This window comes from Monomorium pharaonis, chromosome 3 (assembly GCF_013373865.1).
Source record: "Monomorium pharaonis isolate MP-MQ-018 chromosome 3, ASM1337386v2, whole genome shotgun sequence".
Classification (NCBI taxonomy): Eukaryota; Metazoa; Arthropoda; class Insecta; order Hymenoptera; family Formicidae; genus Monomorium; species Monomorium pharaonis.
The window spans coordinates 16,016,740-16,152,301 of record NC_050469.1 but is presented as its reverse complement, the minus strand read 5'-3'; the positions used below and the strand labels follow the sequence as shown (position 1 = coordinate 16,152,301).

Sequence of the window (135,562 nt, the reverse complement as noted above, 5' to 3'; positions counted from 1 at the left end):
ATAAATAATTTCCCACTTAGTGTTCCTCGACTCTCCTCTCCAACTACCACCTTCGAAGAACTTAGTGTTCCTCGACTCTCCTCTCCTACCACCCCCCTTCGAAGAACTTAATGTTCCTCGACCTTCCTCTTTGCCTCCAATTACTGAAGAACATGAACACGTTCCTCAGATATTCCCAACATATTCTTTTTCTAGTTCACCTCCTCCTTCTTCAAGTTACTCTCCCATAAGTTCCCCTGAATCCGAAGACATTCCACCCCCACTCTCTCCCGCTATGCTTTATCCATCCATGTTTACCCCATCTAACCATTTAATAAACCTTTTGTCTATTTCTTTGCTCCGCGTTTACCGTTATATACTGTAGAATTAAAAACAAAAATCTTTGTTTCCCTTTCTCCGCCCACTATATACTTATTTAATATTTGTACAACTATATTCATACTCACTATGCGTCTTAAATTTAATTATACCGTTATTACAAAATTGTCAAATCACGACTTCAGCGCTTATTTGTATTTCTTTTTATTTTCATTTTTATTTGTTATTAAAATAAATACTTTTGTTAATTTTATGAGAAACCTTATCATTTATTTTAATTAATAACGACCTCGTCTATCCCGAACAAAGACTGCATCTGGTCCGATCCCGAGTTAAAGCGATTCAATTCGTTGACTCGAAACTTGGACCGACGGACGTACGACTCGAAACGGGTTATAGCGGCCCTATCGGCACGTTGACCTATATTTTTGAGTCATAAAAAGTGCGTTCGACCCGAGGCACATACCCTCTCTTAAACTGTGTGCCTACGGGAATTCTACACGTTTTGTTACGTTCTTCCCTGCCTTACCTGTTCTCCCTGAGATATCCTTCCTACCGAATAAAGAGTAAAATCCTATAAGGCTGGACGTAACAGTATGCACAAGGAGAACTCAATCGGATGAATAGTTTTTGAGTTATCTTGCACGCCAATTTTAAAAAAGTAGTTTGGAGAAAAACGTGTTTAAAGTTCAAGTAACAAAATCGTGAATAAATCGTAATTTATTTTAACTTACCGCAGTTTTTTGCTAATCTGCGATTCCAGGGCCATAGAGCAGATCTTCCTGTTTTTCGAACATTATTCTAACACAGCCAGGTTAACATTTATTACAGAGGAATCGAAAGACTGAGTTTCCGACTCGTCTACATGAGTGCTCCACCCAATTCGACCGTTCACTTTTCGACAAAAATAACATAGAAGGAACTCTCAAATCGGTTTCTACTATTTTTTTTCATATTCTACAGAAAATTTCCTATAAATTTAAGCAAGAAAAAAAATTGCTAAAAAATTTCGATTTATATGACTTGCCCCCATTACACTGGAACCCCGCGTTAGCGTACTCCGCGTTAGCGGAAACTATCCCCTCCATATGCACTCGGCCCACATGAGTAGCGTGTGTGGGGATAGCAATGAGCAATGCAGTCGCGTATTTCACGGAGTGGGAGTGAAACCAAGCAATAGGAGATAACCCCGCGTTAGCGGACCAAAGCCCCGAACAGTCCGCTAACGCGGGGTTCCAGTGTAAATATTGTATAAAATATTTAGTCTATATTTTAATAATATGTTGAACAGATTTTTTTCTTTATGTACTACATATAAAATACGTATAAAATATTTATATAACATTTTTAAAAAATAAATATTAAAAAATATTTATAAATATTTATAAATATTTATCATAAATGTTGTGTGCTGTCTAGGATAATTCTAAATATTATAGAGATTGATGATGATTAATATATAGTCTTTAGAATTAATAGTTTTTTTATGTTTGTTTATATGTTTATATGTTGGATTATATTCATACAAATTAATAAAAAATAAACGCATAAAATTCAAATTAATATATTTGCTAACCGAGAAGCAGGATCGAATTAATACGTCATAATAACGTCACGGAATGACGGCGAGAAATAGGACCAAAATATTACGTCATAAAGACGTCATTAAATAACATCAATATGCCGTCATTTAAATGTCATGGTCGCATTTTGATCATAGGATCATTCATATCAATATGACCAAAATTTGACGTCAAAATGACTTATCTTTGCTACCCAGGATATTTCTCAAAAATTTTTATATACACAAATTTTGAAATATTCTAAGATTTCTTGTTCGGTTATTTCTAAAAAAATCTTATTATTATTCAAAAGTTTTCATTTATAGAAATACTACAAATTATGAGAATTCTTATCTAATTATTTTTGAAAAAATCGGAAAATTTTTTTTAATTTCTCAGAAATTTTCATATATACAGAGATTGAAATAATCTGAAAATTCTCATTCGATCATTTCTTAAAAAATCTAAAAAAATTCTTAGTATTATTCAAAAATTTTTTTCCACAGAATACTGCAATATTTTGAAAATTCTCATTCAATAATTTCTGAAAAAATTTGAACAATTTTTAATATTTTTTTAGAATTTTTCAAAATTTTTCATAATTTTTCAGAAATATGAAAGATGAAAAATTCTGAAAAAATTTCTAAAAAAATATGAGAAATTTTTCCACCAGGGACGTGTTCCAAAACTCTTTGAAAAAAAATTTATTTAAAAAAGCTATATAGTTTGTTACGGATTTTATAAGCTTTTTAGCTTTTGTCCATGTAGTAGTATGTATGTACATATATGTACATACATACTGTTGACAAGTATACTTGTCAACAGTCAACAGCATGTCATTGTCAGCAATGATCATGTGATCGAGTCGGTTTGCGAGCATTCCCCGAATATATTGATTGACAAATATATTTTAATCTTGTAATAATTTATAACGATATAGAAACTTGCTTTGGAAAAATTTTTTCACATATGACTACTAAATACTTGTAACACAATCTAACCTAACCTAACCTAACCTATGATAATCTTTCCTACCAGTATAGTAAAAAAAACTCCAGTCCAAAACCAAAAACACATACTATGCAAGAAGAAAAAGCATACAAATAATGGCGATAAGTTTGAAAAAGTTATTGTTAAAATATACGATTAAATACATATGTGTATATGTATAAAATTTTATTATATATTGTACAGAATCATCTGTGTTTATTTAGCCAAGTAAGATACACATGTAAGAAAAAGTTGCATAAATAAAGTAATAAATTTGATGAAAGTTAGACAATCATTTCGAGCTCTCGGGCATAGTCTATCGCAAGTGTTGCCAATTCAGAACTTGGGATAGGTTCCTCGGATTTTTTCTCACTAGTCATAGTAAAATAGAAATAACCATCCTTTGAGAGATTCCAGTTCTTCTTGGTGGCAAAGACCTTTATGTCTTTCTCCGTGCTTAAATTAAGCATTCTTGCAGCATCTTGAATGGAAATCTTGTCATATGCACTTTCCATGCATGCAGCGATCTCATCACGAACAGTGTTTAATAAAATGTCTATGAAGAAATTGTAGGATGCAGCAGGCACATTACCTTTGGCCAAGAAAATCTTATTGTACGAGCCCTCCATCAAATACTGCTCCAAACTCAAGGGATGCCTTATATAAACATTTGACTGTATCTGATCAGATGGCAAGAGTTCTAATTCCGTGTGAAATTCAGCAACTCGATTTTGCGATAGCAGAAACAAGAGATTGAGACCGAGAAGTTGATATTTGTAAGCAGACTCTATTAAGCCGGATTTATAATCAAAATAATAACACTTTAGTTGCGCCATGTATCTCTCGAAGGAAGGTATATCCTCGCTAGCGATGCTCCATTGTGCTCCAATTTCTAATATGTCTCCTGCGATTCAAACCAAAGACAATTTTCATTATAACCATGACAATATTATTCACTTACAATTAGAGAATTAAAAATTAGCACGATACGTACTCGCAATTAATAGTTCATTTTGACTGGCCGTATTACTTGACGTCGGGAGGAACACAAGGTGAGTGAGACCGATCTGCACACAATAATTATATTTATATTTTTAGTCGTATAATGAGACTACGATTTAAAAACAAAGCCGATGACAAATGATGACAATCCATTTAGACAATCTATAAAGGAACTACGGGGTTATATCTTTTATATTGAAATAATTATTTCTAGCTGAATTTCACGAATAAAACAAATTGGAGACCTTTAATTGGTTGAGCAATTCACCACATTTTTTCAAATTACATGGTGTTCTTGTCCATTCGCGTTTTAAATTCTGATAGAGAGCAACAACATCTTCAAGGGCTGCCATTTTTAATCGTTCACCATGAAATAATGTTATCTCAAATCCGCGATTTGATGTATATTGGGTGCGTTCGAAAATAGCTTTAACTGGTGTTGGGGAAAAAAAGGTTAAGTTGGTAGTATTGAGAATTTCCAACGCTGCGTTCGTTGGTTACACGACATTTTCCAACCTCTGTGAAGTTAGCCAGCCAACTTCAGCTTTAACAATTTTCACCAATTGGTATCGTTTGGTGGTCGTTTGGTGGTGTTTGGTGGTCCAGTCCCATCGTTTGGTGGTTAGCCGTTCTCTTGTAATATCAAAAATAAAATTCGGGTGTGAAGTTAGCCCGACATTATTTATTTTTGCACCAATTTTAATTTCAAGTAGCTCATTCGATTCGGAATCGTTTGGTGGTCACGAATATGCTAATGAAATCGTTTGGTGGTCAACCGTTTTCGTAGAAATTAGAAAAAACCGTTTTTGAGTATCTCTAGTTTTGGTAACACTGGAAATTCCCCAGATGAATATGGTTACACGACATTACCTCTGTGAAGTTAGCCAGCCAACTTCAGCTTTATCAATTTTCACCAATTGGTATTGTTTGGTGGTTGTTTGGTGGTCTTTGGTAGTCCAGTCCCATCGTTTGGTGGTTAGCCGTTCTCCTGTAATATCAAAAATAAAATTTGGGTGTGAAGTTAGCCCGACATTGTTTATTTTTGCACCAATTTTAATTTCAAGTAGCTTATTCGATTTGGAATCGTTTGGTGGTCATGAATATGCTAATGAAAACGTTTGGTGGTCAACCGTTTTTGTAGAAATTAGAAAAAACCGTTTTTGAGTATCACTGGTTTTGGTATCACTAAAAATTCCCCAGATATATATTATTTATCATACAAATTACTTTCAAAGGCGTCAACAGATGTAAAATTGTTTGGTGGTTACGAATAAACTAATGAAAACGTTTGGTAGTCAACCGTTTTCGTAGAAATCAGAAAAAACCGTTTTTGAGTGGCATACTATATATATTGCAAAATTCCACAAACGAATATTATTTTTCATACAATTTTACTTGCAAAGGCGTTATTGGATGTAAAATTGTTTAGTGGTCACGAATAAACTAATGAAAACGTTTAGTGGTTATCCGTTTTCGTAAAAATTCGAAAAAACCGTTTTTAATTGGCATCATTGTAAATTCACTAGACAAATATTTTTCATACAAATTCTCTTTCAAAGGCATTATTGGATGTAAAATCGTTTGTTGATCATGAATATATTTATTAAAACGTGATCAACCGTTTTCTTTAATATTACAGAAAAAATGCTTCCGAATGGCCTTGTTGTAAAACTCTAAAACCATTTTAATTTTTCAAATAAATTTACTTCGCAAAGGATTATTCGATGCGTAATCGATTGGTGGTTGCAAATTTTCCTTTTGGCTTAAGGTTTACTACACTATTGTAGATCCGGGCTAACACGAGTCCAACAAACGACCAATCCGAGCACACATTTACACTTTTGGTTTGTTTGCGTCGCCATGCCCCGACATGATCCTACTCACTCCAACGCATTCTAATAGGTTGGCGTCATCGGAATCAACGTATTGGAGTGCGTTGGAGTGAATAGGAGCATGTCGGAGCATGTGACGCGAACAAACCCCTACAGAACGCATACGGGTTTTGTTTATTTTTTAACGAAACGGTTAACCACCAAATGTTTTAATTACGAAATTAGCGACCACCAAACGATTACGCATTGAACAATCCTTTGCGAAGTAAATTTGCTTGAAAAATTAAAATCTCTCTAGGGAGTTTTACAGCAAGGCCATTCGGCAGTATTTTTTCTGCAATATTAAAGAAAACGATTGACCACCAAACGTTTTCATTAATATATTTGTGACCACCAAACGATTTTACATCCAATAATGCCTTTGAAAGTAAATTTGTACGAAAAATAATATTTGCCTAGTGAGTTTACAATGATGCCAATCGTTAACGGTTTTTTCGAATTTTTAGGAAAACGGATGACCACCAAACGATTTCATTAGTTTATTCGTGTTTACCAAACGATTTTACATCTATTGACGCCTTTGAAAGTGAATTTGTATGATAAATAATATGTATCTGGGTAATTTCCAGTGATACCAAAACCAGTGATACTCAAAAACGGTTTTTTCTAATTTCTACAAAAACGGTTGACCACCAAACGTTTTCATTAGCATATTCATGACCACCAAACAATTCCAAATCAAATGAACTACTTGAAATTAAAATTGGTGCAAAAATAAACAATGTCGGGCTAACTTCACACCCAAATTTTATTTTTGATATTACAGGAGAACGGCTAACCACCAAATGATGGGACTAAACTACCAAAGACCACCAAACGACCACCAAAGGATACCAATTGGTGAAAATTGATAAAGCTGAAGTTGGCTGGCTAACTTCACAGAGGTCACGACATTAGTCCGAAAACTAGATGGGGAAAATGTTGGTACCAACAAAATTCTCTAGACATTTCAATTTCAATTTTTACAGGTTAGTAACATTGTTTAAGTAGTAAATCTACGAGTGTTCGGAGTTTCGGAGAGACGTTTTGACATATGCGCGCGCCAAAATAATAAATATTAAGTTAAATTGTAACATGTAATTGAAATTAATGTTAAAAAATTACAACTGAATATTAAGTACATAGAGATGAACAAGAAAAAAAATGTTTTATATATTTATATGTAAGAGAAGAAATTTTAATAAAATATATTAATATATTAAACTATACTAAATTATATTTTTATTATATTAAATTAATTAGTAATAATAATTTTCAATTTCTTTGATGTGCCTTGACAGACAAGATTTATGATTAAAATCTGGTTTTCCATATTAAAATCATTGTCAGCCGAGAAACAAAATCTGTGCAAAATAAAATAAAAACATAAAGAAGGAAAAGGGAAAGAAATAAATGGAGAATAAAAATATATATCAGATAAGTAGCTAATATCTTTATAAAAAATTATGTATTCTATGTGCATTTTGTAGATGAACCGATTCTTTTCTTGAATTAATTTTTTGTTTCAGCTTCTTAGCCAATCGTAGAATGTTGACAGCTGGACCACCAGAAAACAATTTCTTGCCGAATAAAGCTGTCAAATTCTAAGCCTGCTACTTCTTCGAGTATGTCAAAATTGTGAGCAAAAAAGTTGAAATTATATTGTAATATCAATTAGATTTATCAACGGTGCAGTAACAGATTGATACAACAAACTGAGAGCAGGTTTGTCGAAATTGTTTGTTCTACAAAGCATATGTGCTGTTTGTCCCAGCAATGTACCGACATTATTTAAACTAGAAGAGATCCCAGATAGCACGGAGAGTTTAAAAAGAACTCAATTGTACGTTACCAATTATGTTACCAATTATGAATTCTTTTTGAATCTCTGTGCTATCTGGGATACTATTGTGTTTATCGTCAACCTGTCATGAACGCTTTCGATAGACCTGCTCATTGTTTACTGTTATTTTGTTATATAGTCTGTTAATCGGTATACACCTTTTATCTTTCAGCAAACAGAAAATGTGCTACCCACATTGACTTTTACAAGAATGGGTTTAGAAGTAGCGATGGATGCTTGTCCAACAATCGAGGATCATTTAATAAGTGAATACACTATTTGATGTAAAATAAACCAAAATTATCTTTTTAAAAACGGTAAAAAAGATGCCAAGTGTGTATGCTCTAGAAAACACCTCTTAAATCTAAGATACTCTTTATCTAATTCAACCCAAGTAATATCACGAGCCTTCTTATACCAACTAAAATGTAACTTTAATTATTAAACTAATAATTATTTTAAATGAATTATACCCACAAACACACACACACACACACACATATTAACTACAAAAATAATGATATCAAAATATTTCTTTAACGATAATTTGTTTTACTCCAAATAGTATATGTTTACTTACGAAATGATATTTGATGTTACAATGTGATTTCAACTTTTTTGCTTACAATTTTGGCATACTCGAGGAAGTAGCAGGTTTAGAATTTGACAGCTTTACTCGGCAAGGAATTGTTCTCTGATGGTCCAGCTGTCAACATTCTACAATTAGCAAAGAAGCTAAAACAAAAAATTAATTCAAGAAAAGAATCGATTCATCTACAAAAAGCACATATAGAATACATAATTTCTTATAAAGATATTAACTACTTATCTGATATATATTTGTTTATTCTCCATTTATTTCTTTCCCTCTTCCTTCTTTATGATTCTATTTTATCTTGCACAGATTTTGTTTCTCGGCTGACAATGATTTTAATATGGAAAACCAGATTTCAATCATAAATCTTGTTTGTCAAGGCACATCAAAGAAATTAAAAATGATTATATTACTAATTAATTTAATATAATAAAAATATAATTTAGTATAGTTTAATATATTAATATATTATATTAAAATTTCTTCTCTTACATATAAATATATAAAACATTTTTTTCTTGTTTATCTCTATGTACTTAATATTCAGTTGTAATTTTTTAACATTAATTTCAATTACATGTTACAATTTAACTTAATATTTATTATTTTGGCGCGCGCATATGTCAAAACGTCTCCGAATACTCGCGGATTTACTACTTAAACAATGTTACTAACCTGTAAAAATTGAAATTGAAATGTCTAGAGAATTTTGTTGGTACCAACATTTTTCCCATCTAGTTTTCGGACTAATGTCGTGTAACCTTTTGACGTATGCGCGCGTATATGTCAAACAATAAATATTATATAAATGATTTATGACATTTGATTTAATAAATGAATAAAAATTACACAAATAACTAAAAATATAGTGCATAGAGATAAACAAGGTGAACAAATGTTTTATATATTTATATGTAAGAGAAGAAATTTTAATATAATATATTACCCACACAGCACACTTTATCCTAGGGATGTCTCTGGGATGTCATTGGGTGTTTACGATAATGGCTATCCGAGTTATTTTCTCTAGGACCGAAATATATGATAAGCACAACCATCTACTATCATTATGATTCGTGACAATTCAATGCTGTCCGGTATAGCCAAATCATCACGAGCAAGTTGCGAGTTGCGAGTTCCGTGAGTTTGTAGCAGGTCACCTAAAAAGTACGACATAAATAATTTGATTATTACAATTAAAAATAATCTGTTTTTAATGTATGGTAAGATTATTAACTTCATTAAAATAGTAATTATATAACACAATCATGTATTTTTAAAGTATTGTCTAAAGTAATATTAAAGAGATTATTTTATTTACAAATATTTTATTTATTAATTTGTCTATCAAGTTTCTATTATAACGTATATCTAACGCATATCTAACGTATATCTGTTTACAGTATATCTTAATTTACTATGCACTTGTATTACAAATTAAAAAAATTTATTGTAAACATTATTATTAGTTTCACATTAGTGAAATATTCATGCATAATATTTATACATAAAGATATATGATTTTTTAAAATAATGATAACACCATGCAACTTATCATTAACAGTTGTTACAAAAAAGAAAAATATTTATACTTAAATTTTTATTTTACTTGTAATCTAAAAAATATTATTAATAATGATTTATTTAGTAATTTTACATAATTTATCTCATTTGTTTCAAAGTGTTAACACCATCCGTTTAATAAAAGATGACTTTTCTAATATATATGTTAGTTAATAATAAATAATAACATTTATTGAGAATCAATATTTAATTAAAATATTATATTAGGTTTTGAAATAATACCGTTATGATAGAAACTTGATAGACAAAATAAATATTTGTAAATAAAATAATCTCTGATATTACTTTAGACAATACTTTAAAAATACATGATTGTGTTACATATAATTACTATTTTAAAGTTAATAATCTTATCATACATTAAAAACAGATTATTTTTAATTGTAATAATCAAATTATTTATGTCGTACTTTTTAGGTTATCTGCTACAAACTCACGGAACTTGCTCGTGATGATTTGGCTATACCGGACAGCATTGAGTTGTCACGAATCATGATGATAGTACATGGTTGTGCTTGTCATATATTTCGGTCCTAGAGAAAATTACTCGGATAGCCATTATCGTAAACACCCATTTTGAGATATCGCAATATCGTTGGATATCCGTGGACCGTCTGCGATATCCGAGGGATATCCAAGGGATGCACAAATGTCCACCGATTTGATATCCTGTAGATATCTCAAACGATATCCAGAGGATGTCCAAGGGATTTCCTGAGATATCGTAATATAATATCTTAGTAAAAAAATTTGTTAGAATTAAAAAAATTTTTTTTAGGATTTCTGATAAATGTTTCGATTTTTTATAATTGAAACGTTTTTTGGAAAAATTTTAAAAATAAAAAATTTTGATTAATTAAAAAAATTTTTGAATATTTCTAAGTATTTTTGAGAGTTTCTAAGAATGGAAAAAAACTTGAACAAAAAATAAAAAATTCTAATTATTTTTACGGCAATTTTGTAAGAGAAAGAAGACTATAATATAACATGTTTCAGCCAAGCCGTCGTACCTGTTAAAGCTCAATGAACACAGTAATATAGCAGCAGTGTAACAGCAATGTAACCGAATATAACAGGTTACGTTACTTTGAAATTACACGTAACTTACATGTAAGTTACAATTTCCGACTCAGCAATATAACATGTTATAATTACATGTTATCTAACCGTTACACAACAGTTACAAAGAAAAATAAAATAAAATAAAAATTTCATTTTTTTAAAATTATTTTTATCAACAGCACATACTACATTTAGAATAAATTTTTATTAATTAATTAAATTTAAAATATGTTATTTTTTATTTTATTTTTACTTGCCGCTGGTAGGTTTTGAACCCGGGACCTTAGGATTACAAACCTTGTACTCTACCTGCTACGCCAATTTGACTCATCGATATGGGTACTTGTTATTGTCTACATATACCTATATGTAAACTGACGCGACTATATTATTTTTTATAAAAGCAATTAAATTTTGCAAAACATTAAAAATAAATAGCATTAATTTATTTACTTATTAATTTCATTGTTAAATTTATCTTTTTCCATAACCTTAATAATTTGATGGAAATTGCGATCTATTTAGCACTAATCTTTGAAGCGTTCAAATGATTAATTAGATGGTTAACTATATAGATCATAATTTTAAGAAAAATTGAATAGTATACATTTATTATTCTGTTTTTGTTCAGCACATGATGAATTTAGATTTTGTGCATTTTTTGTGCGCAGTAATTGTAGACAAACCGTTATTTTTGAAAACATTATCTTTATAATAATTTTTTTTATTATTAAATAGATCTGTCATTCAGGATGTTATAATGTCTGATTTCTGAGTCAACTACGACGCATCGTTCCGTAATAACATTGATACGAACGTGTTATGTTACAATTATACAATTTTTGTTGAATAACTGTAACGCCAAAACGATGTACACTTCTCGCAAAAATTAAAGGAACAAAAAAATTTTCTAAATTTTTTGCCAATTTTCAACAGGCTGTATTTTAGTGAAAAATGGTCGTACAGGAAATAAAAAAACATAGCTTTTGAAGCTTGAAGACTCTAGTTTTAGAATTTTTTGGTTAAAAATTTTTCTGAGCACCGGTAGCCATGCAATTCTTGGATAAAGCACGAAGAAAAAATTTTCAAAATTTTTTACATTTTTTTTTTCGCTCTACGGGCATGAAAAAAATTTTTCGAGCTAAACCAATACATAGGTCGCATAGCCTGTTCATTCAGCTTCAATTTGCTTTTTTCGGAAGTCAGATACGACTATTTGTCTTCGAGATATCGAATTTTGAATGCAAAAGGACCCTTTTTCACTCAACTGCCGATATCTCTGAAACTACTGGTCGCCTAGCGAGCTGACGAGCGGTTTCGTTTTCTGCAGAAAATTTCCTACAAAAATCTGTCATGGTTGATTGAAACAAAAATTTTGTCCCACCTGAAACGGTAACGTGAAAAAAGAGCAAAAAATGCCATTTTCCCCTTTTTTGGTAAATCGACTGTGTCTTCGACAATATTGGGGCAAAAGCTTAGGTTAGAAGAAAATTTTACAGTCTAATGTACCCCAAAGACCTCCCTAAATTTTTAGATCGATCGGTTCAGCGGTTTCCCCGGACCGATTGATTGAAATTTTGAAAAAATTAAGGGAACAAGACTTTGTTCCTTAAATTTGACCTAATCTTTTTAAAATTCAATTTCATTTTTTTTTACTTTTTACTCAATTTTGAGTTTTTTGAAGATTGAGTAACAAAAAAAAATCCAAAAAAATTTTTTCAAAAATTTCGAAAATTTCCAAAAAATTTTTTTTTGAAAATTTAAAAAAAAATTTGAAAAAAAATTTCTTTTTTTTCGTTTTTAAGAAAATCAAACTTTCTGACGAAAATTTTGATTGATGATTGATTTACCGCCGGCATTAGCGTTATCCAAAGCATACCACGTGGAGGTTGCACGGTCGGATTTACGCTTCTTTTGTGCTTACGCACGTGTGTTAATGATTCTTCGAAAAAAATGAGACCCCGTGGTTCGTCAGCTCCACAGTATTTTGCGACTCCAAACTCATTTTTTAATGTGTGTGTGTGTGTGTGTGTGTGTGTGTGTGTGTGTGTGTGTGTAAAGTGTGTGTGTCTCGTGTTCAGTATCGAGTGTTCCCGCCTCTACTCCTAATCACAGCTTGCAATCTTTGTCGCATATTCGAAATGCAATTTCGGATCATCTGTTGAGGGATCTGACGCCAAATTCTTATCAAAGCGTTCTCTAATGCTGCCAAATTATTCAGATTCGGATAATTTTGACGCAATCGGCGGCCCAATATGTCCCAGACGTGCTCTATCGGATTCAGGTCAGGACTCATTGCAGGATGCCTCAACAATGTAATGTTTTTGAATAAAAATTTTTGAAAAAAAAACTCAAAATTGAGTAAAAAGTAAAAAAAATGAAATTATTGAATTTTAAAAAGATTAGGTCAAATTTAGGGAACAAAGTCTTGTTCCCTTAATTTTTTCAAAATTTCAATCAATCGGTCCGGGGAAACCGCTGAACCGATCGATCTAAAAATTTAGGGGGGTCTTTGGGGTACATTAGACTGTAAAATTTTCTTCTAACCTAAGCTTTTGCCCCAATATTGTCGAAGACACAGTCGATTTACCAAAAAAGGGGAAAATGACATTTTTTTGTTCTTTTTTCACGTTACCGTTTCAGGTGGGACAAAATTTTTTTTTCAATCAACCATGACAGATTTTTGTAGGAAATTTTCTGCAGAAAACGAAACCGCTCGTCAGCTCGCTAGGCGACCAGTAGTTTCAGAGATATCGGCAGTTGAGTGAAAAAGGGTCCTTTTGCATTCAAAATTCGATATCTCGAAGACAAATAGTCGTATCTGACTTTCGAAAAAAGCAAATTGAAGCTGAATGAACAGGCTATGCGACCTATGCATTGGTTTAGCTCGAAAAATTTTTTTCATGCCCGTAGAGCGAAAAAAAAATGTAAAAAATTTTGAAAATTTTTTCTTCGTGCTTTATCCAAGAATTGCATGGCTACCGGTGCTCAGAAAAATTTTTAACCAAAAAATTCTAAAACTAGAGTCTTCAAGCTTCAAAAGCTATGTTTTTTTATTTCCTGTACGACCATTTTTCACTAAAATACAGCCTGTTGAAAATTGGCAAAAAATTTAGAAAATTTTTTTGTTCCTTTAATTTTTGCGAGAAGTGTATAACAGCTAGATCACTTGCGTATAACAAATATTACGTAACAGGTTATTTCCATGTCATATAGCACCTATACATATCACAAGAATAACAATGTTAAATTACATGTAACTTCCATGTTATATTGCCGCTATAAAATGTGTTCACTGCATGTTTAATAGTTTAATATCTCTATACCTGAAAAAACGGTCACCCATCCAAGTGTCAACTTTCGCCGATGTCGCTTGACTTTGAAGACCGTACGCATTTTAACGCTTCGTGGTGATCCATAAACACTTCTTGTTTATGGATTCATATTTGTTATAGATCATTACAATAGATGTTGTCAGAAGGATAAAACATGTATAGTTAACTTATATTTTTATAAATAAATATGAAGTTTTACCTTTTTTTTTTACTTTTTTTACTATTTTTATATATGCGGCGCGCAAAATAGTATGTAGACTAACTTATTAAAAAATCTGTTTTTGCTCTGTTTGTATAAAATAAAAAAATTTCTTTAATGTCATTTTTTATAATTTTTTAGTATATGTAGTATATTATTAATATGCCACATTGTTTCCATAAGTGTATTTTCTTTATGTTCTGACGTTTTAATCTACGTTTCTTAAAGATTTAATTTACGCTTTTGTCACTCTTTTGTTACATTATAATTAACTTTTTCTTTACACTTGATTTATGCTCCATTAATTGTAGAGATAAAAAAGATATAATGGGATATTATTTGGATGTAATAGAATATCGTAAGATATTAATGAATATCTTACAATATCTTATAATATTTTAAGATATTTTTTGGGGATATCGAAATGTATTAATAAGATATCATATGATATCTTAAGATATTTTACGATATTTTAAGATATTTTTGTAGGATATCCCGGGAGCTACTCATTGAGATATCCGTGGGATCGCTTTCGTCTGTCTGGGATAATTTGGGATATCCTCAGGATAAAGTGTGCTGTGTGGGTAATATATTAAACTATACTAAATTATATTTTTATTATATTAAATTAATTAGTAATATAATAATTTTTAATTTCTTTGATATGCCTTGACAGACAAGATTTATGATTGAAATCTGGTTTTCCATATTAAAATCATTGTCAGCCGAGAAACAAAATCTGTGCAAGATAAAATAGAAACATAAAGAAGGAAGAGGGAAAGAAATAAATGGAGAATAAACAAATATATATCAGATAAGTAGTTAATATCTTTATAAGAAATTATGTATTCTATATGTGCTTTTTGTAGATGAACGAATTCTTTTCTTGAATTAATTTTTTGTTTCAGCTTCTTTGCTAATTATCATATAAAAACTGAACAATCTCCGGACATTCAACATCTGTAACGCTGCAACTACTTGATGCACTTTGTATATCTATACCCCACACAGCACACTTTATCCTGAGGATATCCCAAATTATACCAGACGAAGGCGATCCCACGGATATCTCAATGAGTATCTCCCGGGATATCCTACAAAAATATCTTAAAATATCGTAAAATATCTTAAGATATTATATGATATCCCATTAATATATTTCAATATTCCCCAAAAATATCTTAAAATATTATAAGATATTGTAAGATATTCTATAATATCTTACGACATCCTATTACATCCAGATAATATCCCATCATATCTTTTATCTCTACAATTAATAGAGCGTAAATCAAGTGTAAAGAAAAATTAAATTATAATATAATAAAAGAGTGACAAAAGCGTTAATTAAATCTCTAAGAAACGTAAATTAAAACAGAACATAAAGAAAGCACACTTATCGAAACAATTAATAGTACTAAAAAATTATAAAAAATCCCACACAGCACACTTTATCCTAGGGAAGTCCCTAGGATGTTATTTTGGGATATCGCAATATCGGGTGTTTACGATAATGGCTATCCGAGTAATTTTCTCTAGGACCGAAATATATGATAAGCACAATCATGTACTATCATCATGATTCGTGACAACTCAATGCTGTCCGGTATAGCCAAATCATCACGAGCAAGTTGCGAGTTGCGAGTTCCGTGAGTTTGTAGCAGGTAACCTAAAAAGTACGACATAAATAATTTGATTATTACAATTAAAAATAATCTGTTTTTAATGTATGATAAGATTATTAACTTTAAAATAGTAATTATATGTAACACAATCATGTATTTGTAAAGTATTGTCTAAAGTAATATCAGAGATTATTTTATTTACAAATATTTATTTTGTCTATCAAGTTTCTATCATAACGGTATTATTTCAAAACCTAATATAATATTTTAATTAAACATTGATTCTCAATAAATGTTATTATTTATTATTAACTAACATATATATTAGAAAAGTCATCTTTTGTTAAACGGATGGTGTTAACACTTTGAAACAAATGAGATAAATTATGTAAAATTACTAAATAAATCATTATTAATAATATTTTTTAGATTACAAGTAAAATAAAAATTTAAGTATAAATATTTTTCTTTCTTGTAACAACTGTTAATGATAAGTTGCATGATGTTATCATTATTTTAAAAAATCATATATCTTTATGTATAAATATTATGCATGAATATTTCACTAATGTGAAACTAATAATAATGTTTACAATAAATTTTTTAAATTTGTAATACAAGTGCATAGTAAATTAAGATATACTGTAAACAGATATACGTTAGATATGCGTTAGATATACGTTATAATATAAACTTGATAGACAAATTAATAAATAAAATATTTGTAAATAAAATAATCTCTTTAATATTACTTTAGACAATACTTTAAAAATATATGATTGTGTTATATAATTACTATTTTAATGAAGTTAATAATCTTACCATTAAAAACATACATTAAAAACAGATTATTTTTAATTGTAATAATCAAATTATTATATCGTACTTTTTAGGTTACCTGCTACAAACTCATGGAACTCGCAACTCGCAACTTGCTCATGATGATTTGACTATACCGGACAGCATTGAGTTGTCACGAATCATGATGATAGTAGATGGTTGTGCTTATCATATATTTCGGTCCTAGAGAAAATTACTCGGATAGCCATTATCGTAAACACCCATCGTTGGATATCCGTGGACCGTCTGCGATATCCGAGGGATATCCAAGGGATGCACAAATGTCCACCGATTTGACATCCTGTAGATTCCTCAAACGATATCCAGAGGATGTCCAAGGGATTTCCTGAGATATCGTAATATACCCCAGTGAAAAAATTTGTCAGAATTAAAAAAATTTTTTTCAGAATTTCTGATAAATGTTTCGATTTTTTATAATTGAAATGTTCCTCGAAAAACTTTAAAAATAAAAAATTTTGATTAATTATAAAAATTTTTGAATATTTCTAAGTATTTTTGAGAGTTTCTAAGAATTGAAAAAAACTTGAACAAAAAACAAAATTCTAATTATTTTGACGGCAATTTTGTAAGAGAAAGAAGACTATAATATAACATGTTTCAGCCAAGCCACAGTCGTACCTGTTAAAGCATGTTTAATAGTTTAATATCTCTATACCTGAAAAAACGGTCACCCATCCAAGTGTCAACCCTCGCCGATGTCGCTTGACTTCAAAGACCGTACGCATTCTAACGCTTCGTGGTGATCCATAAACACTTCTTGTTTATGGATTCATATTTGTTATAGATCATTACAATAGATGTTGTCAGAAGGATAAAACATGTATAATTAACTTATATTTTTATAAATAAATATGAAGTTTTACAATTTTTTTTTACTTTTTTTACTATTTTTATATATGCGCGCAAAATAGTATGTAGACTAACTTATTAAAAAATCTGTTTTTGCTCTGTTTGTTTAAAATAAAAAAATTTTTTTAATGTCATTTTTTATAATTTTTTAGTATATGTGGCATATTATTAATATGCCACATTGTTTCCATAAGTATATTTTCTTTATGTTCTGACGTTTTAATCTACGTTTCTTAAAGATTTAATTTACACTTCTGTCACTCTTTTGTTACATTATAATTAACTTTCCCTTTACACTTGATTTATGCTCCATTAATTGTAGAGATAAAAAAGATATGATGGGATATTATTTGGATGTAATAGGATATCGTAAGATATTAATGAATATCTTACAATATCTTAAAATATTTTAAGATATTTTTGGGGGATATCGAAATATATAATAAGATATCATATGATATCTTAAGATATTTTACGATATTTTAAGATATTTTTGTAGGATATCCCGGGAGCTACTCATTGAGATATCCGTGGGATCGCCTTCGTCTGTCTGGGATAATTTGGGATATCCTCAGGATAAAGTGTGCTGTGTGGGTTATAACAGCACCTGAATAACATAGTGTGCTTTCCAGCAAGACACAGTGTAACACAGTGTCCACTAGTGTGAGCGAGACACACTGACATGTTCTTTCTCACACTAATGGACACTGTGTTACACTGTGTCTTGCTGGAAAGCACACATACTATAGTATTTGACACGCAGTATGATGCTACATTATATATTTTTTGTTGTTCATTTATTATTATATATTGATATTATTTTTTGTGTTTATTTATTATTACATATTGATATTATTTTGTTCATTTCTTATATTTATTTTGTATTATTATATAAACTGTAAGGCCAGATCTACAATAGGTGTAGTAAGCCTTAAGCCCTAAGGAATTAATCAATTATATTCGTTTATTCTTCTCACATTCAATTATAATTGGTCAGTTTCTTATGGCATAAGGCTTACTACACCTATTGTAGATCCGGCCTAAAGGAATTAGACCAATGTCTGTGTTAACAAAACGGACGTAAATCACAGGATCGTTTCGACGGAATCTTTGAAAGAGTTCTATTAGAATGATCCCGCGATTGGTGATCCGCTCGTTCCGCTTCCGCATAATCTGCTCCATGGGACCGCACCCTTATGCTAATGCTAAGACTCCATTGGTTTGTTCGCGTCGCCATGCTCCGACATGCTCCTATTCACTCCAACGCATTCTAATAGGTTGGCGTCATCGGAATCAACGTATTGGAGTGCGTTGGGGTGAATAGGAGCATGTTGGAGCATGTGACGCGAACAGACCTCAGAATTCAAACGCTTGCTGTGACTTGCCGGAACCCGACCTGCGCCTGATTGCTGATTGGTCACCGCGTGCGTTTGCCGGAGTTCACCGCATACATGGAGTCTTAGCATTATACTGGCTTAGTTTACATCGTCAAAACCTTAGTACGCGTATTAAGTTTGGTGCGCACCAAAGCCTTAGTACGGGCGCGTTTACATCGAATGTACTAAGCATGTACTGTGAAAAATATAATACAAATTTAATTCATGTTGATGTCTCCTACTAAGACATTTTCACACCGGTTTTTAGATTTTAGCACTGAGGTTATGCTCAATTGCTAAATTCTCTCTAAAATGCGTTTTATGCGTTTACATCGACATTTGTATTACTTGGTACGCGTATCAGTTTAGTACGATACTCCTACTTGATACGCTCGTACCAAATTGATCCGGCAGCGTTTACATCGTGCGTACTAAATATTTAGTACGAATTTGATACGAATATGGTACCTGATACGCGTATCAAATGGACGATGTAAACTAAGCCACTGTGCCGATACGCTGTACGCTGGCCTCATGTGACTGCACCCTTAGGCTGGATTTCCATGGCACGTATTTTCCGCGTAACGCGTATTGCGTAACCAATCGTCGTTAAGCGAAATTAACAAATGCGATTTGTCAATTCTAATAATAGAATAACCAGTCGTTTAATTTAACCGCAATTTGTGAAACTGGCCCTAAATGGTTGGCAACACTGGTCGCCACAGCACCGCGCACGGTCGCCATGGCGCCACTGTCGCCCGACGCGATCGTTCACGGTCGCTGTTTTCGTTTCGTCTTGCGCGGCGACGAGCAATTTCCCAGCCTGAGAAAAATTTAGCCGTTCGCCGGTTTCACCGTATGTAAGTTCGCCGATCACCGATTCACTTCGGCAACCGCAACGTTTATCGTGTTCGCGCATTCGTGGCCACGGAGTGTTCAGAAAGCATTCACGTAAAGACAGGAAGTGAGTAGCTCATAGAAAAGTATCCGCGACGAGAGCCATCTTTGACGAGCATCGGCTTGCTCGCGAGAGACAGAAGAAACGTCGGGGGCTTGCATCGACGGCACCACTGCGGCAACGGTGGTGATGCCGTCGCCGATGACAACGACAGCGATGACGATGACGACGACAATGACGATGACTATAATGATGACGATAACGATAAAGATAACAATAATTATAATCATAATCACGTCTGTAATGACGATGAGAGAACGGCGCCAATGCAGCCGGCAACCGGTCTGGAAAAAGATTTTTCACACTTCGTTAGTAGCATGAGATTTGAGAAGAGGCCGCGCGGTGGATCATGGCGGGAACAAGTGTGCGCGAATGTTGATTCTCCTTCGTTTATAACTCACGCGTGTTTGTAACTCAGGCTCGATTCTTGAATTAATTCGCAAAAAAATGTATTCAAAATCTGTTTTTATAGAAAAGTTGAAAATTTATTGGCTATCGTATGGCTTTTAACCAATAAACTTGCAACTTTTCTGTTAGAGCGGGTATTTGCGCATACGTTTCTCTTGCGAATGAATTCAAGAATCGAGCCCCTGGTCCCGTTTACAATTCATTCCGCGCTCGAGACACTACACACTCCTCTCCTTCTCTCTCTTTCTTTCTCTTTCACTCACGCACTCGCTCACTCACTCGCTCACTCACTCGCTCACTCACTCGCTCACTCACTCGCTCACTCACTCGCTCACTCACTCACTCACTCACTCATTGTGCGGCAATATACTTAATTTAAATGTCAGTAACGAAAGATTGACTCGTATTCAAAACGCGCTAACAAAAATGTTAGCGCGTTGTTATTTAATAGAAAAACGTTTTTTATAATACAGATTCTTCTGTTGGATAACAACGCTAACATTTTTGTAGCGCGTTCTGAATACGGACCACTCTCTTGAACTATGGCTAAATTGTACGTTTGTCGCATTTGGATTGTAACGTGAATACGCGTGTAAAGCGAGGTCTACAATACACGGAGTAAGCATAGAGTAAGGTATAAGAGTAGGAGTAACGATTTTGTCGTAAGATGCTTACAACAGTCTTGTCTAGAACGATAAAGTAAGCGTAAGAAATACGGCCAATTAGCAATGTCAAGGGTAGGAAACGCTTAATAAAGATCGAGATGGATACGTGAAGCGAGGTCTACAATACACGGAGTAAACATGGAGTAAGGCGTAAGAGTAGGTTTAAGCAGGCGTAAGAACGTCACTTCCGGCATAAGAGAGCTGGCGTAACGGCGTAAGCGAAATAAATTTATTTTATTTCCTACTCTTATTCTTACGCTTACGCTGTTACACTCAGCCAATCAGAGCAGTTTGTTTCCTACCCTTGACATTGCTAATTGACCGTATTTCTTACGCTTACTTTATCGTTCTAGACAAGACTGTTGTAAGCATCTTACAACAAAATCATTACTCCTACTCTCACGCCTTACTCTACGCTTACTCCGTGTATTGTGGGTCTCGCTTGAATTGACGTTTGCTATGCCACAGAAGCGCAAGTGCTATCGTAGGAAGAAAAAAAAGAAAAAGAAATACTTGCATCGCTTTACGGCGTGTGCTTCAATTTTCTCGTCACAGAGCGCAAAACTTGGATTTAGCGATGTACAAGTACTCGGTTATTTTATCTTTTTCGTGAAACTTCTAGGTCCGTTTCTACCATAGTGGATTAACTTTAATTTCAATTTAACTTTCTTGTTACCTCATTCTTGTTCCAAAAATTTGAAAAAGATAAAGAGTAAGATAAAGCCTATTTTCTGTATGAAGAAAATTTAGTGCTTTTCTTTTTGTTCCCTTTATGTTTTTTCTCTCCTTTCTCTCTCTCTCTCTCTCTCCCCCCCCCCCTCTGACTTTTTCCTATCATTAATAGTATATGTAGTTTACATAGAAACATCTTATTATATTCTTGTAATTACCAATCAACGATGATGTTATTTAATTTTTAGAGTGATTGTAAGACAAACTTATACAGAATGGAAGGAGATGATGGCCCTTCAGCCATCAGTAATAAACCCAACATTATCAAAGGTAACTGTATTAGGCCTGTTCTTTTTCGCTGCATTACTGCACTGGTGCAATAAGTTAGAATGAGAAAAAATATATTTGTCTTACTCTACCCCGTTGCACCAGTGCAGCAGTGTAGCGAAAAAGAACAAGCCAATTGTTACATTTAGATTTATATATTCCTTACTATCTTGTTATTAGATCAGTTTCATTTTTCCTCTATTTATGATCAAAGAGTTAAAGTAAGATTTTTATTTTATAGAAGAAGATGAAGTAATAAATATTTTAATTTTGACATTGCTTCCAATTTCTTTTCTACTTTATCAGCGGCACAAGAGGAAATGGGAAGATTAGATGTGTTGGTATGTGGACAGTGTCATTCTGTCTTTCATTTTATCGAAGAGTTTCAAGAACATCGTGCAAAAGAAGGAATCTGTTCCAAAGTGTCACATTTTCGTGAAATCAATGATGTTTGTATCTATTATATTTTGTATCTTTTAAATTCTCTTATCCCATGGGTGATACAGTTGCAAAAGATTTGTATTAGCATACTATAAAATTTGGTATTTTCTACATTTATAGAATGGACAAAAGGCACAAATATGGGCATTTCTGTTATGGAAAGATACACAAGTTCAACAGGAAGGTTCAGACAAGGAGACATCATGGACATTGTATCAGAAGTGGTGTAAAATGGATACACATGTAAGAGATACATGGATTACTGCAGGGAAAACTATACAAACCTTTACGAAAATTAGTAATGCAAAAATGCAGAATACCCCGATACAAGTTCAATCGAGTACTAACGCCGAAGGTAATTGTCTTTTAAGAAAAAAAGATACACTATATATATATTTTTTTAAATAAAACTAAATTTAATGTCAGATATATTCCTTTGGATTGCTTTGCAGGTGCCAAACCAATGATAGTTCGTAAAGTAGTGAGAAATGGACAACCTGAAGAAACGGGAGAAGCTAAAAAAGATATTGCGAAAGCACTGGAAACAAAAACGAATAAAAGTGAATTGATGGAAATTGAGATGGATAAGAAAGAAAAACTGAAACCTCGACTGAAACCATCAATTAAGCCCAAAGTATTATGCATTTTATGTTATTTCATATTATTTGCTTGCAAATTTTGACAAGGCTTTGACAATGTTTTTGAAATTGCTTTATTTGTTTGTATATTTTTGCAGAGTAAATCTGGCAAGGCAGCTACCGAAGAAGATGCAGATTTGAGCAATGAAGAATATATTGTCGAAAAAATTATAGCCAAACGTCTTAATCCAAAAAAGAAGTGCTTGGAATATTTAATTAAATGGGAAGGCTACTCACAGTAGGTGTTTTTCATTAATATTGTATGTATTTTTCTTTTTTTAAGAGTCCTAGAAAATGTGAAATATTCCAAATTTATAGGGAAAACAATACATGGGAGTTTGCAGAGGCAGTAACAACAACTTGCAAAGATATGTTGGAAGAATTTGAGCGGAATCTCGCTAAGCAAAAGGAGCTTAAAGCAGCACAACAGCAGTCTAATACGAGAATCATCGGACGTGCAAGTTTGCCAGTGCAAAAATCCGTGATAAAAGTCGAGGCTAGTAAACCTGGACCAAGCACGGCGACTCAAGCGGGGTAAGTGATTTTATTAGCGTGTTTTAATTAGCAATTGAACAATATTGTTACATAACATTTTATTTTCTATAAATTGCCATGTGATAATTGTTGCGTACATGTAGACGCCCGATGCGATCTAGTAAATCAAAAGCGATGGATCAAGTCAAGCAATGGTGTGGCTCAATGAAAGATGAAGATCACGAACGTATGTATTTGTTCGATAATTTAACTCGTATAACTGGCGTATTGCAAGCAAGATTAACATTAATATTATTGTATGATTGATTATTGTATGTCTTAATTAATACTCACGTGTGTGGGATGGGGGCGGGGAAATGTAGTAGTAGGTAAAAGGAGAATCGACGATTCGGACAGTGATTCGGAAGGTGGAAACAATGCTGCAAAGAGAGCAAAAGGTGACACGGGTAGTGACGACGAATGGACCGGAGAATCGGAAGACGAAAGACTAATTGGCCGTAGCGATATGATTCAACGTGCATTCAATCGCGCTAATGCGCAATCTAATGGATCCAACAGAACTTCAGTTTCGTCCACCGATCTGGCAACGTCATTAGGGTTACAATCTCCAGATGGAGCGAAATCTACCCAGCCACCTGTTTTAGTGGCTAGCGCTAAGGGAGTTGTTAAAGTCGATCCTAAACAAATGCCAAATTTGGCTTCTGGTCTTTACGTGATGTCACGAAAAGATGGCATCATCAAATTGAATTCATCCCCCAGTGGAAAATTAGCGGTTAAAGGATCCCCAACGACGCAAGGTGTCGTAATGATTCGAGATAATCGAGATAACCAACCCAACGTAATAAGAAAGCAAGTAATCTCGGCGTCGCAATCCAATTCGATGACTCCAGTAAAAGTTGTTTCGAAGATAGACGGAAGCCAAGTGTTAACGCAAATGAAGGTGGTCACGTCTAAGGCCGTTACACCGAAAATTGGCAGCGTACAAAAGAGCGAGCCTATAAAGATACAGCCGAAGCCAGATCCGTCGCAATTGCAGCAGATACATGTTGTGACTGCAGTGCCGGCACCGATAACCTTGCAACCGAGAATAACTACAGGCGTAAGGCCTGCTGGTCCTGTCACGCCTCAGCGAACGGTAGACGGTCGCCCTTTGCTACCTAGACCGACATTGCGCCCGACGGCGGCAACGAGCGTTCTTGGGACGATTCGCACACCTGTCCGGGCACCGGCACCGAGGCAGATTCAAACGACGCAAGTGACGACGCGTCCGATGTTGCAGAAGCGTACGACTACGGTCGTAAGTACACAGCAAACCGTTTCACCAGTCTCCGCTGGCACGGTAACACAACTCAGGCCAAAATTTACGGTGCTCGCAACATCTCAGCAATCCAAACAGGTGATAAAAACTAGCCCAGTACAACAGCAACAATCACAACCACAGCAGCAACAAACGAAACAGTCTCCAAAGACACCAGTGGGTAAGACACAGTCATTGTTATCTCCGCAGCAAAAGTTATTAATAGCAAAGAGAAAAGCTCAGGAGGCAGCAGGTATAATTAAACCGGGTGGTCGTGGACTTTTGGCAGGTGCACGTGCCGTTGCAGGACGAAGTAAGGCGAAAGTAGGTACCGAAAAACCTTCGACGATAACTCAGGTGGGAACAAAAGCTCCTAAGGAGAGCAAATTAGCGGATGGTGATGGACTTCACATGGAATTCCACGAAGTTGGTTCGGAAGAGAGCAGTAGCGAAGGCGAATCGGATCTTCCACCTCCTTCCGAGCCAGATGTTATTTCTGCTCCAGAACCAGAGAGTCCACCACGACCATTTACGTTATGTCCTCTTACAGGACGCATAATTGGGCCAGATGGTGAACCAATCGAGCAACCAGGCGAATCTGAACCTGCTACTGGTGAAGCAGCAACAACAACAACAACAAATTCGAACATAACAAAAACAGCTGGTGACACGTCTGAAGCTGTGACAACGGACGCCATTGCAGGTGCGACTGTAACCGTAGTCAACGCCAATACCAGTACTATCACCACGACTATTACCGCCAATGACACCACTGCTACAACCTCCGTTACTACGACTACTGCTACCGCTGCCGAATTGGTCTTACCCTCCCTTGATTCACTCACCGAAAGTGGTGGAATTATGAGAGTCGAGATGAGTCCCGGTGGAACAACTGGTACCATAGTCCAAGCTAGTGAAACAACACAGATTAATTTGTCGAATGTAACGATATCCGCGCCAGATTTACCTTGCTTAGACGATACCGCTTCTACAGTAGCGGCGACCGTTACTCCTGTATCTACAGTAACACCTTTGACGGAAAGCGTCGCTTCTAGCGCCGCTGAAACATCTATTACTACGGCATTGTCAACAGTTCCGACATCTACCGTTACTATATCAGTGACAGAGCAGGCAGACGTCAAGACCGAAGAAAAGATGTCGGAAGAGAAAAAAGCAACGGACGATGGTTCCAATCTGGTTACTATAGCTGATCACGGTGTCGTCTATCAAGTAGCGGGCCAAGCCGAAGATGGGCAAACTCTCCTCGTAACGCATGGCGCCGATGGCGAACAGCAATGTGTATACGTCACCACTGAGCAGCAGGGAGACGATGGATCAGTTTTGACATTGGATCATGCAGTTGCCGAGGCTGTAGCACAGCTGATCCCCGATCAAGTCAATCTTACGCCACAGTTTTACGTAAAGGAGGATGGAACAGAACCGACTGAAAATTCAATGGTTATGTCTATAATGGATAATACGAATGCGACTGATGCAACTGGAGCCCAAGACGATAACGACGGACAGGCACAAGTTATAGCTCAAGTTGTACAAGCTGAAGAACCCACTCCAGGTAATCTCTTAGCATCTGTTGCATTTCAAGTAAAGATTCCAAGTTTGTGCTCTTAGATTGCTCTTTCTAGTGTGAAATATATATCGCATATGTATATATAGTAGTAATAGTAGCAGTAGCTTTCGACAATTTTGTGTTGAAAGCTCCTGTATTTAGATAGATGATGAAATGGACATTTTATATCCATTTCCAATCATTTGATTTTTCCTCTTTCAGGAGGAACCAGAAGGGTGGTACTTCTCTTACCAGATGGAAATTTAATGATGACCGAAGTAGATGAGGAGCAATACGCTGCTCTAGAACTTGATAAGTGAAAACTGATGTCATATTTTGCGTATATGCTAATGAAATACAAAGGCAATGCATTGAAGTGCACATTACGCGCATATTGTACGTTTGAAATGTGATCGTGAATTGTATATATGTAAGAACATTCACTTCGTACAACTGCACATTGATGACGTCTTAATATTCAATGACTAAACTAGATATTGTAAGCAAACAAATAGCTGATATACTGTAAAAAAAAGCACACACCAAGAAAAATTGAAATTTTAGGTTAAAAAAAGAATGTTTATACATACATACGTTTATACACATATATGTATGATGTGTACGTGTGTTGTGTAGAAGGGAAAGTGAGTGCATGTGTATGTGTACACGAAAAAAAAAAATATATATAAATATATGTATGTATGTAAAACATTTTGCAGACATCTCCATTTTTGTGTTAAACTCTCACAGAATCTGATAGCGAAATACAAAGAGGAAACAGTACTTTCAATACAGTGATATCATTATAGTATGTGCGGCAAAGAGCATTGTAGAATAGCAAAACATAATAATGGGAATTTTATACTTTCCAGTCAATAAGCTTTGGTAATATAAAAATCTTATTCCACTCAAAGTCCAAGGTGGTGATAATACGGTACGGTCATCTGCACTTGTGAAATAAATGGATTCATTCAATTAAATATATATATATATATATATATATATATATATATATATATATATGTATTGGCTTAAGGGGATACTAAAGCTATCCTATTTTAACCATTACTTTGATTATTTTCAATTTGCTAATCTTTCTATTGTATTTACAGAATTAAAAATCCTTTTCCACAATTAAAGTATAGACGATAACATGACGCGCATGTAAAAATTTTATATAAAAAACGAAAAAAAATTTTAATTTATAAATTACATTACAATTTCTTAAATTCTGTAAATACAATTAAAAGATTAGCGAATTGAAAATAATCAAAATAATCGATAAAACAGGACAGCTTTAGCATTCCCTTAATTGGACAAATGTGTGCGCGTGTGTTGTGTGTGCGAGCGCGCGCGCGGGCACGCACGCACACACACACACACACACACAGAGAGAGAGAGAGAGAGAGAGAGAGAGAGAGAGAGAGAGAGAGAGAGAGAGAGAGAATACTGCGATACCACTTATGAAAACAAAAATTCCTTTTTCTTTGTTTTATCTAAAAGTTGCACGACTAAAATAAAGTATTCGTATATGAATTATGCTGTCTAATAGTTATATCGTATAACGAATGGCGTATATCCATATAGTATGTCGGTTATACGCTATATTCGTTATACGATTGTAACATATATTTTGTAATAAATTTGATTGGATGCAGTAACGTGGATTGCAAAGATTTAAAAGTGGCATAAAGCATTAAATCATCTAAAAATATAATATAAACATTCTAATTGACGAAAAATTTGAGGACGGTAACTGCAATAGAAGTTACAACGTATAAAATCTGTCAAAAACAATAAATAATTTTAACAATGCGTATCTCTCGCGCAGATCGAATCCACTCTTTGCTTTTATATAAATTTGTATGCGATTTTTAATATTTACTAAGACGCGCATTAATGCATCCAGCCAATTTTGCTATTGCATTACATGGACTGTGTGTGCTTATCTATAGGATAAACAAGTGCACTCTAATGAAAAACACTTATAATTTCTGAACCTAAAGCTTAAATAAGCTATAAAATACAATGTTGTTGAACGGAGCATCTCAATTTTTATTTCTATCGTTAAACCCGTTCCTGTTCGAGTAGTTGCAGGTAAGATTTTGTAAGATATGCAAAATAGTGACGCTGTAGTGCATGGAATAATCGGTAATAAAAATTTAATCCCGACATACTATATTTATATGAAGTGTATACACACACACACACATACATATATGTATTGTGTGAAAAATAAATAATTGTAATTCTCATGCGAAATCTATTTGCAATTCCTACAATAAAAACGAGCATGGTTCTAATTGTTTTTCTTTTATTCTTTTTTTTGTTTCTCTTGTTTGTAAAGAATTAAGCAAAAATACGAAAAATGACATTTCATATATCGGCGATGTTTTATTTTGACTATATATTTAGATAAAATATTTGAAATATGCTGGAATATGTCATATGTTTGTATTTAATTCTCAAGTTTATCTCGCATATAATCCTATTACCATCGTTTTTGGTACGTAAATGTAAAATTATAACTTTTTACAAATCAGCCTATTTTTCGCAATATTGCTACTTGCGACAAATCCTGTTATTAAAAACGTCAATCTTATCTGTAATCCTCATGATAAATTTTTATGTCAGGTATTTAAAATATTCCATTGCTTTTTATTATATTTCTCTTGACAACTTTTAAATATATATATATATCGCTCAACTAACACCTCGTTATCAATAACGCATATTTTATATAACCGAAAATAAACAGCGAGGTTACGATATATCTGTACGTATCACATTTATTATTTTTACCATTCTCAGAACAGTGGAATCACAAACTATTCCCTTATCAGTTCGACGACCAAAGAAAAGTAGATCGGAAACAAAGTTACAAAAAACAATCTTAATTGCAATTCCTAGCTCTGTGGACTTTTACAACTATGAGACGAATAAGTTGTACCGGGTATATGCATTATAAAATAAAATGTTTAAATTAATACTCTATTTCTACCCTTCTCTTTCTCACACACACACACTTCTTTTCCTCCCCCTAATTATAGAAAGTTGTGATGCTACAAAACGTGAGCAATTCTTCAGCCAGATTTCAATTGATGACAAGACCCAGTTCTCAGTTCACTGTCATGATCGAACCTAAAACACAAATAGGGAATATTTCTCCAGGAATGTATATAAAATTGCTCGTTTTCTTTCGTTGCAATATCTTGGACGAACCCGAAGAAATATTGATAATAAATGTGCAACGAGGACGTTCGGTAATTGTTAAATTACGCGGATATCGAGACCCACCATTATTCAGAGGTAAACGAATTTACAATTGCGATAAAAAATTATCATCGGTACACGTATAAATTGTATGAAAAATATGTAAACACATAAATGTACAAAGTGTAAAAAATATGAATATATGTGATATCGTAAAAAAAAAGATTAAAATATGTCATAGTACTTTCAGAGTATTGTTTTTACAGTGATTAATATCCCTTATTTCCAATGCCATCCAAAATTGCAAACGACAGTAGGAAATACTGAATGGATTATGGAAATTCCTATATATCAACAAACGAATTCCTGCGAGAAGGTATAACTCAATCGTCTAATTTTTAATTTAACATCTTGAAATCACGCAAATGTTTCTTTTAAAGAGACAGTTAATCAAACTTACAGCCTACCGATGTAAGTAGGAACACTTCTAGAGAAAATATAATGCAATGTAGGAAATCGAGGAGCTTTGACTGTGGAGAATGTCTCATAGGTGAACAAGTTATCTTGTCTCTAATGATTAAAAATATTGGTGGTGATGGAAAATTCTTCATTATGAGCGAAATAGATTGGTATTCAATGCACATTGAGGTAAAAATAATATAATACAAATAGAAGCCATCATCAATAACGATTATATAGAAGTATATTTTTACTTTAGGACATTACTAAAAATAATATGCTGATTCTACCATCTTTCGCGATGTGGCCTGTGTATTTTACACTCAAATCGCAAGAGCATATATACCTGTACCTCTGTTTCTTTCCTGATGCTCGCGGAATGCATGTAAATAATAATATAACAAACAAATCTATATCGTTTTTTATGAAATAACACTTTCTCTTTTCTTTTATTTCTAAAATTAGATAGAAACATTGTATGCGATTTGCAACAATTGTTCGGTGGTAACGACAGAGATCATTGGTGATGGGGTTATGTATGAACAATAGAATAAATAAAGAGAACTGTACTGTATTCACAAAAATAATGTTAAGTATCATTAAATACAGTTTTATTGTATATTTATATATAGTGACAAAAAAAGAATTCTAAAGAGAGGGGGGGGGAGGGGGGAGTGTGGTGATTATTTTTAAAATATTATAAATTTACCAAATCTTCATCAAAATAAAGAGACTTTATTAAAGTATAACATAGCACACATGATACACTCCCGATGAATTTTATCACCTCAGAAACATTTTTTTAAGCATGCAATAAAAAACCCAACGAAATCACTTTCAGGACCAAATCTACATACTTTCTTTGCATTCACATTCGTTAAACCATCTATGACGTAGCCTTCAGTACCATATTTGTCTGTCTTTATTTGATCTTTAATAGATTCTAATTTCAATTTTGGAAATTGCTTTAATGCCCAAGCAATAATCCCTTCGTTCTCTGCTATTGTTACAGTACATGTACTATATACCAATGTCCCTCCTGGTTTTAAGAGTCGAACGGCCTGTAGAAAAGTATTTTTTTTGAAGTTTAGATAATCTACGTGTGTGGGTGTGTGTGTGTGTGTGTGTGTGTGTGTGTACGCGCGCACGCGCACGCACACACACTGCAGATATGTATATTTGTATAACAAGTAATTTATCTATTTACAACAGAAAATAGACTTCGTTGTAAGGGAATGTAAGAATGAAGTTGCGTCGATGTGATCGTATTGTATAATTGTGGTCTTTGTCCTAAAGCGCTGCATGGAGTATCTAAGAGAATGCGATCGAAATAATTTTCTTCGAATGGAGGTCCGTCAATGTGGATAAAACTATGGCTGTGTTCAATGACGGCTTTTGTAGCGTCATAACAAAATATTTTTATATTTTTCTTATTACACTTTTCCTTAAATCGCGTTACTTTACCTGGATTTTTCTCCAGAGCTATTATTGTACCCTGGAAATTTATATCAGAGGTGATAATTAAAATCAATAAATACATTATCTGTTATATACGAGACATACGTATGCGCTTATTCTTCAATATTTACATTAATAAATTTATGATAGAAGAAATAGTAACGCTATTATTCGTACTGTGTAGAAAACAAATCCTTTATTATTTCTATTTACCTGTCCTTTCATAAGTAAGTAAATATGTGTGGTTTTGTTACCAGGTGCAGCACACATGTCCAAAATTATTTCACCTGGTTGAGGATTTAAAACTAGGCTGCACACAATAGATGGTAAATTTTGCAACTGTATATGTGGTCTCAAAGATTCATCATTTACATTAAATTGTGGAATTCGTGAGATTACATCAGTCATAATTATCGCAACACCACTAGAAAATAATTAAGAAATTGGGTATTTCAACAATAAGATATCTGTAAATTTGGTAAGAGATTTTTTAACGATTATAATGTAATTAATTAAGCTAGCCTTCAACCTCGTGCATATTGTTGCATACCATGGATTTCTCGCTGCTTTGCAAAACAATTCTTTCCTTGTTTGTCGAAGAACACCATTACCTAAATATACCTTATTGCTATTTGCATATGGTTTAATCAAACCTTTTTTACACTGACCAGTAACATCAGCAAATACACTGACTTTAGTATTAATGATTAAACCTATAATTTAACAAATTTAATTATAAGATTCTTTCGCGGATAAATATAGGAAGAATTCTTTTTTAAAAAATTTTACCATTTGGCATTCCAATAATGCCAGGAGCATAAACATGAGATCCTCTTAATACAGCTGCACCACAAATAGCGTCAACAACAATTTCATCGGGATATCTCTTTAAATCAAGAAATACCGATAAATCCCAACTGTCGACTGCAACTATTCCATTCGGAAGATCTGGTAAGAAGTGAATAGATGGATCTGGTTTGCCATCCTAACATAACGAATCGCATATGTAAAATTCTCTTGTAAAGTGATATTTGTGTGATCAAATTTTTAGAAATCTGTAGTGACAGTGCTTACTTAAATGAATAAGATTGGATCAAACAAATAACTATTTTTTACGGTTTTTAATCGTAATTTGACGAATATAGTCTTATTCCTCAATCTATTCTGAACTGAGGGATACCATTTATTTATACGTATAAGCTACATAATTTGTATTTTGAAGTGAATATTTTTATGAACAACGATAAATGAATGACTCTACATTATCGACCCTAATCAAGTTTGATGAGCACTTTAGCATCCCTTTAAAGGGATGCTGGAGTTGTTTATTTTACCAATTGAATGCTAATTATTTTCGGATACGCTTTGCTCTTAATTAATTTCATAGAATTGTAAATCCTTCTTCAAAATTAAAGTATATACAATAACAAAGGGTGGGTAATTACAATTTGTGAAAAACAAAAAAATTAGAAAATTATACATTTGTGCAGTCGTCTCGTGACTTTAATCTGCAACATTAAGTTTTAAAGACTATATATACAAAATAACTGTTGTGCACTCTTGTCATTACAGGAAAGAATAATAATGTGCTTTCAGAAATGAGCTAGAAGCTTTGGTATAAAAAAATAATGTATCTGAAAATTTCATGTATGTGTAAGTGCGGATTTGGAAAAAGACGATAAGTAGAGTAATATAGAAAAATTTTTTTTCGTTCTCGATATAAAATTCAATTTACAGATTAATAATAAGGTAATTATTTACCTATACTGAGCCACCTCCGATTTCAATGTCCTTCACATATGTTATCAGGGACATGAGAGAGGCCTTCATTGACGCACAGTACAATTGGACACATTGCAATTGCCCAACTGTGCTATTAGACACGAAACATTGCACACCGTTCAATTGCGCACAGTTCGTTTGGACACCGTTCGATTGGACACCGTTCGATTGGACACAGTTCGATTGGACACATTTCGATTGCGCACCGTTCGATGGCGCACCGTTCAGTGGCGTGTAGGGATAGGTATGAATGTTATCACGCACGTGGCGTAATTAAATTAGGATCGTGTGAGGGATCGTCGCACGGAAGTCCCTACGACTTCCGTGTGTTACCGGGGTAAATAACAGGACGCTGGAGTCAACGGTAACAACGTTTATTAGAACGGAGTAAAGATATTACGGAGCACGCCGGTAAGGCGTGTAGCGGAGCGCGAGACTATCTTGGCGGACTATCTTCCCGCCGGAAGAAGAAGGACCCACAGCGCCACGTAGGCGCGGGTCATGTGATACATAGATGCGCATGGCTAGTCGCCACACACTCCCCCCCGAGTGTTAACGATAGGAGGGAATGTTTACATTATGCACTTAGGTGACTATAGACAGTATTACAATATCACAAGAGTTGCAGTAGGAACAATCTTTTACAGGTTAACGCTGCTTACAACTATGTAGTATACGCAGGTTGAATGCGATTGCAAAACGAAGAGGTATAAAATCTCTTAAACGTAACGCTGCTTAGAACTAGAGAGTAGACGCAACTTGAGTACGAAAGGTACTAGAAAATAGAAATTCTTTGAACGTAACGCTGCTTAGAACTAATGAGTAGACGCAGACTAGACGAAACAATAAAGAATACTAATTGATAAAAGAACAAAACGCTTAAGACTAATACAAAAATGTGGACTTAAGACTAACGCACGCAAGACTTATAATTAGTGACGGAATTCTCACAGTCTTTAATGTTACAACTTGAATTGCACTTTTTTCTTTGGACCGGAGTACGTTTTAAGAGATCCTTGAGGAGGATTTACAGAGGTCGGAGTCTTATCCGCTTGCTCGGACGATGACGGAACCTTAACTAACGGAGGATCGCCCGAATCGCCCGGCAAAAGATGCGCGGGTTTAAGACGCTCAACGGAAATTGACACAGGTCTGCCGTTGACCTCGATAGAAAAAACTTTGTCGGTGGTACGTTCGAGCACCTTGTAGGGGCCGGAGTACGGTCGCTCCAAGGGCTTCTTAACGTTGTCCTTGCGTAAGAAAACGTGAGAACAGGAAAATAGATCCTTAAAAACAAATGCGCGTTTTTTATAATGATGCGCGACCGGAACTGGCTTCACCCGACGCATGTGCTGCCGGAAATCCTCGACAAAGATCTGAGGATCCGGAGAGAAATCCTCCTGGAGAAAGAATTCACCAGGGATTCTTAAGACGGTGCCGTAGAGAAACTCGGCAGGCGAGACTTTGGTGTCGAGACGTACGTGCGTACGTAAACCAAGTAGAACGGTCGGGAGAACCTTAGTCCAATCGGGAGAGTCATGGCACATAATGGCCGCCTTCAATGAACGATGCCAACGTTCGACCATGCCGTTAGACGCAGGGTGATATGCCGTAGTGCGAATCCGTCTGCAACCTATGAATTTGAGCAGGGCCGAAAAGAGTTGCGACTCGAACTGAGTGCCTTGATCAGTCGTAAGTATACGAGGTGCACCGAATCGAGCGATCCAATTCTCATAAAACGCTTTAGCCACCGTTTGAGCAGTAATATCTGCGATAGGAATCGCTTCTGGCCAGCGAGAGAAACGGTCGATTATGGTCAGACAATACGTGAAACCGTTACTGGGCTGCAAAGGTCCGACGATATCTAAATGAATATGATCAAAGCGCCCGTCTGCCGCGGTAAACTGCGCGGGCTCGAGCTTGACATGTCGGGAAACCTTGCTTTGTTGGCAATCAATGCACTTGCTTGCCCAATCTGTAACGTCATGAGAAAGGTTAGGCCAAATGTAACGTTGTCGGATGACACGATCAGTAACTTTCGCGCTAGGATGCGCGGGGTTATGGAAAAGGTCGAAGACTTGTCTTCTCAGAGATACCGGAATGTAGGGCCGTATCGAGTTCCCTGACAATTCGCAGTAGAGCTCCGTGTTAGAAGTTCCCCAAATTAATTTTTTAAACTTCAAAGAAGAAGAGTTGGAGGCCAGCAAATGCTTAAGCTCCTCGTCCTCTCTTTGCTGAGCGGCAAGGTCGACCAACTCGATCTCAACTGGGAGGCGGAGAGCCTCGATTCGAGAAAGGCTGTCGGCAACGACGTTGTCCGAACCTGCAAGATATTCAAACGCTGTAGTGAACTGAGCTATAAATGACAGCTGTCGAGCTTGCCTCGGAGAAGCCTTATCAGCACGCTGATTAAAGGCATAAACAAGAGGTTTATGGTCCGTAAGGACTTTAAAAATGCGACCTTCGAGGAAGTGCCGGAAAAATTTAATGGACTCATAGATAGCAGTAAGTTCGCGATCATACGCGCTGTAATTCCTTTGGGCGGGCGTAAATTTACGTGAAAAGAAAGCCAGAGGCTTCCAACCCTCAGGAAATTTTTGCTCGAGGACGGCCCCCATCGAAAAATCCGAAGCATCCGAAACAAGACGAGTTTCTGCCGAAGCGGAAGGGTGAGCCAACAACGCGGCGTTAGCCAGGTCAGATTTTGTTGTAGCAAACGCGGTTTTAGCCTCGGGAGTCCAAGAAATTTCACGCTTGTCGTTCTTACACGAATCGGTAAGATAGACATGTAAAGGTGTCTGCACACGGGCAGCATGTGGAAGACTACGTCTGTAAAAATTTACTGCACCGAGAAAACGGCGTAAGTCCGCAACGGTATGCGGTTTCGGAAAGTTGCTGATGGCAGCAACTTTTTCCGAGGAAGGCTTGATGGCATCTTTATTGACGAGATGTCCGAGAAACGTAATTTCCGGCACGCCAAGAATGCATTTCGACGGGTTGATTACTAACCCGAATTCTTTGAGTTTTTGCAAGACAATGCGTAGATGCTCCCTATGCTCCTCTTCGGAGGAGGAGGCGATAAGGATATCATCTATGTATACAAAAGCGAAGTCCAAGTCTCTCAGCGCGTGATGGATATACCGCTGGAATGTTTGAGCGGCATTCCGCAAACCGAAAGTCATGCAAACGAACTCGAATAAACCGAACGGGGTTATCACCGCCGTTTTCGGAATGTCAGCCTCGGCCACCGGGATCTGAAGGTAGGCTTTGAATAAGTCAAGGGACGAGAAAATGTTTTTCCCCAACAGGTTGGCGGAAAAATCGTGTAAATATGGAATTGGGTATTTGTCCGGGATAGTCACGGCATTAAGGCGACGGTAGTCACCGCAAAAACGCCATTCGCCGCTTTTCTTGCGCACCAAGTGCGCCGGACTAGCCCACGGGCTACAGGAAGGCCTGCAAATGCCCAACTCCATAAGACGTTTTATTTCGGTCTTACAAGGGGACCTTACGGGTCATGGAACACCGATTTTTTTTATACTTATAGGATTTGAAGATCAGTACCCGGACTTCAATTTCCTAAAGCAGTACGACGCGCTTCTCAAAAATACTCGAGAAAATCGATTTTGAAAATTTCCGATATCTGTAAGTACAGAAAATTTTAACCTATTGTCAGAGCCGCTCGTAGCCGAGCGCACAGAGCTCTAGTTTCGTAAGCGCGGAGTCGCTGGTTCGATTCTCGCTCTGGCCTCAATTTTTTTTTCATAAGTTAATAAAGTTTTTTTTTAATCCTATATCTTAACATTTATCAAATTAAAATGCTAATTAATTATTAAATATTTATTCGTTATTTTTTAAATAAAAATTAGCATCTTTTTATTTTTAATTACTACTTGATTGAAAATGCGAATATTTATAATAAATTAAAATTTGGTACAAAAATGGAAAACGTCTTATTGTTAAATGCAAAAATAATATGTATAATTAATATTTAGTTATTTTATCGCTTATATTTTACGCTGTATCTTTAACACGTTAGTCGGAGTTTACAAGTTGAGTTTATTGTAAGTCGATTCTGGAACAAAGAACAGCTTTGCAAAAAGTGGGAGAAGTAAGGATTCCGAGAAAGCAGATGCTGTGCTATTCGTATTTTACCGTTAGCTTTCGAAGCGGTAAAAACTGTGCTGTAGTGCGGTCAGTTGAATTTGTAAACATTAGAGAATAACACAGTTATCATGTCAGACGTGAAATCTCTTGACGAACCTGGCCCTTCAATTGAACGAGAAAAGGCATTTGAACAAAATCTGTGCGAAGACAATAAAAAATTAAATTTAAAAAATGCTATTATTTATTACGAGCAACTTCTTGCACAAGATGGCCTTATCACTGAAGAATCTTCTTCAACAATTACTGAAGAATCGATACTACTGGCAGAAGATCTTTATCATCATACGTTACAAAATTTATTAGAAAAAAAATTTATAACAGATGACGAACTAATTATGAGCGATGAAATCGACGTTGACAACGCTTTTGAAGAAGTTAAAGTAGAAGAAGATGAATCTGATTACGAGCCAAAGGAAAAACAATCAAAAAAACAGGATTTTGTTCCGATTAATTATAAAATAAAAGTTATCAATATTGCCAAATCACATCCGAAATGGAGTTTGAAAAATTTACATAAAAAAGGATGTTATCAATTAAAGCGCATGGATCAGTTGCCGATATGGGAACAACATATTAAAAGTGGTGGAACTATTTTTGATAAATATACAATTATCGATTCATGGACATACGATCGCTTTATAGAAGCTCGGCAAATTAATCAACAAGTGACCACAAGGAACTTGCAGCAATGGGCTTTAGCTGCTGCAAGTCAATTTGAGGACTTTGATTTTAAAGCTTCCAATTCATGGGTTGAGAAGTTCAAACGCAAACATCGAATTCGCCAACGAAAAATAACAAGATATGTATCTGAAAAAGAAAGTGCAACAATAGAGGAAACCTTGGCTTCTGCAGAAAATTTTCGCATACAGGCTCGTCATCTGATATTAAATTTCAATCCCAATTTTGTTATTAATACAGATCAAACAGGTATTTTTAAAAATTCTATAATTTTTCACATTTTTTATATAGTATATAAAATATTTATTAAATACGATATGTTTCATAAATATTTTTTAGGATGTCAATATCAGTCTACTTTTAACAGAACTCTCGCAGAGCAAGGATCAAAGCAAGTTTTTGTTCAAAGGCAAAACATAAATAAGACAACCCACTCTTACACAGCACAATATAGTATTACTCTAGATGGAAAATTATTACCCTTAGTATTTGTGTGCTTACAAGAACCAACAGGTATATTTGGACCCAGAGTTCAAAAATTGGTGGACGAATACGTTGGAAAATACAATAATGTCGTTGTCACATCATCGAAGTCAGGGAAACTAACAACAAATTTATATAAACATTTTTTAACTACAATTATAAAATCTTACGTGAAACAGGAAAAATTTCTCTTGCTTGTTGATTCTTGGGGAGGGCAAACCAAGCCGGAAATATATGATGAAATTTTTTTAAATGATGAGCATTTGCCAACATGTACTGTAAAATTTATTCCTCCGAAATGTACCCCTTTAGTTCAACCTTGTGATGTATATTTTTATAGACAAGTTAAGAATTTTATAAAAAAACTTCAAAATTGTGCGTATTTAATCGAACAAAAACGTGAAATTAATTCTCGAGAAGATTGTATTAAAATTCATTCTATTGTACACCATCAATTGTCATCTCCAATCTTTTCAAACATGATTCAATACGCATGGTTTGCTTCAAAACTTTGTGATAACAGAGAAATTTTTATGAATGTAAATGAAGTATGTTTTTCCATGGAAAATTTAAAGAAACCTTGTAATTGTAACAAATCTGCATTCATACAGTGTGCTACGTGTCGTGAAACTTATTGTTTCATCTGCTTTTACGATAAATATCATTCTGGCTCATGTAATACTGACGAGTAAAAAGATCAAATGTATTTATTATTAATATATTTTATACCATACATGAATTAATAACTCATAAAAATTAAACAACCATTTTTATAAATATTATTTTTGTTTTTTATATTATTTTTGTATTTACTCGTAATCTCTTAAAAAGTATTTCATTTTCTTTAATGTTTTCCATTTTTTGTACCAAATTTTAATTTAATATAAATATTCGCATTTTTAATCAAGTAGTAATTAAAAATAAAAAGATGTTAATTTTTATTTAAAAAATAACGAATAAATATTTAATAATTAATTAGCATTTCAATTTGATAAATGTTAAGATATAGGATTAAAAAAAAAACTTTATTAACTTATGAAAAAAAAATTGAGGCCAGAGCGAGAATCGAACCAGCGACTCCGCGCTTACGAAACTAGAGCTCTGTGCGCTCGGCTACGAGCGGCTCTGACAATAGGTTAAAATTTTCTGTACTTACAGATATCGGAAATTTTCAAAATCGATTTTCTCGAGTATTTTTGAGAAGCGCGTCGTACTGCTTTAGGAAATTGAAGTCCGGGTACTGATCTTCAAATCCTATAAGTATAAAAAAAATCGGTGTTCCATGACCCGTAAGGTCCCCTTGTTAGCCGCTTTTAATTTGTCGGGAGGAAGCCGACGAGGCCGCTCCGTGCATGGAGGACCGGTAATCAAAATGTGATGTTCGACAGCACCTGCGACGGGGGAAGCCGATTTCGCGGAACCGATAACCCGCGGAAATTTCGCCAGGATGTCCGCGAAGGTAGAACTATTGTCAACCATCGATATTTTGGTTTCGGGGACGTTCAATACCCGGCCGATGGTCGCAAGAGACGTGACGCTGTCGACAAGCCGACGCCCGTGTAAGTTAACGATTAGTTTATAATGCGTAAGCACATCCGCGCCGAGGATGGCATACGGTACGTCAGCGACTCGGAAACACCACGTGATTGGGCGGCGCAAGCCTAAGTCAAGTAGTAAGACGGCGTTCACCATAAGTATTTATCTTGGTGTTATTCGCGGCAAAGAGTTGGAGCTCGGAAGGAGCTGAACGATCGCGTAACAAGGCGGGGAGTATTGAAATCTCCGCGCCCATGTCAACCAGAAAACGTTGACCGGAAATCCGATCATTAACGTGCAGACGGCTTTGTGTCGCCCCCTCGTCCCGAACCGCCTCCGTGCGGGACGGGCGCTCTAGTTTTCCGAGTCGCCTTCGTCCTTCCACGTACACGGTTTTCGGCAAGACGTTGCCTTCGAGCCGTATTTTCGATGAACGTAGCAGTAGCCGGACTGCTTGTCCGAACTCGCTGCCGTGTCACTCTTTTTATTCGAATTTCGCTTGCGCGACGGCGAACGCGCTCGACTAGATTTAACCAAATGGTTGGTGAGAGTCTGTAACTGTTCAGTGATTTTATCCAGCCTCTCGTCCAAGCTCGGAGGAGCAGTGGATTTGTCTCGTTTACGGCCCTTAGCGGGCGCGACCGCGGCGACTGCGGAAACGTTACGCACTTCGAGGTCGGAGGCTTCGACGTACTTATCGGCCATAACGGCTAATCGGTTAAGGTCAGAAGTGTCAGAAACCATAAGAATAGCCCGGCACGGAGCCGGTAACTGATCTAAAAAAACGGTCCGTAATACGTCCTCCGAGCAATCCGAGTCTAATGCGCGAAGGCGCGTTAATATGAGCGACGGCTTGCCGCAGATCGAAACCTGGCCCTTAATCAGTTGTCGCAGACGCGATTCAGACGAGCTACCGTACGTTGCGATCAGTCGAGCCTTGATCTGCTCGTAAATATCCGCGGGACGCGGCTCCGCCGTCAACAAATCCTGGACGGTCTGGAGCGCTTCTAAGTCTAGTTTTTCGGCGATGAAATCCGCTTTCGTCACCAAATTCCTGATTCCGGCGTTTCTAAGGGTTATCTCAGCCTGAACGAACCAAATCGCGGGGTTGTCGCGACAGAAGTTCGCTATCTTAGGCTGCCGATACAACGCCGCGACATTCCCAGGCGCCGCGACGTCGGCGGCTTGCTGGGCCTCTTGAGCGCTCCGGAGACGGGCGTTCTCGTCGCGTAGCGCAGCGAGCTCCGCCTGTAGCATGTGGTCTCCCTCGTTAGGCATTTCGCACAAAACGCGGGAGCGACGCGCGAACGATAAAAAAAAAAAAAAAACAAACGAAACGCCTCACGAGCGAGGCGTACGCGGCCACGAGCGAGGGAACAAGGGGGTAACTAACGCGCGTAGCAACAAGGAACGCGCCAACCCGCTACAAAAATGACAGCGCACTAACGCTGAGAAACGCCGAAATTACAAAGTAAAACTATCTAGCGCGATGACGCCATTGCGAGGAATATCGGAGACCAAAAGAATTTCTCACGATATTCCACGCAGTATCGAACAGAAATAAGGGTACCGGGAAGATGACCGCAGAGGCAGTGGCCCAGACTGTCCCTGCGCCGCATCGGAGGCGATGACGATGGCGGGAGTCACCTCCAAAAATGGCGGTCCGTGGGGCGCTCTCCACGTGGTGGAAGTTCGTGCTGCGCGCGCGTCCCAAAACTCCAGATCCTTCCCGGCGAAGACGTGCTTCGCGCACGACCGTCGGAAGACGGATTTCTCGAATACGTGCTTCGCGCACGACCGTCGGAGGACGGATTTCGTGAATACGTGCTTCGCGCACGACCGTCGGAGGACGGATTTCTTGACGCGGCGTAGCGCGCCGAACGTTGCTGCGGGTCCCAAACCGCAGGCAACGGTGCACAAGGGTGAAGAGAATGCACTCACGCGACACGAGAACGTCGCCGCGCGCGCGCTCGCCTGGCGCGAGGCCGGCGCCGGTATGTTCTAGATCGAGCGTCCTTAGAAGGACGCTGAGACGACTTCGTCGAGCCCTCCGGATGCGTAAGGCTCGAGAGGAATGAGTCCGCCTTCACGCACTCCGTAGCTTTCACTCGCGACGATTTTCCCGCGCAGATCACGTCGGGGTCACCAATTGTAGGGATAGGTATGAATGTTATCACGCACGTGGCGTAATTAAATTAGGATCGTGTGAGGGATCGTCGCACGGAAGTCCCTACGACTTCCGTGTGTTACCGGGGTAAATAACAGGACGCTGGAGTCAACGGTAACAACGTTTATTAGAACAGAGTAAAGATATTACGGAGCACGCCGGTAAGGCGTGTAGCGGAGCGCGAGACCAATGGCGGACTATCTTTCCGCCGGAAGAAGGACCCACAGCGCCACGTAGGCGCGGGTCATGTGATACATAGATGCGCATGGCTAGTCGCCACAGGCGCACCGTTCAGTTGCACACCGTTCAATTGCATACCGTTCAATTGCGCACCGTTCAATTGCACACTGTTCAATTGCACACCGTTCAATTGCACACCGTTCAATTGCGCACCGTTCAATTGCACACCATTTAAGTCGCAAACCCATGTGGTACAGTGAATGCTTTACACACACACACACACGAGGGGTGCAAGGGGGGGCCTTCGACCCCCCGCACCCACCCCATCCAAGTCGCTAACCTATGTACACATTGCAAACGCAGCCATAATGTATGAATATTTAATATGCGTTTGATTGAACGGTGTGCAATCGAACGGTACGCAATCGAACGGTGCGCAATCGAACTGTGTCCAATCAAACTGTCCAATCGGACTGTGTCCAATCGAACTGTGTCCAATTAAACGGTGCGCAAGGTTTCGTGTCTAATAACACGGTGAGCAATTGCAACGTGTCCAATTGTACTGTGCGCCATTGAACCTCTCCCGGGACATGACCCTGAGTGACTTTTCCTTATAACTTAATCGTCGGTCATTGTTCGTTAAAGAGTTATTAACAAAAGAAGTTTGAAAAATATTCATGTAAAATAAAACAACATACATACACAAACACACACGCACGCACGCACACACACACACACACACACACACACACACACAGGGGGAGTGCAAGTGAGAGAGTTTTCGACCTTCTCCTTCTGCACCCACTCCGTTGGTAACCCAGGTAGCAAGCCCACGTCATTTTGACGTCTCAAAATGGTCATATCTGGTCATATGTCGTCAAAATGACCATTTTTTTACATGACCCAAAATTGACGTCATGATGACGTCATATTTCAGTCATGATCTGACGATTATTTTCCCAGACAGCACACATCCAAAATCGGGACATAAAGACGTCATTAAGACGTATTTTAGACACGGTCTAAAGCGGTGTCTATACAATGAGATTTAAGGCGTAAGGCATAAGCATATTAATAAGCATATTATATTCAACTTTAAGAGAACTTTTTTAAGAAAACATTTAGATGATATCTTGGAAATAATTTCAAAGTGGTCAAATTAACCATTTGAACGCTTCAAAGTCTTAATGCTAAATAGATCGCAATTTCCATCAAATTATAAAAGTTATGGGAAAAGTTAAATTTAACAATAAAATTAATAAGTAAATAAGTTAATGCTATTTATTTTTAATATGTTTTGCAAAATTTAATTGCTTTTATAAAAAATAATATAATTGCGACAGTTTATAACATATAGGTATATGTAGACAATAACAAGTACCCATATCGATGATTCAAACTAGCGTAGCAGATAGAGTACAAGGTTTGTAATCCTAAGGTCCCGGGTTCAAAACCTATACCAGCGGCAAGTAAGAGTAAAATAAAATAATATAATTTAAATTTAATTAATTAATAAAAATTTGTCCCAAATTTAGTATGTACTGTTGATAAGAATTAAAAAAAATGAAATTTTTATTTTATTTTTTTATCTCTAGTTGCAGTTTAAAGATATCCGATTTAAGAAATCTTTTAGATATTAGTTTCATGACATCTTTCTGTTCTCAAAAAACGACGCATTGGTTAACATTCTGACATTATATGTTATCTTTTAGAAGTCTCTTTATGTTATCATTTTCAGAAACAGGATATCTTTTAGAGATCTTTTTGACAACATATTGTTCACGTCATTCTATGACGTCAAAATACGGTACATTTCATGACGTCAGGAATTTGTGACATTCGACCGTCATTTTAACGTCATAAGGGCGTCATTTCGTGACGTCAAGAATAGTCAGTAAATGACCATTTTGGGACGTCAAAATGACGTGAGCTTGCTACCTGGGAAGAGTGCTTTATACAGAAATACGCAAAAGTATGATACTTTGTTGAAAAACAACTATGTCACACAAAATTTGGTGTGGAAAAAGAATGTATTCTCAGAAAACGCGTGGGCCAGAGAGGGGCAAAGTTTCTCCCCCTGCACCCCTTCCCCGGAATTTTTCCTAACTCTAACCCACCAATTTTACGTCGCTATTTGGTTATTGTAAAAACATTGGAAACGAACAGCGTTATAGTATAAGCGTGGAAAGTCGCAAACCCATGTGGTACAGTACAAGCGTGGACGTCGTTTACATTCAAGTTTATTAATACTGCAGTAAAAGTGCCGAATGGGTTTGCTTCGTGTAGAAAGTCAATAAAAGGGTAAAACCCAAGAAAAATGTTGAGCTCAAATATTCAATTTTTCAATTACATTTGATTAAACTATGTCCACGCTTATACTGTACCACATGGGTTGCGACTTTCCACGCTGTTTGTTTCCAATGTTTTCACATTAACCAAATAGTGACGTAAAATTGGTGGGTTAAAGTTAGAAAAAATAAAAATATAAATAAATAAATTTAAATTAGTAAATTCAGTATTGTTCTTACATCCATTTCTTGTCTATTAAAATATTATAATCAAAATTTCAACGTCAAAAATTACATATAATTCATAAAAACTTTCCGTGTTAATAACTTTTTAATAAATGCCGAGCGCGGCCTAAAATCTTTACAACATTACTCAGAATGATGACCTTGATAACAGGACTTGCGCCCCCCCCCCGCAACCACCCGTGTGTGTATAGTTTTATTCTACATATTTTTTAAACTTTTTTTGTTAATAACTCTTTAACGAACAATGACCGACGATTAAGTTATAAAGAAAAGTTACTCAGGGTCATGTCCCTGATAACATATGTGAAGGACATTGAAATCGGAGGTGTCTCCGTATAAGTAAATAATTACCAATATGTTGTGAGTGTGCGACACTCACACAAGCTATACTCGCAATAACGATAAAGGTGTCGAGTGACACCTCGCGAGACGACACCGTCCGGCCTTATTACCGGACGTCGCACCGGCCTTCACACCGGACATCGCACCGAGCAATGTATCCGGTTACTATTAATTTCGCCACCCGAAATCTCCTGATTTCCGGCGGAATGCGCCTAGCTAGCAATTGCTGGCTAAGCTAGTACACGGGCCAAAGGCCCGTGACCGCGAGTGACATTCCCTAGTAACAAGCCGAAAAGCGGAGTATATAAACGCCGCGGAAAGAGAATGAGTGGGCTCATTATTAATCACAATAGCGACGAATCTACGTCGCTCGTCGAATCGACGAATTATACTTAATTATCTACCATTCGGGTTTATTAAAGAATTGTAATGTTGGAACAAATATATATATCTCTCTCATTATCAACTCTCGGTGTTATCTCTTGGAAACCTGATCCCGAGAAGTCATCGGCAGCGATTCTGTACCGTGTCCCGAGACGAGGGATACAACAAATAATAATATGTGTACTTTAATTCTGGAAAAGAATTTCCAAATCTATAAAAGAAATACACTGACGCAAAAAAAGAGACAACAATTTTGACCGATTTTTAGGCAATCTTCAAAATAATGCAACTCTGTGAAAGTCATCCAAATTACATGTACTTTTTTAAATTAAAGGGCAAAGACTCTACTTTAAGAATCCCTAGGCGAAAGTTTGATTTGTTAAGTGCGAACCTTTTGTATCGCATGAAAATCAAACATATTTTTTTTAATTGAAAAAAGTAAAGTTTGTTTTCATTTTTCACAAGTTTCTCGTTCAAATCTGGCTAGTATTAATCCAGATTTTTAAAGTTCATTCTTTTCTAAGCAATTAAAAAAAAACATGTCGATACGGTGTTTTTTGTTGATTGCACACAAGTTTAAAATTTGCACTGTAATTTAGGGTATTTTAGCGAATAAATACGGTATTTGTTGAATATTGAGTATCAATATAATATTGCACATTAATTTTATTCGTGTTTAACTCAATCATACCGCCGTCATCAAAGTGACCCGATGTGCACCACGTGGAGAATGACGATCGGATTTTGTACAAGTGGTCCTGAAAAAGCTGATTTTTTAAAAATAAAATTTGAACTTTTATTTTTTATGTATGAGTATGTATATATGTATGTTTACGTGTATGTGTGAGTTAATGAGTATAGATGAATGTGATCTTCTGTTGACTTCAGTGAAATGGTGCGTCAGCTATCCGTTATATTCAGATCAGTAAGTATAAATTTACACCAATGAATTTCAGAGCCACATGATGTACGAAATCCGACCGTCATTCTCCACGTGGTGCACATCGGGTCACTTTAATGACAGCGGTATGATTGTGTTAAACACAAATAAAATCAATGTGCAATATCATATTAATACTCAAAATTCATGATATTGAACAAATACCGTATTTATTCGCTAAAATGCCTTAAATTACAGTGCAGATTTCAAACTCGTGTGCAATCAACAAAAAACATCGTATCGACATGTTTTTTTAATGCTTAGAAAAGAATGAACTTTAAAAATTTGGATTAATATTAGCCAGATTTAAACAAGAAAATTGTGAAAAATGATAACAAACTTTTACTTTTTTCAATTAAAAAAAACATGTTTGGTTTTCATGCGATACAAAAGGTTCGCACTTAATAAATCAAACTTTCGCCTAGGGATTCTCAAAGTAAAGTCCTTGCCCTTTAATGTAAAAAAAAGTACATGTAATTTGAATGATTTTTCGCAAAGTTGCATCACTTTAAAGATCGGTCAAAATTTTTGTCTCGTTTTTTTGCGCCAGTGTATAAGGGGAACTTTAAGACTACCTCTCAAACTTGATCGGGGTCAATAATGTAGAGCCATTCGTGCACATCATTAATGAGATTTCGTATACCTTTCTTTTATAGATTTGTAATATTACAATAGATTGTAAATTCAGAATTAAAGTACACATATTAATATCAATCTGTGATTTGGACTTTATATCGAAAACAAAAAATTTTTTTTTAACTCTATTTATAGAATTTTTACGCGTATATAACCTACATTTTCATTTTGCAATTTCGTCTCAATTAGGCACCAACATCTAATTGTCGAAACTCGACACTGTTCGTTCTCGTCGTCCACTAGTCTGTGAATACGAATTTCGTAAGTACAAACTGTATCTTTTATATTAAGCAAACATTGTTATGATGTGACAACTGTATCTTTTATATAAAGCAAACATTGTTATGATGTGACAGCTTAATATGACGGCAAATTAACAATTTTTTTCCATTTTTGGTAGAAACTCCACTCCACAGACTGGTAGCAGTGCATATACTTTTATTCTAGAGAAGGATTTGGATAAACTTTCGAAAGCGACAACCCTCCGATTTTGCTGAAATTTTGTATATAGCTTCTTTTTATGTAGTAAGATTCTCAAATGGATTTTAGGCGACGCGGCCCCCTTGCCCCCCCAGCCCCCTTCAAAAGTAACTGTTTTTGTTAATTATTTCATAAAGTATTGTACGAAAAAAGTTGTCCAACAAAAAATGAAGCTCGTAAAAATTTGTACAAATAAGGTCGTATACATATTTTACGTAACTGCAACAGATTAGTTGTTATTATAATATCATAAAGCTGTTGTAAAATGATTTATTAAGTGTTAACACCGTTACTATATACATATATCTATGTATGCATAAACCATGAAAATGGCAGAAACCATGAAAAAACCATAAAAATCACAGATTTTTCTATTTATAAAGTTGCAAACCCATGTGGTGCAGAGAATGTTTTGCACACACAAACAGGGGGTGCAAGGGGGGCCTTCGGCCCCCCTCCCGCACCCGCCCCGTCCAAGTCGCTAACCCATGTACACATTGCAAAAAAAGTAAAGTTTACATGTGTTTGCAGATTTTTAATACAATGTACATGGGTTAGCAACTTAGATGGGGTGGGTGTGGGAGGGGGATCGATGGACCCCCTCGTACCCCCCTCGTGTGTGTGTGTATTTATATTTGCCTTTCTGCGATGTTTATAATTTTTCTCGTGTTTATTTCTTATGTTCTGTATTTGTGAATTTTCATTTTGAGAGTCTTTTTCGATTCGTAAGTTTTATTATCAAGTTTTGCACTGTTACATTACGTAAAAATTTTAATTCTTACAATTTCTTTTTGTCAATAACTTTTTAATAAAGAACGAGCGACGGTTAAAATTTGTTGTAGATTACTCAGGACAGTGACCTTGACAATATGTCAAGGTCAAGGTGATTGAAGCTGAGTCTTCTTTTATCAATATTTACCCTTTCTGAAATAACATAGGCACACAAAAAAAGTTGTTGGTCCGGCGGACTAGACTAGCCAATCCTTATGTATTTCGACCCGCTGAATTCGAATCCAAGGTCAGAATTGCAAAGTTAGCTCGCATTTCCTAACATGAAAAAAAATTTTTTTTAATGTTGGTCCAGCGGACCAGACTAATCTATCCTTATATACTTTGACCCGCTGAATCCAAATCCAAGAATTGCTGAATTGGCTCATTTTTTCCTAACCTCAAAAAAAAATTTTTTAATGTTAGTCCGGTAGACCAGACTAGTCTATCTTTATATATTTTGACCTGCTAAATCCAAATTCAATGTCAGAATTGCTGCATTGGCTCATTTGTTCCTAACCTCAAAAAATACCTTGTAAAAGCAGTTTGGGTCACAAATATATAATCCAGAGTGTGCAGGCTTGCGTAACCACATTATCCGAGGAAAATTCAATACGTATGACAAGTCTGAGTTTCTGTGAGTAAATAGCGTAAAAAATTCACTCCCATTTTCTATCATATACAAGTCATTTATTTTCGAAGGTTTGGATTAACAAACTGAAATCTGGATGTTACAAGTCTGATGAATGGAGACTATTCATCGATTCTTCTAAGAGAAGCTTGAAAGCAGTGTTGCTGCATAATACTAATGTATATGCCTCCATTCCTGTAGCGCACTCGATAGTATTAAAAGAAGAGTACACAAACCTGAAAACAGTTCTTTAAAAAATTTAATACACAGAACATAGGTGGCAAATTTGTGGAGATCTAAAAGTTCTCACCATATTATTGGGTCAACAATTAGGTTACACAAAAAATCCATGCTTTCTATGTGAATGGGATAGTAAAGATCGAACGAACCATTACATAAGAAAAGAATGGCCAACAAGAACGTCTCTGCAATCTGGATCTAAAAATATCATAACTGAACCGTTAGCTAAGCCTTCAAAAGTTTTTTTTCCACCTCTTCATATCAAATTAGGACTCATAAAACAACAGGTGAAAGCTCTGAATAAAAATGGTGAATGCTACCAGTATTTACAAGAAAAATTTTCCAACATCTCTGATGTAAAATTGCGAGAATTTTCGATGGACTTCAAATACGTAAAATGTTGAGAGACAATTTTGTCACCAAAATGAATAAAGACGAGAGAGCAGCATGGCTGAGTTTCAAAGGTGTCACAGAAAAGTCAAGATTACAGAGAAAGAATGGCAGAAATGATGAAGAACTATAGAAAACTAGGTTGCCTAATGAATCTTAAGTTGCATTTCTTAGATTCTCATATGGACTACTTCTCAGAAAATCTAGATAATTACAGTAAAGAACAGGGAGAAAGATTTCATCGGGACATCAAGGAGATGGAGTATCAATATCAAGGCAAGTGGGATGTGAATGATAGCTGATTTCTGCTGGACGCTCAAACGTGACATCTCTGTGAAGGGGAAGAAACGTAAGAGAAAGCCATTGCATAGAACCTTCGAGAATAAAAGAGTTAGATATAATAGAAAAAGAGAGTGAATTTTCTGCACTATTTATTCACAGAAGCTCAAACTTGTCATACGTATTGAATTTTCCCCGGGTAATATGGTTACGCAAGTCTGTACGCTCCGGATTATACATTTGTGACCCAAACTGTTTTTACAAGATGTTTTTTGAGGTTAGGAAAAAATGAGCCAATTCAGCAATTCTGACCTTGAATTTGGATTCAGTGGGTCAAAATACATAAAAATAGACTAGTCTAGTCCACCGGACCAAAATCTAAAAAAAATTTTTTAAGGTTAGATAAAAATAAGCCAATGCAGTAATTCTGACATTGAATTTGGATTCAGCGGGTCAAAGTACATAAGGATAGACTAGTCTGGTCTACCGGACCAACATTTCAAAAATTTTTTTTTGAGGTTAAGCAATGTAAGCTAACTTTGCAATTCTGACCTTGGATTCGGATTCAGCGGGTCGAAATACATAAGGATTGACTATTCTAGTCCGCCGGACCAACCACTTTTTTTTGTGTGCCTGTGTAATTAACAAAAACAGTTTACCTTTAAAGGGGGCTAGAGGGACAAGGAGGCCGCGTCACCTAAAATCCATTTGGGAATCTTATTTACTAGATAAAAAGAAGGTATATACAAAATTTCAGCAAAATCGGAAGGTTGTCGCTTTCGGAAGTACACCCAAGAATTTAATCTATAAGAGAAATATAAAGATATTACGAAACAAAAATTATTGTCTTTGTCGGTAAACTCCAGACAACTCCAGCATCTTTTTAAGAAGATCCTAAAGTCGTTTGTTTTACCGACATTTTTTATTTTAACTAATCTTTTAATTGGCTTTATAGAATTGCAAAACTCTTATGTAGAATTAACGTACGCACCAAAATCCAAGTACGGTAAATTTAATATCAAAAACAAAAAAAAATTTTATTTTTGGTACGTAGAGCTGTCACTTCATGACAATATTTGCTTAGTATACAAAGTCTATGATATGTATGTACAAAATGGAACCGTACTTCTCTAGAGATAACATATACGAACAATATCGTGCAATTGAAACTCCTAGTAAGCAAAAAATCATTGCTGCAACGTTATTATAATGTTATTCACTAATATAGTAACGTTTCCAAGTATGTAGTTTTTAGCATTGTATACAACATCATTATGACATAACGTTTAATAACATTTGAAAAACATTTAATAAATGTTTTAAAAATATTTTAATAATATTAGGACAGCAATATTATTAAGTAATATTTTTAAAATAATTATAAAACATTAAATTACAATATTTAGAAAATTTATCTAAAATCATCAACATTTTACAAACGTTGATTAATGTTTCTTGCTTACTGGGCTAAGATTAAAAGTCTACAAAAAAAATTAGTTTTAATAAATTTTTATAACTGCAAATTCAGATATAGGTTAGAAAAAGAGCACTCTGAAAAACATTTTGTTTATTTTCGGTATAAAATTCACTTTATACGTGAGTAGTTAATACTAAGAGAGTTCTAACTATGGGGCTCCAAGGGGGTGCAGGTGTGCGGGGGGTACCCGTAGGCGCGGGGGTATGACGTTACGCGGGGAGGTGGATCTCACGGTGCGGAAATTGCTGACGTAGGATTTTCGGGTCCACGACCCGGGAGCGGGAGAGGGGGAATCGGAGTCCGCGACCGCCGCCGCCCGCCGCCCATCGCCCAGTGCATGAAAATACGTACGCGATGGGTGGGAGCGAGAGAACGCGATGTGCAGTATGCGATGGGTAGTATGTAATGTGTGTGAGTGAGAGCGTGCGAGGATGAGAGCAAGAGAACGCGATGGGTAATATGCAGCGCGTGGGAGCGAGAGCGCACGAGAATACGTACGCGATGGGTGGGAGCGAGAGAACGCGATGGATAGTATGCGATGGGTACTATGCGATGTGTAAGACCGAAAACGTGCAATGAGTGTGAGTGAGAGAGCATGCGATAAGTGTGAGTGAAAGCATGCGATAAGTGTGAGTGAAAAAGCATGCGATGTGTGTGTGTGTGTGTGTGAGCATGGGAGAGTGTGAGAGTGCAAGTGATAGCTTGCGGAAATATGTAATGGGTGGAAGCAAAAGCGTGCGAGAAATGAAAGCAAGAACGCATATTATATATATATATATATATATATATATATATATATATATATATATATATATCAGTGCTTGAGCCTAGTTGCCCTTTTCGAGCCGATTCCCGAACGCGCCGCCTCCTATGCCCCCACTACCGCGCGCGGCCTTGACGGCCGAGCCGCCGATCTCGCCCGTACGCTTTGTCTCAGGAGCAGCTCTGTATAAGAAATAGTGCCCTGCACCAAAAAATTCATTAAAATTACTTTAAGTAAATAATTTTTGTTTTTATAAACAAAAAAGTACTAACTTTTTTATTACTAATTTATTTTATGTAGTATAACAACATGTAAAAACATAATATGTAAATTAGAATTTTGACAATAGTTTTCCACATCACCCGTGAGATACTATTATTGATGCGTTTTTTTTTAAGTGGTTTTCTCAGTAGGCCTAATCCACTAAAAGATGAAATATAATATATAGCTTGGCATTCTTCTAATTTTCCTGTCGTTTTTATATATCTTATAATATATAAAATTTTGTTTTCCTGCCAAGCTGTAGATTCGCAAAAGGTCCTTTTTCCAGGAATGTGATTACATTGAGCAGTGTTTCACACTCATATCCATAATAAGATTTACCAAAACGTCGATACATGTCATACAGAATGGCATATCTAGATTTACGAAAGTCTAAATTCATATCGTCATACGGATAAAATTCAGAGTTTAGATAAAGTTTTACATTGGTTAAATTACAGTCATCAAAGATTGTAACATCTTGAGACATTTTTTCGACCAGTCTGCAGTGCGAAGATAACGAAGTGCGGTTTCTCGAGTTGAATTGCAGTTCTAACAGCCCATGAATGTTTCGTCGTACTCTGCAGCAAAGGATACTCGTACAGATCCCAGAAGCGAAAACTCATACTTAGACATTGTCCACTCTCTAAAGCTCGCAACAAAGATAATTTGTTGACTTCGTTTAACGTAACATGCGGCATTCGCCACTGCACTTTAAATAATTCAATTTCCGGTTGAGCTGTAGAATTTCCAATGATAGAATTGTTATCGTTGCGCGCTCGTATCAAGATCAATTCGTGACGAGCGTTAACAATCACGCGTTTGTAATATTCGCAAAAGTCCAATAATACACCAAGCGGTACGCAAAAGTTGAAGCATCCTTCCGGTAGATTATATAAAAATTGCCATCCTGCATTCTGCATAATTACTGCTTTGTCATATGATAACGATACATAGTTCTTAAGGGTGCTGGTTATTCCAACGTTTCTGTTGCGATCAATTTCTACACCGTTGAGTTCGTATCGAATTTCATCAAACATGAACGGCACGCAATTATTTCCGAAATTTATCTGATCCTTATCTTTATCCTTATCGTCTTTCTTTTTCATCACCAATCTTTCTTCGACGTAGAAAAAACTTTCACATGGCAACGTGTATAAATCCTGTTGTTGTATGGGTATCCTTATTTCGTCGCTGTATCCAAAAGTGGTATTGACGTACGGATTGTACGTGTGAGTCTCAATCTTGATGATGCTGTCGTCAAAGATCGGCTCGCCTCCAATGTTCAAGATGTTAGACATCTTAGATATTTTGTACGACGAATCCCAATGATTTTAAAAATTCAACGTTTGACGCGGTGAGTTTCTTTTTATCAGACGATCGAATATTTTTAACTGTCGTACAATTTATTTCACACGGTCGACTATTTTTGATTGACGTAAAAATTGTGTCCTTCACTTGCTCATTCAACACGAGCATCTCACGTTATCGTCTTTGTACGTGTAATCTAACGGTAATCTCCTCTCCACGAAAATCGAGTAATTGACCGTCCTGATCCACAATGCGAATCGTCAAATTAGTAATGCTCCGTGCGACGATTGAAAGGTAAATGATCTGTGCAGGCGTTTCCGATATCTAATATTCTGGTGGTACCCTCGGCGAAAATTCGTGTATCGTGTGTACGTACTTGCGTTGCTGTACGCACCCGCAGTCACGTTACATTCTATGCGAATAATGTTTACGTTTATGATATTTATAGGTGCATCCGATTCATACCACATTCGCGATTCAAGAATACGATGCAATAAAAATCCCAACAGCGATCCAACGTTGTTAGGTTTAAAGAAATTTATGCGATAAGCACACATAATCTCGCTCTTCACTGTATTATTGTTAGCACGAATCACCAGCGGATATTCGCTCTTTTTTATTTTCTTTGTGAAACGTCCTCTTTTCCGCAACATCGGGATGAGATTGTAAAATTGCGCGTTTCAAATATCTATCTATATCACGCAATTCATACGATCCTTCGGGAATTGTAATTTCCTTGTCGTCTTTGTCGTAATAAAATTTGTTATTCGACAAATTTACATTAGGTATGGTATAGTATGTTTCAAAATCTATGAGACCGAGCTCGTAATCGCCATCGCTCAAATCTACGGCTGGAAAATAGCTTACCGCGAGAATGTTACTCTTGCCGGTTAGCGTAAACGTCAGTGACATGTTGAAATGAATACTAAGTTAAATTGCACAATGTTAGCCTTTAAATTGATTACTAACTGTTTGAAGAAAACGCAGACATAGTTGGTCGCAGTTGCTTTGATCATAACGTTGATAAGGCGTGTGATTGTACTCGATCCGCGTTACATCTAAATATTGCACCAGTTTTTTCGGTGGTCTAAGATTGCCGAAACTATCAAAATATATAGCGCGATTTCCTCTCTTTGCGTATGCCACCCAGTGTGTACCTGATCTTTCAGCATTATCTAAATTTACAATACCGCTCTCGTTTCGATATGCTCCTGCCGTTGGTAATGCTGTACGTATAAAAATTTTTCTAAAGTGTGAAATGCGCATACGTTTCGCTAACTGGAATAATTGTGTGTTGGTAGTTGCACCTTTTGGCATTTTTAACGTCTTTTTGACGTTTTTTTTTTTTCGTCGACACTCCTTGTCCACGCTTATATGGAGCGAGATAAACTCCATGACCTTCCATGACACGATTATGACGTTTCAATTCGTTCAGCTGACGCTGCGCTGTCTTGTTATCATTCACAACCTTCGCAACTCCCGCCGCTCCACCGACCAACGACGCCTAACAGCGGTAGAATGAGTAAAACACCGCCGCGTTTCGCTAACGGAAATATTCGTTTACTCGCTCTCTTCTTTTTATCACTTTTTTTTTTCAAACCCATATCGATTTTTGTTTTAGTTTTCATAGCTGCCCAAACGGCTGCTGCAGCAGCTCTTTCTCCGAAAGTCGAATCGTTCGCTGTAATGCGTTTTCGCGCTTCCGCAGCGAGTATATTATTAGCTGCGTGTCTATCGGTGAGTTCGTTGCTCCGTGAGTACGCAATGTCGTGTTCGCGACAAGCCGCGTCCAACGGATTAATACCCCGATCACCTCTGGCCAATCGCTTTTTCAGCCTAGTACCTGGACCGCAAAATTGATATCCTGGTATGTGCAGTTCGAAAGGAAGCGCATTTATCGCACGATTTAACAAGCCGCGACCTACCGCTGGCATTCGCGACAATTCTTTATCAACGGTGCGGGGCCGTCGATGTGCGTCTAGTGCAACGATTGATTGTAATGTTCGTAGCAACGACGATGGCTTCGAATCTCCGTATCACCTTGCGTTCGAAAATAGCTTTAGCTGGTGTTGAGGAAAAAGGTTAAGTTGGTAGTATTGAGAATTCCCAACGCTGTGTTCGTTTTCTCCCAGCTGGAAGTAGTTGGAGATAGATCGAATAGGTGCATTTAGTGCAAATGACAACAAAATATCTTAACAAGCGATAACGTACGCACGTGTTTTATATAACTTATACCTACTGTATAAAAAAAGCTTTCTGCATTATCAGACTTATTTCCAAAAGAATTAGAGCGTGGGAGCGGCGTCGCGGGCGGCCGCTGAGAGCGGCGTTCGTCTGCCGATCATCGAGCGAGCGAAGTTCAAGTTCTAGTTGGCTTTTATTCTGTCTGTCTCTCTGCTTTTCGACTCTTGCAACCAAGAATTGTTATTTAATACTTCTTTTCCTATTGTGATATTTGGGTGGCAACGTCTAATTGGGGACGTGTCACGGTGCATTTCTTGCCATCTAGGTCTAATTGGTGACCTGCCGAAAGGCGCGGACGCGCGAAGAGCGCACATGCTATTAGTTATCTCACTCATAGCAACGGTAAGCGCGTGCTATCACGCTACGTTATCTCAACCTATTTCTTTGCCGCAAGGTAATAGAGTCCTCGTTCGACTCTCTTTTTTTTCATGATATTAGAGTCATCATTAGACTCTTTTCCTTACTTTTGGACCATCACATTCTTAAAAAACAACGACAAGGACGCACAAGATCCGGAACATCGCAACAAGACGAATCGCCATTTGAAGACGTATCGGAGTGAAGAACGACGCCATCACGCATTCATTCGGAGCAACACCCATTCTTTTCCCGGAAAATCCGTGACCTCTTCGCAGCGCTTCCAATTCCCGCTTGACACACGCAAAGATTTATCATCTAATTCTAGCATTTTAATTTGAATTTAAATTCTATTACCTGTTAACAAATATTTGCATTCTATACCTTTAAATCTGTTTCTATCAATAAAACCTTTCTATAATATTTTAGAAATTATTTACAGCTAACGAACAAAACTTGGTCTAATTACTTTTCCATACACCTACGATTGTTGAAATTTAGCAAATTCAAGGTAATCCTTTTCCTTTGTTTAATAACACTTAAATGTAAAATAACATTATTAATAAATAAAAAGCAAGAAATAAAAGAAAGATTAAAATTCTTTTAATATCTTTTATTGTTATGTGTGGTTGTAACATAAAATTTAACAAATTACTTGAAATAAAATATTTTCTTAATGCGAATTCATAAATTATTACTTTTCGTAAATTAACTAATCAATATAAAAAATTACTGAATAGATAAATAATTATTTAATATAATGTATTTACATCTTTCTTTTCGTATTGTTGAACAAGAAACGAATGTCAATAAAAAGAATATACAAATTTAATCAACATTAATTATTATTATTATGGAAAAGTTATTATTGAAGAATATTTTACTCGAAGACATGTTTGATTCTTCTAGTATAGTTTATCGTCTATTAACAGTGATGACAACGATGAAGAATTACAAAATATCTTGTTCAACACGAGATGAAAGGAGAAACGTACCAAAAATAAAAAATTATTTGGAACACATTGTAGCAATTATTAAGTTATAATACATGAAGAATTATCAAACTATTATTCGCATACGGTTGTACCTTCTATTTTTGCTACCTATAGGGCATAAACGGCAACCATACATTATAATAAAAAATATTAATAAAATTTAATGTTCCTTTCATTCTTTGCTTTTTATTTATTAATATAAATGCTAAACTTTATTTTATATTTAAGTATTATTAAACAAAGAAAAAACATTACCTTGAATTGACTGATAAATTTTGGTTATATAAAATATATGCATACGTTATCGCGCCTGACAATATTTCATTGCTATTTGCACTAAATGCACCCATTTGATCGGTCTTCAACTACTCCCAGCTGGGAGAAAACGAACGCAGCGTTGGAAATTCTCAATACTACCAACTTAACTTTTTCTCCCAGCACCAGCGAAAGCTATTTTCGAACGCACCCTCAGTCTTTATATGTTCCGGAAGCCTGTCCCACACGTGTTCGATATAATTGCCACACACACGTAGCAGAATAGGTTTCGATACGAATTCTAACTGCTCGGCACTCAAATCGAGTATATCGGAGAAATGTGACAATATGAAAAACATTTTACATATTGAGCAATTTTGCTCGGTGCGTCTCTATAAATAGATCGGTCTTATTATAATTTTTGTCAGTTTTTATCAGAGCATAGAGAGAGAAAATATGCGGTTTGTACAACATTCACCAGCAATTAAAGTAACAAATTTCGATGACAGAATAATGTCCAAAAGAAAAATACGGAGGCATGGAAACATGTTGCCGAGTTCTATACGTGGTATAATTTGTGGTCCGTCAAATTGTGGCAAGCAAACGTATTAATAAGCTTGTTGGAAAATCCGCATTTAGTACGTTTTAAGAATGTGTATGTGTACTCGAAATCATTACAACAGTCGAAATATCAATATTTGGAAAATTTATTGACCCCGATTAAAGAAGTTAGTTATTTTGCATTCTCCAATAACTGTGTCATTCAGCCGAGTAAAGCGCTTCCGAATTCCATTTTTATCTTTGATGACGTGGCGTGTCATAAGCAAGATACGATAAGAGACTACTTTGCAATGGGGCGACACGTGGATGTCGACTGCTTCTATCTCTGTCAGACGTATGCAAAGATACCGAAACATCTTATACGCGACAATGCGAATTTGCTAATTTTATTCAAGCAGGATGGTACCAATCTAAAACATGCGTACAACGGTCATGTAAATACCGACATGTCTTATGAGGATTTTAGCAATTTGTCATACTTGTTGGCAACAAAAGTATGAATTTTTAGTGATAGATAAGGATAGTGCACTCGCCGATGGACGATATCGAAAAAGATTTAATGACTTCGCAATACCATAAAGCAGTTAGTTGTTTTTGATACGTTGACCAAGTAGCGTTTCTCAACATGGATAACACAGATAACAATATGAATCGTGAGAAGATTGTGAAAAAGATTGCGAAAACGAGTGATTCAATTCGCAAAAAATATCACGCTTTGAAAGCGGGTAAAGTACAAGAAGAAATGGCGTTGGACATTTTAAGCCCATTGTCGAACCATTAAAACAGATTGTTGAAAACACCGTTGGTGATGTATTAGATCCGATTAAGAATAAAACATTCTTTTCGGGGGAAAACAAATACGCAGAACCAAAACCGAAACAATGCGAGCAAACGCTTCGTTTAACAATTCTATAATGACCTCTACTCCTGTTAAAAAAATGAGACGATCAAAAACTAACGACGATCTTTACCAACTAATTTGAATGAAACATCGCAAATATTACATAATAATGATTTATCGTACAGTCATGTACCTTCCGTCGAAGACGTTTTTGAAATCGCAGCCAATGAACCGCTTGTAAAGTCTATTCGACAACTATATAAAGACAATTGAAAACGCGAGAGGGACTTGAAAAGTTGCACAAGCACTATGGCCCATTAGGTCAAAAATATATGGGAGCTGTTTTGAGCGGTAAAAAACCAGTCATCATAGATACCGTTTACGGAGTTTATTTCACCGACATTGGAAGGATGCTCGGGAATAAACGCATCGACATACATAAGAATGATAACGTAGTCATAGATAGTAAAATATATGCGGGAACGTTTGGTTTGTACGAATTAATTTTCATAAAAATGCCCAACATGTACACGAATAATGACTTGCAGAATTATAAAAACATACTATTGGCGACAAATGCATATAGACGCGGGCATATTGCACATAATCAAGTAATGGGCAACAAAGGGTCTAAATATAAAAATATAATTGCGTCCTTAGTAACAGACGCAAAATTTGGACAAGGTCTACCGAGCGCTATTACATTAAATGATAACAAGATCGATTATGTTTATTGGAATGATCCCAACGAGCTTGTGGATCGCCTTAGATTGCTTGAGGCCTCACACCAGGCAGGGCACAATGCTCACGACAACGAGATACTATCAATTATCGAGGAACTTCGCGAGGCTAGTTTTATTATAAATTAAAACTGTGAAATATATCATTTAGTCAACATCGAAATGTCAATCAACAAGTTTGGAACATCACTCGGAAGAGGTGGTGCGGAACCATACTATCAATGGAGCGGATTAGTCAGAAATTACGTGCGCGATAACGCTCTTTGCACGATTGCCACCGATTTTGATGCAAAGTCGCGCAAGATTCAACGTTTAGCGTTACCTGTAGACGATAGTGATGCAGCCAATAAACGATACGTACAACTGTGAAAATTTTAAAGGATCGACAGGATGAAATCGAGAGGATGATTGAGACACTTCAAAGTAAGGTGGAAATTACAGCTCATATGCTAAACGAGTTTCAAAGACAACTCGACGCGGTGACTCATCGTGCAAAGTAAAAAAAAAGTCAGTACATTGAATATATGCACCATTTACATGTCATACTCTAAACATGTCTGAGAAACAATTGCTGGTTGAGGAGTTGCATGCTTCGGCGAGAAGAAATTTTCCTCGAAGACGCGTCATAGTTCGTGGATACGATGACCTGTGGCAGGCGGATGTGGTTGATGCGTCCTTACACACAATTTAACCGAGGTTATCACATACTCACCGTTATCGACGTGTTGAGCAAGCATGCATGGACTGTGCCGCTGAAGGCCAGAGTGGTAGCAAAGTTGCTATTGCGATTGCAAAGATAATTTGGAAAGATGGAAGATGTTCGAAAAATTTGCAGATAAAGGAAAAAAATTTTATAACGCCAACGTGCAGGAATTATTAAAAAAACATAATATCAATCATTATTCTACATACCCTATAATGATAGCATCAGTTGTCGAACGCTTTAACCGAACATTAAAGAACGTCATGTGGAAACAATTTACACTCAATGAAAATTATAGATGGATTGATTTGCTGCCGCGTCTCGTGTCAGAGTACAATGCACAAAAGCATCGAACTATCGGCATGCGACCCATCAATGTTACGCCTGCAATCTCTAAAAAACTCTTAACCACGGTGTATAGTCAGGTAAAAATTGCCGCACCCGCGCGATTTAAAGTAGGTGACTCGGTGCGCGTCAGTAAATTCAAAACTGTTTTTGAGAAGGGCTATACACCAAATTGGACTACGGAGATATTTAAAATTATTAGAGTACAGCGTACCAATTCTGTGACATATGTACTGGAAGATTCCTGTGGAAAACCTATCGCTGGAGGATTCTACGAATATGAGCTGCAGCGTATTGCAAATCCTGATGTGTATCTTGTTGAAAAAATATTACGCAGGAAAGGAGATGAGGTTTATGTCAACTGGCTCGGATTCGATGGATCGCATAATTCATGGATACATAAAGACACTGTTACTTAATCTAAATATAAAAAATTGTTTTTATTATATTCACATAAAAGTACAATGTAAACAAATACATTATTATATTAATTTTATATTATGTGAGATTTCTTTATCATCCTTCCATCATCCTTAATACATTCTTATTAATACTTGTTTTTTAACATAAAAATATATAAAATTATTTTTAATGTAAAATGTGAAATTTAAAAGCTATATAATGTTAAAGATATTATAGTGGTATTCGATAATGTCCCCACGGTAACGTTTCAACTGAATCGGGTATAAGGTATCTCTTGTCATCATATGGACTTAGAGCGATTTTCGTTTCGGACACCGTATATACTTTATGCAGCTTGGACCTTATGCATGACTGGCGACGCGTCATCTCGATCTCATCTCTCAAACACTAGGTATAATCATCGAATGTTATGGTTCGCGGTACTACATTATTCTTGACTTTCGCTTTTTTAGTGTCCTTCTTTCCATCTACCTTTAACGAATACATCTTTGCTCTAAGTCCAACGAACTCAATCATCATCACACCATTATTCTCATCTTTCATCAAGCCCGGAACTTTTTTATTCTCGAGAGGTATACCGTACGCGTTGTGGACCGGATAATCGCTTGTGTCGAACCTAGCGATATCACGTTTTATCGTCTCGTAAATATCCTCGTACTCGACGAAGTATATGAGACTGTCGATGTCGGTATACATGACACTACATTTGTCACAATACAGAGGTAGTATGTATTCGTGGTGAAATTCATATAGACACGTCTTAGAAATATCTAGGATACACATGCCTACGTAAATCGGCTTATATAATTTCACCTCGAGTTTTCTAAGTTCAACGGCAATTAAATTTTCTGCAAAAATACTTCGACTATGGAAATTTGGTTTCGCGATCAATGTTTTCACATCATACCGCCCCGCCCATTTCGTCAACAACTTAACGTCAACATGATTGCGCACATTCTTCATGGTTTTACCAAACACCGCATTATTCATTAATTTATACAAGTTTTTTTCGAAATCATTTTTGGCGAAAGTCCGGAATCGTGTATTTAATTCTATGTATTTACAGAGCCATGGAGATTGTGCGAATTGTAATATACGGTGTATCTTCGCAATACGAAGACCATGATGCGTGCATTGCTGCAGGTTGCGGTAATGTATGACGTAACGTTTCTTATCATAAGGCGTGGCGAGAAGTTTACATTCACGCTTGCCTGGTGATTTATCACGTGTTGGGCAGAAAGGTAGGTCGGTGTGCTCGTCGTGAAGGTCTCGGGGATACTCGAGACCAACTTCGAAAATGTATCCCGTTGGTGAATCAGCAGCGATCGCATTTATGTCAAAATTTAAGACATCGATGCATTAAAATTCTCCATATGGCAGCGGCTGACACATCGCCCAACCGTACAAATTATTAACGTTAAAATACATAAGATATGAGGATGGTTTCGATGGGTCGTACGTCTGCATGTATTTGTTGTTAGCCTGTGTATATCTGCCTGAACATTGACTGAGACCGCCGCGTATACCGCGTTCGATGAACATTACCATGTCAATGTCAGTAATCAGTTCGAAAGTAATTTTTGTATATTTTAACATAGCGTGTATCCGGGAAGAGTGTAATAATGTGCTGGATCGAGACCATAACTTTCTAAGCATTTATCGCGGAAATTTTCAAAAATGTCAGCTAACAATAACACATCCGTTTTCAAATATAGATGTATTCACCCAACGTTCGAATGGAGAATCGCTTCCATACATTCTCGGCGTGCACGTAATCACTCTCGGATACAGTATCAGAGGTCAGGGAACTGAAAAATGATTCATGCGGCGGTAAGCACGCGTCCTGCAGTTTGTCCACGCAATGTACTCATACGGAAATACACCTTTTCGTGTCAATAAATCGAAATTCTTATCAGATAAGTGTAAAAATTCGGAACGTACAATTTTTAATTTTTCTTTGCCTAGAAATGATGCTAATTTTTCAAGACAAGAGTATTTAAAAATTTATATGAATCTATGAACCGTAGTTTTATGTAATTGTGTGGATCTAATTTGTCGGCTGTGTCTACGACATGTTTTGTAAAAGAAATGTACTTTTCTTTTGTGATGAGGAGTACGTCGGTCTTTCCTTTGAACACTGTGGCTATTTCCTTAATAATGAAATGTGAATCGTATCCAGATAAATTATGAAAAATAATTGGCATGTATGATACATTTCGATAATTTAAATTGCAGAGAGAATGTGCAGGACCGCGGTAACGGCCAGTCAAATGACAATGATCGCGCACCCGCGCATCCGACGCGAATGGCTTATCGCAGATATGACACCGCGTCGCGCTGCGGTATGCCTCCAATTGTTTCTCCGATAATGTTTCCATGGGGACATTAGTTGATAAACGAGTCTTAACATTATACGCTAATTCTTCAAGTTGTTTAGTAAACCACGCGACGCAATCTTTATCGCGACGAAACCGGTACGCGGATAACGTGTTGTCGTACAAGCATCGCACGTAATATCCGATGCTGAATACTTCATGTTGTTGATATGTGTACACGCACCGGCAGAAATGGTGTCCCGCGACGTTCAGCGCGCGGCGATCACCCACACACGCGAAGCGCCGTACGTGTTACTGGGCGCACGGAGGAGCCGGGGAGATGGGAGAGGAGCGAAAAAAGTGGGGATCGCGCCGGTGTTGCATCCTTCACTAACGTCACACGTTGAAGAAGGATAGAGCTAAGATGAGTGAGAAGACGTGATACCGACTCGATGGTGTCCCAATATCCGTTTCACTCGCACTCGATACTAATATCGTCTCTCGCTCGCCAATACCGATGCGTCGTGCTTTCCTTTTTCTTTGAGAGGCGGCTATCCGAATGCACGAAGCGTCGACATTTATTCTATTAGCATGTCATTCATTACTTTATATTATGTAAAGTGATAAAATTTAATTTAAAAAAACACAAATTTTTATTGAAATATTAATTATGTTATACATAGAAAGAAAAAAATTCACGTTTATCCCAATTAATTATTGATTCACTTATGATTGCGTAATAATGCTTCTTTTTCATCCCGTAACAAATTTTTGTGTGAAATTATAACCATCGTTACGGATAATTTTCAGACTATAAGAGTTTCTCATCCATTTACAAATTTAGAGTATAAGATTACTTTCTTGTATTGTAAGTAAGCTTGCAAAATTGAATTTACAATTAAATGTAAGTGTATAAAAATAGTGATAGTGATAAAAGATTATAAAGTTTTAAACTTATCTTATCATTAGTCTTTTGTTTAAATTAAAATATATATTTTGTTAATGTTGCAAGGAAAAGGAACAGGCAACAAACGATAATCAAATATTTAAAATATTGTCTAAATTTATTTAATTGAATTGATAAACATTATGACTGTTATGATGACATTATTTCTGTCATGTATTCTGGAATTAGTTTGATAAAATTGTCAGTTTTTGAACAGATATAACTGGGATTTGGTAAGTTTATGTATTTTTTAACTGAATCGAGTAAATAGCATATAAAATTTAATTATGTTAAATGTTAAATGAACAAAAAATTAACTTACAATCTATCTTACAAACTACAATTAACTTACAAACTATCAACATTAAATAAATGTTAAAATAAAATTTTTATTATCTTTTAAAATTATTATTTACATATAATTAAAGTTTCTAATTAAAAAAAAACATTATTAAACAAAACAGTTATCGTATGAGTTATTAAATAAATTTTAATAGTTTTTCTTGCGCTTCCAAATTTGCAATATAAAATTAATATTTCTTGTTACTAATAAAATTTGTAGAATTAAAGTTACAATTAAATATAAAAATATACTAATAATAAATTAAAACATAATTGTGTTACTTGTAATGAAATTACAATTAACGTGTTACTTTTACCACCGACGAGAGACTATTAGTAAATAATCTCTCGTCGATGTTTTAACCAGCCTACTGGCCGGAAAATGCCGACCAGCCGGCTTTCTAACACGTGAGACAGCCGTCTCTATTTGCGATGTGAAAATTTTATTGGCCCTGAAAAGGACCGATTGTGGTGTTAGCTGCGGAAGCATTAATAATCCGTCCAGTATCCAGACCGGTCAATAACTTGATTGAGTCGATTAGGCATCGAATTAATCAAGTTTGCAAGAAAGTCTGGTCGGAACCGAAGTTCTTCCCAGATTTCTTTTGCGTGATTGACTAACGCTGCTACCGTCCTCTCCCTTCTTGGTTCCCATCGTCGAACCATTTGTGCCCAGACATTTTCGATCAAATTTAGATCTGGTGAACGAGCAGGCCAGTTAACCAACTTGATCTCCGGATGATTCCGAAACTATGCCTGCGTTTCACGCGAAGTGTGGACTCCAGAATTATCCTGCACTAATCGAATAACTGGCATGTCCTCTACAGAATAAATTGCGCGTACTGATGGAAGAAAAACATCTTCCAGTATGCGAATGTAATCTGCAGAGGTCATTCGTGGAGGAGTCTCCACCAGCTCTCCGATTGTAGTGCCATTAATCCAGCCCCACAATGAGCATGAAATCCTCCCACTTCTGTAAAGAGGCACAACATGGTTCGGATGCAACCGTTGATCTCGTGGTCGCCATACGTGAGGTATGCGGTCGGCAGACGATACGAAGGATTTCTCATCCGTAAAGAATGTTGCCTCCCATTCCTCATGGCTCGTCACCAGGTTTTCCAAAGCAAACGCGATGCGCTGCTTCCGATGAAAGGGAGTCAGCGGAATTTTGCGGGCTGGACGGTAACAGTGATATCCAGCTTCGTTGAGACGTCGCCGGACGGTCCTATCGGATACTTCGACGTTCGTTGCGTTGATCACCTCTTGGATGGTGCCAAAGGGTTGATCAGCAACTGCGGCAACGATAGCCTCAACTTCTTCTGGTTGAGTCTTTCGGGGAGCCCGATTATTTCGACGATGATCATGCAAAGCATGATCACCGCCATCCGTAAAACGCTGTATCCATCGTCGGACAGTTTTCACAGAACACGAAATTTTAGCAGCAATTTCAGCTACTGATCTTCCGGTCTGCCACTGCCCAACAATACGACCTCGCATTTCCGGACACAAGTTTTTAGGCATCGTTATCACAATTGCAGAATTACGTCCGCTCAGTGCTATGACACCACGATAAATAATTTAATAAGCAAAAATAGTAACAAACATTTGAAATATGCGGTCTCCTAGTAACAAAACAACAAGCAAAAGAAGAAAAAAGAATACATATGGTTCACCGTGTGAGTGAGACACATAAGCTGGAATGAAAAACTATTAAAATTTATTTAATAACTCATACGATAACTGTTTTGTTTAATAATGTTTTTTTTTAATTAGAAACTTTAATTATATGTAAATAATAATTTTAAAAGATAATAAAAATTTTATTTTAACATTTATTTAATGTTGATAGTTTGTAAGTTAATTGTAGTTTGTAAGATAGATTGTAAGTTAATTTTTTGTTCATTTAACATTTAACATAATTAAATTTTATATGCTATTTACTCGATTCAGTTAAAAAATACATAAACTTACCAAATCCCAGTTATATCTGTTCAAAAACTGACAATTTTATCAAACTAATTCCAGAATACATGACAGAAATAATGTCATCATAACAGTCATAATGTTTATCAATTCAATTAAATAAATTTAGACAATATTTTAAATATTTGATTATCGTTTGTTGCCTGTTCCTTTTCCTTGCAACATTAACAAAATATATATTTTAATTTAAACAAAAGACTAATGATAAGATAAGTTTAAAACTTTATAATCTTTTATCACTATCACTATTTTTATACACTTACATTTAATTGTAAATTCAATTTTGCAAGCTTACTTACAATACAAGAAAGTAATCTTATACTCTAAATTTGTAAATGGATGAGAAACTCTTATAGTCTGAAAATTATCCGTAACGATGGTTATAATTTCACACAAAAATTTGTTACGGGATGAAAAAGAAGCATTATTACGCAATCATAAGTGAATCAATAATTAATTGGGATAAACGTGAATTTTTTTCTTTCTATGTATAACATAATTAATATTTCAATAAAAATTTGTGTTTTTTTAAATTAAATTTTATCACTTTACATAATATAAAGTAATGAATGACATGCTAATAGAATAAATGTCGACGCTTCGTGCATTCGGATAGCCGCCTCTCAAAGAAAAAGGAAAGCACGACGCATCGGTATTGGCGAGCGAGAGACGATATTAGTATCGAGTGCGAGTGAAACGGATATTGGGACACCATCGAGTCGGTATCACGTCTTCTCACTCATCTTAGCTCTATCCTTCTTCAACGTGCGACGTTAGTGAAGGATGCAACACCGGCGCGATCCCCACTTTTTTCGCTCCTCTCCCATCTCCCCGGCTCCTCCGTGCGCCCAGTAACACGTACGGCGCTTCGCGTGTGTGGGTGATCGCCGCGCGCTGAACGTCGCGGGACACCATTTCTGCCGGTGCGTGTACGACGCTTGCTCTGTATCATGTTGCGTCTTCCGCAGCACACACTCGAGGTCCGCGTAGACGATAAAGAGCACTCGTTCCTTGTGGTTTACAGAAATTCAACCACTTGTCGTCTTCAACGAGCAATGTGATAGCGCAGTCGTTCATTCTCTGACAGTCTACAGCGTGTGATTGCAACCTCCCGCATGATGAAAAATAGTTCAAGCACCTGTAAAAAATAATGGAAACATTTTTAATTACTTTTTTTTTGCTAGATCATGTGAATTTTTTAAATATATTACACATACCGATTGCAAATAAATTTTTTTCCATTATGTTTGATCAGTTGGGAGCTGATGAGACGGAACAAATTTTTTATTCAGGCAAAGTGGCCTACGCTGTCTTCGCGCGGATTTTGCATGTATAATAAATTAACATGCTTCTCTTTCTTGTCATTAAAGAGCCGCAGCGGAAGAATCTTTAGCATTGCCATTTCCTTTTTCATCCCGTAGACGTTGATCGATACATTGTTAAGACTCTCAAATTTTCCTATATCCTTTACTGTAACGGAAAACACAATATCATCAAACTTTAGGACTGTTGCATAATGCGGATATGACGATTCCAATTCTGTGTTTCTTTCAGCAGGCTGTAGAGCGGCGACCACTGACCACGCGAAGCATGCATTATCCTTTGAATTAACGTTCATTACTGCACGATTCATCATTATTTCTTGCGGTAATGTCACATGACACCCCGCGTGTAGAGGATTGTACTTATTTATATTTAGAATCAAATTAAGAATTTGCGACGACGCCCATCCGCTATCACGTTCTTGAAACTCTTCAAGCGAAGCCAAAGTGGGCTCGATAATGCGTCGCTCGTACCACTCATCCAAGTCTGACGTTTGAAATAGTTCACAATTTTTAGTATTTATACTTTTGTTTGCACGTTTATCACCTGTTACAAACACACCATTAAATGTGGTATTCACTTTCACACTATTGTGTTTTTCTAGAGCGTCCCGCACTCGCTCGAGCACTATACCGCCTGCGTCTTCTAGAAACGTTCGCGGTTCAATATAGTTTGTATTTATCACTGCACCTGTCTGAATACAATTCTCGAACGCTGTATCTATCTCTCGCCACATGAGTCTGTTCGCGTTATTACTAGTGCTCGCGTAATTACCACCTACATGCACGAAACGTCTTTGTAATTGTGTCTTTTCACCTTCGAGTCGCGCGATTCTCGTCACCAACGATTGTCTTTGTCCGATGGCAAGCCGAGGACGCTTGATACGGCTATGTTCCTCAAACTGTTGTATAAACTCGTCGCATCGCTGCAACCACATGAAATACTCGTCCAAAGTAGTGATTCCATTTGCTTGCTCCAACAGCTCGCGTTTCACTTGCTCGAAATTATTCTCCATTTTTGTCTTTTTAACACTGTTTAAAACAATACCGTACAATCTTCAACAGGACACTTGCATGTAATTTCGTAGCACCTAATGCAGAATCGAAATTTGTCTTAAATTTCTAACTGCATTAGCTTGCTTTGTCTTTCACATCGAATAAAAAAACATATCTCCATCTCTTGCTCAGACAGAACGTATTCATCCTTATCATTGTTCAAAAGATTTGAAAATTCGTGGTAAGTGTGCAGCATTTTCTCTACATAAGGATTCTCAGTGTCATAACAAAAGTGGCTCATTATTGTTATCACTTTGATATACCTTCCGATACCTGCTGGTATCTCAATGAGATGGTAACAGCATTCCTGAGTCTTTTCTACGATTTGTTTTGCTATATCATATTCATGTTCATCGGTGTCAACCCAATTGAGTATCTCTCTATATAATTTATGCTTTATATGATGAGGCCAGTTATGAACGAATTGATCGTGTATGTAAACTTTCTGTATTACGGTGCGTTCATGCGTTCCGCGTATACCGAGTTCTCAATCACGTAGAAATTGCACTGGTGATATTCTCTGCACATGCTTACATTTTTCGGAATCATCATTATTGTTAAGAACATAAATGGCATCTTCTACGATATCTTCATTTATGTTGTAATAATGTATGTTTTTATACTAACAAGGGAACCTCGCAAACCCGAAAGTTCTGATTTTAATGAAACTTGGCATAAATGTAGAGGGGGTAAATACATGAATTTAGAAACTATAAGTTGTTGTTTATAAACGGTTTAAAGGGTTGAAACCACCCTTCAAAAATTTAGAGTTTTGCCTTTTCTCGATATATCTCGTAAACTAAACGAAATATAAAAAAATGTTTCATACAAAAGTTTTACAGTATAAGTACTTCTATTTAACTCTGTTATTTATTTCCTTAAAAAAAATTTTTTTTAAACAAATTTTTGTTCTTCGTAAAAAAATTTTTTGGGAAAAAATAAATAAAATAGTTAAATAGAGGTATTTATGCCGTAAAACTTTTGTATGAAACATTTTTTTATATTTTGTTTAGTCACGAGATATATTGAGAAAACGCGAAAATGTCTCAACTTTGAAGCGTGCTTTCACCTCTTTAAGCTGGTTTTGAACCAAAATAAAACATTTCTAAATTAATGTATTTACCCCCTCTACATTTATGCCAAGTTTCATTAAAATTAGAAAATTTTCCGTTTGGCCTTATAAACGGTTTGAATGAGTGAAACTATCCTTCAAAGGTTGAGATATTTTTATTTTTTTTTTATATATCTCGTAAACTAAACAAAATATTAAAAAATGTTTTATACAAAAGTTTTACAGCATAAATACTTTCATTTAACTACGCTGTTTATTATTTGAGAAAAAAATTTTTTTTAATTAAAATAAATTTTTAATAAAATTGACTTTTATGTATATAGCATTTATAAAGTAATTATACTATCTTATACTACGTTTTATTTATATCATCTATGTGTATATTACATATGTTATACATTATCTGAGTTATAATACTATACATTTATATCTGCATCCCTGTATGTATTAATTTTCATCCAACAGGTGCGCGATATTAGAATAGTCACGTTGCTTTCACACAATTCATTCTGTCTACGTCACAAATTCACATTCAAGTTTTATATTCGTCATGTCACGGTATATATCATATATGAAATGGAAGTCACGTATCAAAGTTTGATATTTTTATTAATGATGTTACGCGTCATTTTCACATCAGTATCAAATCTAACGTATGCTTGATCAATACACCACATCTAACGTGTTTGATTTTTCTGTTAGATTGTTTTTAATTATGCGAAGCATAATGTTACACATAAATGTTGCGAATGTTCTTAATATGTTAATTATTTTATTTCAAATTACACATATTCCATTAACGCCTATAAATGAAAGAGAAATACAATTACGTGATGTGATAAAAGATATTATAACAAATGCAGTGAATGACTTATCATTTGATGAACTGTGTGAAAGCAACGTGACTACTCTAATATTGCGCACCTGTTAGATGAAAACTAATACATACAGGGATGCAGATATAAATGTATAGTATTATAATATAGATAATATATAACATACGTAATATACACATAGATGATATAAATAAAACATAGTATAAGATAGTATAATTACTTTATAAATGCTATATACATAAAAGTCAATTTTATTAAATATTTATTTTATTAAAAAAAATTTTTTTGGGAAAAATAAATAATATAGTTAACTAGAGATACTTATATTGTAAAACTTTTGTATGAAACATTTTTTTATATTTCGTTTAGTTTACGAGATATATCGAGAAAAGGCAAAAACTCTAAATTTTTGAAGAGTGGTTTCAACCCTTTAAACCGTTTATAAGCACCAACTTATAATTTCTAAATTCATGTATTTACCCCCTCTACATTTATGCCAAGTTTCATTAAAATCAGAATTTTCGGGTTCGCGAGGTTCCCTTGTAAGAAGTCTTTACTGTGCGCACACTGAACACATATTGCACTGAATTATTACTCCGGATTGACGACGGTTTCAAGTTGCACCCGGATCTTAAACTTCGCATCAAATGCGGTATTATGCGCTTCCCAACCGCTTATATATTTTTTATAACTCTTCATTTTCTTTGTCTTAATATCGGTGTTTGACCTCTGCAAGATTTGAATTATTTGAATGCGCGATTCTGAATAATCTTATCAAGTAAGTATTAAATGATTTATGTACGTGCCTAAAACATATTTTCTTACAGCAGCCGTACATCGGCGCTTGACCTCTGCAAGATTTGCATTATTTGAATGTGTGATTTTCGTATGATCTCATCAGTAAATATCAAATGTATATGCCTAAAACATATTTTATTACAGCAGCCGTACATCGGCGCTTGACCTCTCAAAGATTCACATTATTTAAATGTGTGATTTTCGTATGATCTCATCAGTAAGTATCAAATTACGTGCCTAAAACATATTTTGCCGCAGCAGCCGTACATTGGCGCTTGACCTCTGAAACGTTGGTCATCCTTGAATGTGTGAAGTTTAAAATATGTGATTGTCCCCTCTACCGAGATGTGTGAAGGGCGTGCAATATAAGAAGAGTTCTGACAACGGTATCACATTAGTTAATCAGCGGAATACGGACGGTAAAGTTCCAATCTTGCATTAGTTAATCGAAGGAAGTCGGAGTTTCCCCTGAAAATGAACTATTACGTTCCGATTCAGCAAAATGAAACGTGTGATAAACCTTAAGTATTTTTTAAATTAATTAAATCAAATTTTGTTACATATTTAGTTGAATTTTATTTTTTACATCTTGCAACTTTTTTTTTTCTTTACAGAACAATGTCGCAGCCGCGTCATACTCCGCGCATTTTGGGGAGGAGATTTGCTTTGACGGCTACATTCTACAAATATTTGGATATGGGAATCAGTGTGGGACTTGAGCCTTTTGTAGAGATGATTCTTGGTGACAACAAGGGCAATGAGATACCGCTGTCACGTGATACCTGGGTAATAATGACTGAGAAACGGACGGATATCGAGCAACTCCTGCAGTCGGCAACCGCTACGTCATTGTGGATTAATCATCTTTTCATCAAAATCGTTAAAATACGTAACAAGAGTATCATAAAATTCACTTTAAATAACAAAATTATGTACATAAAACCATCGACTGTACAATTTTTACTAAATCTTGAAAATGTTATCAATAATGCATATTTTAAATTATGGGATGATATGCATATAGTAAAAGAACGATATAATCAATTTGTAAACTGTTTGCGGCGAAATAATATTCATAACAAGTGCGATGCAGTCAAATTGTTAAATAAAATATGTGAAAAAACTTCGCTCGTAAATTGCGAACTGATGGCTTATGCATCAGACAATATTGTATACGACGCGTTACAAAAGGAATAAATGAAAAAAATTATAAATAATTATTCTAACTTATTTTCTCTCTTCCTTATTCCTTTGCAGTATAATGGTGTGCGCAGAACCGTAGGTAGAAGAATAAAAGGTACATAGATAAGATGAGTGGGAACGCATGTATGTAACCGCATATGAAAGAACGCAACAAATGAAAGAGAAAGAGCGAGAGAATCATAAGACTGTATAGTTGAAAATATCGCGTACGGGGAGAGAGAGAGAGAGGGAGGGAGGGGGAGAGAGGGGGGAGAGAGAGAGAGAGACAGACAGATTCATAATAGAGGGAGAGAGCGAGCACCGCGGCGATGGCTGCTGCAGCAGCGGCAGGCGGCGGGCGGCGGCGGCGGTCGCGGACCCCGATTCCTCCTCTCCCGCTCCCGGGTCGCGGACCCGAAAATCCTGCGTCAGCAATTTCCGCACCGCGAGATCCCCCTCCCCACGTGACGTCATACCCCCGCGCCTACCAGTACCCCCCGCACACCCGCACCCCCCTCGGAGCCCCATAGTTAGAACTCTCTTAGTATTAACTACTTACGATGATATTAATACGTGTACTTTAATTCTAGAAAAGAATCTATAAAAGAAAGACATACGAAATCTTGTTAATGATATGCACGAATGACTATACATTCTCGACCCTTAAGGGGATGTTAAAGTGGCTGTCAAATTTGATCAAGGTCGATAACGTAGAGTCATTCGTGTGTATTTCTTATATAGATTCGGAAATTCTTTTCCAGAATTAAAGTACACGTATTAATATCACCATATAAAGTGGATTTTATACCGAGAGTAAACAACATTTTTCAGTGCTCTTTTTCTAACTTGTATCTAAATTTGCAGTCATAAAAATTTGTTAAAACTAATCTTCCCAGATAGCACAAAATATTCATAAAGTATTTATAAAATATTTATAAGGAAAAATATTTATGATAAATATTTTGTACATATCTGTATGTCCGAGTTTGTCAGGTATAAAAAAAATTATGATAAACATTTATAAAAATATTTAAAATAAATATTTATATCATTATTATCAAATATAAAAAATATTTCAAGTTCATATACCATAAATATTTTTAAGTACATTTTAAAAACATATTCTATATATTGTTGATTTTTCATAATTATATTCATTTCATATTTAATAAACAAAATTTTATTAATATAAATGATCAAATATATTTTTTTAATTTTATTGAATTATTTTCTACATTTCAAGCCAAATCAGTTTATTTTATTTTTTATTAAATAAATAAATAAATAAATAATTTTATCAAAAGCTAAATTTTATATTTCAAGCCAAATCAGTTTATTTTATTTTTTATTAAATAAATAAATAAATAAATAATTTTATCAAAAGCTAAATTTTATATTTCAAGCCAAATCAGTTTATTTTATTTTTTATTAAATAAATAAATAAATAATTTTATCAAAGGCAAAATTCAGCTAAACGGGCAATCATTATCTTGGCCTGGCCAATAACTATTATATTTTCTCAACGAAAACATTTTTTTGTACATTTCATGCAAACTTATACATTTTTGATAATTTTTTATATTTCTGTGTAATTACAAAATTCTTTTAAAGCAATTTATATTAATTTAGTTTTCAAACTTATATTCGGATTTCTAATAATTTATTATTTAAGAGCTTTTGCTTAAACAGCCAATCAGTGTACTATTTACCGGTATTTTTGTGTACAGCAGGAGAATATCGAAATATTGCAATTATTAAAATATTACATAATATTTTAATAATTGCAATATTTCGATATTGATAATTATATAATTATCATAATTATAATTATTACTAGCTTTTTCACGCGCACACATATACAGGGAGTCTTAGAGCATACTGGTCACTGTTCATAAAAAGGTAGATGGGATTAAGATGAACATAAAAGTTCAATATTGTTGTGGGTTTGGTCTGCTAATAATCGAGATATAAATTTTTTAAATTATGCGAATGAGAGCGCGCCTTGCGCGCCGAAGGAAGGGCTCGAGCCGCTCGAGCCATAGCACGGCCTACTGTTTCAAGCATTGGCTGCCGGCGGCGGCGGGGGAAAGAAGGAGAAGCGTGGCGTCGTCGCCGCACCGCGCCTAAGCTCGCGTCGATGGCTGCTACGCACACTCGCGATTACATGACGAGATTATAAATTATTAATAAAAATAGGACAAATTTAAATCGTAATAAATTTTTGTAAATAAGAAAGTCGAAAGAGAGAAAGCAATGGAAACGTATGGAACCTGCAAATAATATAATATTTGCCGCATCAAATTCTCTCATTGTTTTTTATAGAATATTAAATTAACGAAGATTTATCACGATTGATTCTTTATACATTCTCCTTTCGTAACCATCTTATTAGAAAATTACGAAATGCACGAAATACTATCCCTAATATGCACTCTTTGTAAAATAACACGATAGAAAAATATTCACGTTTGATTTAACGACTTCAGGATAAATTATTCGATGCAACTTCTACAGTAATTATAGGTAATTAGAGATCAATGTTATGTCAAGTATCGTTAGTATGGTTAACTAGAAATGATTTTCTCTTGTATATGATAGAGAACTTCGAATTTCTTCTATCGTTAATACATTATAAGTCACTGAAAATCTGTCGTAATTAATAATGCAATTAAAGGTAGAAGAAACTCTGAATTCTTTTATTCATTATTAAATTTTTTATTTACTCTTAATTTGTATGTAAAATTGAACTTTGTACTTTTATACTTTGTAATTTAACAGGAATATCTTTCCCTCTAAAGTATTTACAGAAACACGATAAACGACATTTTCAACAACAGTTCCAATCAATATTATTAGAGTTTCATTAAATGTCATAAAATTTTTTTAACAAGATTACTATTTTTTAACATTTTTAACATTAAACACGATACGACACTCAGAAAGAAAGTATCGTGTTGATTATTTATCGCAGTTTTAGTGATAACTTTTGATAATTTTTTTTTCGATCGTGTGTAACACTAAAAATATAAAGAAATGATAATTGTTAAAATTTTATTCAAATTACATATAATAAAAGTAGAATAGTACAAACTAAAGATGTTGTTAAACGTGGTAATATTTATTGTATTTGTGTACTACGTAGTGCTTGAGAGGAAGAGAGAGAGAGAGAGAGAGAGAGAGAGAGAGAGGGAGAGAGAGGTGTCATACTAAAATGCGCGAAATATCATAGTATGTTACATTCTTTGTTATAACACAGAAAAATATTCCCTCTTGATGTAACGATTTCACGATAGCTTAGGCGCGATGCTACGATAATTATGCTTAAAAATTAATGTTCAATATCATGTATTGTTAACACAACGAAGGATTTTCTTTTATAACCATAGAAAACTTACAGTTTCTTCTACTTTTAATTGCATTATTAATTATTAATTAATACATTATACGTCACTGAAAATCTGTCGTATTTTATATTATTAATTATAATAATATAAAATACGACAGATTTTCAGTGACGTATAATGTATTAACGATAGAAGAAATTCGAAGTTCTCTATCATATACAAGAGAAAATCATTTCTAGTTAACCATATTAACGATACTTGACATAACATTGATCTCTAATTACCTATAATTACCGTAGAAGTTGCATCGAATAATTTATCCTGAAGTCGTTAGATCAAACGTGAATATTTTTCTATCGTGTTATTTTACAAAGAGTGCATATTAGGGATAGTATTTCGTGCATTTCGTAATTTTCTAATAAGATGGTTACGAAAGGAGAATGTATAAAGAATCAATCGTGACAAATCTTCGTTAATTCAATATTCCATAAAAAACGATGAGAGAATTTGATGCGGCAAATGTTATATTATTTGCAGGTTCCATACGTTTCCATCGCTTTCTCTCTTTCGACTTTCTTATTTACAAAAGTTTATTACAATTTAAATTTGTCCTATTTTTATTAATAATTTATAATCTCGTCATGTAATCACAAGTGTGCGTAGCAGCCATCGACGCGAGCTTAGGCGCGGTGCGGCGAGACGTGGGAACGGCGACGACGCCACGCTTCTCCTTCTTTCCCCCGCCGCCGCCGGCAGCCAATGCTTGAAACAGTAGGCCGTGCTATAGCTCGAGCGGCTCGAGCCCTTCCTTCGGCGCGCAAGGCGCGCTCTCATTCGCATAATTTAAAAAATTTATATCTCGATTATTAGCAGACCAAACCCACAACAATATTGAACTTTTATGTTCATCTCGATCCCATCTACCTTTTTATGAACAGTGACCAGTATGCTCTGGGACTCCCTGTATAAATACCGAGTTTGTATGCCCGCGGACTCTAAATACTCGCACGTAAATACAGGTTGTTTCTGTAATGTTGGCAGTAACATTGTTTAAAAATTCTTTGAATCAACCTATATTTCGAAATACCGCTTTATACATCGTCGAAGTGTTTTTCATTTTTTTTTAACATCAATTACTATCTTCTATTATAATTAAATCCTCTAAACCTTCTTTTAAATTTTAAATTTATTATAATAAAATTTTTAATCTTTTTCAAAATAACATGCAATGAATCTATCAACTTATATTTTAACTGATTTATTTATTTGTTCATGTATTTATTACTCATTTCATTTTTCTAATTCTCTTTTCTAATCTCATTGTCTCACATAAACATTTCGATTGTTTAGACTCCCTCTGATGATTTAAGGATGTATCGGACATACAATCTTAGACAAAAGTACATGCAATTTGAAATACTTAAATATTTGCGCCTATCGCATAGTAAATCTAGATGTAAGAAACTTGAACGATAGTTTGAGTCTTATTTTTACTCTTACATAAGTATTTTTTACATATTTGCGATTTTTTTCACTTATGAGTTTAAACTTTTGACAGTAAAAATGCACAAGTATCTCAAGTTATATTTTATTTCTTTAAAACGGTGTAGTGAAGACTATTGAAACTTGGCAAATATTTTCATCTATTCATATATTAAATGTACCAAAAAGTTCAAAACACTTGTACTATTTCTTCTATATTTTTTAAGCTGTTTTATCCGTCAAGATCGTCTTTTCCCATATGATGGAAAAGGATATCATGTAAAATTAGTGAAAATTAACATATTTATAACTCAGCAACCGTTTAATGGATACGTTTTCAATTTTTTGCAGTACATTAAGAAAACTAACAAAACAATTTCACAAATTTTTAGCAACTTTGTACTATTTTGAACTTCGGTCCAACACATCCTTAACCCTCTGCCTACACATGGTGTTACGGTTACCCCAGTCGATTTTGAAATGCCCGCTACTTTAAAGTATTTAGCAAGGGGACGCTGAGACTGGGGTGGGAGAGAAAGTTTGAACTGTGCTTTACTTATTTCTCTTTGAGCGTTGTCAATGTTCTGAAAACAACAGAAGTAGGAGCATCGAAAGTGTGTGTTGAGGTTACAGTTACTCCTTGTGTAGGAAACGTAACAAAAAATTTCAAAAGTTCCAAATTTAAAGGGTAAATAAAAGTCATTTTTTTGTTCATTACGTATCATTTACGCATACAGTACTTATATATATTACCAATGTCGCAATCACTTTGTGAAAATATACTGCAATTGTAGCATTACAAATTAAAAATTTCTTCTATAACAAATAAAATCTTTTGTAATATTTTTTGTATTAATAATTATGTTTTTGTGTATTAATAATTATGGTTTTTAAATCAATATTACTATTTTCTATTATTATTGTGTTTGAACTGCATTCATTTTTTACTAAATTCACATTACGAAATAAATATATTTTTTGAACAGAATCATAAAAATTACAATAGATTCTTAAAGTACAACTCTTCCCCTTTCCATTGATCACCATTTTAATTACTTTATCTATTTTTTTCTAGTAAATACGGGCGTTTGAAGAAAAGGCAAATTTTTTTCTAAAATTTTTTGTTTCTTTCTCATTCTTTTTAAAAAATCTTTTTTCTTTTTATATCTTCGACTTTTCAGCCAAGACCATCATAATTCTGAGATTTTTTTCGATTAAAAAAAAAAGAAGTTAAAATTGATTAAATACTTTAAAATTGATTAAATTTGGAGATATAAATTAACGAAATTTTGGGGTTTGCGTAACCCCTTTTTGTAGGAATCGGGAGAAAAATAAGGTTTGTAGGCAGAAGGTTAAAGAGCGTCCGCATTAATCGCCTGTTTCGTAGACATCGAGTTTCGATACGATTTTGGTGGTAAATGATTGCATATTATCAAACGTTCATCACCTAAAAATTTCGAATTGAGCATACCTTTTATTTCTGAGATATGAAGGATTATAGTTGATATTATTCACAAACTTGTTAAAAATACGTTTTATCAAAAAAATCACATAATACTTCTTTTTTTAACAATTTTTTGTTGCTCAATTTCAATTATGTAATTTGTAATATATCTCGGTAAAAAAGCTACCTCCCTCTTCTTAAACTTTTAGAAAAATCATAGTAAATACTGCAGTTTTTCAGAATTCGGTGGTACCTATATTTGGAATATTGTTATAATGTTATTGAATTTATAAAATATAAGGCCCGATTAATCCGTGTTGACATAAAATAACGTTATAAAACATTCCCGTCTTTTACATGTACTCTTTCTGTGCTCGCTGAGATAAATTAAAAACATTTTTCTGAAAATTGTTAGTTGACCTCTTAATGACATTCTGACTTTAACGTCGTTTCGAAAATTTTCTTTATATAGATTAGTAACGGATATGCGTTTATCTGTATAACCGCGGACTACACCGTCATTTGTGGCCTAAATTACTTACAAATGGTCTTATTTTATTCCAAATTTTTTAAGGATGGCAGCCATGGGTTTGGGTTTTCCGTATACTGGAAGGCGTTTCATAAATGAATGGCGTAACTTTAAGAAATGTAAGTCTTTAAATGAAACACCTTGTATATGAAAAATCCAATCCCATGGCAGTTTTACTCGTTAAGTTTGGAATAAAATGAGACCATTTGTTAGAGATTCGAGCTACAAATGACAATGTTGTTCGCGGTTATACAGGCAAACGCTTATTCGTTACTAATTAATATATAGATTATTTTTGAAAAACCCTGTATTTCGAAGAAACAAACCCATAGCAGCAATCCTCGTAAAATTTGGAATAAAATAAGATCTCTTGCATTAGAATCGGACCACAAATGACGGAGTGGTTCGCGGGCATACAGATTTCAATCATTCATACGTATATTTTGGCCTATTATTTTTGAAACAACCTGTTTTTGAAAAATTCGAGCCCATAAAAGCCTTCCCCAGAAAAATGACGAAATAGTTCGCGGGTATACAGACTTCAATTATTTATACATATATTTTGGCCTATCATTTTTGAAACACCCTATTTTTTAAAAATCGGAGTCCATCGTAGCCATCCCCGGAAAAATGCTAATTTTTGAGACCATTTGCATTAAGATTGGTCCACAAATGTCGGAGTAGTTCGCGGGCATACAGACTTCAATCATAAATATGTAATTTTTGCCAATCATTTTTGAAACACCTTTTTTTTGAAAAATTCGAGCCCTTAGTATCCGTCCCCTAAAAAAATGCTAAATTTTGAGACCAGTTGCAAGAGGTTCGGACCAAAAAGAACGGAGTAGTTCGCGAGCAAACAGACTTGAGTCATTTATACGTATATATTTTGATCTATCAATTTTGAAACACCCTGTATTTGAAAAATTCGAATCCATAGTAGCTGTCCCTGGAAAAAATACAAAATTTTGAGACCAATTGCAAGAGGATTGAACCAAAAAGAACGGAGTAGTTCGCGGGCAAACAGACTTTAGTTATTTATACGTTTATTAAGGCCTATCATTTTTAAAACACCCTGTTTTTAAAAAATCGGAGTCCATAGGCGCCATCCCCGGAAAAAATGCTAAATTTTGAGACCAATTGCAAGTGGATCGGACCACAAATGACGGAGGAGTTCATTGGAATACAGACTTTAGTCAAAAAAACGTATATTTTTGCCCATCATTTTTTAAACAACCTGTTTTTGAAAAATCAGACCTCATGGTAGCAGTCTCCGAAAAATTTGCTAAATTTTGACACCAGTGGCGTTAAGATCGGACCACAAATGACGAAGCAGTCCGAAGAGTTACGGACATACATACATCGCAACTTATATATATAGATATAGTTATGTTAAAGAATTAATTTTGCGTATTTAACATACCTGCTTCAATGCTTTGCATAAACTGTCTAGATCATTTGTATGATAATCCATAAAACGATCTAATCTATAAATGCTTCTCTTAGGTGCAGTACACATCCATTTACAAAGAGCATCGATCTTTTTCTACAATTTTTTTTCTCTTTTTAATAGAAAATATTTGATTTTATGTAAGTAGCAGGAAAATTTATAAAAATTTTATAAGCTTTAAAATATATACCTGAATTTCAGATTGTTGTAAATGTTCATCGTTAGTCATCGCTTTTTTCAAGTCTACTATCAATGCCTTACGTATTTCAGATTTATATTTGAAGGGCGTTTCTGGGAAACTGTGTGATAACGCTTGTGACATTACTTCTTTTTCTGTTCCCTACACTTAGTTTACTTATCGTCTGAGAGTAAAATCTTGCTAGATCTTAGTAATTGCAGGTTTTCCCTTTGTTATACCGGCAGTATTTAATCAAATAAATTTTAGGTACCGCGCCCGGCCTTATATCCTGTATTAGATGCTTAAATTCAGGATATAAGACCGCGCGCAGTACCTAAAATTTATTTGATAGAGTATTTTTTCTCTTTAAATAGTTTTAAATTCTGAATTTTCGAATCTTTGTACACACCATGTTTTTGCACATATAGAAATTTGTAATGAACTAGGAACTTTCTATTTAACCGTTTGGCTGAAATGAAAGATTTAAAAAGTAATTCAATTTATATATGTAGGCGATTAACAGCGGTTGACATTTGTTGTATAAAAATGTGTCTCATAAAAGTTCTCAATCGACGTATTGTATAAACACAAAGTGTATCTATGGCGCAGTTACTTTAGCGTAATTAAAAAATAAAGAATTATCACACCCTTTGGTATTTATGGAACATGACATCCATCATGAATAACGAACTAATTGAAGGTTTGTATAAATTACTTGCTTTTCGAATATTTGTCATTACCATGGAATAGTCATTTAAAAATAAGAAAAACTCTTTATGATTGTAAAAAACATAATAAAATTTATTTAGACAAGTCCACATTGTAATTAACTTTTTTTTTTAATTCGATATTTATATACTTATATAATTATATACTTTAATACTCAATGATGATATATTTGTGTTTGTAATAGTTCTGACTAATGCGCCACAAATAAAATGTCTATCTTTGCAAGAATATCAATAAATGTATCAAGATTTAGATCGACTTCGTCGAGAAACTACGAATCTTCATCGGAAATTATGTCATGCTAGGAGAAATCTAGAGGAGGAAAAATGCAAACGTCGAACGATTGAGCATCATAAAAACATATTGATATATTAAGTTCTCTTTTTATACACATGTATAAACACACACACACACACACACACACACACACACACACACACACACATTTGTCATTTAGTTATAAATTAAGTGTTTGTATCTGACAGGAGAGGCAAATTAATATGGTTAGAGATATTGTTCCATGATGGAAAGGCAAATTTGAATGATGATATCAAAAAGAGACTACAATTCCTTAATAAACCTGAAATTGAATTTAAATATAATAATCTACATGTTCCACACAAACAGGATGATAGATAGTAAATATAAAATTTTGTGTATAAAGTATTCAGATGAGATGCAATTACACACCTAATACATTTTCTAGTCTAACTACAATAGCAGGAACAGATTCTACAGGTTTGATATTAAGTGATTTGAATTGTTTATCCAAGTCGGAAGATGATTTGAATACCGATACTATTATAAAAGCACAAAAAGAAAAAAAGATAGAAAGAATATAAATCTAGTGGTGAATATTCTAGGAATAAACTTCTAGGAATGTAGCACGTTGAATAAAATGATAGAATTTAACTTGTCAGATGGAGTAATGACAAGAATTAAGCCAAAGGACAGGGCACACTCTATACCTGTTAAAATTCAAATTGCTTCTAATAAAGAAAATATTGATTACAAACTGTTGAATGCTGAAACGTCTTCTGCGAATCATAGATTTTTATCAAAGATAATAACCAGAAACATGTACTCCATGTGGTGATACTAAAACAATAGAATATGTGTATATATATATATATATATATATATATATATATATATATATATATATACTGATAGTGATAACAGTTAAACAAGCAAATCAAGTAATATTGTAATGTTTTTCTTTTGTTTGATCCATCAGAATCAGATTTGGAAAGATAACATTAAAATGTAGAGATTGCCCCATTACATGTCATATAGAATGCAGGGCTGCATTCCGTTTCATGCATGACGCGTATAATGCATTGTTCATCCTTGTTTAACGTTTGACAAACAACAAGGATAAACGATGCATCATGCGTATCATGCGTGAAACGGAACGCACCCTGGGATTCAAGTTATCTCAATTCTATATATATATGCAACAAGTCAGCAGTGTTATTTAGTGGATCTGCAAATACTGCCACATAAAATAATAAAAAAGCAACTTTTTATACAATTGTCATTATTATTTCAAGTTGCTATAGTAAGAAAACTAATTTGGGAAACAATAGTGCATAGCGATATTAAACTTCATTAAGATGATTTTGTTATTTTGAATACAAAGGTATTTAAAGATGTCCAATTCAAAATATGCTATTACGCTGAAAATAATAAATTTGTAACATTAGTGTGCGTGCGTGCATGTGTGTGTGATCGTTACTTTCACTCTGTGCACCATACTATGTTAAGCCTTCGGCACACGATACGATTTTTCATACTAGATCGCATACGAGGCGTCTTACTACATATCCTCATTGGCTTACGATTGGTGACATAATCATCCGAGCCAATTAGGACACGTATTAAGATACATCGTATGCGATCTAGTATGAAAAATCGTATCGTGTGCCGAAGGCTTTAGATTGACCGACAAAGAATTAGATACAAAATAAAACTTTACAAAATTTTGTAATTATTTATGATAATACTAAAGGAAAGCTTACTGTTTACCGAATTCGTTGAATTTAGGCTTAATCGACGCGTTTTTGCACAAAACGAACGAATCTAGCAGAAAAAATCGTCGCTCTGCCCCGCAAAAGAAGTTAAACAGTTAAAGTTGACAACCATAGATTTACTATAATACATAGTCCTAGTTTACACCGAGCACTTGGTACCACAGACTTCTATAATATACTAGACTGCTAGGCTCGTTATGGTTTGTTCGCGTCGCCAGGCCCCGACATGCTCCTACTCACTCCAACGCATTCTAATAGGTTGGCGTCATCGGAATCAACGTCTTGGAGTGCGTTGGGGTGAATAGGAGCATGTCGGAGCATGTGACGCGAACAGACCTATATTCTCCATTTAGTGTGTACCCGAAAAGTATGTACAAATAGGAGCTCATAGGCGGCAGACTGAATTACCGATTGGAATTGGTTTGTTCGCGTCGCCATGCTCCGACATGCTCCTACTCACTCCAACGCATTCTAATAGGTTGGCGTCATCGGAATCAACGTATTGGAGTGCGTTGGGGTGAATAGGAGCATGTTGGGGCATGTGACGCGAACAGACCTTATGTGGCTAATATTTTATAGTCCTACGACTATGGATTACTAGAGGAGTGAGTGAGATGTATGATACAATATATACATATATTGGCTGCGGTCGAGTTACCACTTTCGAATGCTTCAAACGTTTTTGATCACAACGCTTCCATTAAACGGTCAAGTAGCGCTACCAACGTTACTAATACTATTCAAATTGACCGAAGCTAAAGCGTCTGGAGCGTTTTCCACTCATACTTTAGGCTACCTCGATTAAACTGTTGTACATTGTTTAATTTATTACAAAATAGAATTTGGTGAAACAGTATTTTATAATATGGATAATAATATTTTAGCAATATGCATTGCCCAAAATTATTTAGAGTCTACTAATTATTTGTATGACATATACGATAATGATATAACCCCTACAGCATGAAATATTGCGGCAACGTTGCAGAAATATTATTTTGCAAGATTGGAATATTGCAGAAAATATTGCTGCAATATTCCCAGATAGCACCAGATATCGTACGAATATTATATTCTCATACGTAATGTACTGTGATCATACCGAATATACGTAAAACATTCATATAACGTCTCAATAGAATGTCATTTTGATATATCCTCAAGATAAACTTAGAATATAGCGACTGAACTTCGCAACTCCTACTGAATATACTGAGATTATATCTAATATACTCAAAACATCCGTAAAATATCCTATGTCTCATGTATATCTATCACATATTTCCAAAATATCCGCGTAATATTGAAAGTGAATCATGTCAACGCTATCTATGATCTGTAACGTTACGCATTTTCGTCTGCCGTGTGATGCAGACACGTGGTGAAGTGTAGGGTGTGAACGTGCGAACACGAACTCACGGACAACGTGGTTTTCTCAGGAATTACGCCCAGATAACTCTGGTATGTACATAAGATATAATATAGTAACGTAAACTATAATAATATATATATATTGTATATATACATATATTATTTAGGTTATAACCTACAATTATCTGAGCATAATTTCCCAAAGCACCCCAGCGTATTCAACAGATATTACGCTTCATTTTTTGCGATAGCTTCCTGATGTGCGAAATGATTAATTCCTCTTCTTATTTCTTCTTGCTAATTCTGTATGTTTAATTCCTTGTTCCTTATTCCTCTCATTATGCATGAGCCCATATAATGTGAACATACTGTAGACATATTGTGAATATACTGAAGATATACTTTAGACATACGTATAACATTCTTAAGATATATTCGGTATATTCTCATAAACTGCCAGCGAAATTCTATGGGATAAGGCAACGCGGACATAGTACGTTATGAGTATATACTCGCCATATGACAGACGTATCTCTAATATTATACGAATATTGCAATATACTTTCGCAATATCCTATTATCGTTCTCATAATCTACATGTGCTGTCTGGGTTGCAGCAATATTCCTATGTCCGCTCCAAAACAATATTGTGCAATATGTCTGCAATATTTCTGCAATATTCCCCGTAAGATTTCTGTAATATTTCAGCAATATTGCTGCAATATTTCTTGTAAGATTGCTGTAATATTTCTGAAACGTTAATGCGCAATATGAAGGAAATGTTGCAGGTGGTTAAATTAATCAAATAATATGTAAGATGTGTATTATACGAAAAACGGAAAATGAATTTATTGTCATACCGTTACGGCACAATAATTAAAAAAATTATTAATTAAAAAAGTAATTAATTAAATTAACATACACCAACGGATATCGAATATCGTTCCATTCTAGATTTAAGTAAGCATTAAAATGAAGCAAGTCCAGAAAATGCCCATCCTGATCAATTTATACGCTAGAATTACACATGCATGTATGGTTCACACATGTTTAATTAATGTATTATATATATAAGTCAGAGTGAACATCTTCTGGACTTGCTTCACTCAATCTAGTATGGGACGCAACGCTGTCGTGATTACAGAATTTGTTGCACATCTATGTATCTTTTAGCTCTAATCTTACATAAAAATTTAAAATAAAAATATCCTGCTCTATTTTTTTATTTGTCCCTTAAAACTATGTAAAATATTACTTATTGTTAGTTCTAGATTAAGAAATACGGATTATACGGAAATAAATTTTGCACGGTTGCAATATAATATTGGCACAATATTGTGCAATATCTGTTAGGAAATATTACATTTGTAATATTGCTACAATATTGCACAACATCTGCTAAGAAATATTACATTTGTAATATTGCTGCAATATTGTGCAACATTTGCTAGGGAATATTATATTTGTAATATTGCTACAATATTTCTGCAATATTGGTTATATTATGCACTATTGCAATATTTCTGCAACGTTGCAGCAATATTTCATGCTGTAGGGGAATTGACGTTATAACCTTTAAATATAAGAAAAGAAAACGTATTCTTAATATTGAAAATTATGTCGAGCAAACCCAGCAAACACCAAATATAAATGCAATATAACGTGGGAGTAACATGTAATGTAACAGATGTTACACTCTATTTATATTATAGTTACGAAACTTTACTACATATATGTGATGTAACAAAGTTATGAAGCTATAATATTACTCCGTTATTTGTATGTTACAATAACCGAACAGTGATGTAACCACAATGTTGCGTGGTTACACAACAACTGTTTTATTTATGTTATATGGATATTATAAAATTTGAATCTTGTGAGACTCTAACCTCAATCGCACAATGTACATCTCGTGCTATTAGGCGCGCTTTCCGCTAGTGGATGCTATAATGACGAAAGAGAGACGTTGTTTTCTTGCAACTTGACTTTAATCAGGTAATCTTTTATGTTTTTTAAGTCAACATTTATTAAAGATTATATAAAAAGGTGTAGAAAATGTTGCTGCATTTAATTAACATATATTATTTTTCTTATGTATAATATCATAAATAACTTATTATAATCTTTCCTACATGTTTTGTAGGTTATGTTTAGTCAGCAACAACATAATAGATTTATAAGTTATAACCGCCTTTATATATTTTTTATTTTTGATACTACATGTTAATTCGATACAACACATGTATTGTGGAATTGACGTACATTGATAATTATACATTTTAGATCCATCATACAATTTCGACAAAATTGTATACGCTGCTTATTCGATGCATTTTTGCACAAAATGAACAAAAAAGTATGGCAGATAAAAGTTCTACTCCATCTTGCGAAGCAATAAATTTATCGTTATAGTTAAAACTAACAGATATGTATATTATCAAACCTATTATTGACAAAATACATAGCGATATGTTTCCTGTTTTGATCCGCACAACTACATATTTTTATATTTAAATAATGTATTTCTTAAGTAAATTTAAAGATAATTTATTATTTGGGCTGCTAGTTTTACATACATTTCTAGATACAAAAGTCACCTAGCATATGTGTAAATCATGCAATATATAAAGGCAGTTATAAACTTATAAATATAATTTATAAAGACGTATCATATTAAAACTAATTTTATATTACAGGATTCTGCCAATTATTCTTACATCATTCGGACAACTGTTCTTCTTAAAATTTAAAAGAACGTAAAGAATAACTGAAATTTATAAAAGCTGAAGAAATTTTCACAAGGATTAGAACAGGTAAGAATAAATTATAGCCATTATATGTTTTTAGAATAAAACCCAGCAAATTAGAGATGGGAATAATCAAATGTTCCTTCTCAAGTTCCACTTTTGTGCACATTTCCAGATAATCATACGCACATCCACTGGTCATTCTTAAATTATTCTATAAATAAAAATATCTTATTTTGTCTTTCGTCTCATATATGCCTATTTTGTAGTCTTTCGTCTTATATATGCCTCAATTTACAAACAATTAAGTTAGAGAATCAAAAATATAAATAAAAATTCTGAATGTTATTATTGTGAATGTATGAAGAGAATTGTATTAATTAGAATAAATTATTTTGGGAACAGAGTATTTAAATACTTACTTTTTAGTTTTTAATGTAACTAAGAGCTTTATCAGTATATTTCTGAGGCGTATATCTGGCTGACACAAAATGCATGACAGTTACTAAATGACTAAGACCTACAGATGATCTTTGACATTCATAAACATATTTCCTATATTACAGCCTGCGACCACATCATTGGCAGGTTAGTTGAGTGATATTAGTCTGTATACTTTGTTGTAATTGTTTCAGATCAGATTTCACGTTTTTTATTTATTTTAGTAATCTAAAAAAGATAGTTGTACGATACCTTTAAGAGCCACACAGTTGCAATACAATATTAAAATAAAATTATAACATTTGTCATTATTCTCTTACCTAGCCTGCCATAAGATAATGCCATAAAATAACATACTTGAAGAACTAGGACGTACACCTTTAGATAATCCTTTTGATATGAATTGCTCTGTCAATTCTCTATACATATAATGGTTCGCTGAGCTAAAACAGGGATGAACTTCGGTGAATTTTTTATCAATAGCATACATCAGCTTACAAGAAAGAGAATTTTGGTGTAACAGCCAACAATTTTTTAATAATGTATTAATAAAATTTCTTACTGTTTCTCTTTAAAATTCGAATAATAAATATGATAATAATGATATGATAATCTCATCAAATTGCTTGTTCTTTATTAAATCTTTTGCAAAGGTTTTCTCGGAACAAGTTAAATTGTAATAGATACTTTCTCACACAAAAAATAAATTGTTTACTTCATCCTATAACTTTTTTAGTAAAATTATGTTATTTGATACCTTCAAGGTCCACATATTCTGTTCGGCACACTGTAAATTCCAAGCTGTGAGGTTGATCTCTCTTTTACATCTTTCTTTCCTTACTCGTCTACTCTTCTACTTTACGCTCAAATAGTGTTTCTTCCTCTCTTGCTTTTAATATAACTAAAAATAAAACATAACACAAAGTATTCATCTTATCTCAGAATACTTACTCCATACAAAAAAATAAAAATTTTGTGAGACTTATCTGATTATACAATCCATAGTGTTAGACTAAACTTTAAATTAAGCACAGCCGTATTTCCCTTCACGATGTAAAATATGCAAATTATGAATAAAACTGAAAACTGACTCGCTACTAACCTCGCGCATATCATCATGTTGCGGCGTTGCGCGTGCAGACGCGTGCACTGGCGTGCAAAATAGCGAGATGCGTACATGCGCATGACAGTTCATTCGTACCAATCCGAATATTCTAAATACGTATTTAATATTCTATATATGTTTAGTGTATTGGTGAGCGTTATATAATGTTATTTATTACTTTCTTTTTACAGAAAACTGAACTTAAATGGAAGCGCTTGCACTCTCATGTCACTATCATGTCCTGACAATTTCGGATTTTATAAAACTATAGGAGATGTTGTGATTGACGTTGAAATTGTGATTGACATCTGGAGCAGAGCTATAATTTTGTTTAACATTACGTGAAGTTTATTTAATGTTTTTCTCTTATTTTCCCTCGTTTTTTGTTTTTAAAAGTTATTTTTAAAATATTTTACTAATAATCATAAAGTATAATATGTATATATTTGTTTAGATATAAGCTTATTTTGTTGATAAATATGTGTTAAATATATTAAGAAGTTTATTAAAAAGACTATTTTTAATGTTATCTTTTTCCTTCATAATTATATCTATTCTTTATAATTTTAGCACTTATAATTTCCAGGAAGTCAAATTCTTAAATTAATTTTACATAAAACAACGAAATTGCATTCAAAGAGTATTTTTTGTTTTATGTGAAATTAATTTAAGTACTTGACCTCCTGGGAATTATGTGCTAAAATATATACATGTACATATATAACAACACTGTATTTTTTATAACAGTAATATAATAGTTCATATTGCCATTACAAAACATCTCGGTTATGGTTATCTAACAGTTCAGTTCTATGTTATATTTGTGTTATATAACTACAACATCACATGAGTGGGAAATTATAACTAACAGGAATATTACATGTAACGTTCATGTAATATTATCTGTTACATTCCGTTTTATTGCAGCAATGTAATGGTTATATATTGGTGTTTGCTGGGAATAATACCCCTACAGCATGAAATATTGCTGCAACGTTGCAGAAATATTGCAATAGCGCATAATATAACCAATATTGCAGAAATATTGTAGCAATATTACAAATATAATATTCCGTAGCAAATGTTGCACAATATTGCAGCAATATTACAGATGTAATATTTCTTAGCAGATGTTGTGCAATATTGTAGCAATATTACAAATGTAATATTTCCTAACAGATATTGCACAATATTGTGGCAATATTATATTGCAACCGTGCAAAATTTATTTCCGTATAATCCGTATTTCTTAATCTAGAACTAACAATAAGTAATATTTTACATAGTTTTAAGGGACAAATAAAAAAATAGAGCAGGATATTTTTATTTTAAATTTTTATGTAAGATTAGAGCTAAAAGATACATAGATGTGCAACAAATTCTGTAATCACGACAGCGTTGCGTCCCATACTAGATTGAGTGAAGCAAGTCCAGAAGATGTTCACTCTGACTTATATATATAATACATTAATTAAACATGTGTGAACCATACATGCATGTGTAATTCTAGCGTATAAATTGATCAGGATGGGCATTTTCTGGACTTGCTTCATTTTAATGCTTACTTAAATCTAGAATGGAACGATATTCGATATCCGTTGGTGTATGTTAATTTAATTAATTACTTTTTTAATTAATAATTTTTTTAATTATTGTGCCGTAACGGTATGACAATAAATTCATTTTCCGTTTTTCGTATAATACACATCTTACATATTATTTGATTAATTTAACCACCTGCAACATTTCCTTCATATTGCGCATTAACGTTTCAGAAATATTACAGCAATCTTACAAGAAATATTGCAGCAATATTGCTGAAATATTACAGAAATCTTACGGGGAATATTGCAGAAATATTGCAGACATATTGCACAATATTGTTTTGGAGCGGACATAGGAATATTGCTGCAATATTGCAGCAATATTTTCTGCAATATTCCAATCTTGCAAAATAATATTTCTGCAACGTTGCAGCAATATTTCATGGTGTAGGGAATCCCAATGAGCACAATGATGTTTGAACAATATTTTTTTAAATGTTTGAGAAACATTTTTAAAAACATTTTAAAACATTTAAATAATAGGATAAATCCCATTTTTCTCATAAAAAAATATTATTTGTACAACAAACGCTAATAATGTAAAAATAATTAAAAATAAATATTTAAAAAACGATTAAAAAATATTGTGTGCTTATTGGGATGTGAGATATAAATTAGTTAATAACAAAGTGTTATTTTTATAATATTACTTACCGAAAATGTGATTTAAAACACTCACTACTGAGTGATGGTACCCCTACAACATGAAATATTGCTGCAACGTTGCAGAAATATTATTTTGCAAGATTGGAATATTGCAGAAAATATTGCTGCAATATTGCAGCAATATTCCTATGTCCGCTCCAAAACAATATTGTGCAATATGTCTGCAATATTTCTGCAATATTCCCCGTAAGATTTTTGTAATATTTCAGCAATATTGCTGCAATATTTCTTGTAAGATTGCTGTAATATTTCTGAAACGTTAATGCGCAATATGAAGGAAATGTTGCAGGTGGTTAAATTAATCAAATAATATGTAAGATGTGTATTATACGAAAAACGGAAAATGAATTTATTGTCATACCGTTACGGCACAATAATTAAAAAAATTATTAATTAAAAAAGTAATTAATTAAATTAACATACACCAACGGATATCGAATATCGTTCCATTCTAGATTTAAGTAAGCATTAAAATGAAGCAAGTCCAGAAAATGCCCATCCTGATCAATTTATACGCTAGAATTACACATGCATGTATGGTTCACACATGTTTAATTAATGTATTATATATATAAGTCAGAGTGAACATCTTCTGGACTTGCTTCACTCAATCTAGTATGGGACGCAACGCTGTCGTGATTACAGAATTTGTTGCACATCTATGTATCTTTTAGCTCTAATCTTACATAAAAATTTAAAATAAAAATATCCTGCTCTATTTTTTTATTTGTCCCTTAAAACTATGTAAAATATTACTTATTGTTAGTTCTAGATTAAGAAATACGGATTATACGGAAATAAATTTTGCACGGTTGCAATATAATATTGCCACAATATTGTGCAATATCTGTTAGGAAATATTACATTTGTAATATTGCTACAATATTGCACAACATCTGCTAAGAAATATTACATTTGTAATATTGCTGCAATATTGTGCAACATTTGCTAGGGAATATTATATTTGTAATATTGCTACAATATTTCTGCAATATTGGTTATATTATGCACTATTGCAATATTTCTGCAACGTTGCAGCAATATTTCATGCTGTAGGGGATATATTTAGTACACATCTTTCAGAAAGCTTTTTGAAAAATATCTGAAAGATATATCTTTTAAAAAGCTTGTTAAAAGATGTACTGTATGGGATATCATTATATATATATATATATATATATATATATATATATATATATATACATACACACATGTATATCACATTAGAAATAAAATATTTTTATTTATTTATATCATGTATCTTATTATTTGAAGAATGAAACCTTTAACGTTTGAATTTATTTTAAATCAAATTGGAGAGCAACTTTGTCGTACTACAAATGGAAATGATATGATAGCTGCAGAAAAACAACTTTTATTAAGTTTATGGCGATTTGCAACTCCTGATTCATACAGGTAAATATAATTATATGTATTATCAACTTTTGCATCTTGAAACACGTTATATAGAACACAATATTTTCTTTTTTAGATCAATAATTCACAGATTTAATGTCGCTAAAGGCACGGCAATAAATAGTGTGCGCCGTGTAGTTAAAGCATTATGTATGCTTTCACCAAGATTTATAAAATGGCCTACCGAAAATAAAATACAAGAAATTATATGTGGCTTCTTTAATACAAGTGGTTTTCCTGATACAATTGGGGCTATAGATGGAACCCATATAAATATTCCTGCACCTGCAATAAACCCTGAAGCTTATGTTAATAGGAAGGGACGACATTCAATTCAACTACAAGTAATTATTTAATAATTTTTTTATGTAAAGTTACAAAAATGTCAATACATATTTCAATTTTAGCTTAAAAGTATTAGGATTCTTTAATCAAACATATTGTGTTGATATCTATAAATGACATTGATTATTTGATAATTAAAACTTAAGCATTTAAACTCACAAAATAAAACTTATTGTTTATTATTTGAAATAAAAAATATACATTACTGTGTATGTGTTTTGCACTATAATTTAACAACGAATCAATAAACGATCAATCAAGAATCTTAATGTTTTTAAATAATAAATCTGTAGGAAAGTTGATTTAAAAATATGTACACTACATAACTAAAAAGTAATATTGAATTAAAAGATATTATTTTATGTATTTCATGTACATGTACTTTCATATATGTTAACCATTATAAATTTATAATTTGTTAAATACTTGCTAACAATAATATTGGATGTCAATATTAAATCTAAATTTAGTTATCAAAGTTTTTGTATTAATTACAGGCTGTTTGTGACCACACAAGATACTTTACACATATATATGTTGGAAATGTGGGTTCTGTTCACGATGCACGTGTTTTTCGCTTATCATCTTTACAAGATTATATCAATGATCCAATAAAATTTCCAAATAATACACACATTATCGGAGATGCTGCTTATACATTGCATAAACATTTATTAGTCCCTTATTCTGATAATGGCCATCTTACACAATGCCAAAAAAACTATAATTTTTGTCATTCGTCTACTAGGATGGTAATTGAAAGAGCGTTTGGCCTTTTAAAAGAACGTTGGCGAAGTTTATTACATGTATTAGCAGTAAATCGTGTGGATTTGGTGCCTTATTATGTATTAACTTGTTGCGTATTGCACAACATTTGTTTGCTACATAAAGATGAAATAGAAATACAAGATATTGTAACCCCTACAGCATGAAATATTGCTGCAACGTTGCAGAAATATTATTTTGCAAGATTGGAATATTGCAGAAAATATTGCTGCAATATTGCAGCAATATTCCTATGTCCGCTCCAAAACAATATTGTGCAATATGTCTGCAATATTTCTGCAATATTCCCCGTAAGATTTCTGTAATATTTCAGCAATATTGCTGCAATATTTCTTGTAAGATTGCTGTAATATTTCTGAAACGTTAATGCGCAATATGAAGGAAATGTTGCAGGTGGTTAAATTAATCAAATAATATGTAAGATGTGTATTATACGAAAAACGGAAAATGAATTTATTGTCATACCGTTACGGCACAATAATTAAAAAAATTATTAATTAAAAAAGTAATTAATTAAATTAACATACACCAACGGATATCGAATATCGTTCCATTCTAGATTTAAGTAAGCATTAAAATGAAGCAAGTCCAGAAAATGCCCATCCTGATCAATTTATACGCTAGAATTACACATGCATGTATGGTTCACACATGTTTAATTAATGCATTATATATATAAGTCAGAGTGAACATCTTCTGGACTTGCTTCACTCAATCTAGTATGGGACGCAACGCTGTCGTGATTACAGAATTTGTTGCACATCTATGTATCTTTTAGCTCTAATCTTACATAAAAATTTAAAATAAAAATATCCTGCTCTATTTTTTTATTTGTCCCTTAAAACTATGTAAAATATTACTTATTGTTAGTTCTAGATTAAGAAATACGGATTATACGGAAATAAATTTTGCACGGTTGCAATATAATATTGCCACAATATTGTGCAATATCTGTTAGGAAATATTACATTTGTAATATTGCTACAATATTGCACAACATCTGCTAAGAAATATTACATTTGTAATATTGCTGCAATATTGTGCAACATTTGCTAAGGAATATTATATTTGTAATATTGCTACAATATTTCTGCAATATTGGTTATATTATGCACTATTGCAATATTTCTGCAACGTTGCAGCAATATTTCATGCTGTAGGGGAATAGAACTTCAAGAAGCCAAAGTACAAAGAGCCCGAATTATAGAGAATAATGACAGAAATGTTGCGATAGCCAAGAGAAATAATATAAGTGTAAACTTACCTGTAAGAAATGTATAATATATGAAGTATAATAAATGGCTTAAATGTAGCAGTTTGTTCATATATAATTTGTATTTTCTTGTTCTTAAAAGATACATATATATATCATTACGTATTACATATAATTTTATCTTTTAATGTTTCCTTAAAAAAATTTATTATCACAACTTATATTATATTATCTAACTCATATTAATTCATATATTAATGTTTACTTTATGTAAGAATTTTGTTGGTAATATTAAATTGCAAAAATTAATTAATAATGTATTTTCTTACATAATAGTATAATAACTTAAATAGAGAATTGAAAAACAATTCGTTAACATCAATTCTTGGACAAAGCAATATTTTAATGCAAATAGTTAAAATGTATTATAGTTATTTTTTTATGTAATAAATAAAAATTATTCCTAATTTTGTGCATGCTTCCAGTGTTATTTGAAAGCCCAATTGCCCATACATCTAATTTGTATCAAAATATATTTTTCGTAAATGAACTATTTTTATATCTTGAAAAGAAATTGGCGATTTAAAAAAGAATTCTTTTACGACAAATATATTTTAATACAAACGCTATTGTTTCAAATAACACTGGAAGCATGGACAAAATTAGGAATTTAAACTATCAAATCTTTGTGCTATCTTATTGGAAAATATATTACTTTCAATCCAACAGTAAAATAATATTTTTTTATATTTATATCACAAAACAAAAAATATTTTTCTTCCTTAAATTGCACATCTCTAATCATAGGAAGATTTTTTAAATAATTTATAATTTAATAAACAAAACATTTCAACTTTTTTATGTAAATTAAAAAAGAATCTGTTCACGGCGTCATTAATGCCTAATCATACTAATTGCACTACTCCACAATGTGTTTTTTTCTTTCTATATGAAAGCATGTGAAGGAAGAAAGATATATTCTGAATTAGTGCAGTAGTATGGTTAGACATGAATGATGCTGTGTGTACAGATTGTAGTATGAACTATCAGGGTGCGGTCCCATGGAGCGGATTATGCGGAAGCGGAACGAGCGGATCACCAATCACAGGACCGTTTCGACGGAATCTTTAAAAGAGTTCTATCAGAATGATCCCGCGATTGGTGATCCGCTCGTTCCGCTTCCGCATAATCCGCTTCATGGGACCGCACCCTCAGTGAATATGTTCATAGTATCATGCCTGATACTACTGCATTAATTTAAAATATATCTTTCTCTCTTCACATGCTTCCATATAGAAAGAAAGACATATTCTGGAGTAGTACAGTTAGTATGGCTTGGCATTAATGATGCCGTGTATATTACAATCAGTCTTTATAATATAATCAGTCTTTAAAATAAGTGAATTTCATATTATTTGTCGAGCAGTTTACTTAAAAGATCAAGCAATTTATCCTGCCGCACCATTGTTTCTTCGTGCATCTTTTTGCGTGCAATTGTATTTTCTTCGAGCACTTTTTCCAATGTAGTAGGCCTTTTCCCTGTAATTGGAAAATATAAAGTGATATAATAAATACATAATAGTAAAAAAACAAATATTAAAATGACATTCAATTGCCCATACATCACAAATTGATTAAAATTTAATTATAAAATTTTTTAATTGGCGAATTTAATAAAACATTAAGTACTAATCACTGTGAATAACTGTCAATTGCAATGTGGTCAAACAGCATGTTCCCCAATATCGTTTCTTACATAATCTCTCTCTCTCTCTCTCTCTCTCTCTCTCTCTCTCTCTCTCTCTCTCTCTCTCTCTCTCTCTCAATGATATATTAAAAAATATAATATATTACACACATACACACGTGTCCATACACATACACACATATACACACAATATTTATTACGTTTCATAGGTAATCTGGTTTTTGTTGAAGAGGAACCAGGGACATTTTCAATATCACAATCTTCTTCGAAAGAAATTGGCGGAATTGGTTTGTCAGAATCCAATGTAGACATTGGAGATATCCACGGTTTTTTATTAAATATTTCATCCATAATCTAAAATATTAAAAATATATTTTAATATATGCACTATTGTTTCAAATAATACTGGAAGCTTATACAAAATTAGGAATTATATTGTTTATTTTCTAATGTTTAGTTATTACATAAAAATAAATAAAATACATTTCACTACTTACATTAAAATATTGCCATATCCGAGGATGATTGCCACTCTTTGCATTATGGTCCTTAACACTTTTATAAGTGTTTTTTAATCCAGCCATTTTGCTTTTACATTGAATACCAGTTACTTGGTAACCCTTTTCAAGCAATAAATTGGTAACCATGTTCCAAAACTTTTTAACTGACATTTTGCCAGATGTTATTTTATTTTCTTGATCTTTATAAATTTCAAGAAGCAATAAAATTGCTTCGTGAGGCCAACGAAAGCCATCTGTAAAATATTAATATGTTTGTCTTTATAAATTTATTTATATATTTTATTTAGATTTGTTTATATATTTTAATAAATTTATTTCCATTAAGAAATATAGTAATCTCATACCTTTTTCATCAAAATTTGTTTTCTCAAGAGAAACTTGTTGCGTTTTCTCTTCAGCACTCCCGTAGTCAGTACTATTAATAGAAGAAGATGTAGAAGCTTCTGTGCAAACATATAAATATATTTTAATAGTATCAACAATAGTGTGTACAATTATACTCTAAGTATTATTTTTAAGAATAATAAAAAAAGATTCTACTTTACAGAAATAAAAAGTTATTATACCTGATTCATCGACTATGTTAGTTGTATTTAATTTTTCTTGTAAAAGACGCGTTGCGTACAACGGATCTGTTTGAGGAAAAAAGATCTAAATATTAGAATTTTCCATTTATCTTAAAAGTATACAAATTATAAAAATAATTATATATATAAATATAGGTTATGTAGTTTTACCTGCATTAGCTTTTGTAAAAACTTCATTCGAGACTTCTAAAATATATGTATGTTGTGACGTATGATCATATAAAGTTAAATTCGGCATTTTTTGCACTTTATTTAGGTGGTTAGGTATTAGGCGAGGTTTCATATAATTCTTTCTGTAAAACAAGACAACAATATAGAAATTTATTTTTTACAGTATAAATAAGCTTTGCAGTCTCTATACTTACGTTTGCAAACCAAAAAGTGTTGGGACTATTATCAGTATACAATCCTACTTATTGCTTGTTGAGCCTAACAGCTCCTGTAACCTTGTGTAACCTCAACCAAGTTCGCCTTGCTTCCCAACGTGCCTGAATACGATCAATTTCCCGCGCTTTGAGATAATTCAAAAAATGCTTCAGCCGTACTACCTCTCCGGCTGCAGCATTGGAAGCGAAATAGAGGGGGAAATCTGTGACGTTTCAAAGATGTCATCAATACTGCCGAAGTGTTCCGAAGTGCTAAATTGACCGTTTTCGAAACGCTTCGAAGCATTCGTAGTGACCATCGACATATAGAATGGACTGAGCATTGCGATGGGCAAGCGCGCGCCTGCTTTAGAGTGAGAGGTACTACACCTGAGGCCTATGTTTGTCTCTTTTGCAAGCTTCTGATTTGTTATTTCGTCCTCCTCCGTGAATGGAGGAGGACGAAATAACAAATCAGAAGCTTGCAAAAGAGACAAACATAGGCCTCAGGTGTAGTACCTCTCACTCTAAAGCAGGCGCGCGCTAACCTATCGCAATGCTCAGTCCATTCTATATGTCGATGGTAGTGACAACTCGACCGTAGAGATACTAAAACAGAGATTCGCCAATGTGCCGTCTTGGGGTAAAACCGGATATCGGATATGACGTTTTCGATGGCGGTTTATTTTGATTGTAAATGCAAGAATATAATATATATATATATTTTTATTTGTAGTTATTAATATTTAATAATCGAACAAAATGAATATTAAAACACAATATATTTAAAAAAAAGGTTTACACACATATTTCATTAATTTTCCCATGTAAGGTTAGGTAATAAAAAATATGTAAATAATTTTGTTTATTTCTAATTAACTTTTGAATGTAATTTTTACAATTGTTTATTATTTATCTCTTGTCGTTTCTATTTACTTATGTACAATTTTGTTTAATATATAACTTGACTGAGAAAATGTATATTGTGTTGATCTGATTGTCCGAGGCCCAAATTTGTTATTTTAATTGCAGTTGTGTCTCGTATCCTATTTATAAGGATGAAAGTGAATTCTTTTAATAGCTGGATGTATATCAGATGATGATTGTACCTAAAATTGAAATTCATTAGAAATATTTATCAGAAAAAGTATGCAAGCAATAAAAGTAAAAGTAGCATGGGAATAACAGAAAATAAGAATAGAAAAGGTCAAATCTATAAGAACAAAATTTTATTTTATATATGCATGCATTACCATACTTTTGCTCGCACATATTGCATTTTTATTACATGGAGTTATTGCTTGCGAACAATTTTTTAATTTAAATGCTATAAACCTTTTAATAATTTTTTCTTTTAAATTGTGACATGCAGGTAGAAAAAAAGTGCTTTGGTTACATAATTTTATAAAGAATTCTTTCAGGTTTACATGTTTTTGTACTCGAATATGAGGATAAAAAGTTTTAAATATTTTTGTCATTTGAAGAAAAAAGTTAAACGTGACAGGATTTACAAAAAACAAAGTATTTATATGTTTACATCTTAAACGTGTTAAGGCACTGTAATAATAATTATTTGACTGTATTGATCCTGTTGCATTTATACAAGTCCGGCATACACTTTGATTTTTCATAATATTCGCTATTAAATATCCGGCAACATAATAAATTTTGTTTAATTCTAATTTATTAAAAACAATTTTTTGTGACATATTAGAAAAGACTTGTACTTGTTCAGATTTGCTCACAGACTTGCTGTTTTCTATTAAAATATCTAAAAACTCAGAAAAAAATTCTCTATCATCACTTTCATAATTACCATTGGATATATTCTTCATGTATTGAGAAATACTAATCAATTTTAAATTATTTTTGAACTGAAATGCATTTGGAATAACGTTTTTTGATCTTATTACAGAAAATAAGTTTTCAATACAGTCTTGCGAAAGACGCGAAGGTAAAAAGTAATTAAAACCTCTATCACGCAATAAAAATGAAGTTAATTGAAGAATAGTCGTTGTAGACATTATCACAGCTGTTTGAAAAGGTTTCCAATTTCCCTTCTGTCCTACTTTTAAGCCTTTGAAAAGTTCAATTACTTCATTTAGAAAAGCGATTGTTTCTTCTAATTTTTCTATGTTATTAAATCCTAAAGCTAAATATAAATTTCTTCCGCTCATTATTTGAAACCATCGAGTAATAAATTTAATAAACCAAGCAGTCGTTATCCTGGCATCGTTTAAGTTTGCTAACAATTCAAGAGCTGTTCCTACTTGATTACTAAATACTGTTGTAGCCGTATTCACTCGCATTTTTTGGAAATGATTATTTCTAGACAAATATTCAGATTTCAACTTAGGAGCTAACTTAATATCACAATTATTATCAGCTATAAGAACATCGTTTAAATGACTAGAATTAGCTACATTTGTAGGTAATGCTAACATTAACAAAATAATCTGGAATGGTTATGGTTTCATTATTTATAAAGCCAGTTTTAATATTTTTTAAAGCGTGAGGTACGTCCGAATAAAAGTACAAAAGCCTATCATTAGAGCAAGGATGCTTACAACTATTTTTAATTATAATATTTGAAACTTCTATTCCAAACGCTCTCCACATTGCTCGATTGCTTGGTCCCATATCCGAAGTGACATTATGAACAATTAAACCAATTTCCTCAGCTTTTTTTATAATTGTTTCAATTATAGGTTTCAATTTTTCGCCGTTTACTTTATTACCAGTTAAATAATACGCAACCACTTGTTTCCATCTTGAAGCAATTCCGGCTAACATAAACACAAGACCATGAGTAGCAATAATACTTGTATCATGATCTGGCAATGTAACGTTGCCAATGATCGTGTTTGTTGATGCATCATAAAAAGTACCAGCGGTAATGCTCATCTCGTCGAGCACTAATGTACAATCTTTATCAATCTCCTTCTCGAATACAGAAATTTTTATTTTCATAAATTCAAAAACTTCATTAATTATCCCACTTTTGAATTTAAGATTTTCTAACTTTCTACTTAAAGTGCGCATAGAAGGAAGAGGGAAATTTGCTTTTAACAATTCTTGATAACCTGCAGTGGGCAATGCAAATTTCAACTTATAAGCTTTTATCAACGTACTATTGCACCATTTTGGTATTTTTGTATACTTTCCAGACAACAAGTTTAACTGATCTTCATTAAAAATCTTATTTATATTAGAAAGTACCTTATTATTATGTACTTCAATTTGAAGTCTTTTGATTTTCCTTTTCGCGTATTGTAATTTTCTCTTCATTTGCAGTCTTAAACGTTCACTTTTTTTCCAAAGCATTTCCAATTGCTCCAAACGTTTTAAAACATATGGATCTGAAGTTTCTGTTGTATTAGATGAAATGCCTAATACATTTCTTTCTTTTTCGGTAATATCTTCATTGATTTCCATTTTTTCTTCCATTTCATTTGAAATATTTTCAAACACATCAGTCTCTGTAGCTTCGATTATTGTGTTCTGCCTTGTTTTAACAAAATTATTTTTGAAATTACATTGGAAATACGCAAGTGTTAACACTTTTATATACTTTCACTTTATATAAGTAAAAATAAAAATTATATATAAATTACTTTTTATAAAACACGATACAATTAATTACCCGAGGTTTTCTTTTTTTTCTATTTTATCAGAGAGAAACCTCAGATTTCTCTCTGATTTCATATTCTATTTGGTAGACACTCTGTTTTCTTTTGACAGGTGACAGGTGACAGGTTAGATCGGCTAGGCTTTCTCTGTCAATTATATCTATCTTTCTCTCTCATACTTCCGGTTATACCCCAAGCGACGGGAGCCAATCAGAAATCGTTAACACATTGGCGAATCTCTGTTTTAGTATCTCTACTCGACCGCAGCCATTATGTGATTATGAGAGCGTTCTTCTTGGACGCTTATGCGTACTTATGCGTTAAACGTATCATTCTTTTGCTCTTATAATATAAAAGAAAAAGATAAAATGACAATAACTAAGGTATGTGATAAAAGGCTGCCCAAATATATATAAGAAAGCGGTATACATTTCTTTTCGTTTAAGTATTAAAACTAAAGGACAAATGATATAACCTCATTTTAAGAGCATTTTTGTATAAAATAACCTAATATTAATGATATTTATTAGTATTATTAAGTATCATTCTTTAAATATATATATATACATATATAAACATTTTAAAAATGTCAACAAATTACTCGTAGCAACTATATGTGACATTTATTGGCATATATATATGTACATATACATTCCACTTGACGAACAATGTACATACATAGCAGATGACACATTCCGATCGGTTATTCAGTCATGTACAACATGTACATTATATATTGGTACGCCTAGGGAATCAAGGTTAGCAGTCTAGTATATTATAGAAGTCTGTGGCTATACCGGACACATCGACATATAGAATGGACTGAGCATTGCGATAGGCAAGCGCGCGCCTGCTTTAGAGTGAGAGGTACTACACCTGAGGCCTATGTTTGTCTCTCTTGCAAGCTTCTGATTTGTTATTTCGTCCTCCTCCGTGAATGGAGGGGGACGAAATAACAAATCAGAAGCTTGCAAAAGAGACAAACATAGGCCTCAGGTGTAGTACCTCTCACTCTAAAGCAGGCGCGCGCTAACCTATCGCAATGCTCAGTCCATTCTATATGTCGATGACCGGACAGCATTGAGTTGTCACGAATCATGATGATAGTAGATGGTTGTGCTTATCATATATTTCGGTCCTAGAGAAAATTACTCGGATAGCCATTTTCGTAAACACCCAATTTATGTTGTGCAGTACCCTCTCTCGAGCTGCGTTCGGAAAACTCAAGTGAGCAAAGTTCTCTAATTGATGTCTTAAAGTTCTGTAATTGGACAACTTGAAGACAACTTACAAAAGATGTCTTTAAAGATCACTTTTTAATACGTCAAAAAAGTCATCTTTCAAAGGTGATCAAAAAGTCAAGTTTTGCATGCAAGACGTCAAAAAGATGTCAAATTGACAACTTTATGGACATCTTAAAGAGCTCTTAAAAAAGATAACTTACAAGTCCTCCAAAAGTCATCCGAATGTTTATTGGGTAATTAAACACATTCACTAGTTATTTACTATTTGATACGCGTACCAAAAGTGCTCGGTGTAAATTAGGTTATAGGCCTAGTCTACATCGTGCATTTGATACGCGTATCAAATAGTAAATAACTAGTGAATGTGTTTAATCATTGGCTGATCAGCTTAAATTCACTACTTGATACGCGTATCAAATGCACGATGTAAACTAGGCCATAGACTTACTAGGGGAGCTTTCCAGCTAGTCAACACAATTAAACACAGTGTCAAACACTAGAACACTGTGTAAAGCTGTTTGTTGGAACGCTATTTAATTTTCAATATCACCAGTAGATAGCGCTTTAAACGTTAAATATAATATGTTTCCTTTCATAGTTTTTATAAAATTAAAAACTTATGTGACATGTACCTATTTGCTCGAAAAAATTGTGTATTAATAATATTTAATTAATATTAATTATAAAAGTATGTTTATTAAATATATTGTTAAAATGTTGGTTTTAAACTTGTTAATTTAAATAAAGTAAAATATGAGATTTTAAAAGAGACGTAACTTATCCTTTTTTTATTCTTTAATAAATTATTTTAATTTTTAGATGAACAACGACAAAAGATTAATTTTGCAATTAATGGAAGGAGTCAATTATTCAATTTGCACCGATTCCTCAAGTACCACATTGGATGAATTAAATAGTAGCAGTAGTAGTAGTACAGATAATATTATCAATTCATCAAGTGATGATGATGATTTGTTATTGTTTCCGCTAATGAAATTTTTGACGAGTGGTAAAAAAAGACAACGTATTGAAAATTATCTTGAAATTATAGACTCTTTGTCGGATCAAGAATTTAAAGAACACTTAAGAATAAATCGACGTACTGCATTAACGTTAATTGGTATAATAATAAATATTTATACCTTTAATTACAATGACCAAATAAATAGTATTGTAAAATATATACTCATAAAAATAATGCATTATTTGTTTTCAGATGAATTGGAATTATCGGGTTACATTCCATCCCATTCTTTTGGAATACGACCACTTTCTGCAAAATTGAGTTTTATTTTATTTTTATGGTATATTGCAAATACAGAACCTTTGCGAACTTTATCGGATAGATTTGATATTTCAATTTCATCTGTATTCCGAGTTTTGCGACGAATTACAAAGTGGTTTCTGAGTAAATTAGATACGATTATTAAATGGCCACAAGAACAAAATGTTAAAATTGTATGTGACAAATTTTTTATCAAACAAGGAGTACCAAATGTTTTAGGGGCAATTGACGGCACTCACATTAGAATAGAAAAACCGTCAATTAATGCACGTGATTATATAAATCGAAAAAAATATTTTTCAATCTGCTTACAAGCTGTTGTAGATTCTGATATGCGAATTACAAATATATATTGTGGCGAACCTGGTTCTCTTCATGATTCACGTGTTCTTAGAAGATCTCCTTTATATGAAGCAGCATCTGTTAATCAAGCAATGTTATTTCCTAATCAAACATTTATATTAGGTGATTCGGCATATCCCTCTTTACCATGGCTTGTTTCACCGTATAAAGATAACGGTCATTTATCTCCTCAACAAGTAGAATTTAATTACATGATTTCGTCAACACGGATTTCAGTTGAGAGAGCATTTGGTCAATTAAAAGGGCGTTTTAGACGTATTAAATTTTTTAATGAATACCGTACATTACCTTTTATTATTAATACAGTAGTAGCAGCTTGTATTTTACACAATTATTGCATCAATGAAAATGATACATATGATTTTCCTGAATATTATGATGAAAATATAAATAACATTTTAAATAATAATGGAATAATTGAAGAAAATATTCCAGGAGATCGTAGAACTCAATTATTCAATGAAATTTTTCCTTGTTAAGAAAAATATAAGACTTACATGTACAAAATATTTTACTTTTAATAAAATAAAATGACTTATATGAATTATGACTTATTTTTGTATTAGATTCCACATGTTGATTAATTTTAATTTCAGTTTACATTTTATTTTCTTTTATTTTAAGAATTAAAAAAAAGCAAGTTAAACAGAGATTAAAGTTAAGCAAATCTAAACCTTTGCGAACTTTATTGGATAGGTTTGATATTTCAATTTTATTTTATAGTTTTTATTAAATACTTTAAAAAAACATTTTTTACATTTTTTAAACGAGAATAAAAGATAAAATTAAATACTGTTATGTTAAATACTTTTATTTTGAATATCTTTATTAATGTGCTGTCCATGTCTTAACAGGGCTTTCAAAATATTTCAATATTATTAAATACTAACAATATATAAAATAAAATATTATTTAAATGAATTAAAACGTTTAAATATTTTAATAACAAAAAATAAACATTGTAACATATATTACATAATAAAAAAATTTAGCTGTAATACATAAAGTTTTAAATGTTTTAATTATTAACAGAAATATTTTAATTCTTTCGAGTAATAATGAAAAATAAACGTTACAATGCAAAAAAATGAATAATATATTAAAACACAAAACAAAATTTAAACAAATGTAGGGTATTAATATTTAATCTGATTCCGATGACATATTTTGCACATTTTCTTTGTCTAAATATTTTTTTAAAATTTTTAATTTTTGTTTTTCAATTTCTAACATTCCATCATGTAATCTTTTTTTTTCTCTTAATTTATTTTCTGCAATTTCGCGTCGCTGTTGAAGTTCTTCTTCTTTTAATGCAAATTGCTTTCTTTTTAATTTTACCACTTCTTTTTTGCTTTCAATTAATGTTGAGTATTTTTCATCTTTTAAGCGATCACGGTCTTTTTTTATAGCCAAATGTTCAAACCATTGCTTTTCTAACTCAATTTTAGTTTTTGCAATGTTGGAACATGTTCCATGTGTTGGACGGTTTTTTTTGTTTTAAATCAGTATCAGTGACATTAACTGGTGGAGATATATCTGCAGAATCTTCTGCTCGTAATTTATTCAATGATTTATTAGAACTTTTCTTTTTTAATAATTGATTAGTTGACGATAAATGTGATGATTCAAAGAAACGTTTTTTTTCAAGTTGTTGAGAAGTTGATGGTTCCTCTATTTTTGTATTTAAAATTTTGTTTGACACAGTATAGTTTTGATTTGTTGCATCCTTTTTTTTACCAAAAATATCGTCCATAACTTGAAACCATTCAAATTCAATATTTCCTCTTCCAGATTTTGAATAATTATCAATGACTTCTTTATATTTTTTTAATAAAGCATTTATTTTCCACCTTACTTGATCGCTTGTCATCTACAACAAAAATAAATAAAATAAATTTTCAGAAACTTATAATATATATAGATATAATGATTACGGTATATATATATATATATATATATATATATATATAGAATAGAATAGAATAGACTTTATTGCGTCCCAATTACGGGGTATACAAGGCGCTTTTTTCACGGAGCGTTCCCGAACCGTTCACATACACAGCCCCTCTACTCCCAAACCGACCTGGCCATAAGCGACCTTTACATTCTGTTACCCCCCACCCCTCTCGCCCACCCCTCACCCCCTACCCCCCACCCCCCTTCTCCTCTTCCTCCATTCAATCCTTCTCTCTTCCCCTTTCCTCTCCACTTGTTCTCTTCAGCTCTCTTCCGTCCTCTCCCTCCTTTTCTCCTTCTGGGACCTCTCCTCCTCCTTCTCCTCATCTGCCTCCTCTGCTCTCTTTGCTTCACCTTCCTCATTTCTTCTTGCTTTCTCATTCTCTCCTTCCCTCCTGCTTCTCCTGTCTCTTTCTCACCACTCTCTTCCCCTTCCACGTCTCTTTCCATTTCTCCTCTGTCACCTCCTAGTAACATAAAACAAAAAACATAAGATTTCAATTAACTCCACCAGCTCCTCTCCCCTTTAATTCCCTTCCTCCTTTCCTTCCCCCTCGCCTATTTCCCACTCTTCTTTCCTCTTATTCCACACCCATTCTCTCCCGTCCACCCACATGCTTCTATTCCCCACATATACTTTCTTTCCCTTATTTCTCTCCTCTTTTGCCCTTTCTAACATCCTCCATCTGATTTTCCTCTCCTCCATCGATAAATCCTCGTCTAACCTTACATCCCAGCGACTCCTTATCTCCGCCCTCCTCTCTAACAACCAGTCTCTATCCTCCTCTCTCACCACCTCCGTTATCACCACTATCGTCCCCCTTTCCCCCACTCTTTCTGATACTACCCCTAAATCTACTTTCCTTCCCGCTTCTCTCTTCATAATCCCCTCTATTATCGCCTTTCTTTCTATCGCCCCCTCCCCCTCCACACCCCTCCACACTATGTTTCTTCTTCTCACCTCCCTTACTCTTCTCTCCCTTTCCGCCTCCCTTACTCTTTCCCACCCTTCTCTCTCCGCCCTCTCCCTCATCCTCCTCTCCATTTCCCTTTCCACCCTTTTCCATGCCTCTATCCCCTTCCCATCTCTCTCCCCATCTTCCTTCTCCTCTCTCTCTGCTCCCTTCCTCTCCTCCTTGCCAGTTCCTCCTGTCTGTCCCTCCTTCGTTCTGCTCCTCTCTTGTCCTCTTCCTTCATCCTCGTCTCTCTCCTCGCCCCCTCTCCTCTCCTTCTCCTCCTCTCCTCTCGTCTCCTGCCACCAGCTCTCCTCGACTCCGTCCTTCCGCCCCTTCTTCTCCTCTTCCCTCCGTTCTCTTCTCCTCTTGTTCTCGCCTTCCCCCATCCTCTCCTCCCTCTTCTCTCCAACCACCTGTTCCCTTTTCCCACTTCTTCCTTCTCTCCCGTCGTCCCGTCCGATCCTCCTCTTCTCCATCTCTCCCTCCTCGTCGTCGTCCCTCTGCGCTTCCTCTTCTCTGCTGCCTCTTCCTCTCTCTTCCCTCATACTCCTCAGCTCTTCCCTCTCACCTGCTACCTCTTCTTCCCTTCTCATGCCTTCTCCTTCCAACGCCTCTAACCTCTCTTCCAATCCTCTCAGTCTCTCTCCGACTTCCCTCAGTCTCCTTGTCATTTCCCACTTCAAATTCCTCAATTCTCTGCCCAGCTCCTCCATTCTCTCTTCCTCCCTTGCTTCTCTCCTCTCCCCGCCTATTCTCTCCTCTGAGTCCGGCACTCTCTCTCCCTGCACACTTTCACTTTATCTCTTTCTGCACAATCTTTCTCCTCCTGTGTCAGAATCGCTCTGTCGACATGTGCCCTCGATGGACCACGTGTACGGAAACCCGCGTTCCCAAACACGCTACCATCCCGCCCTGGCACTCTTGCCAACTTAACTCTAGCCCCACACTGCCAATCCCTTCCTTCCACCAGATTGACACTCCTCTTCTCTCTTCGCGCTCGCGCTCGCGCTGCCTCACTCCGAGCGCACCGCCATCTGCCCTCCTTCCTTCCTTCACTCCTCTCCTTCGAAACTCTTCTCTGCGTCGCATCTCTCCAGCGCCCTCTCTCTGACCTCTTCTTCTCGTACCTGCCTCCATCTTCCCGGCTTTCGTCTCTCGTTACTCCGATGTCTGCCCCGACTTCTCCATCCTAATATCTTCTCACCTCCATCCTCCATTTACTTCCCTCCAATTGCCCGTCTATGTCCCGGTCTTCTCTTCCCAATCGTCCACTTCTTTCTCTCCTCTCTTTCACATTACACCCTCACCACACTATTCACTCCGGAGCTCCCTGTTTCACCTCCACTCTCAACCACGCCATCTTGTCTCCCTATATATATATATATATATACCATATATATACCATACTAAATATACTGTGTATATGCTATATATATATATATATAATTTTCTCAATATATTTAATTTAGATCCATTAATAATAATGCAATGCAATAATAATAATGTAAATTTGAAATAATTATTAAAAAATACATGCCTCGATACTGTATTCCAATAGACCATTGGCTATTTCTTGCCAAATTTTACCTCTTGTTTTAGGACTATCTAGCATATCTAGTTTCATTTCGTAAAGAGCAAGTAATGCTAATGTTGCATTTTTAGTCCAAACAGCATCTATAATAATAACTTATTAATGATTAATCAATAATACATTACCATAAATACATATATAATATCACTCAATTGTCTCATACGTTGTTTAATTGTGGGAGAATTAGAAAGCGTTTTTTTTTTCTCCTTCTTTCACAACTATATTTTCTGTACCTTCTGTACTATTATGTTGCATTGCACAAGGCAAATCTATAAAATAAAATATGATACAATTTAATAATAAAATATAATTTAAATATTAAAAACAAAAACTAAATTAACAAATTTATTTAATTTAACATTAAAACAATAAAAATAACAAATAATTATATAATGCCATGTTGGGTAACAGTGCAGAACAATTTCATTTAAACATGTAATAATTTTTCGTAATAATGAGTTGGATCATTTCTTCAGTCGTTAATCTTGAAGAGACGATGATCTAGTTTATCATTATATTTAAACTTTAAAAAATACGCTAAATAATATACAATTATCATAAACCTTTTGTTGCAAAAACATACTAAAGATGACCCAAATAATTTATGGTCAAAACGTTTGTGAATAATTAAATAAAACATATTCAAATAAAATTGTTTTGCATTGTTACTCAGCATGATTTTAGATACGTTATTTTTATTATTTTTATTTTAAATATCCAAAAATTTTTATTATTAAAAAATATAATGTTTTAACCTAACCTAACCTAACCTAACTTACCTTTGTTCTCTTCAATTGTACATAAAATATTATTATTTTCTAAGTAAATATCTTTATTAATAAAGCATGCATGTTGCGGACTGTTTTCAATAGATTCAATTTCCTCGTTGCAATATTTGCAAAAAAACATTTTTAATATTCCTTTACGTTTCCCAGCTATGCTTATACGTGTGATAACTAAAATAAACAGGGCTGCTACATTTTTATAGCACATCAAAATTTTAATTAAAAAAAATAGTTGGTAGCCATGTGTTTGCTCAACTCAGCTTTTAGACTGTGTATACTTGTGTCAAGTTGTGTAGTTGTTGGAAAGCACTGTGTTCAACACTGTGTCACTTTGTGTCGCCTGTGTCCCTTGCTGGAAAGCTCCCTAGGGCTACATTCCAAAACGTCCTTTCCGAGAAAAATTTTACTCGATGTAATATAGAATACGTTACGTGTACTATATATTCGAGTAAAATTTTCCTCGGAAACGACGTTTTGGAATGTAGCTTAGGATAGACCAGAGAGGAACCTGAGAGTGGCCACCGCGGCTTTTTTCGTGTGACCAATATTTGACTAGCATCAGCGCCAAACGTGGATGTAAAGCCCGTTCTACATTAATTGCAGTCGCCAGTTGCAATTTGCAACACCCAATAAATGTCGACCTTTAACTAGAAAATAAGCGCCTATTGGATGCCGCAAGTCGCAACTAGCTGCTTGCGATTAATGTAAAACAGACTTTACATCCACGTTTGGCGCTAATGCTAGTCAAATATTAAAGACCTATAATCAAAGATGCGCCAATGGCCCCCCACCATGACTGCTATCCACCATCTCGTACCGGTAAGGAGCCAAAATCCATAAAAAACTAGGGGAGAATGTTGGCAATGATGGAAAATCTCTAGAATCCATAAATTTATTTCTGAAGTTGACAACACTGTGGTGCTTTCGGGAGTAGCATGGGAGATGCGTGTAGTGCAGAACCGTGATTGTGACAGATGGTGCATGAAAGACCAAAATAACCTCGCGGAGATGACAGGTCAGCAAGACACAGGTTAGTGCTAAATATTAAACTTTAATGAGATTATTAATTTAGGATCTTTACAATACGAGTTACTGTAAACTGTCTTTGCTGTTTAATTCTGACTGCATTTACTATGTAAAGATTATCTTTCTTATAAAATTATGTGATATTTACTACATGTTTACTTTAATAATTAAATAAATAAATAAATAAAACCAGAGTTGTATTTATTAATTAATTTAACACTAAAGTCATTTGTGTTGTAAAGATCCTAAATTAATAATCTCAGATCAGTTTTTCTATAATAGTATTGATATTACAATGTAAAATTATATTATTATTACCAAAATACCAAAAATAATATAGAATTATTATTTCTTAAAAGATATAAACATATAAATCCTTTTTTGTAAAGATTTAATGATTATATAGATCCATCAAAAATAAAAGATTAATTAGTAATTAATCTTTTACCTTTGATAGGTCTGTATTAATTAGTAATTAATCTTTTATTTTTGATGGGTCTGTATGATCATTAAATCTTTACAAAAAAGTATTTATACATTTGTATCCTTTAAGAAATAATAATCATCTCATATTATTCTTGGTATTTTGGTGATAATAATATTATTTTACATTGTAATATCAATACTATTATAGAAAGACTGATCTGAGATTATTAATTTAGGATCTTTACAACACAAATGACTTTAGTGTTAAATTAATTAATAAATACAACTCTGGTTTTATTTATTTATTTATTTAATTATTAAAGTAAACATGTAGTAAATATCACATAATTTTATAAGAAAGATAATCTTTACATAGTAAATGCAGTCAGAATTAAACAGCAAAGACAGTTTACAGTAACTCGTATTGTAAAGATCCTAAATTAATAATCTCATTAAAGTTTAATATTTAGCACTAACCTGTGTCTTGCTGACCTGTCATCTCCGCGAGGTTATTTTGGTCTTTCATGCACCATCTGTCACAATCACGGTTCTGCACTACACGCATCTCCCATGCTACTCCCCATCGACATATAGAATGGACTGAGCATTGCGATAGGTTAGCGCGCGCCTGCTTTAGAGTGAGAGGTACTACACCTGAGGCCTATGTTTGTCTCTTTTGCAAGCTTCTGATTTGTTATTTCGTCCCCCTCCATTCACGGAGGAGGACGAAATAACAAATCAGAAGCTTGCAAGAGAGACAAACATAGGCCTCAGGTGTAGTACCTCTCACTCTAAAGCAGGCGCGCGCTTGCCTATCGCAATGCTCAGTCCATTCTATATGTCGATGCTACTCCCGAAAGCACCACAGTGTTGTCAACTTCAGAAATAAATTTATGGATTCTAGAGATTTTCCATCATTGCCAACATTCTCCCCTAGTTTTTTATGGATTTTGGCTCCTTACCTCTCGTACCCATACGGTGACTGGATGGAGGCTGAGGTCGGGGGCTGGGGTCTGGAGTAGTGGAGATAGTAAACAATGCGAGCCTGCTCCAAGTTGTACGCAGCTACATAACAGATACAAATTTGGTAATTATTCAGTTTAGGCACTGGTATTCAAATATCGATGTAGTTGTGCTTATTCGATACAGTTTTGCTTAAAACGAACGAATCTGGCAAAAAAAAGCGTCGCTCTGCCCCGGAAAGCGAAATAATAATCGTAAAATTTGTCGAATATTTAGGTTAAGAAATCTGTCATATCGACGAAATGTAGCGACAAGAGCACTCTCCGCGGCCATGTGCGCATGCTCTACAGTCATATGTACATGCTTCGCGGCCATATACGCATGCTTGGTGGTCATATGTGCATGAAATAAAGGCGCGAATTTAAAATGTATGTGTACTTTTAACGACTTCCTTGTATTCTAATAGTAACTAATAATAAATGAGTCTACATATATTAAAAATAATAAATACTGTAAAGATTAGCATATGATCTAGTAATAATCAACCATCATTGACAATCTTTGCGTAAGGATCTTGCTAATCTTTTGTGTGGAAAGTCGCAAATCCATGTGGTGCAGAGAATGCTTTACGCACACACACACACACACACACACACACACACACACACACACACACACACACGGGGGGGGGGCAAGGGGGGGCCCCCCTCCCGCACCCACCCCGTCCAAGTCGCTAACCCATGTGGACTTGGACGGGGTGGGTGCGGGAGGGGGGGCCGAAGGCCCCCCCTTGCACCCCCCCCGTGTGTGTGTGTGTGTGTGTGTGTGCGTAAAGCATTCTCTGCACCACATGGGTTTGCGACTTTCCACACAAAAGATTGTGCTCGTAAAAATATGTATATAGACATTTGAAATTCGCGCATTTTTATCATGACTTGTGCTAAACAGAGCATGCGCTTGTGACTAAAAGCGTAAGAATATGATCGCTGCGCGTGCTCAAGTCATTACATTGTATCGGTATGACAGGTTTCATAACCTGAATATTAGTCAACTTTAGCGATTATTATTTCGCTTTTCGAGGCAGAGCGACGCTTTTTTTTGCCAGATTCGTTCGTTTGAAGCAAAACTGTATCGAATAAGCACAACTACATCGATATTTGAATACCAGTGCCTAAACTGAACAATTACCACAAATTTAATTTTTCTTGTTCTTCCTGAGTGTATCGTCAAAATATAGTGACCCTAAAGTGCAGAGATTGAATTACCTTGGGTCTGTTCGCGTCACATGCCCCAACATGCTCCTATTCACCCCAACGCACTCTAATACGTTGATTCCGATGACGCCAACCTATTAGAATGCGTTGGAGTGAGTAGGAGCATATCGGAGCATGACGACGCGAACAAACCACTTATAATTTCTGACACATATTCCTTTAACCTATGGTTTGTCGCGTCGCCATGCTCCGACATGCTCCTACTCACTCCAACGCATTCTAATAGGTTGGCGTCATCGGAATCAACGTATTGGAGTGCGTTGGGGTGAATAGGAGCATGTTGGGGCATGTGACGCGAACAGACCTTAGGTCTTTTACTCATGAGCGTTGCTTATCCTTGTTTAATATTTGATAACCAATAAGGATGAAATGATTCTACGGTCGTTGCGAGTTTTAAGCTGGTCACACACACTTTCCGTAGAACGTAACAGTAAGATTTCGACATGTTGGATTGGGCGACCGTAACAGTAAGCGACTAAATCAAGTACGTGATTGGTCAAAACCTTACTGTTACGTTCTACGGAAAGTGTGTGTGACCCGCTTTAAGTGGAACTCACCCAATCTATCCGACACGCAAATTTTCGCGGGTAACCTACTAAAATCCATGCGATCTGATAAACTTTGCAAAAAAACGATTTCGATCTATGTGTCTTTTTTATTTTCGAGAGATACGTTATTTAGACTTACTTTTCTCATGCAATTATGGAATCAAATTCTTACCAATTTTTGTTTGTTTTAACCTCTCACGTGAAAAACGCAGTCCCAGTCTTTGCAAAGGACTTTCCTCTTTTCTTCAATGTATATTAATGTATTCATTTCATTTCAAATGCTGTAACGCAGAACGCGATCCATACAGATCTATTACGTTATTTTTCTTGTTTTCTAAGATCTAGCGACTTTCTTCGTTCGAATTGTCGCGATGTAACCATTCTTTTGGAACAAATCGTTCAATTATATGCGAACGTGTAAAATTAACTGATAAACCCGCATATGCTTCGTTAATTCTTTACTTTTTATCTTTCTATTTTTAACGATTATTTTTCTTTTACAACAGGTAAAAACCAATTTGTCAAAATAAATAATGGCGGAGGAAGAATCTGAAGAAAAGGAGTATCGTTGGGAAACTGGTTATGAAAAGACATGGTATGGATTTTATATCACTTACATATTTGTATAACATGTATGTTTAATGGCAAACATCTATAACATCTAGATAAAAATTTTACATCTTTTATTGATCTAATACAATGATCAAACAAACCATAACAATGACATATTTGGTTGATCTATAGGGAAGCAATCAAGGAAGATGACCATGGCTTGTTGGAAGCTTCCGTTGCAGACATTATTCACAATGCTAAGAGAAAACGTCAATTGGAAAGAAAACAAGGTGCTAGATTAGGAATGATGAGGCATCTCTATATTATTTTAGATGCTTCTGAGTCAATGTCTAATCAAGATTTGAAGCCAACTCGTTTCTTATGTTCTTTAAAGGTATAACCAGAAAAAAATTGATTTTCCTGTCTATACATACATGTGATATATAAAATCCGATATATACTATTTTTACTAAAGTATATATTAAATGTTAAATTATTAAATATTTGCTTCAAGCTTCTAGAAGATTTTATTGAAGAATTTTTCTATCAAAATCCAATAAGTCAATTAGGTGTAATTATAACTAGAAATAAAAGAGCAGAGAAAGTTAGTGATTTGGCTGGTAACTCTAAAAAGCATATCAAGGTAATTAATTTTATTTTATTTTTATCATATTCTGAATATTTTGCATTGTTTTGTACCGCAATATCATCATCTATTTTACAGGAATTGCAAACATTACAACAAACTACAGTAGGTGGTGAACCTTCTCTGCAAAATTCTTTAGAATTAGCTACAAAGTTATTGAAATTATTACCATCTCATGCTAGTAAAGAGATATTGGTAATCACAGGAGCCTTAACTACCTGTGATCCTGGAGATATCAACGAAACCATACAAGTATGCTTCTCTCTCTCTCTCTCTCAAGAAGAGATCTCAAAAGTACTTTATAAATATAAGAGATATCTCAGAGAGAGAGAAAAGAAAAGAAATGAGAAAGAGAAGAAACTCTCTCCCTCATCCTCTCTCTCTCTCTCTCTCTCTCTCTCTCTCTCTCTGTGCGTGTGTGTGGGTGTGTGTGTGTGTGTGTGTGTGTGGTGTGTGTGAACGTGTGTGTGTGAACGTGTGTGTGTGCTCATGTAATGTAGAAAACATATCTATATCTTTTTAAATATCGAGTTTGTTTTAGAATATGAAATTAGAAGGTATCAGATGTAGTGTAATAGGATTGGCCGCCGAATTGTACATCTGTAAACGAATGGCTAATCTCACTGGTGGTGAACACAGCGTTGCACTCGATGATAAGCATTACAAGGAGCAATTGAATGCACATATAGATCCTCCGCCTGCTGCAATGAGATTAGATGCAGCACTTGTAAAAATGGGCTTTCCTCATCATGCTTTACACTGTTCTGTATCTGATACATCTGTGACAGTGTGTATGTGGTAAGTGCACAAATCAGAATAGCATGCTTTATCATACGATACTTAATTGGTATTTTTATAATTTTATTTTTACTATATATCCCAGATGGCACAAAATATTATCATAAATATTTATAAATATTTTACAAATTTATTTTCAAAACTTTTTAAAATTTTATATAATTATTTTTCATAAACCATTTAGAAATAATACAAAAATTATTATCAACAATATATAAAATATATTTTTAAAATGTACTGAAAAATATTTATGTATATGAACTTGAAATATTTTTTATATTCTTTGATAATAATGGTTAAAATATTTATTTTAAATATTTCCATAAATGTTTATTATAATTTTTTTTATACCTGACAACTCAGACATAAAAATATGTACAAAATATTTATCATAAATATTTTTCTTTATAAATATTTTATAAATATTTTGTACTATCTGGGATATATATACTTTTTTCTTTTTTACAGCCATGCACAAAATTCTGATGAAACAGTTAAACTTATGACTACTGGCTATCTTTGTCCCCAATGTCTCAGTAAACATTGCGAACTTCCTGTGGAATGTAGAGTTTGTGGTCTTACTCTAGTATCTGCTCCACATTTAGCGCGATCATATCATTATCTATTTCCTATTGATCCTTTTAAAGAAATTACACCTGAGAACGACCACACTTTTTGCTTTGGATGCCAAAAAGTTCTTGCTCAAAAGGACAAAAAGGTAACGATTATCATCCCGTTTGCACACTTTTTATTATAAAAAATTATAGGAAATTTTCAATACTTGTGTGGTAAATTGAACAAATGTTTAGTAAAGATAAATATATTTTAAATTTTTGAAATTATCATAAACAATACAATTGAAAAGATAATATCGGATAGTTCTGAATCACAGAAGAAATCAGCATTTACTCAACTAATATGTTTGAGGCTGGTATTCATAGTCGGGTCTACATATTTAAGATCATCTTAAGTGCTGTCTAAGATGCCATCAGCCAATCACAGAGCCGTATTAGCGTCTTAAGACATTGCTTGAGACAATTTTGAGATAAGATTCGACTATGAATACCAGTTTTAAATATTTTAGATATTATATAAAGAATAACATGTGTGTATTTATTTCTAGGTATACACTTGCGGAAAATGTAATCAAACATTTTGCTTAGACTGTGAAATATTTATTCATGAGATATTGCACACATGTCCTGGTTGTGCAATAAATCCTGAAATGTACAAAAAGTCTATAGATAGATCTTAAAATAAAATGTATTTAGAATAAAATTTGCCATAAATAATACAAACTAGAGAAACCAAAATTATGTTACACGATATATAATAATAATTTAATAAATTTTATAGTAATTTTATCTCGTTTGTGTATTATATAACATAATATTTTGCTGTTTGTGATCCGTATAATATTCATGTGTACAATTACATGTGTATACTGACATATATAAGGGCTTTGGTAATAACTATCATTTAATATAATGGACAAGTAGAGCGGGTTAAGAGTAGAAAAGTTGTTAGCTATTTTATAAATATCGAAATAATTAATGATTAAAGATTATCAAATAAACATTTATTCCCTCGACACCCATAAGATGGCGGAAATCCTCTTATCCTCTTATAAAATAGCCATGTAACCCTAAAGTTGCCTGCTAATCGCGATTGCATTGTTGCCGCTTTATTCCGATCGCGATTGGCTGTCTCGCGCTTGACTCGCTTCGTGTGCGAGAGTCGTGGTTTGACAGTTTAGTCGAGAGTAGCTGTCATTGAATTTTGACAGCTATCATGTGAATATACATATTGATGTGCACGTAACAAATCGGTTATGTGCATATTACATATTAAACACGACTCTGAGGATGTACTATCTGCAATAAAATCATTTGTTGTGAAAAATCCTCTTATAAAATAGCCATGTAACCCTAAAGTTGCCTGCTAATCGCGATTGCATTGTTGCCGCTTTATTCCGATCGCGATTGGCTGTCTCGCGCTTGACTCGCTTCGTGTGCGAGAGTCGTGGTTTGACAGTTTAGTCGAGAGTAGCTGTCATTGAATTTTGACAGCTATCATGTGAATATACATATTGATGTGCACGTAACAAATCGGTTATGTGCATATTACATATTAAACACGACTCTGAGGATGTACTATCTGCAATAAAATCATTTGTTGTGAAAAATAAAAACAATTATTTTTTATAATAACAAAAAGTTAAACAAATTTTGCAAAATTTTAAAATGATAAATTACAATTTAATATTTTACATGAAAAAACTTTATGTATATACACATAACACTTAGTGAAAAATAACTCATTGAATTGATATCAAATTAAGAGAGAATTGATATAAATTGCATTGATCAAATCAAATTGATATCAATTTGATAGTTATTTCTCACTGGAAGAGTTAGAAAGATAAACAGTGACAAACACAAACAAGAAAGATATGAAAAAATAATATGGGCAAAATATAATAGAGTGTATAAAGCAATAAAAATACATGAGAAGCCTTTGTATATTTTAATGGGGTATAAAAGTAGAGAGTCAGTCAATGATAGCAAGATTTAAGTGCGAAAACGAGGCATTAGGGAATAGATATTGAAAAAAAGAAAAAGTGTAATTTTAAATTGCTACACAATTTAAAAGTAGAGACTTTAGAACACTTATTAGAAGAATTTACAAAATTGCGAAGACAAAATTTCTTTGTTAGGAAAATGTTATCAGAGGTAGATATAGGTAACTATTGAAAAATGCTATGTACTCGTCTGGAACTTGCTATAAAATAGTAGTTTACTATTGTAGTGCGGTGCCAGCCGTCTAATAAAAAAATTGTTTAAAAATGCTTAAAGACCGGAATGTAAAAATGTATTAGAGACGAGAAATGAGCGTAAATAGTTATAAAAAATTCTATGTAAATATTTAATCATGCCATGTAACCCCCTTCCAAAGTTTGAGAAGTAAGGGAAAATAAACGAGTTGTGTATATGTTATATGCAATAGTAATTTTATGCAGGGTGTAATAACAAATAAAAAAATAACATTTGGCGTGCGCGAAGCGCGCGCATGTTCTAGTCCTCTTATAAAATAGCCATGTAACCCTAAAGTTGCCTGCTAATCGCGATTGCATTGTTGCCGCTTTATTCCGATCGCGATTGGCTGTCTCGCGCTTGACTCGCTTCGTGTGCGAGAGTCGTGGTTTGACAGTTTAGTCGAGAGTAGCTGTCATTGAATTTTGACAGCTATCATGTGAATATACATATTGATGTGCACGTAACAAATCGGTTATGTGCATATTATTGCACATTTCTTTTAAAAGAGATTAGTGAGAGAGGGAGAGGGAAGAAATAAAAAAACTTTCAGGTAATAATAAAAAAAGAAATAACATCAAATATAATTTATAATTAAAATAAAAATTTAATTTAAAATATTACATTCTAACAGTCAGCGTCTTCTCTACATATTTGACAGAGCATGAATTTTTTTTGGAAAGAAAGAAGGAAAGAAAAGAGGTGAGAGAGAGAGATGAGGAGAAAGAAGAAATAAGAAGAAAAACATCAGGTAATATAGTAAAATAAAGAATAACATTAAAATTTAATATAACTTATAATTACATCAGGTAATAGTAAAATAAAGAATAACATTAAAATTTAATATAACTTATTATTTAAAATATATTTTAACAGTTCGCGTGTTTTACGTATCTGACAGAACATACATTTTATTAGAAATAGAAAAGGAAAGGAAACATATTACAGACAAAGAAAGAGAGAGAGAGAGAGAGAGAGAGAGAGAGAGAGAGAGAGAGAGAGAGAAAGAGTAAGGGAGAATTAAATAACTTAGAAAATGAAACAGCGATTTTGTGAAGAAACAGCGATATTGAAAAGAAGGAACAGAAAGAGTTAAAAAAAAACAAAAAAAAAGAACAAAGAAATAAGAGAAAAATCAGGTAATAATGAAATAGAAAGTAACATTAAAATGTAATATAATTAATAATTTAAGTAATAATTTAATTTGAAATAATATATTTTAACCGTTTGCGTATTTTATGTATTAGAGAGAGGAAAAAAGTGAGAGAAAGAGAGAGAGAGAGAGAGAGAGAGAGAGAGAGAGAAATGGAGAGAGGAAAGAAATAAGAAGGTAAAATACCGGGTAAAATTATTAATTGTTTGTTATAAAAAAAAGGGAAATAGAATAAGGAATATTATTAATTTGATATTTTGCGTACTTTTCGTATTTTACAGTTTTCAGAAAGAGAGTAAGAAAGAGATGAGAGAGAGAGAGAGAGAGAGAGAGAGAGAGAGAGAGAGAGAGAGAGAAAAGGAGAAAGAGAAAAAGAGACAGGCAAAAGGAAGAAATGAGAAAGAAAATATCAGGTGATAATAAAATAAGGAATAACGTTAAAATATAGATAATTTATAATAGGCAATTTTTGGCGATTGTTTGGTACATGTACCAAGGTTGATATTGGTATGTGTATCTAATACATTATATATATTGTAAAAGTCTTTTCCAATATAAACCCAGACAGCACATGTAGATTATGAGAACGATAATAGGATATTGCGAAAGTATATTGCAATATTCGTATAATATTAGAGATACGTCTGTGATATGGCGAGTATATACTCATAACGTACTATGTCCGCGTTGCCTTATCCCATAGAATTTCGCTGGCAGTTTATGAGAATATACCGAATATATCTTAAGAATGTTATACGTATGTCTAAAGTATATCTTCAGTATATTCACAATATGTCTACAGTATGTTCACATTATATGGGCTCATGCATAATGAGAGGAATAAGGAACAAGGAATTAAACATACAGAATTAGCAAGAAGAAATAAGAAGAGGAATTAATCATTTCGCACATCAGGAAGCTATCGCGAGAAATGAAGCGTAATATCTGTTGAATACGCTGGGGTGCTTTGGGAAATTATGCTCAGATAATTGTAGGTTATAACCTAAATAATATATGTATATATATATATATATATATATATATATATATATATTATTATAGTTTACGTTACTATATTATATCTTATGTGCATACCAGAGTTATCTGGGCGTAATTCCTGAGAAAACCACGTTGTCCGTGAGTTCGTGTTCGCACGTTCACACCCTACACTTCACCACGTGTCTGCATCACACGGCAGACGAAAATGCGTAACGTTACAGATCATAGATAGCGTTGACATGATTCACTTTCGATAAGTTTCCATCGCTTTCTCTCTTTCGACTTTCTCAATCACAGAAGTTTATTACGGTTTTAATTTGTCCCTATCTTTGCTAAATAATTTTGTCAAGTAATTGCGAATGTGCGTAACGACGCGAGTCTAGGCGCGGTGCGGTGGGAGGCGAAGCACAGGCAGCGGCGCCGCTTCTCCTCCTTCTCCCCGCCGCCGGCAGCCAATGCTTCACACAGTGGGCCGCGCTACGGCTCGAGCGGCTCGGCTCTTCCTACGGCGCGCCGCGGCGCGCTCTCATTCGCACAATTTAAAAAATTGATATCTTGATTATTTGTAGACTTAACCCAAGAAAATATTAGACCTGTATGTTCATCTCGATCCCTTCTACCTTTTTACGAGTGGTGGTCCACATGCGTTGGGACACCCTGTATATATATATATATTTTTTTATATATGGACTCCATTGTTCTTGCCGGCTTATATCTGAAGAAATGCAAATGCTTTATATGATTATATATAATAATATCTGGTTATATCTGATTGTACCTATTGAAGTTGAGTAATCATATATAGATATATATATATAATCCTATAAAGTCATATATAGTTTCATATATGAAAGAATAAGAACAACTGAGTCTATATATGAATCTTCCCGAGAAAAAATAATTATATATAATTATATCTAAATTATTTCTTCATGAGATAATATTAATGTGAGTTTTCAATTGCAACCAATCCAATCAAATCGGTACACTCAATTTTGAGATATCAAGATTTCTTTTTCGTAAAAGTTCAATAACATTATTTTCTTCAGATCTTCAAATGACATTATATACAATCATATAAAAAATGGCATTATACAATCGTATACGATTGTATGTAACTATATATGAACATATATAACCACATATAATTATATAACCATATATAATTATATACAACCACATATAATTATATATAATCATATATGATTGTATATAATTAACATTATACATATACAATCAGATTGTATGTAATTATATACAGATATATAAATATTTATATATAAATAACCATATATAGATATTTCTAATGAGTAAATCATAAAAATAGTGGCAGTCCTCTTCCACATCGGACAGGAACAAGAAGCTAATTTTTGCTTGCCTTAACCACGCTACGAGTGGTCTTTATGTAGCCGATCGGCTGCACTTTGCTCCCGAGAGAGTACGCCGCCTATCGACGGCGCCGCGCACTAACTAGCGGGCAAGTCTGCATATCTAATTGTATGTGGCGCCATATATAATGCTATATATAATTATATATAGAATGCTCACATAGCATTATATTTGGCGTCACATACAATTATATACAATTAGATATGGTGCTATATCTGATTATATATGGACCCAGATTAGCCACATTAATATATATGGCTATATGTATACAGGGAGTCCCAGAGCATACTGGTCACTGTTCATAAAAAGATAGATGGGATCGAGATGAACATAAAAGTTCAATATTGTTGTGGGTTTGGTCTGCTAATAATCAAGATATAAATTTTTTAAATTATGCGAATGAGAACGCGTCGAAGGAAGGGCTCGAGCCGCTCGAGCCATAGCACGGCCTACTGTTTCAAGCATTGGCTGCCGGCGGCGGCGGGGGAAAGAAGGAGAAGCGTGGCGTCGTCGCCGTTCCCACGTCTCGCCGCACCGCGCCTAAGCTCGCGTCGATGGCTGCTACGCACACTCGCGATTACATGACGAGATTATAAATTATTAATAAAAATAGGACAAATTTAAATCGTAATAAACTTTTGTAAATAAGAAAGTCGAAAGAGAGAAAGCGATGGAAACGTATGGAACCTACAAATAATATAATATTTGCCGCATCAAATTCTCTCGTTTTTTATAGAATATTAAATTAACGAAGATTTATCATGATTGATTCTTTATACATTCTCCTTTTGTAACCATCTTATTAGAAAATTACGAAATGCACGAAATACTATCCCTAATATGCACTCTTTGTAAATTAACACGATAGAAAAATATTCACGTTTGATCTGACGACTTCAGGATAAATTATTCGATGCAACTTCTACGGTGATTATAGGTAATTAGAGATTAATGTTATGTCAAGTATCGTTAGTATGGTTAACTAGAAATGATTTTCTCTTGTATGTGATAGAGAACTTCGAATTTCTTCTATCGTTAATACATTATAAGTCACTGAAAATCTGTCGTAATTAATAACGCAAATAAAGGTAGAAGAAACTGTAAGTTTTCTATGGTTATAAAAGAAAATCCTTCGTTGTGTTAACAATACATGATATTGAACATTAATTTTTAAGCATAATTATCGTGGCATTGCGCCTAAGCTATCGTGAAATCGTTACATTAAGAGGGAATATTTTTCTGTGTTATTACAAAGAGTGTAACATACTATGGATAAGTATTTCGCGCATTTTAGTATGACACCTTTCTCTCCCTCTCTCCCTCTCTCCCTCTCCCTCTCTCTCTCTCTCTCTCTCTCTCTCTCTCTCTCTCTCTCTCTTTCTCTCTCTCTCTCTTTTCCTCTCAAGCACTACGTAGTACACAAATACAATAAATATTACCACGTTTAACAACATTTTTAGTTTGTACTATTCTACTTTCATTATGTGTAATTTGAATAAAATTTTAACAATTATCATTTCTTTATATTTTTAGTGTTACACACGATCGAAAAAAAAATTATCAAAAATTATCACTAAAACTGCGATAAATAATCAGCACAATACTTTCTTTCTGAGTGTCATATCGTGTTTAATGTTAAAAATGTTAAAAAATAGTAATCTTGTTAAAAAAATTTTATGACATTTAATGAAACTCTAATAATATTGATTGGAACTGTTGTTGAAAATGACGTTTATCGTGTTTCTGTAAATACTTTAGAGGGAAAGATATTCCTGCTAAATTACAAAGTATAAAAGTACAAAGTTCAATTTTACATACGAATCAAGAGTAAATAAAAAATTCAATAATGAATAAAAGAATTCAGAGTTTCTTCTACCTTTAATTGCATTATTAATTACGCCAGATTTTCAGTGACTTATAATGTATTAACGATAGAAGAAATTCGAAGTTCTCTATCATATACAAGAGAAAATCATTTCTAGTTAACCATACTAACGATACTTCACATAACATTAATCTCTAATTACCTATAATTACCGTAGAAATTGTATCGAATAATTTATCCTGAAGTCGTTAGATCAAACGTGAATATTTTTCTATCGTGTTATTTTACAAAGAGTGCATATTAGGGATAGTATTTCGTGCATTTCGTAATTTTCTAATAAGATGGTTACGAAAGGAGAATGTATAAAAAATCAATCGTGATAAATCTTCGTTAATTTAATATTCCATAAAAAACGATGAGAGAATTTGATGCGGCAAATATTATATTATTTGCAGGTTTCCATCGCTTTCTCTCTTTCGACTTTCTTATTTACAAAAGTTTATTACGATTTAAATTTGTCCTATTTTTATTAATAATTTATAATCTCGTCATGTAATCGCGAGTGTGCGTAGCAGCCATCGACGCAAGCTTAGGCGCGATGCGGCGAGACGTGGGAACGGCGACGACGCCACGCTTCTCCTTCTTTCCCCCGCCGCCGCCGGCAGCCAATGCTTGAAACAGTAGGCCGTGCTATGGCTCGAGCGGCTCGAGCCCTTCCTTCGGCGCGCAAGGCGCGCTCTCATTCGCATAATTTAAAAAATTTATATCTCGATTATTAGCAGACCAAACCCACAACAATATTGAACTTTTATGTTCATCTCGATCCCATCTACCTTTTTATGAACAGTGACCAGTATGCTCTGGGACTCCCTGTATATAGTTGTATATAATGCTATATATAATTATATATAGAATGCACTACTAACACAGCATTATATATGGCGTCACATACAATTATATACAATTAGATATGGTATTCAGTTAAACGTACCTGCAATTAAAAATATACATTTTACATAACGATATATCAATTTTTAATCAATACAAATAAAAAAAAATTATAATTATATTTATTTTTGTATAAATGATTTGTATAATAATTTGTATAAATGATTATCTATACAATTATTGTAATTTATTTTTGAAAAATAAAAAGTTAAGTAGCGCGCGCGAAGCGCGCGTCTGTGGTGTCTAGTTGTTTATAAATTGGCATAAGCGGCGCGTAATTAAAATTGTGCTATCCACAGAACACACCTTTAGACATTTTACTGCGTGCTTAGCAACAAGCGCGCGCTCCGCTAAGCTGTCTTCTCGTAAATTTGCTTAAGTAATATTTTATTAATTATTTCAAAGTTTGCAAAATGGCAGGCCTTTTCTCCTTATTAGTTTTAATTTACTCTTTTTGCTTACAAGAGTGATGCAATTATTACCTATTATCCTATATATAAAAAATAGTAATAATGTGATAAATATAAGTATTTACATAAACATCTGCATTAAATAAGGTGGTGTGTACGTGCGTGCGTGCGTGCGTGTGTGTGGTGTGTGAATAGGTAGGTGAGTGAATGGGTATATGTTGTTGTTGCCGCTGCCAATGAGTGATCTGAAGATTGATTATGATTAATTTAGCAACAAAACCTTTCTCTATTTCTTGTTCTCTGTTTCCTAGCAACGTTCCCACACAGCACACTTTATCCTAGGGATGTTCCTAGAATGTCATTTTGGGATATCGCAATATCGTTGGATATCCGTGGACCGTCTGCGATATCCGAGGGATATCCAACGGATGCACAAATGTTCACCGATTTGACATCCTGTAGATATCTCAAACGATATCCAGAGGATGTCCAAGGGATTTCCTGAGATATCGTAATATACCCTAGTGAAAAAATTTGTCAGAATTAAAAAATTTTTTTTCAGGATTTCTGATAAATGTTTCAATTTTTTATAATTGAAACGTTTCTCGGAAAAACTTTAAAAATAAAAAATTTTGATTAATTAAAAAATTTTTTTGAATATTTCTAAGTATTTTTGAGAGTTTCTAAGAATTGAAAAAAACTTGAACAAAAAATAAAAAATTCTTATTATTTTTACGGCAATTTTGTAAGAGGAAGAAGACTATAATATAACATGTTTCAGCCAAGCCGTCGTACCTGTTAAAGCATGTTTAATAGTTTAATATCTCTATACCTGAAAAAACGGTCACCCATCCAAGTGTCAACCCTCGCCGATGTCGCTTGACTTCGAAAATCATACGCATTCTAACGCTTCGTGGTGATCCATAAACACTTCTTGTTTATGGATTCATATTTGTTATAGATCATTACAATAGATGTTGTCAGAAGAATAAAACATGTATAGTTAACTTATATTTTTATAAATAAATATGAAGTTTTACCATTTTTTTTACTTTTTTTACTATTTTTATATATGCGCACAAAATAGTATGTAGACTAACTTATTAAAAAATCTGTTTTTGCTCTGTTTGTATAAAATAAAAAAATTTTTTTCATGTCATTTTTTATAATTTTTTAGTATATGTGGCATATTATTAATATGCCACATTGTTTCCATAAGTGTATTTTCTTTATGTTCTGACGTTTTAATCTACCTTTCTTAAAGATTTAATTTACACTTCTGTCACTCTTTTGTTACATTATAATTAACTTTCCCTTTACACTTGATTTATGCTCCATTAATTGTAGAGATAAAAAAGATATGATGGGATATTATTTGGATGTAATAGGATATCGTAAGATATTAATGAATATCTTACAATATTTTATAATATTTTAAGATATTTTTTGGGGATATCGAAATATATTAATAAGATATCATATGATATCTTGAGATATTTTACGATATTTTAAGATATTTTTGTAGGATATTCCGGGAGCTACTCATTGAGATATCCGTGGGATCGCCTTCGTCTGTCTGGGATAATTTGGGATATCCTCAGGATAAAGTGTGCTGTGTGGGTTGATTTTTTTAATCTTTTGAACATTCATATATTCATTCTTCCATTCACTCTCATGCTTGATCTTCTAATTTACTTTATTAATTGAAATAATTATTTCATAAATTGAGTTCTTAATCTAAACGATATAATAACATACGTGCACACAAGTATCAGTCTAAGGTGATTGAAGAAATACAACAGTGGCGACGAGGATTCTGGAATTAATTCGTTTATTGCTTCGTCTACAAAATGGATGTTTTTAAAGAAGTATTAATGGCTCTTGTTCATCAACAGCAACAACAGTTATTTATGCAACAGCAACAGGAGCAGAAACGTCAGCAAGAAGGTCTTATGAATCAGATTTCTGCATTTCTGGTAACATCCAAAGGCGCGCCGCAAAGAGAAGTAAAAATGGAATCAATGGTCAGCTTTATCTCGAAATTTACTTATGATCCGGAGAATGGACTTACTTTCGACGCATGGTTTGTTCGTTACAAAGGATTATTCCAGGTAGATGCTAACGATTTAGATGATGCTGCAAAAGTAAAACTTTTATTACGAAAGTTAAGCACAAATATTCATAAGCAGTATGTAGATTTTATTCTTCCTAAGAATACAAAGAATTTGATTTTGAAACTACGGTTGCCAAACTTACACATGTGTTTGGAAAGAAAATCTTTTTGTTTCATCAAAGATTCAATTGTATGAATACTTCGAAATCATCAAATCAAGATTTCTTAGCTTATGCTGCTTTAATTAATAAGCGCTGTGAAGAATTTAAGATCTCTACTATTAGTGCTGATCAATTAAATGTTTGATTTTCGCATGTGGTCTTCGATCTCCATCGGATGCTGATATTCGCACGAAGCTGCTCAATCTTACTGAAACCAGGCCAGACACGCTTACTATAGAGGATCTTGCGATTGAATGTCAAAGATTAGTCAATCCGAAGCACGATACATCTTTGATTCAAAATCAAAATTCAGAGATACCTGATACCGTTGCATTGATAAAATCTAAACAAAGCAAACCCAAGGTCAGTACTCAAAAGTTTAACAGAAATTCTCAAGGTAAAAAATTCATTAATTTGAAGCAACAATCAAGTCAATCAAGTCGCTTCAAATAACAGACGTAAATTTATAGACATTTTAATCAATAATTAGTCTATCAAGTTACAACTTGATACTGGGTCTGATCCCAGATAGCACAAGGACATCCATTGTCCAATGGATATCCGCTTCTGGACATTTGGACGTCCATTAAGAGTCCATATAAGGTCCGTCGGACATTCGATGGACGTCCATAGGATATACGTTTGGCACAACTTTGTACGATCATAGAAAGTTCTTTAATGGACGTCCATGGGATATACGTTTGTCACGGGAGCGTCCCAGATGCGCACAGTAATAAACGGACACAGACCAAACGGACACAGTAGTAAACGGACACAGTAACAAACGGACACAGACCAAATGCGCACAGAGCGAAACGGACACAGACCAAATGCGCACAGAGCGAAACGGACACAGACCAAATGCGCACGGACCAAATGCACACGGACCAAATGCGCACACTGCACATGCGCACACTGCACGTGCGTACGGACCAAATGCAATCCATGTACATTGCAAGCAGAGTAAAGTCCACATAGGTTAGCAACTTAGACGGGGTGGGTGCGGGAGGGGGGCCGAAGGCCCCCCTTGCACCCCCCGTGTGTGTGTGTGTGTGTGTGCGTGCAAAGCATTCACTGCATCACATGGGTTTGCGACTTTCCGTGTATGCATTTGGTCCGTGCGCATGTGCAGTGTGCGCATTTGGTCTGTGTCCGTTTCGCTCTGTGTGCATTTAGTCTGTGTCCGTTTCGCACTGTGTCCGTTTCGCTCTGTGCGCATTTGGTCTGTGTCCGTTTGTTACTGTGTCCGTTTCGCACTGTGTCCGTTTGTTACTGTGTCCGTTTCGCATTGTGTCCGTTTATTACTGTGCGCATCTGGGACTCACTTTTTGTCACAATTTCGGACATTCATAGAAAGTCCGAAATAAACCAAATTTTAGACCAATTACGGTTTGATTATTTTTTTTGGGCCTTTTTCAATTAAAGAGCTTGCTGCAATAGTGGGTTAATCTAAATTTTGTAAAAATCATCGACATAAAGCATGGACTGCGCATTTCCTGCAAAAAGCTCTTGAAAAGTGTCCGGCAGAAAGACAAAGAGGAGACATGGTTCGGGTCAATTTCTTTTTCTGTCTAGCGCTTATTATGCTGCTGGTTAGACAGAGCCCTAATTTACACCGAGCACTTGGTACGCGTATCAAGTAGTGAATTTAAGCTGATCAGTCAATGATTAAACACATTCACTAGTTATTTACTATTTGATACGCGTACCAAGTGCTCGGTGTAAACTAGGTCAAAGACAGCGCTTGACTCAGACCAATTGCTGTATCCCTCTTTTGATCGGAAAAAGAAACGAAAAAACGAAAAAGAAGAAAAAAGAAAAAAAAACGAAAATAAAAAAAAAGAAATGATAAAAAACGAAAAAGAAACAATATATTATGACAAACATTAAAAAAATACCAATAATTAATAATGTTAATAATAAATAAAAAAATAATATGTATTATTTCATATTACATATTTCATATTATATCTAAAAGTAGAACAATTAAAATAAACCTTTTGAAAATTAAAAATAATATAATTTATTATTATTTATAAATTAATGTTAATTAGAAATATTGTGACTAATATATATATACAATTTACAATATTTCTTTTAGATTACATAATAAAAATAATAAAAATAGATTATATAAAAGTAAGATCCAAGTGCGGACATAAATCAGATATCGAGCATAGGACATTCTGAATAGAACATCCGTTTTCTAATAATGGATATCCTATGAATGTTCATTTTATGTCCATGAACATGCGGACCTGAATTGGACTTAAAATGGACGTCCTTGGAACATCCAGTGCTATTTGGGATATTACTATTATTTCTAAAAAAAATTGGCTTAATTTGGGAAAACCAAAAAGAGAACTTACTTCTCATATTGCACGAGATGCTTCAGGCAATCAAATCAATTTCAATCGAGAATTTAATTGTATTGCAACCTTGCAAGGCGTATCCAAAGAACTCAAATGTTTTGTCACGTCAAATGCAGGAGAGGCCTTCATTGGCGCACAGTACAATAGCACGTTGCAATTGCCAACTGTGCTATTAGACACGAAACGTTGCACACTGTTCAATTGCGCATCGTTCAATTGCGCACAGTTTGTTTGGACACAGTTCGATTGGACACCGTTCGATTGGACACAGTTCGATTGGACACAGTTCGATTGGACACAGTTCGATTGGACACAGTTCGATTGGACACAATTCGATTGCGCACCGTTCGATTGCGCACCGTTCAGTGGCGCACCGTTCAATTGCACACTGTCCAATTGCACACTGTCCAATTGCACACCGTTCAATTGCGCACCGTTCAGTTGCACACCATTTAAGTCGCAAACCCATGTAGTGCAGTGAATGCTTTACACACACACGGGGGGGGGGGTGCAAGGGGGGCTTTCGGCCCCCCTCCCGCATCCACCCCGTCCAAGTCGCTAACCTATGTACACATTGCAAACGCAGCCATAATGTATGAATATTTAATATGCGTTTGATTGGACGGTGTGCAATTGAACTGTGCGCAATTAAACGGTGTGCAATTGAACAGTGTGCAATCGAACAGTGTGCAATCGAACAGTGTCCAATCGTACGGTGTCCAATCGAACGGTGTTCAATCGAACGGTGTCCAATCGAACAGTGTCCAATCAAACGGTGTCCAATCGAACTGTGTCCAATTGAACGGTGCGCAATTAAACGGTGCGCAATGTTTCGTGTTTAATAGCACGGTGGGCAATGTGTCCAATTGTACTGTGCGCCATTGAACCTCTCCCAAATGCAGACCTGAATATAATAGGTCCAGATTGGATAATAGTCTTCGATTTATGGAATCAACCATTCATAATCTTTGCAATCAAGTTAGTTCTTAAAAAGCTTCTACTCTTTTTGATTTAACAATTTTTAAAGAAAAGTTTCTGAATGTTTTCTCAAATGATTTGGGTCGTTGTACAAAACTAAAGTCGTTATTTTTGAAACAGGATGCCCAGCCAGTTTTTAGACCCAAAAGACCGGTAGCTTATGCTATACTTCTTCAAGTTGAACAAGAACTTTTATGTCTTGAACAAAATGGAATCATATCTCCAATCAAATATTCAAATTGGGCTGCTCCTATCGTTGTTGTTAGAAAGAAAAACGGCAAAATTAGGATTTGCGCGGATTATTCTACGGGACTCAATGCATCTTTAGAACAAAATCGCCATCCTCTACCATTATCTGATGAAATATTTTCATAGTTGGCAAATTGTAAATATTTTAGTCAGATTGATTTGTCTCATGCCTTTCTACAAATTAAAATTGAGGAAGAATTAAAGCATCTGTTGACAATGAATACTCATCGTGGTTTATTTGTGTTTGAGGGAATGGATGGGACGCGTTTGGGACGGAACACACAATGACTAAGACGATTCGTTCGTGTAGAAAAACACAGAATTTTTATTGTAGAATGTAACAAAGAGCCCGGAATGAGCGATCGAGACGTACAGGCACGCGGTCGCGAAGAAGGCGCGGGATGACGATAACGTAAAGACGCGCGTGGCGCGGGAAGAGAGCGCGGAGAGAGCGTAGTACCGAGTTGAGTTACGTAGTATAGACGGTTGCTACAAGCGGTCTCGGTTTGGTTAACTAGCAAATCGAAAGATGGCAATACAGGTTCTAACACTCCTCCCCTCAAAGCGAGCGCGTAGTAATTCTAATTGGGTTGAAGTCCGCTATTGCGAGTAAATCCTTCGAGTTTGGCTTTCGGTAGACTTTTGGTGAAAAGGTCTGCCACGTTGTGATCCGAGGAGACATGCTCGATTCGGAGACGTCTATCGCGCAGGTTCTCACGAAGTGGTGACGGATGTCGATATGCTTGCTTCGAGCGTGAAATACAGGGTTTTCAGCGAGTTTCAAAGCTCCAATGTTGTCGTTGTATACTACGATATTTGCAAGCTCGCCAAGCCTCAGTTCTTTCAGGATGTTAGTCCAAAAAATAGATTCTTTTGCTCGTCAGAAAGGCTCATGTACTCAGCCTCGGTCGAGGAGAGGGCGACGGTCTGCTGTTTTTGGGATTCCCAGGAGATTGCACTTCCGTTCAGGAGAAAAACAAATTCGGAATACGAACATCGATCGTCGGGGCAGTTGCCCCAGTCTGAGTCCACGTATACGCGTAGTGCTTCAGAGCCGGCTGTATAGATGAGTCCGAGTTTCTTTGTGTCTTTGAGATAACGTAGAACTCTCTTAGCCGCAATCCAATGAGCTTTGCCATATGCGTTGTTAAACTGTCCAAGGCAGCTAGTAGCGAAGCTAATATCCGGTCGGGTGACGATAGCGAGATATGTTAGGCAACCGACGAGTTCTCGATAGGGCACATCTTCCTCGAGTTCATCCTCGCCCGCGACCTTAGAAAGCTTTACATTGACGTCCATGGGAGTGGTGACTGGATTGGTGTCCGACATTCCAAAACGATATAGTAAGTCGTCGATGTAGCTTTCCTGGTTTATCGTTACTCGGTTGCCGCTTGAGGTAAACTTTATGCCCAGATACTGATTCACAGGGCCAAGGTCCTTCATGTCGAAGCGGCTGGACAGCACTTTGGCAAGATGAGAGACGGATCTGGTACTTCAAGAGGCGACGATAATGTCGTCCACGTACACGGCAATAAGAATAATATTCTCTCCCTGGCCTTTGTAGTACAGGCATGGGTTGCTATTTGTAGGGGTGGTTCCGAAATCTCTCAGGGCCTCTCGCAGCTTAGTGTGCCATTGTCTTCCGGCTTGTTGGAGTCCGTACAAAGACGTTTTGAGCCGACACACTTTGTCGCCGTTACCAAGCTCCTTCTGCATATGAGTGGCTTTTATGACGATGACGGGGTCTCGATAGGTCTCGATGATGTGGTTCAGAATATTATTGAACAGCTTCGGCGGTTCCATAAATATCTCCTCCTCGAGTTCGCCGTAAAGGTACGCAGCCGTGATGTCGAACTGCCGAATTTGCATATCGAAGCGAGCAGCAAGGGCGGCAATAACGCGGATTGAGCTTAAACGAGCGACTGGAGCGAACGTTTCGGAGAAATGAATTCCCGGCTGTTGGGAGAAACCTTGAGCGACAAGTCGAGCCTTTCTTCTCTCTAGTTTATTGTCTGGTCCGAACTTGTTCCGAAAAATTATGCGGCTGCCGATAACAACGACGTCGTCGGGACGCTCCTTGAGTTCCCACGTGTCATTTTTGATAATATTTCGCAGCTCATCAGCCATCGCCTCCTGCCACTCGCGTGAGTCGGGTCCGTCGAGGGCCTGTCGCATTGGTACTTCCGCCACGGATGATGTTCTGTAAAGTCAATGCGTTGAGCAGCTTCATGGAAGTTTCCTAAGGCGTCCGCGTTGACCTAAACGGATGATCCGGGGGCGTCCTGGTCCTCGTGCAGGAGCTTCGGGCGCCAGAGGTGCGATTGGAGGAGTACGAAGGTTGGCATCGTCGTTGAGAGGGTCCTCGTGTTGATCCTTGGATAGACCGGAGTCTCTATTGACTTCGTCGCAGGCCTGATGATCAATGAGATCGAGAAGATTCGTATCCACGAGTTCATGATTCTCCGTCTAGTCTGCGGTGGGCATTATGTGATACGTCGTCTTCAGATCTGATATCTTGACTCGTGTCTGTACGTGAGGTTGGGTCCTCCGCGAATCTCACGTCCCGAGATAGTACAACTTTTTGATCGTCGGTTAACCAAATTCAGTATTCTTTGCATTCGTCAAAGTAGT

The 135,562-nt window shown here is 34.5% G+C and overlaps 14 protein-coding genes and 5 long non-coding RNA genes across 40 annotated transcripts; 12 read left to right on the top strand and 7 right to left on the bottom strand.

Moving 5' to 3' along the window:
- Positions 1-3,039: 3,039 nt before the first annotated feature.
- LOC105837491 (26S proteasome non-ATPase regulatory subunit 8) lies at positions 3,040-4,249 on the bottom strand. Its single transcript, XM_012682328.3, has 3 exons — positions 4,118-4,249; positions 3,865-3,937; positions 3,040-3,774 (listed from the first exon to the last, which is right to left on the bottom strand). The coding sequence occupies exons 1-3, from the start codon at positions 4,223-4,225 to the stop codon at positions 3,155-3,157; spliced, it is 801 nt and encodes a 266-aa protein (XP_012537782.1). The 5' UTR covers positions 4,226-4,249; the 3' UTR covers positions 3,040-3,154.
- A 1,737-nt stretch (positions 4,250-5,986) lies between these two features.
- On the top strand, positions 5,987-8,414 carry LOC118644699. Of its 2 annotated transcripts, none has more exons than XR_004962445.1 (2): positions 5,987-7,381; positions 7,759-8,414. It is a non-coding gene; the product is annotated as an uncharacterized LOC118644699 (long non-coding RNA). The 2 variants fall into 2 exon arrangements; XR_004962444.1 differs by having other exon boundaries at positions 5,987-7,468.
- Positions 8,415-19,784: 11,370 nt separating this feature from the next.
- LOC105829192 (cell wall protein RBR3) lies at positions 19,785-27,220 on the top strand. 6 transcript variants are annotated; one of them, XM_036283800.1, is made up of 11 exons: positions 19,806-20,394; positions 22,024-22,105; positions 22,409-22,551; positions 22,664-22,898; positions 22,996-23,177; positions 23,280-23,419; positions 23,500-23,715; positions 23,820-23,902; positions 24,039-25,154; positions 25,263-26,546; positions 26,763-26,908. In XM_036283800.1, the coding sequence occupies exons 1-11, from the start codon at positions 20,380-20,382 to the stop codon at positions 26,858-26,860; spliced, it is 3,594 nt and encodes a 1,197-aa protein (XP_036139693.1). In that variant the 5' UTR covers positions 19,806-20,379; the 3' UTR covers positions 26,861-26,908. The 6 variants fall into 6 exon arrangements, with proteins under 6 accessions (XP_012523320.1, XP_036139693.1, XP_012523318.1 ...); XM_028189532.2 differs by lacking the exon at positions 19,806-20,394 and adding exons at positions 20,401-20,991; positions 21,572-21,725 and having other exon boundaries at positions 24,039-26,546; XM_012667866.3 differs by having other exon boundaries at positions 19,785-19,932; positions 24,039-26,546.
- A 1,689-nt stretch (positions 27,221-28,909) lies between these two features.
- On the bottom strand, positions 28,910-84,778 carry LOC105840143 (tRNA (cytosine(72)-C(5))-methyltransferase NSUN6). 6 transcript variants are annotated; one of them, XM_028189736.2, is made up of 9 exons: positions 83,537-83,641; positions 81,852-81,960; positions 81,635-81,757; positions 32,460-32,655; positions 32,221-32,383; positions 31,884-32,094; positions 31,420-31,707; positions 31,070-31,273; positions 28,910-29,681 (listed from the first exon to the last, which is right to left on the bottom strand). In XM_028189736.2, the coding sequence occupies exons 1-9, from the start codon at positions 83,614-83,616 to the stop codon at positions 29,670-29,672; spliced, it is 1,386 nt and encodes a 461-aa protein (XP_028045537.2). In that variant the 5' UTR covers positions 83,617-83,641; the 3' UTR covers positions 28,910-29,669. The 6 variants fall into 6 exon arrangements, with proteins under 6 accessions (XP_028045537.2, XP_036139696.1, XP_036139697.1 ...); XM_036283803.1 differs by lacking the exons at positions 28,910-29,681; positions 83,537-83,641 and adding exons at positions 82,249-82,308; positions 84,590-84,778 and having other exon boundaries at positions 30,928-31,273; positions 81,852-82,067; XM_036283804.1 differs by lacking the exons at positions 28,910-29,681; positions 83,537-83,641 and adding exons at positions 82,249-82,308; positions 84,597-84,778 and having other exon boundaries at positions 30,928-31,273; positions 81,852-82,067.
- On the top strand, positions 28,938-30,881 carry LOC105840144. Its single transcript, XM_012686944.3, has 7 exons — positions 28,938-29,174; positions 29,352-29,493; positions 29,591-29,849; positions 30,020-30,129; positions 30,216-30,401; positions 30,472-30,597; positions 30,678-30,881. The coding sequence occupies exons 1-7, from the start codon at positions 28,972-28,974 to the stop codon at positions 30,759-30,761; spliced, it is 1,110 nt and encodes a 369-aa protein (XP_012542398.2). The 5' UTR covers positions 28,938-28,971; the 3' UTR covers positions 30,762-30,881.
- On the top strand, positions 37,387-39,548 carry LOC118644689. The gene has a single exon (XM_036283801.1). It carries the CDS (start codon positions 37,688-37,690, stop codon positions 39,470-39,472), a length of 1,785 nt encoding a protein of 594 aa, XP_036139694.1. The 5' UTR covers positions 37,387-37,687; the 3' UTR covers positions 39,473-39,548.
- On the top strand, positions 41,925-42,337 carry LOC118644696. Its single transcript, XM_036283817.1, has 2 exons — positions 41,925-42,122; positions 42,165-42,337. Exons 1-2 carry the CDS (start codon positions 41,944-41,946, stop codon positions 42,319-42,321), a joined length of 336 nt encoding a protein of 111 aa, XP_036139710.1. The 5' UTR covers positions 41,925-41,943; the 3' UTR covers positions 42,322-42,337.
- On the bottom strand, positions 65,846-70,208 carry LOC118644691. Its single transcript, XM_036283808.1, has 2 exons — positions 68,367-70,208; positions 65,846-68,287 (listed from the first exon to the last, which is right to left on the bottom strand). Exon 1 carries the CDS (start codon positions 69,485-69,487, stop codon positions 68,438-68,440), a length of 1,050 nt encoding a protein of 349 aa, XP_036139701.1. The 5' UTR covers positions 69,488-70,208; the 3' UTR covers positions 65,846-68,287; positions 68,367-68,437.
- On the top strand, positions 71,901-73,450 carry LOC105831877. Of its 3 annotated transcripts, none has more exons than XM_036283813.1 (2): positions 71,901-72,742; positions 72,848-73,450. In XM_036283813.1, the coding sequence occupies exons 1-2, from the start codon at positions 72,708-72,710 to the stop codon at positions 73,428-73,430; spliced, it is 618 nt and encodes a 205-aa protein (XP_036139706.1). In that variant the 5' UTR covers positions 71,901-72,707; the 3' UTR covers positions 73,431-73,450. The 3 variants fall into 3 exon arrangements, with proteins under 3 accessions (XP_036139706.1, XP_036139705.1, XP_036139707.1); XM_036283812.1 differs by having other exon boundaries at positions 71,901-72,754; XM_036283814.1 differs by having other exon boundaries at positions 71,901-72,758.
- On the top strand, positions 82,303-82,895 carry LOC105840142. Its single transcript, XR_004962440.1, has 2 exons — positions 82,303-82,539; positions 82,753-82,895. It is a non-coding gene; the product is annotated as an uncharacterized LOC105840142 (long non-coding RNA).
- A 1,235-nt stretch (positions 84,779-86,013) lies between the features above and the next one.
- LOC118644693 (putative nuclease HARBI1) lies at positions 86,014-95,334 on the top strand. Its single transcript, XM_036283811.1, has 4 exons — positions 86,014-86,062; positions 93,858-93,954; positions 94,031-94,298; positions 94,797-95,334. Exons 2-4 carry the CDS (start codon positions 93,890-93,892, stop codon positions 95,229-95,231), a joined length of 768 nt encoding a protein of 255 aa, XP_036139704.1. The 5' UTR covers positions 86,014-86,062; positions 93,858-93,889; the 3' UTR covers positions 95,232-95,334.
- LOC118644697 lies at positions 87,583-90,716 on the top strand. 2 transcript variants are annotated; one of them, XR_004962439.1, is made up of 4 exons: positions 87,583-87,970; positions 88,672-88,788; positions 89,289-89,310; positions 90,460-90,716. It is a non-coding gene; the product is annotated as an uncharacterized LOC118644697 (long non-coding RNA). The 2 variants fall into 2 exon arrangements; XR_004962438.1 differs by lacking the exon at positions 89,289-89,310 and having other exon boundaries at positions 87,585-87,970.
- LOC118644698 lies at positions 88,680-90,452 on the bottom strand. 3 transcript variants are annotated; one of them, XR_004962443.1, is made up of 3 exons: positions 90,266-90,452; positions 89,484-90,064; positions 88,680-89,391 (listed from the first exon to the last, which is right to left on the bottom strand). It is a non-coding gene; the product is annotated as an uncharacterized LOC118644698 (long non-coding RNA). The 3 variants fall into 3 exon arrangements; XR_004962442.1 differs by lacking the exon at positions 90,266-90,452 and having other exon boundaries at positions 89,484-89,606; positions 89,921-90,259; XR_004962441.1 differs by lacking the exon at positions 90,266-90,452 and having other exon boundaries at positions 89,484-90,259.
- Positions 95,335-97,584: 2,250 nt separating the features above from the next.
- LOC118644692 lies at positions 97,585-99,804 on the bottom strand. Of its 2 annotated transcripts, none has more exons than XM_036283810.1 (7): positions 99,480-99,804; positions 99,265-99,407; positions 99,094-99,159; positions 98,872-98,967; positions 98,504-98,760; positions 98,207-98,360; positions 97,585-97,837 (listed from the first exon to the last, which is right to left on the bottom strand). In XM_036283810.1, the coding sequence occupies exons 2-7, from the start codon at positions 99,395-99,397 to the stop codon at positions 97,710-97,712; spliced, it is 834 nt and encodes a 277-aa protein (XP_036139703.1). In that variant the 5' UTR covers positions 99,398-99,407; positions 99,480-99,804; the 3' UTR covers positions 97,585-97,709. The 2 variants fall into 2 exon arrangements, with proteins under 2 accessions (XP_036139703.1, XP_036139702.1); XM_036283809.1 differs by having other exon boundaries at positions 98,872-98,970; positions 99,480-99,800.
- A 4,993-nt stretch (positions 99,805-104,797) lies between these two features.
- On the top strand, positions 104,798-106,545 carry LOC118644690 (protein ANTAGONIST OF LIKE HETEROCHROMATIN PROTEIN 1-like). The gene is made up of 3 exons (XM_036283806.1): positions 104,798-105,040; positions 105,172-105,472; positions 105,569-106,545. The coding sequence occupies exons 2-3, from the start codon at positions 105,172-105,174 to the stop codon at positions 106,477-106,479; spliced, it is 1,212 nt and encodes a 403-aa protein (XP_036139699.1). The 5' UTR covers positions 104,798-105,040; the 3' UTR covers positions 106,480-106,545.
- A 780-nt stretch (positions 106,546-107,325) lies between these two features.
- On the bottom strand, positions 107,326-111,801 carry LOC118644694. Its single transcript, XM_036283815.1, has 4 exons — positions 111,283-111,801; positions 110,667-110,772; positions 110,450-110,586; positions 107,326-107,870 (listed from the first exon to the last, which is right to left on the bottom strand). The coding sequence occupies exons 3-4, from the start codon at positions 110,534-110,536 to the stop codon at positions 107,445-107,447; spliced, it is 513 nt and encodes a 170-aa protein (XP_036139708.1). The 5' UTR covers positions 110,537-110,586; positions 110,667-110,772; positions 111,283-111,801; the 3' UTR covers positions 107,326-107,444.
- On the bottom strand, positions 108,349-109,661 carry LOC118644695 (vicilin-like seed storage protein At2g18540). The gene is made up of 2 exons (XM_036283816.1): positions 109,132-109,661; positions 108,349-108,473 (listed from the first exon to the last, which is right to left on the bottom strand). Exons 1-2 carry the CDS (start codon positions 109,623-109,625, stop codon positions 108,458-108,460), a joined length of 510 nt encoding a protein of 169 aa, XP_036139709.1. The 5' UTR covers positions 109,626-109,661; the 3' UTR covers positions 108,349-108,457.
- Positions 111,802-113,589: 1,788 nt separating the features above from the next.
- Positions 113,590-119,424, top strand: LOC105832484 (general transcription factor IIH subunit 2). Of its 5 annotated transcripts, none has more exons than XM_036283807.1 (8): positions 113,590-113,827; positions 116,032-116,120; positions 116,270-116,471; positions 116,592-116,720; positions 116,802-116,975; positions 117,265-117,521; positions 117,990-118,239; positions 118,645-118,776. In XM_036283807.1, exons 2-8 carry the CDS (start codon positions 116,059-116,061, stop codon positions 118,774-118,776), a joined length of 1,206 nt encoding a protein of 401 aa, XP_036139700.1. In that variant the 5' UTR covers positions 113,590-113,827; positions 116,032-116,058. The 5 variants fall into 5 exon arrangements, with proteins under 5 accessions (XP_036139700.1, XP_012528934.1, XP_012528951.1 ...); XM_012673480.3 differs by lacking the exon at positions 113,590-113,827 and adding an exon at positions 115,467-115,564; XM_012673497.3 differs by lacking the exon at positions 113,590-113,827 and adding an exon at positions 115,571-115,775.
- A 1,175-nt stretch (positions 119,425-120,599) lies between these two features.
- On the top strand, positions 120,600-121,472 carry LOC118644700. Its single transcript, XR_004962446.1, has 2 exons — positions 120,600-120,887; positions 120,969-121,472. It is a non-coding gene; the product is annotated as an uncharacterized LOC118644700 (long non-coding RNA).
- Positions 121,473-135,562: the final 14,090 nt, after the last annotated feature.

Excerpts from the sequence above, each read along its gene's own strand:
- LOC105837491 (XM_012682328.3), bottom strand. The coding sequence starts at position 4,225 with ATGGCAGCCCTTGAAGATGTTGTTGCTCTCTATCAGAATTTAAAACGC. Across the intron at positions 3,938-4,117 it reads AATTGCTCAACCAATTAAAG|ATCGGTCTCACTCACCTTGT; the intron begins GTCTCCAATTTG and ends TATTGTGTGCAG. Across the intron at positions 3,775-3,864 it reads AAATGAACTATTAATTGCGA|GAGACATATTAGAAATTGGA; the intron begins GTACGTATCGTG and ends TTTGAATCGCAG.
- LOC105829192 (XM_012667864.3), top strand. Across the intron at positions 23,716-23,819 it reads AGCACGGCGACTCAAGCGGG|ACGCCCGATGCGATCTAGTA; the intron begins GTAAGTGATTTT and ends GCGTACATGTAG. Across the intron at positions 26,547-26,762 it reads AGCTGAAGAACCCACTCCAG|GAGGAACCAGAAGGGTGGTA; the intron begins GTAATCTCTTAG and ends TTCCTCTTTCAG.
- LOC105840144 (XM_012686944.3), top strand. The coding sequence starts at position 28,972 with ATGCTGGAATATGTCATATGTTTGTATTTAATTCTCAAGTTTATCTCG. Across the intron at positions 29,494-29,590 it reads AGACGAATAAGTTGTACCGG|AAAGTTGTGATGCTACAAAA; the intron begins GTATATGCATTA and ends CCCTAATTATAG. Across the intron at positions 30,130-30,215 it reads AAACGAATTCCTGCGAGAAG|CCTACCGATGTAAGTAGGAA; the intron begins GTATAACTCAAT and ends TCAAACTTACAG.
- LOC118644689 (XM_036283801.1), top strand. The coding sequence starts at position 37,688 with ATGTCAGACGTGAAATCTCTTGACGAACCTGGCCCTTCAATTGAACGA.
- LOC118644696 (XM_036283817.1), top strand. The coding sequence starts at position 41,944 with ATGACGATGGCGGGAGTCACCTCCAAAAATGGCGGTCCGTGGGGCGCT. Across the intron at positions 42,123-42,164 it reads TTCGCGCACGACCGTCGGAG|GACGGATTTCTTGACGCGGC; the intron begins GACGGATTTCGT and ends CGACCGTCGGAG.
- LOC118644691 (XM_036283808.1), bottom strand. The coding sequence starts at position 69,487 with ATGGAGAATAATTTCGAGCAAGTGAAACGCGAGCTGTTGGAGCAAGCA.
- LOC105831877 (XM_036283812.1), top strand. The coding sequence starts at position 72,708 with ATGAACTATTACGTTCCGATTCAGCAAAATGAAACGTGTGATAAACC. Across the intron at positions 72,755-72,847 it reads AATGAAACGTGTGATAAACC|AACAATGTCGCAGCCGCGTC; the intron begins TTAAGTATTTTT and ends TTTTCTTTACAG.
- LOC105840143 (XM_036283802.1), bottom strand. The coding sequence starts at position 83,616 with ATGATTCGCAGAAGACGTTTCAGCATTCAACAGTTTGTAATCAATATT. Across the intron at positions 32,656-81,634 it reads TATGCAAAGCATTGAAGCAG|GATGGCAAACCAGATCCATC; the intron begins GTATGTTAAATA and ends TCGTTATGTTAG. Across the intron at positions 32,384-32,459 it reads CATTATTGGAATGCCAAATG|GTTTAATCATTAATACTAAA; the intron begins GTAAAATTTTTT and ends GTTAAATTATAG.
- LOC118644693 (XM_036283811.1), top strand. The coding sequence starts at position 93,890 with ATGATAGCTGCAGAAAAACAACTTTTATTAAGTTTATGGCGATTTGCA. Across the intron at positions 93,955-94,030 it reads GCAACTCCTGATTCATACAG|ATCAATAATTCACAGATTTA; the intron begins GTAAATATAATT and ends TTTCTTTTTTAG. Across the intron at positions 94,299-94,796 it reads GACATTCAATTCAACTACAA|GCTGTTTGTGACCACACAAG; the intron begins GTAATTATTTAA and ends TATTAATTACAG.
- LOC118644692 (XM_036283809.1), bottom strand. The coding sequence starts at position 99,397 with ATGAAACCTCGCCTAATACCTAACCACCTAAATAAAGTGCAAAAAATG. Across the intron at positions 98,761-98,871 it reads AACAAATTTTGATGAAAAAG|ATGGCTTTCGTTGGCCTCAC; the intron begins GTATGAGATTAC and ends AATATTTTACAG. Across the intron at positions 98,361-98,503 it reads GGATATGGCAATATTTTAAT|ATTATGGATGAAATATTTAA; the intron begins GTAAGTAGTGAA and ends TTAATATTTTAG.
- LOC118644690 (XM_036283806.1), top strand. The coding sequence starts at position 105,172 with ATGAACAACGACAAAAGATTAATTTTGCAATTAATGGAAGGAGTCAAT. Across the intron at positions 105,473-105,568 it reads TACTGCATTAACGTTAATTG|ATGAATTGGAATTATCGGGT; the intron begins GTATAATAATAA and ends ATTTGTTTTCAG.
- LOC118644695 (XM_036283816.1), bottom strand. The coding sequence starts at position 109,625 with ATGGAGGAGCTGGGCAGAGAATTGAGGAATTTGAAGTGGGAAATGACA.
- LOC118644694 (XM_036283815.1), bottom strand. The coding sequence starts at position 110,536 with ATGAAACTAGATATGCTAGATAGTCCTAAAACAAGAGGTAAAATTTGG. Across the intron at positions 107,871-110,449 it reads TATTGGAATACAGTATCGAG|ATGACAAGCGATCAAGTAAG; the intron begins GCATGTATTTTT and ends TTTTTGTTGTAG.
- LOC105832484 (XM_012673470.3), top strand. The coding sequence starts at position 116,059 with ATGGCGGAGGAAGAATCTGAAGAAAAGGAGTATCGTTGGGAAACTGGT. Across the intron at positions 116,472-116,591 it reads GTTTCTTATGTTCTTTAAAG|CTTCTAGAAGATTTTATTGA; the intron begins GTATAACCAGAA and ends ATTTGCTTCAAG. Across the intron at positions 116,976-117,264 it reads ATATCAACGAAACCATACAA|AATATGAAATTAGAAGGTAT; the intron begins GTATGCTTCTCT and ends AGTTTGTTTTAG.